General features: G+C 45.1%; 1 protein-coding gene across 3 annotated transcripts; it reads left to right on the top strand.

Annotated features, from left to right (window-relative positions):
• The first annotated feature begins 7,312 nt into the window (after positions 1-7,312).
• Positions 7,313-120,969, top strand: LOC144792029 (beta-1,3-galactosyltransferase 2-like). Of its 3 annotated transcripts, none has more exons than XM_078666888.1 (2): positions 7,313-7,401; positions 118,970-120,969. In XM_078666888.1, the coding sequence occupies exon 2, from the start codon at positions 119,083-119,085 to the stop codon at positions 120,217-120,219; it is 1,137 nt and encodes a 378-aa protein (XP_078523014.1). In that variant the 5' UTR covers positions 7,313-7,401; positions 118,970-119,082; the 3' UTR covers positions 120,220-120,969. The 3 variants fall into 3 exon arrangements, with proteins under 3 accessions (XP_078523014.1, XP_078523013.1, XP_078523012.1); XM_078666887.1 differs by lacking the exon at positions 7,313-7,401 and adding an exon at positions 7,821-8,109; XM_078666886.1 differs by lacking the exon at positions 7,313-7,401 and adding an exon at positions 96,977-97,089.
• Positions 120,970-121,896: the final 927 nt, after the last annotated feature.

The raw sequence follows: 121,896 nt of genomic DNA, 5'->3' as shown, positions 1-121,896 counted from the left end.
GCAGCTTTCGGAACCATGTCCTTTAGCTGTTTCATGATACTGCCATACCATATACTCTTAAGTGCATTATGAACCTCGCGGTTAAATGCTATCTCTGGTTTGGCTTTATCAAAACATGCCGAGTAAGGTGTCATACGAATTGGAATACTACCCCCTCGCCAGTTCTGGCGACGGGGGTAGCATTCCACCCTTCTAGAGGGACATGACATGTACCTAACCTGAACCCCGGTTAAAGTTAAACAGAGCCTCAGCATCACAAAATGGATGCTGCCACCACAGACACAAGTCTGACTTGGGAGGTGCTAGCACCACCCCAGACAGGATTTTGTGTATTGGGTAGGACAGGGCTGAATAGAATCAGACATGCCTGGGGCACACAAGGTGTCCCTGTGCATAGGCCAGTTCAAACCGGTGCTGGGGCTTTCCAGCCCCAGTCCTGGCGCGAAACTGGACAAAGGAGAGGGGGTGTAACCACTCCCCTTCCTGGTCCCACCCAGAGGAGGGACCTAGTAGGTGATCCGGCCCCCCAGATTCGAATAAGAGTGGGAGCTGTGTCCTGAGACTTCAGATCATCCTGAATCAACTTGAAACTAAGAAGACGACTGGACTTCGACATTCTGCTGCACAGAAGACTGAAGAGCATCTCCCTTGTGGCCTAGGAGTGGCCACCCTGTGAACACAGGCACCATCCAGTAACTCGACATCTGCTTTGCCGCCGCCTTCCGTCGGAGCCCGATCCCAGAGCCTGACAAGACCCAGACTCCCAGACTTCTCACAGCACGATCCACAGTCCCTGCAAAGAAGGGACCCGTGGAGGCACCGAGAGACGTGGGACCGGACCTCTTGAAAGACCCCCGAGAAGCTGACTGCGCAGCACCCGAGGCACCCTCGATGCTGTGCTTTGGGGTTTGAGAAGCCCCAATCTCGAGCAGCCCTTGCACTGAAGATCAGCCCCCCAGCATCTCCACGATCTGCGTGGGGCCCTTTTGCACTGTGCCACTCGATGCGCCATCCCGGCCACTTGCCACGTGGCTAGGGGCCATCTTGGCGACGAAAACAACAAACTACACCACTGGTCTGATTGCTCCAGACTGGCCCCTGCTCCCCTAAAAAGGAGCACCCGCTCTGACCTTGCTGGTCCGAGTGAGAAGCTTGAATCACTTCCTGCGTGGCTTGCTTTAGCCAAGGCCTGTTTGCTCCAATCAAGTTGCCGACACCGCCATCAGCGAGAGCCTACATAGGACAGCTCGTGACCGACTCCTGGACGTCCTTGACCTCTTCGTGTCCATGTGGCTGCAGAGACAACCTTCACGACATCACCTGTTTGCACCCGACATCGCCTGGTTCCCACCTGGTTCCACGGTAGTCACTGGCTAGTGACTTTGAACATTGTCCCCTCTGCTTTCAGGTCTTCACCTCTCGGGATCCACCCTTGGATCTACCGGAACTCTTCACATCGAGCCGCCTGCAGCATCTTCAGCTCCAAGCACCATCGACCTGCGTGACGAAACCCGACACTACTTCGACCCTGTGCACCCGCTTCCTGTGGGTGAGGTAACTCAGCAACGCCGGTGTTCCCACACTGGTATACACCTCTAGTGTCTGTGTCTAAAGTTTCATCCTTCTAGGTCACTCTGAAGGTTCCTTAATAACTAACTTTGTAACTTTTACGCACCATTGACATTGCATTGGTAATACGTGCACTTTCTGCACTGCACCCGAGTCCCGCGGGCCTTTCCCGACTTCTTCACTGCTAGTCCCGAACAGCTCCAGCGATTCCCCAGGCCCTATGCCTCTTCACTTTCCCCATAGTGGTTCTTATACCACTATTTTAGTATATGGTTTAGGTGGCCCCTAGGGCTCATCCATAATTGTGCAACTTTTGTATATTTAAACTGTGTTTTGTTTTAACGCATCTGCTTCTGTGCTCATAAAGAGTATAGGGGATATTTGTAGAAATAAATCTATATATATTTTCAATATATATCTGTGTGGTGTCCTTTCATTTGGTATTCAAGGGATTGTGTATGGTAAAACAGCTTGCTTCACATGCCTTTACAGAGTTTAGCCTAAGACTGCTTAGTCCATGCTACCCCTAGGATAGCTTGTCTATAAGGTTGACTTTACAACCTGCACCAAGGGGGTTGTTTGGCATGGTACAAGGTGATCACTAGAACTAGTGACCATCATATACCAGGCCAACTTCTCACACACTCCACTTCTGTTCCCGTGGAAGTAAGCTCTGACTAATGAAGGCTACAGGTTGGTCCCAGCCCTCCTCAGTCATCTGTGAAAGGACAGCCCCTACTCCATGCTCTGAAGCGTCTGTCTGCACTAAGAACTCTCTGGAGGAAACAGTAGCCAGGAGCATGGGCACCGTGCACATGGCCGTCTTCAGGGTGTCGAATGCTTCCTGACAGGCGTCAGTCCAGATCACTTTCCGGGGCTGCTTCTTCGAAGTCAGCTCTGTCAAGGGGGCAACAATGGTACCGTACCCCTTGACAAACCTCCTGTAGTACCCGGTGAGTCCGAGGAAGGCCCTCACCTCCGTTTGGGTCTTTGGGGGGTTCCCAAGCCAGGATGGTCTGAATTTTGGGCTGAAGGGGCGCCACCTGGCCGCTCCCAACTTGGTGTCCCAAATACACCACAGAACCCTGTCCGATCTGACACTTGCTTGCCTTGATCATGAGGCCTGCCTTGCGCAGCGCCGTCAACACTTCCCAAAGGTGTCGCAAGTGTTCTTTCCACGTACCTCTGAACACTGCGATTTCGTCCAGGTAGGCGGCACTGAACGCCTCCAGTCCAACCAACACCTGGTTGACCAACCTCTGGAAGGTGGCAGGGGCGTTTTTCATCCCAAACGGCATGACCCGGAACTGGTAATGTCCATCTGGTGTTGAAAACGCTGACCTCTCTTTGGCCCCGTCAGTTAAGGCGATCTGCCAGTATCCAGACGTTAAGTCAAACGTACTGAGATACCGTGCAGCCCCCCAACCGATCGATGAGCTCATCAGCTCTGGGGATGGGGTGCACGTCAGTCTTCGTGACCAAATTGAGTCCTCGATAGTCCACACAGAACCGTAGTTCGGGTGTGGCTTCAGGCCTTCGGGACCAAGACCACTGGGCTGGCCCAAGGACTGCTGGAGGACTCAAGCACCCCAAGAGCAAACATCTTTGAGACTTCCTCCTTGATGCAGGCTCGTACCCTGTCAGTCACACGGTAAGCCTTGTGCTTTACCGGCAAACTGTCTCCCGTGTCCACATCATGGACGCACCAATCTGTGACACCCGGAACCAGGGAGAGCAAGTCAGAGAATTGCCCCAGCAGCTGACTGCAATCACTCTGCTGCTCGGGGGTCAGGGAGGGTGAGAGGTTAACTCCATCCACTGACCCGTCTTGCTCGGAAGCCACCAAGAGGTCCAGAAGAGGCTCGGTCTCCTCCTCCATTCTGTCATCGGTTGCCAACATCATGCCTACTTCGTACCTCTCCAAGTGGGGCTTAAGGCGGTTAACATGTAGGACCCTCAAAGGGTTCCTGGGAGTTTGCAAGTTCACCAGGTAGGTGAAAGGACTCTTGCGCTCCACAACCTCAAATGGACCCGTCCACTTATCCTGAAGTGCACAGGGCTCCACTGGGGCCAAGACCCACACCTTTTGTCCAGGTTGAAGCTCTACCAGAGTGGCATTCTGGTCGTACCACCGCTTCATCCCGTCCTGGCTGGCTTCCAGGTTTGCCTCAGCAAGTTGCCTGAATCGCCTGGTCTGGTTTTGGAAGGCCAGCATGTAACTGTATACATTCTGGGAAGGTTTCCTGGGAGATTGCTCCCAGCCTTCCCTAACCAGACTCAGAGGTCCTCGGACCGGGTGACCGTACAAAAGCTCAAAGGGACTAAACCCGAGCGACTTCTGCGGCACCTCTAGGTATGCAAAGAGTAGGCATGGTAAGAGGACGCCTCACTTACGCCTCATTGGCCCTTCTTGGCCCATGATCATGCCTTTCAGGGTTCGGTTGAATCTTTCAACCAACCCGTTTCCTTGGGGGTGGTAAGGGGTGGTGAACTTGTAGGTTACACCACACTCTTGTCAAAGGGATTTCATATATTTCAGTATGAAATTGGTGCCCCTGTCAGACACCACCTCTAGAGGGAATCCCACTCGGGAGAAAATTCCCATCACTGCCCGTCCCACCACGGGGCCGTCACTGTCCTCAGAGGGATGGCTTCAGGGTACCGGGTGGCATGGTCCACCAAGACCAGGATGAACCTGTTGCCCATGGCTGTCTTGGGGTCCAGAGGCCCCACAATATCAATTCCCACTCGCTGGAATGGGGTACTGATGATGGGGAATGGTTGGAGAGGAGCCTTGTTCTTCCCTCCACACTTACCCCTTGCCTGGCAAGTTTGGCAGGTCCTACAGTGAGCATCTGAGCTCTTGTGCATTTGGGGCCAATAGAAGTGGGTGACAAGCCTGTCATAGGTTTTGTCCATCCCCAAATGTCCTGCTAAAGGCTCATCGTGAGCCAAACCCAGTAGGAAGGCTCTAAACTTCTGGGGTACCACCAGCGCACGGGCTGACCCAGGTTCAGCAGCCTTAGGCTCTGAATACAGGAAATGTTCTTCCAGTAGACCAAGTGTTTTCCGGACTGAGCACCATTGACCTGGTCTGCACAGTAAAGAGCTCTGACACCCTACATTGTGTTGCGTAGCACTATAAAATAAATACAGTAATGCTATTGAAATTGTTTGTGTAAATACTGAGACAGACCAACACACCTGACATTCTTACAGTGCATGCATCTGTTATATAAAGGGACTGAACAAAGGCAAAATCTGCCTCTCTTAAGTACCTGAGAAGAGATAACAAGCTGTGTGCCTTTCTTTCCCCTCCGAGGCATTTACTTTTTAGTGTGAGGTTCCAGGCCACCTCCAGTCAGGATATTCAGACAAAAGGAGGACTGGTGGCCCTTTAACTTTGGCCCAGCTGAAGGTGAAAAAAAGCTCCCTCACTCCCTGCACGTTGCTGCTCATAATGAAACAGACAACATACGGGTGCTGCTGAACCTGTCCCGGTGTCTGAAAATTACCCCAGGATAAGTTCCGCATATTTCTGTAGGGCCCAACTTCTTGGCAGGGGGGATGGAGTCCACCCTGTGAAAATAGTATGTGGAAGTCATGTACCCCGACATGTGCCCTGGTGTTATATAGTTTGCACCACATATGGAATTGAGTCATGAGCTTTGCGCAATATAGCTTATATTATATTACCCCACTGATCGTCATTTTATGATCCATGATCCATGAAAGGGTGAAACGCTGAAAGGCACCAGCAAAGTGTCTGAAGTATTACGTGCAGGTTATTATGCAAATCACTGCAGCATGTGCTCAGCTATCTTACCGAATAGAAGTAACACTGTAGAATGCTTAAGTTGGCATGCGTAATGAGAAGCTAGAGTACTCACTGCCTGGTTTCCTTAGTTATGTTGCTTTTACTTATTTTACTCTTCTTTATATTTTGATGTTGTTGTTGACTATCATTCTGTTGCCTTCTTTTGTGTGGCTACATAAAGAAGGCAGACTAACATAAGGAATGATGTACGGTAGTCTATCCCATGGTACATCTAGCGTATCCCACTTACAAAAGGTGTGTAAAGGCCTCATGTGGGAGGCATTTTTGCGATCGCAAACCCTACCAATCACAAAATTGAATGGTTGTGTGGAGTAATGAATTACAAAAAGGTGATGCCAAGGTATTTACTACAAGAAAGTTAATTATGAGAACAAAAACTATCAATTATTTGTCTCTTAGCAACCTAAGTTTTATGATATATATCTCTCATCTGTTAAGACGTTCATCCGATGGTTATTACCAAATTACAAATACAAATAAATAAAGAAAAACACAACAAAACAGTAACAATACAGTTTGTGAATTGTTTTAAAGATCCTTGTGGAGTAATGGAGATGTGAACAGAGAATTTTAGGGATAATGTGGATCAATGATGTCACTGTAGGAATGGTTTGGCACGTTTGTCGGATTGACAGTTCTCTGGGTAGGTCTTTGCATGTACAAGAGTTAGTGTGCATTTGTTGTGAACAGAGTATTTTAGAATGATCTGGACAATTCACTTAACCGTAATGTTCTGGATCTGAGATTTGAGATTTCAGGAGGCTGGGGGTGCAGTGAAGGAGAGAGCACAGGCAGAAAGGATTGCAGGACTAAAGCACTGGAGTCGAAGGATACCACAGGAGATTGATGGTCCAGAGAGAGAGAGAGCATCAGGAGGAGAGGGAGCATACAAGCAATGAAAAGGTGTCGAACGATAGCACAGGAAACGTCCAGCACACAAACAATGTGCTGGAACCGAGGGAACACCGGCAGCACAAGGCATACACTGTCTAGGAACTAGGTGGAGATAAGGGAGAGCACAAAAACAGTAGGCCCTGGGAGGTCCAAAGATAGAGGCTGGGGCTCGAGAGGAGCCAGGGCAGAGAGAGGTGGGCAGCCATGTCAGACAGACTAACAGCTATGTGGTTATACTGAATAAGCAGTTCCCTACGTCATTATCATATGAAATCTCTTTATAGATGTAATTACATTTTCACAACTGCTTTATTACCCTTCTTGCTTTCTCTTTCTCAAATATTCTTGGAAAGGCACCATTTGCCCACTCTTTTTTCAAACTTTTCTCAGGAAAGACCCCCCCCCCCTCCCCCCTTCCCTCCTTATGAGGTTCAGGCTCGCGAGCTGCGCTCACCACTGGGCACTCATCACAATCTTTTACGCCCTACACTTTCAAATGTCCCCAGCGGCCACTGCTCCTGTGGAGTCCATGGCATGGCAAACTGTTTTTGTTTACGGGCTCCTGTCACCTCACCAGGGGCCAAGCTCGGGGGGGGGGGGGGGGGGTTATTTTGGGTAATGTTACCCAGGTGCCTCGAATATGCAAACGCAGGTATTTAAGTTTCACTCGGCACACAACAGATGCAGTGCAAGGTTCTCTCAACCTAATATAAACGTATTTTGACTTGTGCATGTTTTGGTTGATTGTTTACTTATGTAATATTGTGTGACCTCCTTTGATGTGTGTGTAAAATGTACCTTTTGTCCCAAATTTTTGTCCTGAATTCTGACCTTCTGTCCTGAATTTTTGTCCTGAATTTTGACCCTTTGTCCTGAATTTTTACACTCACTGTCCTGAATTTGCACCCATGCCAGTTGGTCAGCCAAGGTCTACTGGCGCCCGGGTGGGCGCCGTCCGCTGCCAATCACAATGCTGTCAAGCATTGGTATTGGCTTAGTGGAGCGGGCGGGAGGAAGGCTGCCTAGGTGCAGGCAGAAGGAGCAGGAGCCGAGGGCAGGCGGCGGCGTGTGACCCGGGGGAAGCAGTGGGAGGAAGCAAGGTAAGTTTTACATTTTATTTTAATTATTAGTATTACTGTCCCGCTTCCCCCCACCTGCGTGAACCCCCCCTTGCCCCTATCGTCTTGCCGGCTGCGAGTCAGTACCCCTGTTCAATCATGGCTTCTCAGTTAAATACATCTATTTCATGCATCATGTCAGTTTAAGGGTGTCAATTTAGAAACCCCCTCATTCCGCGGCCGGCAAGACGGACTAGGGGCGAGGCAGTTTGTTAGAGACAAACAAACACGAACTCACTTGTCGGGCCAAGTGCGCATTTCATAGGCTGCAAGTCTGATCGATTTGTGATTGCAGGCACCCTGGCAGGTGTGCTTGAAGCGTAAACAACAGACCCCAAGTCCTCGGCCAACTCCCGATTTCATCATCTAGCCCGGCCCCTCCTGAGCGGCCCGGGATTGCAGTCAGCACGGATGGACGCGGCCCCCGTGACAGAGTCCACCACGCGCACCTTCTAGCTCCAATAAGAAGAGCCCTGCGTGGCCCCTGTCATTATTGTGAAGACGCACTTTGTCTAAACGAGTGGAGGTGCAAACGTCAACTTTCCCTGACCAGCTTGCCCAAAAGGCCTTCTCTTCTCACCTCTGGCACGTGTCTACCAACGGGGGGGGGGGCTTTCTTCATTTAACTCTTGAGGCACCGTACCCCCATAATCTGTGCAGCATGCTGCAGCTCTATGGGCGCCGTTATAGGTGAGAGTGGTGTTACCTTCTGGAGATGTTGTTGATTAAACTGAGCCACGCGTAATGACTACATTGCAAGGTAGAGAGACTGACCTGGTCATATAAGAGTGAGCAAAATGCGGACACTGACCTCGGTTGTGTGTGTCATGACTTTTACATCCTCATAAATGCGGTGGTATAATTTAGTTGCAGGTTCGGGAAGTAATCTTAGTTATGCCTATTAGATAAACTATCAGAGCCAGCTCTTCTTAATTAAACAGGATCAAAAACTCTGAATACACAGGTGGATATCAATAAGCGGTACCGTACGTGTTGATGAACAGAAGGTTCCTGCGGAGATCGAGAACAGGTTAAGCATTAGTTGTCCGTAAGTAACAGCATATACGCGGCATTGTCAAAATGACTTCAAAATTCAACATACCACAGATTATATTTTCGAGCCCACACATTCCCCGTTATGTAGCACGCTCGCGCGTGGTACGACAATTGTTTTCCACCCTCACCGCTTTCAAATGTTACCAGCCGCCACTGTGGGACACACACTTAGAGGTCGCGCGGGGGACGGAGGTAAAGGTATCTGTTTGAGCAAAACTTCTTTGTGTAATGAGCGCCCTGCATGTAAATCGTAGGCAGTCAGTCTAGGGTTTATACAACGACAGGTGACACGTAGAGGGTGGATAAGAATGACTGAATGCCTGTCTGTGGCAGAGGAAAGGCTGCGCGTTGACGTCACAGTTTACCCACTCAGGAGTACTTCGAGAAGTAGAGGTCGGAGACTGGAAGGGGAGGGTCTGACGTCACGGCACGAGACTGGAGGTAACTCCCAGGAGTATAGTCTGACGACATGAGGGGAGATGAGTCGGGGGAGAGGCGGCAAGAAGAAACTGCAGGAGGTGAGGCGCAAGAGTAAAAGGTAACGGGATGTAACGGCACGGGAGGCTCGGGAGCCAGAGGTCACAGTGTGAAAGGTGAGTTTCAGGAGTCCGGTGCTATAATAAGAGACCGGAGGAGCAGGGGCTTAGCTAGTGTGGGGGAGAGAGGTTTGGGGCCTTACACACCACAAAAAATTTATTTTTTGCTAAATAGTTGAGTACAGGTGCTTTCAGTCGGGCATAATGAGACGTCTTTCGGATTTCACCAGGACTTTTAACATACACACAGAAACGCACATACACTTTCTCCCTCTCTCAGTTTGGAAAGTCTTCAAAAATATGGGTTCTTTTACAAAATATTGTGGTTTCTCACACTTAGTACCCCTATCAATGTACACTTCTCTCCCTTTTCACTGCCCTCTAAGCCTCCCTCATGCGCCCTGCTTGTATAGTTTAAAATTATATTGTTGGAAAACCTGAAGCTCACACACTGCCCATCCTTACTGACCAGGCACCAGAAGCAGGGCGTGAGAACGGGGGCTCAGGAGCAAGACTTTTAATGAGAGAGTTCTAGTACTTCTCAGAAGGAAAGATATACTCTGGGACAGCCAATTACCTGCACTCCTGTATATTTATTTCTAAAAATAGGGATAATCAACCGATAAGTGACACAGGGAGGAAGGGCAGGAGTAAAACTTGCAGTGTAAAACAAGCACTTGCAATGCAATTTGTCACGCATTTGTAAAAGTTAGAGCTATTGAAGTTCAACTTCTAAATGACAATGTTTTTGACTTTTTGTTTTTGTTTGCATCGGAGTGATCATGCAGAAAGTAAGCGCACGCTGGACCAAAAAAAAAGGAACATTCTGAAAAAAGTGGTTGTATAGGCTTCTGACTGTTCTACTGTGCCAGACACAAGGGAGTCTCAGACTCCCAGAAGTAGCATGATCAATAAAAAAAAATCAACGAAGCAGGGAAAGGGTGCAGCACCACAGGTGACTGGGTGTCCCTTTGGACCTGTCTCAAGGCGCTTGCTTTGGGAACCCGTCCTGGCTTTTCCCTGTAAGATAACCCCTACTGGGCATCCCCAAGGTGAAAGCCAGGCATCCCGCCGCGGGAGGCCGTAGTGGAGATTAAGCAAGCTATTGCACAGAGTTGCAGAGTGTGAACCCGTGATTCGAGTAGGCACCGAAGCGAGAATTATCGAGTCCGTGGACATTTGGGCTCAAGACCCTGCCGCGTCCGTGGACATTTGGGCTCAAGACCCTGCCGCGTCAGGAATTGAACCCTGGTCCCGGGTCTGACCTCTGCTTCAGGGTCTGCCTTCTCTAACCAGTGAGCCACACTTCTCCAAGATCAGAGTCTTATAAAAGGATGTATTGCAAGGATGCTAAAAAACTGCTGGTGCGCTCCCTTTCAAATAAAACCAAACAACTGGTACTCAGTACCTGACAGTACCTGCCTGTTTAAAGCACTGGGTAGATTCAAGAAGGCAACAAATTCTATGTACAGACTTTATCAATTCTTGTTATGTGCAGCAATTTAAATGAATAGGCACTCATAGGTAATGAATATCTGCATTTATTTGAATTTTAATGGGTAGTACCTGCACTTGTCTGCAGGGGTATACCACTTTTAATGGGGGAGTACTAGTCACTTCCCAGTAGCAAACAAGACCCTGGAATAGTGCACTTTTCTATTTCCATTTAAAGCACTGTTTATGTATCCTCAATAAGGTTGCCACCTAACCAGTATTTTAATGGCAAAATTCCCTAAAGCTGGTGTTTGTAGCATTAATTTGTAGAAACTTCAAAGCAGCAATGCTAAATAGAAATCACTTTTAAATGTGTTCTAGAGCAGCTTTAATGATCCTTGACTAATAGTAATTAAAGCAATCAAAGATAGAAAAAGTCATATTACAAATTAATACATATGATTCTGTTTAAAGGCCTACTTAGCATCACGTCAAGGCCTTTGCAGACTCGTTAAACAATACCAAATGGCCCTATTTTTCGCTTGGAAAGGTGGCAACCCCAATCTTCACTTAATAATACAATCTAGGTTACAACGCTGTTAGACACTTTAAAACGTTAATTCATTTCGACGTTTAAAAAGTTCATTCATTTCGACGTGGCAGCGTAGCCTTGGAACTGCTATGGGGTGCAGTAGGCATACAGCGACTCCTGCACCATTTCAGAGCAATTATATGACACGTGTTAAGGTAACCTCATTAGAATTTTGCCATGTTGCAGCACAACTTAAAGGCCAGGGTGTGTTGTAGCAGCAGGAACGAGAGGCTTGAATGCTCTATGTGACATAAGCACAAAACAAGCATTTCCAATGCAATAGGTCTTGCATTTGCGAGAATTTAAGCAATTGACATTGTAAATGACAATGCCTTTTATTTATCTGTTTTGATAATTAACACATTAAAAGGCAATGTCATTGGGGGCGTGGCCAAGACGGCGAACATGGCGGACGCAGCCTAACCGAGCTCCGTCCCGCCAGCCACATATCCTGCCTGCATCCTACGTCGCCCCGACCGCACTGCGCCCAAAAACCTGGTGGCAAGCGGCGGATCCGACGGCGACGCCTCGGCAGTGACTCCGGTGTCCCGGCGGTCTGCGGCTGGGGAGATACAGCCGCCGAGAATTCTGACGGCGAAGGGGCCTGCCTCTACAGCACGGCCGGGACCTTGATTTTGGGCTGATCCGCCCGGAAGTGTATGGCAGCCGGGGCGCGCCGGCCGGAAGGTGCCGCCTCAGTGGAAGTCCAGTGGCGGAGAGGCGACCGGGACTGATCGAGCCCCGCTGACGCCTGGACACTTGCTGCGGTGGCGGCTACACCGGCTGGGGAGGACGAAATCGACGCCCGTTCTCCAGCGGAGGTGGGGTAAGGAGAGGTGACTGGGTGTAAGGCCTAGTGGGGGAGGGGACGCCCTGAGGCTGTGCCTGGCCCCACTCGGCGGCGGGATCGAGCCGCGGGGCTCTGAGACACTGGCACACTAGGGGGGTAGCGGCCCCGCCGACCCCCTACTCGTCCCCCCCCCCCCCCCTCCCCCCTCCATATTCGGACTGCGACCCTGCCGGGCTCTTCCTGGGGCTGGAATACTGCTACACTCCTGCTCGGTGGCCGCCTCGGGCCACGGTGGGGGGAAGGTGCCTTGGACAGACCCCCGCAGTCTACTGGCACGATCCTGGGCATACAAGAGGCCCCCCAAATTGTTTTGCTACTACAGCTGGGAGGTGGGGCACGGATGTGGAGCTGATAGCTGCGGGCCCGCAGCGTAGTGAACGGTCTCGATACCGCGTGACACCATCCCCTGCCACCGCACGTATAGCACCTTGCGGGAGCTTCACGGGGGTGCGCTCCATCTCCACAGGCTCACGGCGGTCAGGGAGACGTCCATAATCAGAGGCCGTGCACGACGTGCGGAGCACATTGGACTGCTGGTCCCTCGTGGTCGGAACCATCACTCTATCCGCGCCATGACGAGAGGGAGCAACAGCAGCAATGCTTCGAAGCAGGGCCCAATGGACAAGTTTGCAGGACCCAGTGGGACGGCCGGAGCATCTGGGGGTCCCCAGGGCGCGGGACCCGACAACGCGGCGCTGATGGCGGCGATCACGCAGTCGAGGGACATGTTGGATGCGAAGATCGGGGCGGTCGGTGCCGACGTGACCTTGCTCCGACAGGACCTACGCAATGCGGTGGCCCGCATCACCGAAACGGAATCCAGGATCACGGAGGTCGAGGATGATGTGGCCGTCCTCAAGAAGAAAGTTGCCGCCATGGAGGGGATTCAGAAGGGACTTGCGCTGCGGGTGGAAGATGCGGAAGGGAGGGCCAGAAGGAACAACCTGCGCTTCGTTGGCTTCCCGGAGGACTGTGAGAAAGGAAATATGGTGGCCTTCCTGACCCAATGGCTTGAGGGATGGCTCCCCCCAGACACCCTATCGCGCTGCTTTGTGGTAGAGCGGGCGCACCGAGCACTCCTTCCAAAACCACCTCCTGGAGCTCGCCCCCGCTCGGTGATTGCCAAGTTGCTCAACTATCACGACAGGGATGTTATCCTGCGACAGGCCCGCGCCCTGGACCCTCTCATGTTTGAGAACCACAAAATCCTTGTGTTCCCGGACTACACAAAGCTGGTCCAACAGCAGAGGCAGTCGTTCACCGCGGCAAAAGCACGTTTGCGGGAGCTCAAAATTCCCTACGCTCTGCTCTTCCCGGCCCGCCTCCGAGTGGTCTTCCAGTCCCGCACCCAGTTCTTCAACTCTCCGGAGGAAGTATTTGAATGGACGGACGAGACTGTGCGTGTCAAGGTGCATACCCCTCCCAGGCGGAACTCGGACTCGTCGACCACCGGGAGACCTCCGAAACCACCCAGAAGGTCACGCAGCAGAAGCAACTGGAGGGCGCGCTCCCAGAAACGCCCTCCTCCCCGCGACGAGTCGGCCGAGGCTCCGGAGGAGACGGACTCTTCCCCATCGAAATCCTGACGCCCTTCTCTTCACACTGACTCCGGCGATGGATCTACAGGACTATTGAAGTGCTTGGCAGTATAGTATAGGCCAGGCGCTGCTCTCGGACATGCCACTCATTGATGGACTACACAATTTCGTACTCATGGGTGGACAGTGGGTCGGGTGACGCCTCTCCAAGGGCGGGCCTACTCCCGGAGTTCGTTCCCAGGTGTTGAGTGGGAAGTAGTTGGGCACTTTGTGGGTAGTTGGGTGGGATCCATTGGTGCGGTGGGTCTTGGGCCTCCCGTTGGAGGGCTGAGATTGCCTGCATCGCGACAGGTACTTCAATGTTGCTGAGGTATGGGGTGGGGGGTTGGAGGGGAGGTTGTTGGGGTGGTTGGGTTCTGGGGGAAGTTTGCAGGGGGAGGGACGGGAGTTTGGGGGTTCCGGGGATGGTGGGGAGGGAAGTTGGGAAGGGCCTTAGCACGGTGTACATGGGAACCTGGAGACGACTGAGCATGTGTGTGTGGCCTCAGTGGCCTGACGATTTCGGAATCTGGATGATTGATGGCGGCTGATGTACTGGGGGCGAGCCCCCCGCTGGCCTCCATGCGAATTTTGAGCTGGAATGTGCGAGGGATGCTCGACAAAATTAAACGGAGTGCAGTCCTACGTCTGGGGAAGACTGAAAGAGCGGATGTGTTGCTCCTTCAGGAGACTCACCTCTTGGGCACCAAGGTTCTGAGCCTACGCAGATACGGGTATGATCAGGTGTTCCATGCTGGGTTTACACGAGGGTCCAGAGGAGTTGCAATTCTCATACACCGTAGGGTCTCCTACACACATGAAACACAATGGCTGGACGTGCATGGTCGGTATGTCTTTGTTAAGGGGAGTCTGGGGAGTGAGCCGGTGGTTTTCGGGAGTGTGTATGCTCCACCCCCACTCCAAGATGCCCTGATTGAACGACTGTTCGAGGTATGGACGACTCTTCCGCATGTGTTGACAGTAGTGGGTGGTGATTGGAATGATGTGATGAATGGGAGACTGGACCGCTGTAGGCCTGGGGGTGGTCAATTGTCAGATGCCTCTACGAGGCTGAGTAGGATGGCGCAGGGGATGGGATGGATTGACGCTTGGCGCCACCAGCATGCATGTGATCGTGAATATACATTTGTCTCTGCGGTCCACAAATCCTTTTCGCGCTTGGACTACCTATTCGTCCCGCAACCCTGGTTGGGCAGAATTGACTCCACCTCCATACTTCAGAGGGGCCTGTCGGATCACTCCCCGGTCGCCCTGACGTTGAGCCTCGGTGTGCGGCGACAACCGTTTCGCTGGCGCCTCTCTGTGTGGCACTTGCAGCGCCGCGACTATCAATCGCACATGAGGGAGGCTATCTCGCACTACTGGTCAGAGAATGAGGACCCGAGTATAGATGCCATGACCCTGTGGGAGGCCCTCAAGCCAGTCCTTCGGGGCGTGGACATTGCGTGGTGCGCTGCGAATCGTAGGGCCCGCAGGCGGGAGGTGGAGGAGGCGGCCGACCGGGTGCGGAACCAGGAGACCAGATGTCTCACGGGGGAGGATGGAGTGGCCGTGGACCGGCTCCTGCACCTCCAGCAGTCATACACCTCGCTATTGTTAGACGAAGCCCGACAGGCCTGGCTCGCTACGCAGAGCAGAATCTATCAATGGGGGGACAAGTCTAGCACAATGCTATATAGGCTATGTCAAAGCACTTATCAAGCCCAGCCCTTGCCGGGTCTCCGAGATGCCGCGGGTGGCCCTGTCTCGGCCCCTGAGGTCCTGGCCCAGATGTTTGCTCAATACTACGAGACCCAGTATGCCCCCCGAGAATCTCTCCCAGCGGAGGAGATTGACAAATTTCTCGCAGACCTTCCTCCCCGGGCGCTCTCGGATGAGGCGAGGGCCCGCCTAGACCTCCCACTGTCGGCGGAGGAGCTTGGGGAAGCACTGGGTGGCCTGAACACGGGCAAGGCCCCTGGGCCCAATGGGTTCCCCTGCGAATTTATGAAGTTGTTTCATCTCCAATTGGGGATGCGCTATAGGAAGGCACTGGAGGCGGCTCGGGAGCTTGGCAGATTGCCAGCGGACTGGCGACACGCTGAGATCGTAGTTTTCTGCAAACCGGGAAGGCCCCAAGACAGCCCGGACTCTTATCGGCCGATCTCTTTGCTGAACTTTGAAGCGAAAATATTGGCTAAGGCGTTGGTGAACCGTCTTCTCCCTTACATCACGGACCTGATCCATGCCGACCAGGCAGGCTTCATGCCTCACAGGGCTACAAGACACAACATACGTCGCGCTCACCTGGTGGTGGAGGCGGCACGAGCAGCGGGCATCCCCGCGGCCCTCCTGCTGGCGGACATGGACCGGGCCTTCGATTCCCTGAGTTGGTCATACCTCCGAGCCCTCCTCCTCCGGCTCAATCTGGGCCCACGTTTCCTGTCGTACATTCATCTGCTCTATACGGACCTGACGGCGACGGTCAGAATAGCGGGAGCCACCTCTGACACATTCCTCATCGGTCGTGGCACCCGACAGGGATGCCCTCTCTCACCTTACCTGTTCGCCCTGGCTATGGAACCGCTTGCGGCCTGGGTGAGGATGGATGCCCAATTGCGTGGTGTGGAGTGGGTTGGGGGCCCATCTGACAGGATTGCGCTATATGCGGACGACGTCCTGTTCTTCCTTACAGACCTCAATAAATCGGGGCCGAGGGTCCTTGAAATAATGCGCATTTTCGGTGAAGTGTCGGGCCTCCGGCTCAATCCGCAGAAGTCGAAGCTGTGGGTCCTGGGCGACAGGGGGACTTTGGGTCCCTGGGCCTCGGCCCTTCAGGAGGCGGCGGGAGGCCTTAAATATCTTGGTGTCTTTCTAACCGATGTGCAGGGAGTGTCATGGTCCCGTAATGTAGTGCCTGTTTGGGACAGGATCCGCTCAGACATGCAGATGTGGTCCAGGATGCCTCTAAATGTCTATGGCCGTTCGGCCATTTTTAAGATGGTGGCCCTACCCCGAATCTTGTACCAATTGCAGAACTACCCGTACCCAATTCCGCAGCAATGGTTTCGTCAGGTGAACTCGGCTCTGGGTCGGTTCCTATGGGCCGGTGGAGCGATAAGAGTGGCGCTCCGCACCTGCTTCCTGTCGACCTACTGTGGGGGACTGGCCGCATCTGATGTCCAGTCCTACTATCAGGCATCGCACCTACTTGTTCTTAACGAATGGTGGTACGGGGATCGCACTGACCCGACCTATGCCCTAGAGAGGTATATGATGGACCCACACACGCTCCATACTATTTTATACTCGGCGACTATCCGGAAGAGACTTCCGAGGGCCACGCAAGTAATCTTCAAAGTGTGGCGCGATGCGCTCCGCCGCATGGGATGGTGGAACACGCTCACGGGCGAAACCCCTCTATGGCACAATGGGAGACTGCCCAGCCTGGCTGCGCTCCGGGGCTTTGAGGGCTGGGATGCCATAGGCATTTCGGCGCTGGGTCACATCCTGAAGGGCACAGTCCTCAAATCGTTCCAGATGTTGCAAGATGAATTCGATATGCACCGGTCCCAGTTCTTCAGGTACCTGCAGCTCCGCCACGCCCTGACCCCCGCACTAGCGGACTTATCGTCCTTGCCGGAGTTTAGTCCCCTGGAAGCAAAAGTCTTTATGGGGGAATTGGAATCAAAAAAAATCTCAACCATCTATCAAACGTTAGTTACGCATTGTTCCCCCTCTCTTGATAAATTGCGGGCGGTCTGGGAGGGCGATCTGGGAGACTTGGAGGAGGAGGACTGGAGAGAAGCCCTGGAGGCCCCTAGGGGAGCTGCGATAGCGGTGCGCCTGCGCTTTATTCAATTTAAATACCTGCACAGGGCATACTACACGAGGGAACGATTGTGGAAGGCGGGGCTGATAGCCTCCCCGGATTGTTTGAGGTGTGGCAGTGAGGTAGGCTCCTTCTTACATACAGTATGGGGATGTGCACGGCTGCAGAGGTTTTGGACCGGTGTATGGGAATGCTTGGAGGAAGTGTTGGCATGGGAGCTCCCTCGCACGCCGCAACTTGGCCTGCTCCACGTTATGGAAAAAGTGGGGGGTAATCTGTATAAACGACACTTGCTCCTTCTGGGTCTTACAATAGCCAAACGAGATATAGCCCAAGCCTGGAAAGCCCCCAAGGCTCCGCTGGTGGGGGTGTGGAAGCGGGGCATGGACTTTAGCATGGGTTTGGAACGCCCGATCTTTGAGGCCAGAGGCTGCCCCAAGAAACATTATAGGATTTGGAAGAAATGGGCTGATTATAGGGGCCTATTGCTGGACCCCCCAGCGCCACAAGCCTCTGATACAGATCACGTCTATACTACCCTCATGTGAACTGTCCACTTGTCGCTACCATGCTGCTTTGGCTCCTGTTTCTGGACAATATGAACACCGTGCAGGGAGGGGGGTGGGACCCGGGTGGGGATGCGGGGAGGGGGGTGTTGGATAATGTTGACTGAATTTCTTGAACGCTGTTGCTCTTCTATGCTCACTGTCTTTCTGCAATCTTGGGAGCAGTGTTTCTTTTGTATTCTGTCAACTGCCATAACACTAATAAAATTTGTTCTGAAAAAAAAAAAGGCAATGTCATTTAAAATGCCAATAGCTCAAACTCTTGTAGATGCAAGACCTATTTCATTTAAAAAAAGCTGCCGCCATTGTCCTGGGCTGCTTGAAAAGTAAATGTGTGCATGTCGCACTGAATGCTGCAGGAAAGCGTGTTGTGCCTGCAGTAGGAGAAACTCATTAAAGAAAATAGTGCTTACAAACTAAATAAGACGTATCGTAGAACAACAGAAGTAAAAGGGCCAGTCTACATGGGAGGTTACAAATGAAGACAAGGCGGTACTAAGGAGAGACTAACAATCCTGTTAACGAATGAGAAACTAGCATTTATGAAGGATAATGACACAAGCCAATGAAAAATATGGACGGGGAGTGGGCGGAGCTTCAAGTCCATAATCTAATACAGCATGCCTGGCCGAGCAGCACATGCGCTGCCCAGGCTCGGCCTGAAAAGAACGAGGGTCCAGTGTGAGGGAAAAAGCCCCTTCAGCTGGTTCAAGAATGTGCCATTACAATTGATAACAAATTGAACAATAGCATGTTCAGCTCATCTTTCCAGGTCAAAATACTTACTATTTGTTAACCGAGTAACAGTAACACCTCTGATTTATATCCTATCACGGCAAACTCCACTGAATTGAACGCTAAATACAGAAAGCTGTTATTACAAATTAATATAGAACCAACCATCCCTCGTCTGCAAACCACAAAGGTTAATGATGGGCCCCGTAGAATGCATAGAGGGGCCCGTGTCTCACAGATATTCATTAGCCTTGGGCTGCATGTTGCCCACTGAAGCGGTAGCCTCACCCCAATCCCTGAGCAGCATGGGGTGCAGGAACCTCACCATACTCCCCTGTGACATGGGGGGCAGGGCCCTGCCTTACGCCCCTGGCACTATGGTGATATGTTTACCAAATCCAGAGATTGGAATTTCAACATTAGGATTTTAGTATGCATCTTTTTGTTTGCAGTTTTAAATAGATCAAACTCGACCAGAAGGTATTGGAATGCTTTACATGAGCACCAGTTAAATTACACTTGGACACGTTAATTTTTTGTTTGCCTTTAGGCACAAGGAGATTAGGAGATTCATCTAGAATCAAAGGATGTTGAGCCGAGGCCAAGATTCGAATTCGAGGGTGTATCTCTTTAAATTTATGACACATAACTTGGCATATTCCATGTTGCACTGTTGTCATAAAAGGATCGGTAGAGCAGTGGCGTCTCCTCTGCTATGGCAGGAAAGCGTCGCCCCATTGCTTTTTTTTTTATTGATATCACAAGAGGCAGAGTAAAGTAAATACTTTTACAATTCATAACATAATTATACAAAATATGACAAAAATATACATAAGCATAATAAACACAAACAGAAATATAAACGCAGATGTAGAAAGAATAAGCAATGGCAGATCTACTTCTGAATGAGCCTCAATTTAGTATCTGAGGCCAGGTACGATCTTGTAAAATGAATCTCCCCCGAATAGAATGTCCCATACTCCCTCTTTTTTCCTCAGAGGGTTAGGGCCCCTTAGTCTTGCTAGTGCTATCTCCATAGTGTGTATTTCATTTACCAGAGCCCACCACTCCATAACGTGCGGTGGATCTGGAGATATCCATGCCCTAGCTATAATTAGTCTTGCGCAGGCATATAAGATAGAGTTCAAATCTTTGTTTGGACTATTTGATTTCTGCAGATCTAATAAAATCAGATGAGCTGAAAGGGGTGGTGATATAATATGTTTTTATCTAGTACTCCTACGACGCCCTTACAGAACTCTGATAACGCCGGACATGAGAAAAGCATATGGACAATATCAGCAGCTTCTAATTTACATTTGGGGCAACTTGTACGTTCATTTGAACGATTATCTAGTACCCAACTTTAAATTTTTTAAGGAGTGTAATATAATTGGCAAATGGTTCTGTAAGACTGCAATCTCATACTAGAAGACTGTACTACCCGGTTGAGTTGGGTAAAGGAAGCAGATATCTGCTTGGGAGTTATACTTAATCCTAGCCGGTCGGACCATTTGGATGCTAACTTAACACAATCATCTCCTTTTGCCTGGTTCAAAAGACAATAGCTTTTGCTGATAAGTGATTTAGTCCTATCTGAATATAAGCATTGTAGAATATCCGAGTGTCGGACTTCTTTAATTTTCATTCTCCGAACTAGAAAGTCTTGAATTTGCATGTATTTAAAATACATCCTATCATTCAAATTATATATTAATTTAAGTGATAAAAACCCTAATAAACCATCAGGTCCATAAAGGTCTCCCAAAGTTTTAATGCCATCGCTAGACCAGGCTGTCCCATCCCCACCTGAGAATATTTCAGGAAGTCCCGAGTTCCCCATAACCTTAGTTCAGCATTAAAAAAGGACGTCTTATCAAGAATCATAATTTGCTTCCAAATTTGTATGATATTCTTAGCAGTCTTAAACTTGACTCGTTTGTAATAGTTTGGGTCATTTGTTCGGGCCAAAAATTGTTTACTATTATGCCCTAACATGAAATGATGGAAAAATAAGGAGTTTTCATTTCTCAGTAGGCTACGTATTCGATGAGAAAAAGAAGCAAATAAATATAATCTAAAGTCGGGGAACGTTAATCCCCCTTTTTCAATTGGGAGCTTTAAAAGATTTATTGCTCTCCGAGCTTTTTTGTAGCCCCATACATAGTTGCCACAGACTCCATCGAGTTTTAAAAAAAAAAGGTTATTGGGGCGTAACGGAATCGATCTAAATAAATAGAAATCTTTATTAAGTTTATACGCCCAACCAGACTTAACGGTATCTTATGCCATTTTTTTAAAGATTTAGGGCCAGATGTAGGTGGCCATTTACCGGCCGGTAATGGCCGATTTCAGCCGTTACCGACCGGTAAATGGGTTTTTGGGATGTAGGGGGCCAATTTTACCAATTCGGTAAATTTACCGAATCGGTAAATTTACCGAATCGGTAAAATACCGATTCGGTATTTTTACCGATTCGGTAACTTCTAGATGTAGGTCGGACTCTTCTGAGTTCCAAAGGCCTTTCAGATTCGGTATTTTACCACCCAATCCAATTGGGTGGTAAAATACCGAATCCTGGTGTGCTTGCACATGTGTGCATGCACACCTATGCCATGTGACAGACAGACATGCCCTTAGGGCATGTCTGTGTGCCACATGGCACACATGCCTGTATTTGGGGTGCTAGAGGGTGTCAAAGTGACACCCCCTGCACCCTTGCTGGAATCGGTATTTACAGATTCTGTAATTACCGATTCGGTAATGCCCGTTGATTCCTATGGGCTTCAATGCCCATAGGAATCAATGGGCATTACCGAATCTGTATTTACAGATTCGGTAAATACCGATTCGGTATTTACCGAATCTGTAATACCTACATCCCCCCCCTCTATTTTACCACTTCTTAAATACCGAATCGGTAAAATTCAGTATTTAAGAAGTGGTAAAATAAAATTACCTACATCTAGGCCTTAGCCACTTCCTTCAAAAGTGGATCATAGTTAAGGGCTATTATTTCTTCAATCTTTGCAGATATTTTAACACCCAGATACACTGCGTTGGAGCACAAACCTGGTACCAGCCCTGATGGATTATAGTTAGTAATAACCTGAGTTTTATTTATATTTAATTTGTATCCAGATACATTTCCGAATTGTTTTGCCTGTTCTATTACTGCAGGTATAGCCTTAAGTACATCAGTAGTAAAGATCCCGACATCGTCAGCGTATGCTGTAATTTTTAAGCTATTCCCCATATGCTGGAATGGACTAATATCATCCTGTGCTAATAATGCATTAAGGAATGGTTCCAGTGATAATGCGAACAGCAGGGGTGAAAGAGGGCACCCCTGCCGGGTTCCTCTTCCAATTGGAAAACTGAGAGAGCTCCTTCCTGCATAGCTAATCCTTGCCATTGGTTGATGATATAGCGACCGAATCCATCCAAGGTATCTTCCCCCAATGCCGAAGGCCTCCAGGACAGCACACAAAAAATCCCACCCCACTCGATCAAAGGCTTTTTCAGCATCTAACATGACCATTCCGAGTGAGGTGGGATTAATCGATGCTACATCAAAAGCCGTGATAGCCATGTTAGTATTGGCAGTAGTATCACGTCCTGTGACAAATCCATGTTGTTGAGTGTTGACCAATTCGGGCATGAGAGGTGCGAGTCAATTTGTCAGTATTTTAGCAAAAGCCTTGGCGTTTGCGTTTATCAAAGATATCGGTCTATACGACCCGCACTCATCTGCAGGCTTTTGTTTTTTTTAAAAGAATACTATTTTAGCTGTTCTCCAAGAAGAGGGAGCCCTCCCAGTTCGCCAATTGAATCTATGACCATTTTAAATAAGGGGAGTAATTCCTGTAAGTATGTTTTATATAGCTCCATAGGGAGCAGGTCTTCTCTAGCTGCCTTGCCCGAGGGGAGAGATAAAAATGCAGTCTTAATCTCATCAGATGTAATCTCTGAGTTTAGCAGTCCAACAGCTTCCTTGTCTTGTTGTACCTTCATATAAGAGCTGAGATATAGTAGTATATCATCCTTGGTAGTAAGGGTTTCTGGAGTGTACAATTTACAATAATAATGAACAAACTGTTCTAGTATCTGATCTGGTTTGTTATAAGTGACCATGTCGCTGCCTTTAATTGTTTTAATATTAGTCCTGGCTTTCTTATCGGCTACTTTATAGGCAAGGACCTTTCCAATTCTGTGTCTGCTCTCTTACTGTGTCAAATGATACTTATGAAGCTTAAAACTGCTTTTCTCCCTCAAAGTCTTCTTAGTATCTGATTGTAGTTTCACCAAGTCCATTCTTAACTTGTCAGTATTAAACTTCCCATCCATCAAGACAGTTGCCAAACTCCGCTCCAGAGCTAAAATATTAGAAGTCATAAGTTTCATTTCATTCCTAGCCTCTGCATTTTTTTAAAATACATATTGTTGGGCAAAGCCCCTTATACTTGCTTTGCAAGTATCCCAGACAGTTATTATTGTGGCTGAATTTAGATTGATGTCTATAAATTCCCTTATATGTTCTCTAAGCTGTGAGATAAATGTTTGGTCAGATTTCAGTGATCTAGGAAATGTAAATTGTCGCACCTCTTGTTTTGTATTATAAATATTAAATTCCAGGAGTATAGGTTTGTGATCAGATGTTATCCTAGGGCACAATTCTATATTACATCCTTCCATAATTCTATCCGTGGCCCATACTAGATCAATTCGGGAACAGAGTCTGTGAGGTGCTGAGTAATAAGTGAACCCAGGTACATTAGGGTGCATAGATCGCCATACATCCTTCAGGTTATGTAAGCGGCTTATTTCCAATATCGCAGCCCTAACCTTACGCATGCGTTGTGACGTACCTTGCCTTGTAGTGTAGGAGAGTAGGGTCTGCTATCCTATGGTCACCCCAAATTTTTGCTTTTTGCTTCACTGGTTTATGACTTAATGTGGCTGTGGGCCTGCTAATCAGACCCACAGCCTGCTGTTCTCTCTCTAAATTGTTACCCATGTACTTTAGGTGCATAACGACATTGGAACTGGTTCACCTTATTGGCCCCTGTAACAGTGTACCCAGGTACCCAGGGCATAGGTGCTTCCAAGGCCTACCAGGGGCTGCAGCATGTATTATGCCACCCCTGGCCTGGCCTCCATATTTTGACACAACTGGCTGATCACTCAGCTGGGGTAAGTCGGTGTAACCACCCCTTACTTAGGTGTAGTATGCCTATACCTAACCTAAAATGGACACATATGTTCCTATCAGTCACTCCTATGGAAGGCCTCATCAATCCTGGAGGCAGAGTGCTTGGAAATATGTGAGATGGTGCTCTGGCATGAGCTGAGCCTGTCTGCAGCTTTCGGAACCATGTCCTTTAGCTGTTTCATGATACTGCCATACCATATACTCTTAAGTGCATTATGAACCTCGCGGTTAAATGCTATCTTGGGTTTGGCTTTATCAAAACATGTCGAGTAAGGTGTCATACGAATTGGAATACTACCCCCTCGCCAGTTCTGGCGACGGGGGTAGCATTCCACCCTTCTAGAGGGACACGACATGTACCTAGCCTGAACCCCGGTTAAAGTTAAACAGAGCCTCAGCATCACAAAATGGATGCTGCCACCACAGACACAAGTCTGACCTCCTGCTGCTGGGAGTCCTTCCAGCGAGGGCAGCTTGGACAAAGGGTTTCCTGCCTGGGGAGGTGCTAGCACCACCCCAGACAGGATTTTGTGTATTGGGTAGGACAGGGCTGAATAGAATCAGACATGCCTGGGGCACACAAGGTGTCCCTGTGCATAGGCCAGTTCAAACCGGTGCTGGGGCTTTCCAGCCCCAGTCCTGGCGCGAAACTGGACAAAGGAAAGGGGGTGTAACCACCCCCCTTCCTGGTTCCACCCAGAGGAGGGACCTAGTAGATGATCCGGCCCCCCAGATTCGAAAAAGAGTGGGAGCTGTGTCCTGAGACTTCAGATCATCCTGAATCAACTTGAAAAACAGAAGAAGACTGGACTTCGACATTCTGCTGCACAGAAGACGGAAGAGAATCTCCCTTGTGGCCAAGGAGTGACCACCCTGTGAACACAGGCACCAACCAGCAACTCGACGTCTGCTTTGCCGCCGCCTCCCGCCGGAGACCGAGCCCAGAGCCCGACAAGACCCAGACTCCCAGACATCTCACAGCCTGATCCACAGTCCCTGCAAAGAAGGGACCCGTGGAGGCATCGAGAGACGTGGGACCGGACCTCTTGGAAGACCCCTGAGAAGCTGACTGCGCAGCACCCGAGGCACCCTCGACGCTGTGCTTTGGGGTTTGAGAAGCCCCAACCGCAGCACTTGCACCGAAGATCAGCCCCCCAGCATCTCCACGATCTGCGTGGGGCCCTTTTGCACTGTGCCACTCGACGCGCCATCCCGTCCACTTGCCACGTGGCTAGCGGCCATCTTGGCCACGAAACCTTCAACTTACACTGCTGGTCTGGTTGCTCCAGACTTGCCCTCTCTCCTGTCAAAGGGAGCACCTGCTCTGACCTTGTTGGTAAGAGTAACAAGCCTTTTTCGATTCCTGCGTGGCTTGCATTAGTCAAGGCCTGTTTGCTCCAATCAAACTTTGAACATTGTCCCCTCTGCTTTCAGGTCTTCACCTCTTCAGATCCACCCTTGGATCCACTGGAACTCTTCACATCGAGCCGCCTGCAGCATCTTCAGCTCCAAGCACCATCGACCTGCGTGACGAAACCCGACACTACTTCGACCCTGTGCACCCGCTTACTGTGGGTGAGGTAACTCAGCAACGCCGGTGTTCCCACACTGGTACACACCTCTAGTGTCTGTGTCTAAAGTTTCATCCTTCTAGGTCACTCGGAAGGTTCCTTAATAACTAACTTTGTAACTTTTACGCACCATTGACATTGCATTGGTAAAGCGTGCACTTTCCGCACTGCACCCGAGTCCCGCGGGCCTTTCCCGACTTCTTCACTGCTAGTCCCGAACAGCTCCAGCGATTCCCCAGGCCCTAGGCCTCTTCACTTTCCCCATAGTGGTTCTTATACCACTATTTTAGTATATGGTTTAGGTGGCCCCTAGGGCTCATCCATAATTGGGCAACTTTTGTGTATTTAAACTGTGTTTTGTTTTAACGCATTTGCTTCTGTGCTCATAAAGAGTATCAGGGTTATTTGTAGAAATAAATCTATATATATTTTCAATATATATCTGTGTGGTGTCCTTTCATTTGGTATTCAAGGGATTGTGTATGGTAAAACAGCTTGCTTCACATGCCTTTACAGAGTTTAGCCTAAGACTGCTTAGTCCATGCTACCCCTAGGATAGCTTGTCTATAAGGTTGACTTTACAACCTGCACCATAAGGGTTGTTTGGCATGGTACAAGGTGATCACTAGAACTAGTGAGCATCATATACCAGGCCAACTTCTCACATTGGTGAGCAGCGGATTGGGATTTGAGCTCGCTGTTGTTTTACCATTACAATCTTTGAAAATATCATTTGAAAGATCATACAGGTACCTGATAGGTACACTAAAACAAGACTAGATATACTTAAGTTCTACTGAACTTAGTTGTTGTAGAGGATAGGGAGTAGCTCACCCTGACTACAACTACTAGATAGGTTTTGTAGGAAAACACAAGTGTAGGTAGATTGCAACACATCCACCACACTAGAGCAATGTCTGAAGCTGAGGGATCCACTGGACCCATCTCTGTTGAGAGTGACCCTCCAAGGGCACCATCCAAATTTGCTATCTTTCCATTTAAGGAACTGAGGCAACTGTGTTCCATGAGAGGAATCAAAACAGGTCCTACTCCTACAGCAGGACACCTCATAGAGCTGTTAGACCAGTCTGAAGCTCTAAAGAACTCCAAACCAGGCCCCTCAGGGACTGGTGAGGAAGGTTCTCCTTCTGAAGAAGAAAACACTGATGCCCCTGCCCCTGTTATCCACATAGATGAGGAAGCCCAGATCACTGGAGATACTCAGCCAGAGGATGAGGAAGAAGAGGAGGAGGAGGAAGAAAGTGGGTCTGATGATGAGAGAAATAGCCAGGTGTTAGTCAGCAGGCTTAACCAGGCTAACCTAAGCTTATTTGGGACTGAAGGTGGGTCCAACCCATTCAGACCCCCAAATGGACTTAACAAGGAGCATAGGAGGAGGAGGAATCACTCAGGTGAGTCCAATAATTCCCATGTTTCTAGAGGTTCTCATGGCAACTCCAGAAGGGAGTTGACTAGCCCTCAGAGAAGGGAACATGAGGCCAAAATGAGAGAGGCTGAACTTAGGATCCAGAGGCAAGAGTTAGAGGTTGCCCTGGCCAAAGAGAAACTTGCTAGAGCAAGGCAGCCTAGAGAGAGTGGATTAGAATCCACTGGTGGCAGCACTATCCCTAAGGATAAAGACAGGTCCTATGACAATAGAAACCTGAGTAAGATTGTGCCCCCCTACAAAGTTGGGGATGATATCCACAAATGGATAACTGCACTTGAGAGAGCTTGCAAAGTACAGCAGGTCCCTCAGGAGCAGTGGGCAGCAATCTTGTGGCTCTCCTTTGAAGGTAGAGGCCGAGACAGACTCCTCACAGTTAGTGATGGGGATTCTAGAAACTACCTGGTCCTGAAGAGTGCTCTGATTGATGGGTTAGGCTTAACCACTGAACAGTACATGTTAATGTTCAGAGACACCCAGAAGACACAGACTCAGGACTGGTCTGAATTTGTTGAATGTGCCACTAAGGCTCTGGAGGGCTGGTTGCTGGGAAGTAAGGTTACAGACTATGAAGGATTGTACAATTTGCTTATGAGAGAACAGATTTTAAATAACTGTCAGAACCAGCAGTTGCATCGACATTTGGTTGACTCAGATCTAATCTCTCCCCAAGAATTGGGAAAGAGGGCAGACAAATGGGTTAGAACCAGAGTTAAGCAAAAGAACCAGAACCAGGGTGGTGACCAAAAGAAAACAGACCAGAAGGGTGGGGAGCAGAAAGCTAAAGACCAGGAGTCTTCAACAGGGCCCCAAACTAATACTGAGGGTGGGTCCCAAACTTCCAAGAAGAAGAAGAAAGAAGGTCAAAGAAAACCCTGGTGTAGCTTTTGCAAAACCACCACTCACTGGACAAGCGATTGTAAAAAGGGTGGAGCCCCCAACACTGCAGCCCCTAAGGCACCTGCACCCACTAGTACAGTTGGCAGTGTTGGTCCACAGACTAAGGGGGTAGTGGGTATCACCTTGGGAACTGATGGAGATTCTGACCTAGTCAGAGTCCCCACACAGGCTGTTCTGATTTGTGATGGGGAGATTGATTTTTCCCCTACTGTCAGTCCCAATAATTTGGGCAAGTACAGACAGACACCTTTAATTAATGAAAAAGTGGCTCAAGCATACAGGAACACACGTGCCAGTGTCACTATGGTGACGCCTAGCTTTGTGGACCCTGGACAGTACATACCAGGTGATAATTACCTGGTGACCAATGCCAGCAATGTCACTACTACACATAGTGTGGCAATTGTTAACTTTTCCTGGGGAGGGGTAACTGGCCTAAAAAGAGTTGTGGTTAGTGCTGCTGATCTCCCAGTAGAATGTTTGTTGGGCAATGACCTGGAGAGCTCTCTATGGTCAGAAGTTGAGTACAGGACTCATGCAGAGATGTTAGGGTTATCATCACATGTCCTTGCTGTGACCAGGTCACAGGCCAAAAAGTACCTCTCTGAACCTCAGGTCTTGGATCCTGGAACAATGGACCAAGTACCTTCCAAGACAAGGAACAGGAGGGTAAAGGCTGTGCCTTCCCAAATGCCTACAAGTGAGGATCAGCCTTCACAGGAAGATGATTCTGAGACCCCTGAAGGAACTGTCCCTATAGAGCTTGAACTTGATCAGGTTGAGTTTCTGGGGACAGGGGGACCTTCTAGGGCAGACTTGGGGCAGGCTCAGTTATCCTGTCCTTCTCTTGAACCCCTCAGACAGCAGGCTGCTGCTGAGGCTGCTGGGAATGCTCAAGGTACCCATAAGGTTTATTGGGATGATGGGCTCCTTTATTCAGAGGGTAGAGACCCCAAGCCTGGTGCAACCAGGAGGTTGGTCATACCTCTGCAATTTAGGGGCTTCCTTCTTACCTTGGCACACGATATTCCCTTAGCAGGACACCTAGGCCAGAACAAAACATGGGACAGACTTGTCTGTCACTTTCACTGGCCTCACATGTCAGAAGATACAAAGGAGTTTTGTCGCTCCTCTGTAACCTGCCAAGCAAGTGGCAAAGCAGGTGGTACCACAAAGGCCCCCCTAATACCATTACCTGTGGTGGGGGTGCCCTTTGAAAGGGTAGGGATTGACATTGTTGGACCAATGGATCCCCCTACAGCATCTGGGCACAGATTCATACTGGTGGTGGTGGACCATGCCACCAGGTACCCAGAGGCAATTCCACTTAGGACCACAACAGCTCCTGTTGTGGCCAGGGCCTTACTTGGAGTTTTCTCCAGAGTGGGGTTTCCTAAGGAGGTAGTATCTGATAGAGGTGCAAACTTCATGTCAGGATACTTGACAGCTATGTGGAAGGAATGTGGTGTCAACTATAAGTTCACCACTCCCTATCATCCACAATGCAATGGGCTTGTTGAGAGATTCAACAAGACCCTAAAGGGCATGATCAAAGGATTACCTGAGAAGCTCAGGCGAAGATGGGATATCCTTCTGCCCTGCCTTCTGTTTGCTTACAGAGAGGTCCCACAAAAAGGTGTTGGCTTCAGCCCCTTTGAATTGTTGTTTGGGCACCCTGTAAGAGGACCCCTATGTCTGGTGAGGGAAGGATGGGAGTTACCTCTCAAAAAGCCCAAGCAAGACATAGTGGACTATGTACTTGGTCTCCGCTCCAGGATGGCTGAGTATATGGAGAAGGCATCCAAAAACCTTGAGGCTAGCCAGGAATTACAGAAAGCCTGGCATGACCAAAAGGCTGTCCTGACTGAGTATCAGCCTGGACAGAAGGTATGGGTGTTGGAGCCAGTGGCCCCAGCAGCACTCCAAGACAAATGGTCTGGACCCCATACAATCATTGAGAAAAAGGGAGAGGTTACCTACTTGATGGACCTAGGAACTCCCAGGAGCCCCCACAGGGTGCTCCATGTTAACAGGCTGAAAGCATATGTTGACAGGAGAGACATGGGCTTGCTCATGGCTACAGATGAGGGGCAGGAGGAAGAGAGTGACCCTCTCCCAGACCTGCTGACTCAGAATCCTGAGGATGGCTCAGTTGATGGTGTGGCCTTAGATGGCAGCCTCACTGAACATCAGCAACATGACTGTAGACAGGTTTTGCAGTCATATCGACATATGTTCTCCCTGACACCCAGTCAGACTAACTGGTGTACCCATGTGGTGGACACTGGTGATAGTCTTCCTGTAAAGAACAAAATTTACAGGCAGCCTGACCATGTCAGAGACTGTATCAAGGCTGAGGTGCAAAAGATGCTGGAGTTAGGTGTCATTGAGCCTTCAGAGAGCCCCTGGGCTAGCCCAGTGGTTCTGGTCCCCAAACCTCACACCAAAGATGGAAAGAGAGAGATGAGGTTCTGTGTGGATTACAGAGGACTCAATGCTGTCACCAGGACAGATGCACACCCAATTCCAAGGGCAGATGAGCTCATAGACAAATTGGCTTCTGCCAAGTATTTGAGCACATTTGACTTGACAGCTGGCTACTGGCAAATCAGGTTAGCTGAGGAGTCTAAGGCCAAGACAGCATTTTCTACCCCCAGTGGGCATTATCAGTTTGTGGTGATGCCCTTTGGTTTGAAAAATGCACCTGCCACCTTCCAAAGGTTGGTGAATCAAGTCCTTACTGGGTCGGATGACTTTTGTGCAGCATATCTGGACGATATTGCTGTCTTTAGCTCCACCTGGGAGGATCACCTGGTCCACCTGAAGGAAGTGCTAGAGGCTCTGCAAAAGGCAGGCCTCACTATCAAGGCAACCAAGTGCCAGATAGGGCAGAGTAAGGTTGTGTACTTGGGCCACCTTGTGGGTGGAGGCCAAGTTCAACCACTGGAGAGTAAGATTCAGACCATAAAGGACTGGACTCCTCCAACTACCCAGACTCAGGTCAGAGCTTTCTTGGGCCTGACTGGGAACTACAGGAAGTTTGTTAAGAACTATGGGTCCATTGTGACTCCTCTTAATGATCTGACATCCAAGAAGATGCCCAAAAAGGTTCAGTGGACAGAATACTGTTAAAAGGCATTTGATGACCTGAAGAAGGCCATGTGCCATGCACCTATCCTGAAGAGTCCTGACTACTCAAGAGAGTTTATTGTCCAAACAGATGCTTCTGAGTTGGGAGTGGGAGCTGTGCTTTCACAACTTAATGTAGATGGTCAAGACCAGCCCATTGCTTTTATTAGCAGAAGGCTGACCCCCAGAGAGAAACGTTGGTCAGCCATTGAGAGGGAGGCCTTTGCTGTGGTGTGGGCCCTGAAGAAGTTGAGACCATACTTGTTTGGCACTCACTTCAAGATTCAGACCGACCATAAGCCCCTCTTATGGCTTAATCAGATGAAGGGTGAAAACCCCAAACTGCTCAGGTGGTCCATTTCCCTACAGGGGATGGACTTTACAGTGGAGCACCGCCCAGGGACTGACCATGGTAATGCAGATGGTCTCTCCAGGTACTTCCACTTAGAACATGAAGACACAACTGGTCAAGGTTAGTCTAATGTCCCTGCGTTTGGGGGGGGTTGTGTAGGAGAGTAGGGTCTGCTATCCTATGGTCACCCCAAATTTTTGCTTTTTGCTTCACTGGTTTATGACTTAATGTGGCTGTGGGCCTGCTAATCAGACCCACAGCCTGCTGTTCTCTCTCTAAATTGTTACCCATGTACTTTAGGTGCATAACGACATTGGAACTGGTTCACCTTATTGGCCCCTGTAACAGTGTACCCAGGTACCCAGGGCATAGGTGCTTCCAAGGCCTACCAGGGGCTGCAGCATGTATTATGCCACCCCCGGCCTTGCCTCCATATTTTGACACAACTGGCTGATCACTCAGCTGGGGTAAGTCGGTGTAACCACCCCTTACTTAGGTGTAGTATGCCTATACCTAACCTAAAATGGACACATATGTTCCTATCAGTCACTCCTATGGAAGGCCTCATCAATCCTGGAGGCAGAGTGCTTGGAAATATGTCAGATGGTGCTCTGGCATGAGCTGAGCCTGTCTGCAGCTTTCGGAACCATGTCCTTTAGCTGTTTCATGATACTGCCATACCATATACTCTTAAGTGCATTATGAACCTCGCGGTTAAATGCTATCTTGGGTTTGGCTTTATCAAAACATGTCGAGTAAGGTGTCATACGAATTGGAATACTACCCCCTCGCCAGTTCTGTCGACGGGGGTAGCATTCCACCCTTCTAGAGGGACACGACATGTACCTAGCCTGAACCCCGGTTAAAGATAAACAGAGCCTCAGCATCACAAAATGGATGCTGCCACCACAGACACAAGTCTGACCTCCTGCTGCTGGGAGTCCTTCCAGCGAGGGCATCTTGGACAAAGGGTTTCCTGCCTGGGGAGGTGCTAGCACCACCCCAGACAGGATTTTGTGTATTGGGTAGGACAGGGCTGAATAGAATCAGACATGCCTGGGGTACACAAGGTGTCCCTGTGCATAGGCCAGTTCAAACCGGTGCTGGGGCTTTCCAGCCCCAGTCCTGGCGCGAAACTGGACAAAGGAAAGGGGGTGTAACCACCCCCCTTCCTGGTTCCACCCAGAGGAGGGACCTAGTAGGCGATCCGGCCCCCCAGATTCGAATAAGAGTGGGAGCTGTGTCCTGAGACTTCAGATCATCCTGAATCAACTTGAAAAACAGAAGAAGACTGGACTTCGACATTCTGCTGCACAGAAGACGGAAGAGAATCTCCCTTGTGGCCAAGGAGTGACCACCCTGTGAACACAGGCACCAACCACCAACTCGACGTCTGCTTTGCCACCGCCTCCCGCCGGAAACCGAGCCCAGAGCCCGACAAGACCCAGACTCCCAGACATCTCACAGCCCGATCCACAGTCCCTGCAAAGAAGGGATCCGTGGAGGCATCGAGAGACGTGGGACCGGACCTCTTGGAAGACCCCCGAGAAGCTGACTGCGCAGCACCCGAGGCACCCTCGACGCTGTGCTTTGGGGATTGAGAAGCCCCAACCTCGAGCAGCCCTTGCACCGAAGATCAGCCCCCCAGCATCTCCAGGATCTGCGTTGGGCCCTTTTGCACTGTGCCACTCGATGCGCCATCCCGTCCATTTGCCACGTGGCTAGCGGCCATCTTGGTGACGAAACCTTCAACTTACACTGCAGCTCTAGTTGCTCCAGACTTGCCCTCGCTCCTATAAAAGGGAGCACCTGCTTTGACCTTGCTGGTCCGAGTAAGAAGCCTTTTTTGATTCCTGCGTGGCTTGCATTAGCCAAGGCCTGTTCTCTCCAATCAAGTTGCCGATACCGCCAACAGCGAGAAGCCTGCGTGGGACAGCTTGTGATTGACTCCTGGACGTCCTCGACCCCTCGTGTCCACGTGGCTGCAGAGAGAAGCTACACCTCAACGCCTGTTTGCACCCGACATCGCCTGGTTCCAGTCTGGTTCCACGGTAGTCACTGGCTAGTGACTTTGAACATTGTCCCCTCTGCTTTCAGGTCTTCACCTCTTCAGATCCACCCTTGGATCCACCGGAATTCTTCACATCGAGCCACCTGCAGCATCTTCAGCTCCAAGCACCATCGACCTGCGTGACGAAACCCGACACTACTTTGACCCTGTGCACCCGCTTCCTGTGGGTGAGGTAACTCAGCAACGCCGGTGTTCCCACACTGGTACACACCTCTAGTGTCTGTGTCTAAAGTTTCATCCTTCTAGGTCACTCGGAAGGTTCCTTAATAACTAACTTTGTAACTTTTACGCACCATTGACATTGCATTGGTAAAGCGTGCACTTTCCGCACTGCACCCGAGTCCCGCGGGCCTTTCCCGACTTCTTCACTGCTAGTCCCGAACAGCTCCAGCGATTCCCCAGGCCCTAGGCCTCTTCACTTTCCCCATAGTGGTTCTTATACCACTATTTTAGTATATGGTTTAGGTGGCCCCTAGGGCTCATCCATAATTGTGCAACTTTTGTGTATTTAAACTGTGTTTTGCTTTAACGCATTTGCTTCTGTGCTCATAAAGAGTATCAGGGTTATTTGTAGAAATAAATCTATATATATTTTCAATATATATCTGTGTGGTGTCCTTTCATTTGGTATTCAAGGGATTGTGTATGGTAAAACAGCTTGCTTCACATGCCTTTACAGAGTTTAGCCTAAGACTGCTTAGTCCATGCTACCCCTAGGATAGCTTGTCTATAAGGTTGACTTTACAACCTGCACCATAAGGGTTGTTTGGCATGGTACAAGGTGATCACTAGAACTAGTGAGCATCATATACCAGGCCAACTTCTCACATGTAGAATCAGCCGCATCGCTCATAACACAATTAAAATCCCCCATGATCAATAATTCCCGCTCCCAGTCTAATAGCCCCATTGCTTTTAAGCAGTGAAAATAAAAGAAACATAAAATGATAATAACTTTGAGTGATTATCATTTCATGGTTCCGTGCTGCTTTACAGGCAGGCGGGGGGTCTACTTTGCTCTCGGAGTAGGACAGTGGAAGAGTGGTTTGCCTACTCCTAAGTACACATGACTGGCCGGGCCTCTAGAGCTGGGCAAACAGTCATGCACACTTTCCCTTTTCTCCGCGCAGGCTGCATTACAGCCTGAGGGAAGAACATGCCCAAGCCCCCATTCCCTGTCTGAGCGTCAACCCACGATGTTCAGACAAAATCACAACACTGCATTGCAGCATTGTGATTGGTCAGGGGAGCTGGGGTGCTTACCAATCACAAAGCTGAATTGCAGCGTTGCGATTGGTCAGGGCAGCCTAGCTGTGCTTCCTGTTCCTGGATTCCAATGGATGAGAGCTGGAGCAGAGACGTGGGACCCTGCAGCAAGGTAAGTGTGCATTTCCCCAAAAACTTTTTACATCGCTTTTAAACAAGCCTCATTCTTACCTGCTCTACCGCCTTCGTCAAGCGCGGCTGTGTGCCGATTGTTTGGAGGGTGTGGCAAAGCAGAGTGCAATTATCCACACCTGGTTTTCAAAGAGGAGGGGGTGGAGCGGAGGAGGAGTTTCACAGAGCAACACCCTACTTAACTCTAATGTGCCAGCGGACGCGCAGCAGATAACGAGAGGCTGCAGCTGAGAACCGGTCACATCCCACAGAGAGCTGGAAGAATTTTTCACCGCTGTGAACTGCTTTCAAAATCCTGTTTTAAACCATTTTGTTTTCTTTTAAACTAAACCTCACATAGCATTTTTTAATCGCTTTTCAACAAGCCTCATTCTTACCTGCTCTCCCGCCTTGGTCCAGTGCGGCTGTGTGCCGATTGTTTGAAGGGTGTGGTAAAGCAAAGTGCAATTACCCACACCTAGTTTTCAAAGAGGCGGGGGTGGAGCGGAGGAGGAGTTTCACTGAGCAACACCCTACTTAACTCTGATGTGCCAGCGGACGCGCGCAGAGGTTGCACTGCTGGCGCGCCGAAGGCGCGCCTAACGCAAGCACGTCAGCGCCCGTCCACGCCCGACCTGACCCAGGGGCCAGGATCCCTGGCTGTGGGTTACTCCATCACGATGTTAAATACATAGCGAATGAGCTAAAGAGCCTGATGCCACCCATTATGGAGGCATATAAACCCAATTTACATGGAGACAAGGAGGAACTCTCCTGTGGCAATTGCAACACGGTCTTCACCTCAACAATAATAAATGCTCAACAGAGAGGAGGACTGTCCTTCCTCCTGCTTAACTGTAGATCCCTAACTAAACATTAACATGAAATTCACAATGTACTGGAGGAAAAAAAAACTGACGCCATGTTTTTGACTGAAACCTGGCTCAATGGCAGCTCTACCCCTGATATCCTAGATGCCTTACCGGAAGGCTACGGGATAGCAAACAGGACTGGGTTGGACAAAGGGGGTGGGGGGAAATTGCTACACTCTATAAATCAACGATAAAATGCGACATTAAAAAATCAGACCTTGGCAAATGTGAGGGGATCTTTTTCACGCTTTTAATAGTAGGTAACAATACCATAGCTGGTTTCCTGATTTACCGTCCTCCAGGGCCAGAAACACAATTCATAACCAGCTTAGGTAAAAAAATCATACACACAGCCATATGTCACAACAAAGTCCTCATTCTAGGGGACCTTAATATACACTTTGATGAAACTACTAGACCAGAAGCACAAACTGTGTGTAAAGACCTCATGATGTTCAACCTTGCACAAAAAGTTAACGCACCTACACATCAAGCAAGACAAATTTTAGATCCTATTTTCACTACCATACCTGACATGGAAGTGGGAGCATCTTGGCCAATCCCATTGTCCGATCACCACATAATCCCGTTTCAGATCCCACACACAAACCCAAGAGTCAGCTTACACAAAAAGTCAGTAACCAGTAGGAAGAGGGACAAGTTTAATCCTTACTCGTTCACTCAGGCGCAACGAAAAAATTAGCCGGAGCTGGACAAGGATATTAACCTAGCCAACAGACATGTGGGATCATGGATAACCGAAGCACTGAATGAAATAGCGCCCGAGACGACCAAAAAAACAAGAAGGGGGAGCATCTTAGCTCCATGGTTCAATGATACCTTAATGAAGGCCAAACAAAAATGCAAACAGTTGAAACGCTGGTGGCGTAAGAAATACTGCACAAACATTAAAGGAGAATATAAACAACAACAAAAAAAATACTACGCTCTGATAAAGAAAACTTGCGAGTTCTACACTGGGAAAATTGAAATGGCCGAAAACTCCTCAAAAGAGATGTTTGCCATATTAAAACCCCTACAGTCAGCAGGTAGACTAACAGAGCTCCCCTCCACATTGGAGGAATCCTGCAATAGAATTTCCGACTTCTTTGTAGAGAAAGTGACAAAGATCTATGAAACGTTCCCTAGAGAAGCATGCCAGGCCACTAGCTCCAAAAGCACTACACCCACAGTAGTCCAAGTTGCAACCCTAGAGGAATTTATAATGCCAGAGCCAGCCAGAGCCAGATATAATAAGTAAACTAGCAAACTGAATCAAATCAGGTTCACCTATGGATCCAACCCGTCCCAAAATCTTACTACAAGGAGCAAAATGCATTGTACCTTTCATATCAGAACTTATCTCCCGCTCCTTCCAATTGGGAGAAGTTCCCTATGAATGGAAGCAAGCTATGGTCCACCCATTAAGGAAAAACTACATATAGATTATGAGGTACTAGATATTCTATGCTCCATCTCGTCCTTCCTTTCTTTGCTAAAATCGGAGAAAAATAGTTAGCACTCAGCACACAAAACACAGCGATAGTAATGACCCACTACACTGCTCACAATCAGGTTTCCGTGCCACACATTCCACTAAAACCGCCTTGCTCCTTGCCACAGAAACTCTAGGACAATGGGCGGACGAAGGACATACAGATGCACTGATCCTGTTGGACCTCAGTCTCCCATGGTCTTCCATGGCCTCCTCCTACAGAGATTAGAATCTTCAGGAATAAGGGGTATGGCTCTGAGCTGGATGAAATCCTTCCTGGCAGAAAGGGGTTTCCAGGTTACACAAGACACATTCACTTCCAAGAGATCTCCCCTATTACAAGGAGTTCCCCAGGGGTCAATACTGAGCCCCACATTGTTCAAACTTGCTAATATAGTGGAAGGCCACAAAGTGTCCAATGTATCTTACGCTGATGATACTCAGCTTATCGTCACACTATCTTAAAACCCAGAACATACTTCACATCAATTTTCCCAATGTATGGAGGAAGTAACAGCACAGATGGCAGACCACTGCTTAAAACTTTATGGCAGTAAGACAGAAGTGATGGTAATGGGAAGAGCGCCTTCTATCTGGACATCAGCTTGGTGGCCGTAAGCACTTGGCCAGCTCCCAACCCCTAAAACCGAATTCAAGAACCTTGGAGTATGGCTTGACCCCAACCTGACATATGAAAATCAAATCCGAAAAATAACATGCAAATGTTTCAGAATGCTGAAAACCCTACAGAAACTCATTGACCTACTACCGGTTCAAGCCAGAAAAACTATAAAACATGCAGTGGCCACCTCTCAGATTGACTACGGTAATGTTCTATAACTAGGTGTAGCAAAACAAAAGGCTGATGACGTTGCAATTAGTAAAAAACGCCGCTGCCCAGCTAGTGCTGAATCTGCCTAGAAGATCCTCCAACACAAAGGCCCTGGCCAAATTGCATTGGTTGCCTGTGGGCAAGAGGATCCTGTTCAAGGCAATGTGTTTCTGCCATCGTATCCTAGCAAATAAAGGCCCAAGTTTTCTACAAGACATGATTACACCCTACACCGCCATTGAAGCCTAAGATCTGAAGCAAAGTCATTGGTAATAGTACCCAGATTTAGGAAGGCCAGGCTAGGAGGTTGGTCTTTCAAATACCTGGTAGCAAAACATTGGAATTCATTACCAATGGATTTGAGAAAAGAGCCATGTGAAGCTGCCTTTAGGAAAAAGCTGAAAACATGTTTTTTTCCCACCTATAAACTTGAATAGACCGTGAAACGTCACAGCTAGGGCTCTCTTTCCTATCTCGTGTCATTTCTGAGTTTCTGCTCAGCGCGGGGACACACCGTTGGTGTAACCAGGCACTCTACAAATGCTGCTGCTGATGATGATTGCTCCCCGCATACCAGCCAGCACCCACCCTGCTACCCGCGAGATGTGCTGGCTGCCACTGCAGTAGAGGAATTCAGTCCATGCATATATTTTGAGAATGCATCAAGTTCTGGCATATCTTCTAATGAATAGGTATTCACAAACGTTTTCCCAGGGGCCAGAAATTTAGTATGGGATGTGACCGAGGGCTGCATTGATGTCAGCAAGGTGGCGGTCAGGGCTTTGGGAGGGGAGGGGTTTGTTGTGAGGTGGGTGTAAGGGTTGCTAGGCATATACATCTATTTGCACATTGTGAAACCAAAAACTTGGGATTAATCCTGGCTTCTCCATTTAACCAAATTGTGTGATCCTTGGCAATTATTTTATTTCACTTTCCCTCCTTTTTTTCATTATCACATAGGTGGACCTTAAAATACATGACTCCATGATTTGTGCTGCACAAAGCCTTCTCCAGTGTTTGATTTAATAAACTATTTGATGTTCATGTATAATAGAAACGCCAAAAGGTGCACATGACAACTGACTTGCTTCTTCGTACACTATTGGCATAGTTATCAGGGGGTAGGGAAGAATGACTGTTACTTCCTTTCTGTAATTTCAACTAACCTTTAAAAAAAAAAGCTTACTGGTATAACATATTCTTTATGTTAGTGCTGAGTCAAATAAACATTACCCCAGTGCTAATCTTGACAAAGGGAGCGCATGTAAAGGGCAGGAGAGCAGCTTGTGGCCCCGGGCCGTACTTTGAGTATCACTCTGCTAACGGGTGCCTGAGGTGTAAGGATTAGGTACGAAAAGCAGTTTAATGGCCAGGTATACCAATTTTAGTACTGGGTAGCCAGCTTCGAGTCTCAGCGTCTGTTGGTGATCGTGTGATTCTGGGCAAATCACTTAATCTGCCAGTGCCTTAAAGTAAAAAAAAGAATCTGAACTTGTTCTTGTGTATTGTAATTTGGTGCTCATGTAAAAGGGCTCCGGGTTCACTCTATATGAAAAAATGCAGGGAAAAAATGGGCCTTGAAGTAGGAGGATTGCAGGCTGCTGTGATCGGTTATGGCACTGCCCCAACCCATAAAATCATGAGGACAAAGGTGTCCGCTTTTGGGAAAAGGTTTGGCTGCCATGCAGGGCTGAACTGGAAGTGAAGGCACTGCTGCCTTGTACTTCCCATCTGTGCAGTGAGAGAATGGGAGAACTCATTCAGGAGATGTGGAGAAAGGGGGAGGAAAGTCCAGAAGTCAATACAGAAAATTGCCTATATGCCAAACCGGAGAAGGGAGAAGGCGGGGCCATCACACGCTGTTACATTAAAAGGGTAACAGTTTCCTTCAGGCTAACCTAACCCCGGAAGCTTTTTGAAATGCGTACACACCTTGATGCTAAAAGCGAGAAGGGTTGTGCATACCCCAAGGATTCTGTGGTGCTTATAATTAATTGTATTGTTTCTCAGCATGTTTTCAAAGAAGTCAGTGTTAGTATAAACCAGACGCCATAAGGGAGGAGGAGGAGGAAGGAGGGGGCATCACACACTGTAACAGGAGGAAGCGTGAAGGAAATTCATCGTAGTATGATGGTGATCCAGCACAGATACCAAAAACTGATCATGGGTCAATAATCACTAACATCATAACACAATGGCCCATACACATTCAACCAGAATCCCTGATGACTGGGGTCAATTTATACGTTCTCACAATTCTTTCCTTTTTATAGATTCAAATGAGACGTCTTTTAACCCCGTCGACGCTCATGACGAGCTCAGCTCGTCATGAGGTACGCATCTCGTACGCTCATGACGAGCTGAGCTCGTCATGAACCGCGGGTTTTTTAAAAAGTCAGCGCACAGCAGGAAAACCCGCAGCGCGCATGGTGTTAATAACTAATCTTTAATATCAACTTTCCTTCTACTTGGTCGATGGACCAATTAGTTGAATAGTTGATGGCAATGATAAATACTAACATACCAACCATTTAGTCAATAAAATGATCACAGACTCTCGATAAAATTAATAATGAATTTGTATCTCAAATATAAAGGGTTTAATGCTCAATTGCATTTGGTCACAGATTACAAACACTGAATCTCAAGAAAGAAGAAATTATATGTGAAATACAAATTCATCCAAATTAAGCAACGACGGAGTGGATAGAGTAAGAGACAAAGTTTCAGTAAATATCTATGCCAAACATAATATACCTAACGGAAGGCATAGTTTCATCTAAATAATACATATCAATATATAATTGACGGAGTGGATAGGTGAAGAGATAAAAGTTTCAGAGACAAATACATTAATATATAGATTCGGAAAACAATTAAGGCTAAATGCAAACCTATTGGTGCAGGAAAACAACTCCCTTGGCCTAGGAAATTGTGGGGGTTCCCAAAACACAATCGGGGAACAAAGGATATAAGGACAGGAACAGGACAGGTCAGGAACAGCTAGGCCTCTCTGCAAACCGACGGACAGCGACACATCTCCCCTCTTCTCTCCTGACAGCCTAATCTCCAACCACACCCCCAAAGGCACCCCAATTATACTCTAAAATTGACATGTCCATCCCAAAATTGTTGCAAACTATCATCAAACTCGCAACGGGATTGGTGGGTTTGGGAGGTGGTGTTGTTACACCACCACGATTTAACCTTTAATACAACAACTTCATTGGGTAAATTAGTTCCCAGGGTCTGAGTCTTAGTTCGTTGTCACGTTCCCTACATAAGATACAAATTTTAACTTTTTCCTTTATAATTTAACATCATCCGCAGTGTGCATCTCCGGTCCCACGCCAGGGTACAAGATGTGGCAGTCGTCTGACACTCTGGCCTTCACCCTTTTCATGTCATCTACGATGCACAGCGTGTCTTGTCTTGCCTCATGACAACGGATTCACTCCTTGAAGCTCTCCCTCCCACATTAGCTAATTTTACAAAGATGGCTGCTTCTTTCAGCACATTAAAGTAAATGAAAATGAACATTTATTAATTATATGATAATTAAACCTTCGCTGTTTACCACCCACCTTGCACTATTCCCCATTAATGTTACCTAACATAAGCTTAGTGCAAGAAGCAGCATTAATAATTACTTCAAAGCAGGATGCAACATGATAAACACTGATACACATGTGGCCTATTCATGCAACTTCTTCGTTTTCTTTCAAAGCATAAAAGTTATTACAATACTATTTATTTACGTGTTAGTTCAGGCATGCCCAAAGCAGTTCCCTTGTGTTCATGTTGAGGGTACATTCGTTTTTCTACAACTACTTATTGTTAGTGCATATTATGGGGGTATCAATTTGTGCACGTTTCATTTTTGAGAAACTCTGCTCCATCAATGGGCAACAAAAATGTTCTGTTAGCGAAATCGACGGGGAGGGAACTAAGTATACAAAGGAGGGACATTTAGAAAAGTGCTCCAATAAGACAAGCACAACAAAGAACTTATGGCAATACATAGGCATGCTTAAGCCCATAGACTGATTACTAGTTGTCTTGCAGATAGCGCAAGCACTGCCTAAGCTCGACCTAAAAAGGAAGGAGAGTTTCAAGACTGAGAGTCCTCAATATGACTTTAGGAAGTAGCCACACATGTAAAAGAACATGAGAAAATACTAGAAAAAGGAAGGTTCATCAGCAAAAGTGGAGACTGTAGGGTAGGGAGCTTGGAAGCAAGAGGTCACAATATGAGACTATGGAAGAGTGCGATGTCGCAGTATCAGAATGGAGGGTAGGGGGCTCTGAAGAGGACAACGTCTGGAACTTGAGCAGAGATGGAGGAACATAAGGGCACAGTATTAGAATGGAGGGCAGGGGCTTAGGTGTATAAGACCACACTATGAAAAAAGCATTGGCTTGGAGGCGTATGATGGCAGAGCATCAGACTGGAAGAAATAGGGGTTAGGAGTAAGAGGCCACAGTATGGGACCTGAACAAGGATAAAGGATTTTAAGGGCACAGGTTCAGACCGCAGTGCAAAGGACTGATTTAAGAGGCCATAATATGGCACTTGCCTGAGAATAGAGCAGTATGATGTCACGATATCACACTGGAGAGCAGAGGGCTTAGAGATCCTGGGAATGGAGGAATGTGACTGCACAGTATGACAAAGGAGGGTGGGGCACCCGGGAGTGTCTGGTGGTACAGGAGTGTGACTGCACAGTACGAGACTGGAGGGTTTGGGGCCCGGGAGTGCCTGGTGATGGAGGCATGTGACTGCACATTAAGACACTGGAGGGTGGGGGCCTGAGAGTGCCTCAGGATTGAAGAGTATGAGTGCACAATGTGAGACTAGAGGGTGGAGGCCTGTGACTGACTGCGGATTGAGAAGTGTGACTGCACAGTGTGGCACGGGAGTGTGGGGGGCTGTGAGTACCCGGGGACTGAGGAGTGTGACTGCACAGATTGGCACTGGAGTGTGGGAACTGTGAGTGCCGGGGGACTGAGGAGTGTGACTGCACAGATTGGCACTGGAGTGTGGGGGCTGTGAGTGTCTGGGGAAGGAGGAGTGTGACTGCATAGATTGGCATGGAGTGTGGGGGGCTGTGAGTGTCTGGGGAAGGAGGAGTGTGACGGCACAGATTGGCACTGGAGTGTGGGAGCTGTGAGTATCTGGGGAAGGAGAAGTGTGACTGCACAGTACGAGACTGGAGGGTGAGGGACCCGGGAGCAGTGCTTAATTTATGCCGGTGCTTTCTGGTGTTCAGCACCGGCACTTATTTTACAAGGCCGGGTCTATTAAATTTCATCGCACTGGTTGTGATTGCCAATGCTTGTTGGACGCCAAGGTGTGTGTTTTCATGGTCCTTTTCTATCTCTGCATCCCACAGTATTGTCTCCGCCTCGGAACGGAAGGGGAATCTGAGTGGTAACTTGGAGTTCGAATGAGAGGGAAAAGGAAGTACAGCTGCTCAGACACTGTGCATATTCAAGCCGAGCTGGTGGGGGGAGGGGGGGTGGGTGAAGAAAGCATTGCTCTGTTCTGTCAGCCAGGGCTGGACTGGCTGTGGCGGGCACTGGGCATTTCCCCGGTGGGCCGCCAGGGTGGGGGCCGTTTTTGTTACAGGGCTGTTTTTGCAGCATAGCTGCAATATCGGCCCTTGTAACAAAAACAGCCGAAACCGGCCCTGGCAAAGAGCTCGGCTGCGACCCCAACCCCCAGGGGGCGCCGGGCCGAGCACTTTGCCAGGGCTGGTTTTGGTTCCCAGTCCAGCCCTGCTGTCAGCATTTTCTGGATGCAGGGGCTTAACATAAGGCTCCACAGCCACGCAGTGCGCGGTGGGGGGGAAGGGGACAGGTCACCTAGAGGGGCATTCTCAGCCTGGATTATGTATTACAAAGTTAATATAAAAAACATTTCGCAACTGCTGGTGCCAGGCTGGACCCTGCCCTGGCAATGTAATTTTGGGAATAGAAATGTTTCTATTTCAACATTTTCGAGAGGCAGGAGATCCGGACTTTGGCTTCCAGGAGTGGCTGTGGCCTCCCTAGGTTCAGTGGATGAACTGAGGAGTGTGACTGCACAGATTGGCACTGGAGTGTGGGAACTGTGAGTGCCGGGGGACTGAGGAGTGTGACTGCACAGATTGGCACTGGAGTGTGGGGGCTGTGAGTGTCTGGGGAAGGAGGAGTGTGACTGCATAGATTGGCATGGAGTGTGGGGGGCTGTGAGTGTCTGGGGAAGGAGGAGTGTGACGGCACAGATTGGCACTGGAGTGTGGGAGCTGTGAGTATCTGGGGAAGGAGAAGTGTGACTGCACAGTACGAGACTGGAGGGTGAGGGACCCGGGAGCAGTGCTTAATTTATGCCGGTGCTTTCTGGTGTTCAGCACCGGCACTTATTTTACAAGGCCGGGTCTATTAAATTTCATCGCACTGGTTGTGATTGCCAATGCTTGTTGGACGCCAAGGTGTGTGTTTTCATGGTCCTTTTCTATCTCTGCATCCCACAGTATTGTCTCCGCCTCGGAACGGAAGGGGAATCTGAGTGGTAACTTGGAGTTCGAATGAGAGGGAAAAGGAAGTACAGCTGCTCAGACACTGTGCATATTCAAGCCGAGCTGGTGGGGGGAGGGGGGGTGGGTGAAGAAAGCATTGCTCTGTTCTGTCAGCCAGGGCTGGACTGGCTGTGGCGGGCACTGGGCATTTCCCCGGTGGGCCGCCAGGGTGGGGGCCGTTTTTGTTACAGGGCTGTTTTTGCAGCATAGCTGCAATATCGGCCCTTGTAACAAAAACAGCCGAAACCGGCCCTGGCAAAGAGCTCGGCTGCGACCCCAACCCCCAGGGGGCGCCGGGCCGAGCACTTTGCCAGGGCTGGTTTTGGTTCCCAGTCCAGCCCTGCTGTCAGCATTTTCTGGATGCAGGGGCTTAACATAAGGCTCCACAGCCACGCAGTGCGGGGTGGGGGGAAGGGGACAGGTCACCTAGAGGGGCATTCTCAGCCTGGATTATGTATTACAAAGTTAATATAAAAAACATTTCGCAACTGCTGGTGCCAGGCTGGACCATGCCCTGGCAGTGCCATTTTGGGAATAGAAATGTTTCTATTTCAACATTTTCGAGAGGCAGGAGGCCCGGACTTTGGCTTCCAGGAGTGGCTGTGGCCTCCCTAGGTTCAGTGGATGAACTGATGGGCCCCCGGGCCCTACCCCCTTGAAGCTACAACTTAGTTTCACGCACAGCCATCACTCCAAACTGAACAGCTGAGCTGTGCTGGAAAAGCATGTGGTCTGACCTTCAGACACCCTTTCCATCTGCACAGCACTCAGAGGTGCGGCAAGAGCCTGCGCCCCGCATTCCTGCTTTGAAATCAGGTAAATCAAAGTAGCGACAACTCTGTCCTGCTGCCCTCATTTTTATTTCATGTTTCATGACTCTGCAGACTGTTAAAACATGAACTGATGATCTTTACTTTTCTCTGGCAAAGGCCTGGACAGTATTCTTAGGAAAAACATAACATGAAAAGGTCTCTACTAATTTTAACATGGAATTTCTGTCTTTGAATACTTTAATTATCAGTCTGGTCAGTAGGGCAACTGCAGAACACGTTTCTGCATCTGGAGAAGTAGATCTTCAGGACACTATTGTTTCAACTTTTGGAGTGTGCAATACGTTTTCTTTATCACTATACTGACATTGAAATCAACAATGAAAGCTTGACATAGCACCTCAAAGATTAAGCTGTAGGCATTGTGAGCTGAAATGTACGCATGGATCACAGCAGCAAGCACATGAACCTTCTAAGCTATGAAGCTTGGATGATGGAGCGTGACATGATCTTTCACACCGCTCAGCAGCAGGCATGTTAACATTCCAGGGATTTTTTATGATGTAAACCTGAGATATTGCTGCTGTTTGAAAACTGAGCCTGTTATACTTTGTGTGTAACACTCTCTTCTGTCTAAAGAAATCTCTTGTGAGATCAGTGGAATCTTTGAGACAGCTCTGCTATCTAAAGCTAAAGTTGGAACATTCTGTAACTCTTTAGGTGCAGCTCTTCGGAGAGGCCTGCGCCTGCAACTTGTGTTGCCTTGGGAATATCTCTGCTGTCTAAAGACAAATTGTGAGTCAGTTGCATGTTGTGAGGCCTTTTCACTGTTAAATTATGTGGGGTGCTAGTGAACTTTAAATATGACAGGGGCCCCAATAGGATACCTTGCATGCCCCACCCCTAAGGATTTGTTACGCCACTGTTTGGATGGTATGGGAAGGGGAAGAGGCACAAATTGAGGCTGTGTGATTTTTTGCCACCTACTTGCCCTTTGAGCTCTCAGCAAACACTGCACTTCGTTTCTAAGGTAAGAAACCACCAATCTTTGATATGCAACGCTCCAATGTAGTGCTTTATGTGAGAGAGGTGGGTGTAGGACTCGGCCTCTCCTCTGTGAACTTAAAAAATTGTACCTGTATTCATGGAGAGGTAGAAATAACCCCCTTTGAATTAGAGTGCATGAATGGGGGGAGGGGGTCTTCATTAGAAAAAGTGGATTGCTACATTTTGAAGAGTAAAATACAGACCATTTGTTGCTGTTTTAAGAGCCTGCAAAAACCCAGACGAGATACTAAATAGAACTTTAGGTTAGAGGATGTAGCCTTGCTGCTAGAGCGGTCGACCTCGCAGCTGGGGAACCGGGTTCGAGTCTCAGCAACGACGCTCAACATCCTGTGATTCAGGGCAAATTACTCAATCTCCCCGTGCCTAACAAAAATGGATGTGTCCCTGTGTAACGAAACTGGTGCTCATGTAAATCGCTCTGATACCCGATATCTTCGGGTCTAGTGCGTGCTATATAAAACTAAAAAAAAAAGATTTTTTTAAACTTTACACTAAATTGTATTTATTCATTTGTAACCTGACTCTTTCCTTTTATTACTTCATTATTAGTCAAGGATCCTCAACTCTTAAAGAATGTACAGATAAGATCTAAAAATACTGGCTTTAGGCGATTTTGCTTATTTATGTGCCGGCCAGAACATTAAAATATCATTGGTGCTATTAGAAACCGATCCGGTGGCAACGCTAGAAAGTGCAGCTAATATGGCAATTACATTTGGGGTGGAGGTTTGAGGGGAGGGGGGTATATACTCACATCTCAACAACAGCAGGGCAGACTCCATTGAATTTTGTGCTTTACTAGTTCAAAAGTGCATGTGGAAGCCTCTCTAAATGGAGCTGAGTGTCTGACTTAATTTAGAAATAGGTGGCAGTGGGATGTTGTGACTTATAGCCTGATTGTGTAATACAACTATTTGTTTGAAGCATAAGAGCCTGATTCTCCATCAAAGCTTAACACTGATGGTATAACTGACACTTTATTATCTTTTATCAAGAATACCTATTGAGATGCCCAAAAATATTTTGATATCATAAAATAGTAACACAGTTAAAAAATCGCTATCGTGTGTCCTGGACAGCATAGCTATACATTGATGAGACAGGCCTAAGAATGATACAGCCCTGTCACCCCATAACTTTACAACATTATTTACTGTATATTTAATAAATCAGAGGTGTACTTTTTTCTTGTTCTCCCTCGGTATCTGCTTTTCTTCCTCCCCTACACATCTCACTCCTTTCCTTGTCTACATTCTCCCTTCATTTTCTGCACTATATCCGCATTCCTCTTAATTGCCGCCTCCCCAAACTAACTGCTTTTTATTTTCTACCTTCCCATCTTTCCTTTCCACTCTCCTTTCATGTGCTCCCAGCTGTCTGGTCTTCTTCCCTTCCCTTTCTCCTATTTCCACTTTTACTTCTCATCATGTTCCACTCTAAATCTCTGCTTCCCCCACTTCTCTTCACATTCCTTGTCTATCATATTTATCTTTGCATTCAGACCTCTCCTTCCACCTCACTCTACCTTTTATGTTTTTCCTTCTTGCACATATCTTTATATCCACTCCAGGAATCAATGTATGAGCTCTGGATCATAAATTTAAATCTTGGTGTGGCCACTCATTCTTTCATCTTTCTGAGGTCGATAAAATATGTGCCATTGAGTTGGATAACACAATTTGTAATTTGGTGACAAGATCCTCTATGGTAAATATGTGCTGTACAAACATACATTGTGTGTTTAGGACGCAGAAATGCATTTTAATCTTTTGTTTTTCAATTTCTTTGCAATATAACACTGTCATTATTCCCTCTGTCCCTCTTTGACCCAGTATCTCCATGCCTCCTTTCTTCCTTCCATTTGTTTCCTTCCATCTACATTCATTCTCCATTCTTCCTTGGTGCATTATTTCCTTCTTCCTTCATTAATTGTTTACTTTATTTTTTTTTTCCTGCTCCTTCCTTCACCCCTTTTTTCTTCCTCCATTCGTCTTTCTATTCATTCATCACACATCGTTCACTTCCTTTCTCCCTCTACCCCATCATTTCTTCCTTTCACATTCTTTTCTTATTTCCCCCTTTCTTCATCAATTACTTATTTCCTCACTCCAATACTCCCCTTCCTGACTGCATTTGTTGCTGACTTCTTTAATGTATTCCTTCCTTCATCCCTTCCTTTCTTTTAAACAGCACAGTACAAGCACATTTTCTTTAGTTTTCAAAGCTGCCTCAAGTCCTCAAATGACCTTTCCAAAAGCTGCATATTGAGATGTACACACATTCTCTAATATGAGTTAACATTTGAATTGCTGTCATTGGCTTTCCATGTTATATTATGAAATGTTATATTGATTTGTATATCGCACTAATCACCCGAGAGAGTATCCAAGTGCTTGGATAGGTGTGTAAGTGTGAGGTCCCGAGGTGCTCATTTGAAGAGCCATGTCTTCAGCTTCTTGCAGAACTCAAGAGGTGAGGAGGTGGCTCTGATGTGTTGAGGTTTGTGGATGTGGGTGGAGCCATTAAAGGAGATGGGTGGAGCCTGGGAAGTGGGTGTGGCCTCCTAAAAAACGTGAGCACCTGCACTTAAATTTTTACAAATTAAGCACTGACCGGGAGTGCCTGGGGATGGAAGCATGTGACTGTACATTAAGACACTGGAGGGTGGGGGCATGAGAGTGCCTCAGGATTGAAGAGTATGAGTGCACAATGTGAGACTAGAGGGTGGGGGCCTGTAAGTGACTGTGGATTGAGGAGTGTGACTGCACAGTATGGCACTGGAGTGTGGGGGGTTGTGGGTGTCTGGAGATTGAGGAGTGTGACTGCATAGATTGGCACTGGAGTGTGGGGGCTGTGAGTGTCTGGGGAAGGAGGAGTGTGACTGCATAGATTGTCACTGGAGTGTGGGGGGCTGTGAGTGTCTGGGGAGGGAGGAGCGTTACTTCTCAGTATGAGACTGGAGGGTGGGGGCCTGTGAGTGTCTGGGGAAGGAGGAGGGTGACTGCATAGATTGGCACTGGAGTGTGGGGGGCTGTGAGTGTCTGGGGAAGGAGGAGTGTGACTGCATAGATTGGCACTGGAGTGTGGGGGGCTGTGAGTGTCTGGGGAAGGAGGAGTGTGACTGCATAGATTGGCACTGGAGTGTGGGGGGCTGTGAGTGTCTGTGGAAAGAGGAGCGTTACTTCACAGTATGAGACTGATGGGTGGGGGCCTGTGAGTGTCTTGGGAAGGAGGAGTGTGACTGCATAGATTGGCACTGGAGTGTGGGGGGCTGTGAGTGTCTGGGGAGGGAGGAGCGTTACTTCTCAGTATGAGACTGGAGGGTGGGGGACTGTGAGTGTCTGGGGAAGGAGGAGGGTGAATTCATAGATTGGCACTGGAGTGTGGGGGGGCTGTGAGTGTCTGGGGAAGGAGGAGTGTGACTGCATAGATTGGCACCGGAGTGTGGGGGGCTGTGAGTGTCTGGGGAAGGAGGAGTGTGACTGCATAGATTGGCACTGGAGTGTGGGGGGCTGTGAGTGTCTGTGGAAAGAGGAGCGTTACTTCACAGTATGAGACTGGTGGGTGGGGGCCTGTGAGTGTCTTGGGAAGGAGGAGTGTGACTGCACAGATTGGCACTGGAGTGTGGGGGGCTGTGAGTGTTTGTGGAGAATGTATGTTGATACTTCGCACAATTTTAGTGCAATGTTTTTACTTAGCATAAACCATTACTTTGCATGTTTTAATTGCGCATGCATTTATAAAGCAAATGGTTTATGCTGATTAAAAAACACACTAAAATCACCCAAACACTCACACACTACAGTACCCTACACTACTCACACCCCACTAACCTACCCTAAACTCTAATACACTACCCCCTACACGACCTTACCCAGTCCCCCTGCCTTGACCCTACACTCTAAAACTACACTTCACGATCCCCCAACGCTACTCTAAACCCTAAAACACTACCCCCAGCACGACCCTTCCCCTACCCCCTGTCCTGATTCCTACACTGAAACACTACCCTGCGCGACCCCCGACACTACCCTAAACACTGAAACACTACCCTACACTACACTAACACCACAACACAACCCTAAAACACTATACCTTAAACCCTAAAACACTACCCTACACTACACAACCACCTCACCACTACCCTAAACCCCTAATCACTACCCCCTGCACGTCCTTCCCCTACTCTACACTACACAAACACAACCCTGCACGACCCTAAAAACTACACAGCCCCACTTACGACCCTCCCCCACTCTACACTACACAAATACAACCCTGCACGACCCTAAAAACTACACAGCCCCACTTACTACCCTCCCCCACCCTACACTACACCAACACAACCCTGCACAGCCCTAAAAATGACACAGCCCAACTTACCTCGCTCTCCTCGTGGTCCCTCTCTTCTCCGTCATGCCGGATTCCTGTAATCTCCGTCTTCCTGCATCGTCAGTGCTGCACCTCGTTGTTTGGAAACGGAAGCGCCTCCTTTACCAAACAACGATGTGGATTGCATACCATTACAACGCATGCGTTCTAACAATGCATGCGTAGTAATGGTACGCAATGTTACATCGCAAGCGTAGTAACGCTTGCGAAGTAACGGTATGCGGACAAAAATCTGCATACTAAAGGTAGATTACCGTTTGGGGAAGGAGGAGTGTTACTGCACAGAATGTGACTGGAGGGTGGGGAGCCTGTGAGTGCCTGGGGAAGGAGGCGCGTGAGTACACACTATGAGACTGGAGGGTGGGCCCTGTGAGTGCCTGGGGAAGGAGGGGCGTGAGTACACACTATGAGACTGGAGGGTGGGGCCCTGTGAGTGCCTGGGGAAGGAGGAGCATGAGTGCACAATATGAGACTGGAGGGTGGTGGCCTGTGAGTGCCTGGGGAAGGAGCAGCATGAGTGCACGATAAGAGACTGAAGGGTGTTGTTGCCTGTCCCCAGCCCCCCAACCTGAGTCCTAAAACCTACCCCTGCATTGTAATTAAACTACCCCAACCCCTTCCACTGCCCTGAGGCCTAAAACCGTGCCCCCATTTAAAAAACGTCCATGGACCCCCTACCATGGGCAGTAAAACCGCTCCCACTCCTAAACCCCCCCCAAGCCAAGCCCTTAAAACTACTCTTCCCCACTTCCCATGACCTGAGCCCTAAAACCCTGTCCCCTTCCAAAAAATATCCCATTTCCCCCTTCCAGTTAAAACTGCCCACCCCTAAAAACTACCACCCAAACCCAGCCCCCCCACTTACTTCTCCGCATCTGGAGCCTCCTGTTGCGACTCTTCCTGTTCCTCTCCCTGCCCATCCTGACACTAGACCTTTATCTGCTTCAAACACGCAAATGCGTGGTTAAGGCATATGCGTGGTTAAGGCATATGCGTGGTTAAGGCAAGCCTTGTGGGGAAACTATATGTGAAGCTCAGCCCGCACTGTAAAGGTCGCTTCCCTCAACCGCACAGTAGCCACCAAAGTGAACATTGTCGAGAATGCTATGGAGTTAAACTTTTGAACACTGCAAGATGCAATTTCGATTTGGACTCTTAGAAACCTATGCACATAACTAATTGTTGGACATTCTTCTCTGGAAAAGAAACAGAGTCAGAAAGGTCTTTGTTACCATTGTGGGCAGACAGGGCACTGCTGTCTTTGGCAGAGGGTTCTCCTCCGATTCTCTGATATGGTGGTAGAAGAGTACTCAGAGTGGAAATCCTAGTGTCCTTGGATCCCACCAGTCTTGACACGGTAATACAGTGTACCTCGGTTATCACTGACAAAGAGTTGAACATCGAGCCCATAGTGAGACAGAGAGTCATAGAATATAGAACAGTTTGGGGGTTAATACATGAACTCAGACAGTTTACCGGTCTTGTGAAGTGTTGCCCTATGACCGCTTTAATATTGGAATCTGTGGGTAGCGTTATTCAATCAGAAATCATTGCGAAGATTTCAGCAATCCCTAGGTCCCATTCACTCTAAACGTTTTTATGAGTTTCAAATGTCACAAGATGCGCAAGGGGGTAAGGTGGCAGCCATAGGGAAACAATGGAAAAATCAGTGCCTGTTGTTTGTCCTAGTTTTGCAGCCTGGGTTTTGGGTAAGTTGGCCAAATGGTATGAACCAATCTGCATCACCAATGTCCCAACCAAAACCTTCCGCCCAAAAAAGCAATGAAATGGGAGGTATTGGTTGGCACAGCAAAATGGACAAAGTTCTTAAGTCATAAGAAGTCTGGGGTACCCCATCGAATAGGCGATGGGGGTTACCAGACACAATTCAGGCATCACCCTAGAAGACCATGTTGCCACTGGTGATGAGAATTCTCCATCTTGTATGACATCCTGCAGCATTCTAGCTAGTAACACCATTCACCAGCATCAACACTCCATACACACCACAAAACACCATCAAACCACAGAGACTCCCTACATACCGCATATCACCATCACACAGCATACACTCAAGTGGTAATGAAGGACCCAGATAATGGAGTCTAAATACAATTTCCAAAGCCGCAGGAAGGAGAGTTGGCATTTGACATGCCTATCTGGTTCACGTGGTATATTACATTCTGCAGAGGCCTCCTACTGCTGCTGCTATCTAAAGAGTTTGTGATCTGAGGTGCACTGCTTGCACTTGTGGCAGGTGGGAAATTGAAGGGTTGATGGAACACTGTAAGGGTTGTGGACATCAGTGGGAATACAGGAGGTTGCACTGAAGCCCTGCAAGAGGTGTGAGTCAGAAGGCCACACCTGTGATGCTGGTAATGGATCCTGTGTACTAGAACCTGTTCTATGAATTGTAACTTTGTGGAGTGTGTTGTTTGTAAGGAGCACCTCAACAACGTTTTTATCATTGGACATGGTCACTGAAGCCCTATGTGGTAGATTTCTAGAAAATCTGGTAAAGGAAAAACTATCTCTACATATTTTTCAGTTTTCGAACTAACAATCATCTTTTGATATGGATATGCATGTACGTAAATACATAAAATTAACAACATCAGGAGTCATTACATTTTGCCCACTACATCAGGAGTCACTACTTAAGGAGTACCACTACTTGGACATGCTGGTATGTGGTGGCCAAACTCTTTCATTTTCTAAAATGAAAAGGTAGTATTTGGGTGGCAGAAAGTTATTTTTAGAAATGTGCAAGCTATTCTTTGTGAGAATTGAATTTATTTAGCCAAAATAAATTGCTTACCTTTTGGAAAATGTTTGATTTTTTCATAAATTGAGAGGCTGATGTTTTTACACAAAATAATAAAATGTTCCTGATATGTTTAGAAGTGAGCTTTCAGTGATGATTCATGTTGGGGACATGTAACACTGATTCTAATTCTATGGTGCCAATGGCACTTGCTGTTGTGGCCGTTATTTCATGAATAACCTAGGGCCTGATTCCGATCAGGTTAGGAATGCATTCCCACCTTTGGCCCGATTACGGTGCGGTTAGGAAGGCCTCCTAATGGCATTTGCTTCTTCCATATCGGCTCGGGAATGTGTCTTCCCGACCTGGGGCCAGATCACGATGTTGTTAGGAAGATAGGCTTCCACAGAAGTCAATGGGTGTCCAACCAAATCGTATCTGGAAGCACTCGGATGCATCATACTTGGCCGGTTGGACTCTCCCGATCCGAGTCGGTCGGGAACCATTTCCAAACCGATTAGATCAGGAAGATTTCCTAACCGCATCAGAATCAGGCCCTTAGAAGCACTTCTTCGTCTATATTATTAAACAGTTTTATAGCATTGTAATAATTTTTAAGTGTAAAGGCAGAGCATTTTAACCCTAGTGGAAGCTGTGGTTACTGAGCATGTTAGATCTGTCCAACTTGAAGGACAGAGCTGTTGTCTTTTCATTCGGCATAACTGTTTATTTGTTCATGTTGACATATGCAAGTACATTTTCCATAATAGTATATGACTGCAAAGCTGCTTGGGAGGTCATGGTGGGAAAATTAAAGGAGCAAACACAAGGAGATGATGGACGGAGCGCTGAAACTTTTCAGACACTCACCCCCAGTCACCGATCTGGGTTGAATCCATCATCGTTCTTTAGCTCACTTTGCCACCTCAGTTCAGACCCAGCCATATGCAAATCTTTGTTGACCCTGTGCCTCATGGGAACCGCCAGACAGAACTGTCAAGCCAGGAGACAGAAGAAACATGAAGGAAACTAAAAATTGTATCAGTGGCATCTTGAAAATGGTTGAAGGTCAGATCAAACTGCCTAACAGATTGTTTGAACGGCCTATACAACGGTAGGCGTTTAGACACTGCAAGTGAAACTGCATGAAAAGGGATCCATTTTGGTACCATTTCTTACCATGTTTGCTACGTGAGGAGTAGTGAAGTGGTGAAAACCGCTGTGGCGAATAATACTTGCCTTGCATCCCATAAAAGTATCAGAACATTGGGGAACCTTTCAAAAACATATGACTTTACGAACTACATAGCATGCAAATTGGGGTGTAAAATGCAGAATATGGCTCAATCTGTCACATTTTTCCTGGCAAGGAGTGACTCTTCCTCCCAATATGTCTGGGAAGGTCAACTTCAGGTGGAATTCTTGAAAAACATCTTGAAAAACTTGCTGGCTTATGCTCATATTCTTTGTGAATTGAACGGCAAAATGCACCATTTTCCTGTTCTTTTGAAAATTTTCGAAAGGGAGTGGCAGCCTCCCAAACCTTCCTAGGAAGTATTAGAAACGTTCCATCCCTCTACCGCTTAGTGATATTCAAGATATAGTTCAGTTTCAGGGGTACTCTATGGGGCTGATTCTGATGCGGGTTGGATAGCTTCCCGACCGAATCGGTTTGGAGATGGTTTCTGAACCACTCGGATCTGGAGAGTCCGACCGACGGAGTACGATACATCCAGATGCTTCCTGATACGATTTGGTTGGATTCCCATTGACTTCAATGGAAGCATATGTTCCTAACCGCATCATAATTGGGCCCTCGGTCGGTAAGACATGTTCCTGATCCGATTTGGAAGGTGCAAATGCCATTGGGAGGCCTTCCTAACCGCATCAGAATCAGGCCCTAGGTGGGAATACTTTCCTAACTGCATCAGAATCAGGCTCTTAGTGTCTGGAATTTATTCTCTTGCATAAGGAATAGTTCTTGAACCTTCCAACGCACACAAAATAGGAAAGTGAAGCCAGGAACACATGCACAGACTAAGCAGTGCAACAGAACAGCTGAGAACGTTTCCAGCAAAATGACACATTTAAGCCAATTTAACAAAACAGACGTGCGCTGCATTTGCATTCGGACACCTCAAAGGATTGCAGATCTGTTACTGAGCGCCCTTGCAAGGCAATTATTGAAATCAAGAACACATACAGAAATTATGATAGCAGGAACAGGTAAAGAAAATGCAATGCTCCAAACAGTGGGGTGATTGTTGTTCAATAAGCCCTTGTGGTGTAGAACACTGTCATTTTATAATCTTTACACAGGAAAGCAAATAGCCTTTGAAACACGACAGACACAGAGTATTAACGTGCATCTTTCGTGACTCTGTGCTCAATATGTTGGCATCTTTAATCACCATGACCAGTAGTCAGTATAGTCATGCTTGGTTCTATTAGCTACAAAGCTGTTTCTTTCCTGTAAAGTTGCTCTGCGTTGCATCTCCCATATTTATTTAGTACTACATACTAGAGTTTCTGCAATTTCTAGACAGATTTTCTTGAACATTTGACTGGATTAGCAAAATATAAGAACAAAATCCTCTACAAAGATTTAGTAATGGTCTTTCACCCAACACACATTCCTATCCGGCTTAAAAACATGGAGCCCGATTCACAAAGATAAACTAAGAGAAAAGTCTAACTTTACTACTCGTAAATGCCCTTTGTGAATACCGAAAGCCGTAAAGTTAGACTTTAGTATCAGGTAACCTTTGTGAATCGAGTCCATCTCTTTTAAAATAGGAAAGTATGTTCAGGCAACATCAATGCTTTCTGGCAGGCCTGGCAGCAGGAGATGACAGGTTCATGGACATATGTCAGCAGTGCCATGTCTGGAACCTCTAAAATAGTAGAATCCTGGGCAATTGCCCAGGTTGTTTATTCATTAAAACATATTGAGGTGCATATGGAAGTTAATGGACAGATTGAGGTGCAGTTAGTAGGGGAAACATGTGAAGGATCAGTGAGTAACATGCCTAGCATTCCTTTGGCCAGGTTGAAAGTAAGGAGACAGGAATCCATGCTACCAACAGTGGAGGGGTTTAGAGCAGCTGTGTTGGGTTGTTTGCTGAGTTAGTAACTTTGCAGTAGCTGCTTTTCAGCCAATTTAATGTGGTGCCTGAGTAATCCTATCACAGTGGCTGTCGCTACAAGGCATCTATGACAACAATGGATCTGAAGAGTAAAGAGCAGTTCACAGGCCTCACGGTTTCATGTACAAAGAGTTGTAGTATTCGCAAACCTTCTGGGGCATATTACCAAGGGCCATTATCGCCACCTTAGCGGGACTTTTTCACGCTAAAGCGGCGATAATTTTATCGCCCTATTACCTAGCTGTCGCTAACACCAGTTAGCGACATCTCGCAGGAGATAGCGATCATCTTGGGGCCCACTTTGCATGTCAGCGATATTTATCGCTAATGACATGCAAAGTGGGCGTGCCAAGATGTTAGCGACTGGAAACAGTCGCTAATATCGCTATCTCCAATTATCAACAAAGGCTTACTTTTGGAAATATTCGCGCTAAGCGCGAATATCTCCAATAGCTAACGCCTGCCCAGAGCAGTTCTTAGCCATGTTATCCAATGGAAGGTGGATAACATGGCTAAGAGCATTGTCACGATAATGCATGAATATCGCTGATTTTTCAGCGATATTCATGCATTTTGCAGGATTTTTACCGCTTTTGAGATAAACCTTGATAATATCAAGGTATCTCAGCGGTAAAAATCGTCGGAGCGCGGCGATATAATTTTAGCCGCTAACCATGCATAGCGATAATTATCGCTATTGCTTGGTAATATGCCCCCTGATTGGGTAAATCAGATGGTTTGCTAATGCGAAAACCCATTTTTTTAAATGTACTAAACCAATTTCACAATTTGGAAAGGGTTTTCCGAATCATTCGTGGGTTTAGGGAACTATTTGGAAAGAGCTTATTAAAGGCGTCTTATTTAAATCCAAACTTCTGTTATGTATTAATGACTTGCAACCAAAATCTGATTGCAAAACATTCATATTTTACTGTCAACTCAAAGGAGGTGGTAAGCCATTCGGAAACCAGAAGGGATCCCCAAGACCCCTTCCTCTTTGGGAAAGTTGACGAAAATGTTGCTCCGGAATAAGCAGTAGGACCACTGCCTACTCCTAAAAAAAGTTTGTATAACTTTTCATGTTTTTTACAGAAAATGAGCAGCTTCAACGATATAGTTCAAGTTCAAGTTCAAGTTAAGGCATTTATAAAGCGCACTACTCACCCAGAGGGTCTCAAGGCGCTAGAGGGAGGGGTTCACTGTTTGTCGAATAGCCATGTTTTCAGATCTTTTCTGAAGGAGATGTGGTTCTGAGAAAGGTGGAGGTGGGTGGGGAGTGAGTTCCAGGTCTTGGCAGCCAGGAAGGAGAAGGATCTGCCACCCATTGTGGTTTTTCGGATGCGCGGGACTGCGGCGAGGGCTTGATTGGATGATCTTAGTTGGCGGGTGGGATAGTAGAAGGACAGTCGGGTGTTGAGGCATTCGGGTCCTAGATTATAAAGGGCCTTGTGTGCGTGGGTAAGAAGGCGGAAAGTAATTCTTTTGTTGACGGGAAGCCAGTGGAGGTTTTTTAAGTGACCGGTAATGTGCTCTTGGCGCGGGATGTCTAATATGAGTCTCGCTGATGCGTTTTGGATGCGCTGGAGCTTTTTCTGCAATTTTGTTGTAATTCCGGCGTAGAGTGTGTTGCCATAGTCCAGTCGACTCGTGACCAGTGCATGGGTGACAGTCTTTCTTGTTTCGAGGGGGATCCAGCGGAAGATCTTTTTGAGAATGCGAAGGACGTTGAAACAGGATGACGATACTGCGTTGACTTGTCTGGACATTGAGAGAGAGGAGTCTAGAATGAAGCCAAGGTTACGTGCATGGTCTGTGGGTGTGGGCGCTGATCCCAAAGCGGAAGGCCACCAGGAGTCGTCCCAAGCTGAGGGGGAGGATCCTAGGATGAGCACCTCCATTTTGTCTGAGTTGAGTTTTAAGCGGCTCTGTTTCATCCATTCGGCTACTTCTTTCATACCTTCGTGAAGGTTGTTTTTGGTGGTGTTGGGGTCTTTGGTGAGGGAAAGGATTAGCTGGGTGTCGTCGGCGTAGGAGATGATGTTGAGGTTGTGTTGACGTGCGATGGAGGCGAGGGGACTCATGTAGACGTTGAAGAGGGTGGGACTGAGTGAGGAGCCTTGAGGGTACGCCGCAGATGACTTCGGTGGGCTCTGAGTAGAAAGGGGGGAGTCGGACTCTCTGGGTTCTCCCGGCTAGGAACGAAATGATCCAGTCCAAGGCTTTTCCTTGTATGCCGATGTTGTTGAGGCGTTGTATGAGGGTGTTGTGACAAACAGTGTCGAAGGCGGCGGAGAGGTCAAGTAGAATGAGGGCCACTGTTTCACCGTTGTCCAGGATATGGTGGTCTGAACCCAGCAGGCTAATCTTATGATTGCGTCCTATCGTATTGGGTCGCAATTTGTGACTTATCTCATGAATATTGTTAAGGCAAGTCAAATCGAAATCCACAGGTCGGTTAGCAAAATATTAAATATATTTGCTAGAAGTCGGTTGTTTTTATTTGGAATCTTTGTACATGATGCCCAATATGAGTTGAGGATAATTAGTGAGTGTGTAACATTTTCCTGCATGCTTAAAACCAGGTGTTTTGGGGAGTGGAGGCAATGTTGTACAGGATGCGAAGAAATTTCAGGTTTATAGCTGTCTTGCAGGACAAGAAAATGTGTTCAGAAAGATGGCCTGAGGCGTAGTTGAACAGCAAACCGGAAGGACTTGCATTTCCTAGAGCGGTTCACACCCTAGTAGCTTTGACGATTTGTGGTGATGGGTTGCCAAAGAAAATATTTTTTTCCATCAGATAGTTTTCCCCTTTTGCAGTGCTGACTTGTTTATAAGCAATGTAAAGTCAATGAGGGTGTTTTGAGCTGTCTGACTGTGAACATTTTATTCTCTGTAGAATGTGTTCAAGAATCTAAATTGGATGTTAATCTACTTTTTCAACCATGAAAGTAGGAAACCTCTCAGATGCCGCACAAAACCTGTTCCCCCTTCGACCTTAAGGACCCTTAAGAATTCAAAGAAATTCCTTTCTTTCACTTTATGCTTATGCGCTGTGTATTACAAATAGTACTCCTATAGTTTTATATGAAAAACATAATATTTATTTTTTTGAAATTACAAAAATATTCCTTTGAATTTATTTATTTTTATTTTAACATATTTATAGAGTGCACAGCTACTCAGATGAGTGCCCCGGTGCTAGCGAAGACAAAAGCGATAGGAGGGGGCGAAAGCATGGAGTGGAGCCCGAGTTACTGCTGAAACAACCATGTCCTCAGTATTTTCCTGAAGGTCAAAATATTTGGCGCTTGTCTGACTGTTATAGGAAGTTCATTCCAAAGGTGAGCGACCTGGACTTGGAAGGAGCGCCCTCCCAAGCGGGCACGATTGAATTTAGGCACACTCATCCGATGTTGGTGAGATGATCTGAGGGCTCTACCGGGTATATAGTAACTCACTCTTTTCCTAATATAGGTGGCCCCAAAGCCATGTAGGGCCTTAAAGGCGATGGACAGGGCCTTGAACCTGATTCTGTGGCGGATGGGAAGCCAGTGCACATTTCATAAACACACATATTAAAAATGATAAACTTTAAAATATAATTATTCCCAAATTGCAAGCAAATAATTACGAGTGGTTTAAACAATAATTTGTATCAAACATTCAATTCAAAGAATATCCAATTGGATATAAATTATTGTTGCAATGAGTTGTAATGAATTTTATATGAGATGGAAATAATTTATGACAGATTAGATATGGGAAAGAAAATCATGAGATACAGTGAGAAAGCAACCCATACACTGGCATTATTTGACAAGACATGGGAGCCATTCATCCGCTACCTTTCAGATGAATTTTAAGAACTGACATGTCCCACATATCTTCGAGTTTTGCACCTAAGACACACTGACAGCTTCCACATTCAGACGGATGGCAGATGATTACACACGATCGTGTTCTGACCCCCTTCCCATGCTTCCTTAACACGCCTTTGATGGCTTGTTTGATCTACCAGTCGCCACCACGTTCCTTCCGTCTCCTCTGTCCCCTTTCCTCTCCCTTTCCTCTACCTCACTCTCTCCCTTCTCAGTTACTCAGTTATTTAGTGACGCCCTACCGGCCATTGGATGTAGGTGGGATGATTGTTTTGTTGTTGAATATCTTGCTAATAAAATAGATCTTAAACCTAAAACAGGTCAGTAATGCAATTAATTACAGCACTCCCTTCTCCTGTTCTCACAACCCTAGTCCCTGGTTGCTGAAGTGAAGTGAGAATTGCTGTGAAATGGGGAACAAGGAGACAGGAACAAAGTCAGCTGCAACTGAGTATTATATAGTGTGCATATACACTAGTTATGTTAATAAATTTGTAGAGGGTGCTGTTACCCCAGGGATGCCCTGATGGTTGATACATCGCTTTGCTAATTATAATCTTCCTGTGCCTTTTCTCATTATGCTTAGCCTCATGTCAGTCTTCCTGGGAGAGGGCGTTGTTCTTTTAAAGGACAGCTTAGTTTACTCCTCAATACTTTCGTTTTCAAGAAATTGTAACTTTTGCTGGCCCTTGGTTTTACCCAGGTGGTATACATGCTAAGGTGGACTGCCCACTTTTTGGGTCACTTTAAGGGTTGATCCCTTCAATGTAATCCTCGTCAAGTTCCCTCGCCCCTGAGGGACCTGGTAGAGACCAGGAGCGTCAGATCCTGAAGCAGATATAGCATCTTGTGGAATTATGTTATTCTTAAAGGTAGCTATGCTACCCAACGGGTAAGTAACCACATTGTGCCAATGTTCCAAAGAACCACAGAGTAATTATCTTTTTCAGAGGGAAGCTACATCCTGTGTGGAATTCATTCTCAAAACAGTTTTCAACAGGCTTAGTAGGGTGGAACTGTGCATATGTTCACCCTCTGTTCGCTCCAAAGTCATGCTCAACACCTTTGATTTGTCTAGGTTGACATTAAGCACCATGACATTCCCAAAGCCCCCAGTTTCTGCCCCCAGTGGTCATGAACTTTTCAGAACTAGACATGGCACTCTTATGAGATTTGCAACAGCACTATCATTTCTAATGACCTACTGATGATGTAGTTAGCAAAAGTCAGCAATGAGAGTGTTGTAATACTAATAAGAGTACGATATTCTCTCAACCACAATATTATTAAGCATGGACTGAAAATTCGTTCCGCTCGCGAAATTTGCGGATTTTTGGAAATTTCGCTTGTTCGCGCATCAAAAAATACAATCTTGCGCGCGCTGCGTTGACTTACCTTGATTCTGAGTTTGCCAAGTTGTTTTCCTCCCGCGAACAAGGTGGTCGCACCCAAAAACGTCCGCATGCGTAAGTTCACGGTAGCCGCGCTGAAAAAAAAAACCCGCGAACATGCCAAAATAAATAAGTATGGGCGAAATGTGCGAATTCGCTTTCGCGCAAATTTGCGGAACGGGAATTCGCAAATTTCGCCCATACTTAAACATTATTCTTAATTGTGTGTGCGTGGGGATCTTCTTCTAAAGCAGAGGTTATGTTATGTTTCATTTGTATAGCACTTAAATCAGTAAATATTCCCTCAATGGTTTGAAAAATGGCATCTTGCCTAGTGCCCCTACACAAAACCACCAATTTGACAGGAAGTCACTCAGACTAACCCTCACACTTGGTTTTGTATGGAGTATAAAATGTCTTTATACATTTGGGATCCAGACCAAATCAGTTAGGCTGTCAGGAAAGAAGGGCCCATCAACATGGCTTAAAGGTTTTCCACATTGAAAGCAACCACCAATGCTGCAACTCATTACCTTCTGGCAACATCTATAAGTAGATCACTCTATCAATGTTGTCACAAGCTTACATCCGTTGATAATCCATGCCCAATCTACATTTATCAAGTGTGGGACATGCGTCTACTGCCTTGTAGCTTAATCTTTGGCATCGAGCTTCCCAACGATATCACGCTCAACATGTGGAAGTTTTACTTGCTTAGATGCATTATTCATGGGTAATCATGGCCTCCCAACATAGGGGCCGATTAGGATGGCGAACGGATTGCCCCACCGGGATGTCGGTAGGGGGGTCCGCCGCTTTTCCGCCTTGCGACCGTGGCGGAAAAGGTTAATATGGTGGCAGTGTCTATCAGACACCGCCAGCCATATTAGGATGGGCTTTGGGGAATGCCTTTCCGTTGCGGCAATGCCGCCACGGAAAGGCATACGGTCTTTGCTTTGGGGGCCAATGGGCACCCAGGGTGAAGGGGGGGTGGAGGGTGCACATGGGGGTATCTATGTTACTGTCGCAGGCATTCTGCTCTTACACAGAACTGTGCATAGAGACTTAAAACCTCAGTGAATTAGGGTGTACCAAACTCACCTCAGTATCCAAAATCCCCTACCAGACTAGCAATCAGTGTCTCATTGGTTCTTCCATACCCCGAATGATTAGACAACCCAGAACATGGGCTTAGAACACCTCAGGTAACGTGGAACACATGAACACTCTTTCGTTATACTAACATACCAATCCAAAATGAGGAGTAAATGAAGACACGTGCATGTTTGAAATGTTTATTTCTAATGCCGTGTTCTCAGGCGCAGTATCTTAGCTAATACAAGCAAACATATTATAAGCAACAAGGTTATCAGCATAGTTACTAGTACATAAAATACAAAGGGAGAAAGCATGTTAAAATGCTAAAGGGAAGAAGGCTAAATGGCACTTAAGTCTTACCGTCCCTTGCTAGTATATTATACTTTATCTAAAGAAGGTCTCTTTGGGTTTTAGAAGGGCGGCTCCATACCTCTGATCCTAGTGGAAAGGGATCACATCATCTTCCACCAGCTCTCTGCATGCGAATATTCATCAAGTGTGTGTGCAAGCTCTGCGCAGTGCATTATTAAACGCGCCTAAAGCCAGAGTTGGCCGCAGCTGCATATGTGTTATGTCTAGAACGTGCGCAGATCAGACCTCACAACAACCACTGTGTTGAAATAACCTTGAAGGCCTCGGCACTGTTCAGACATAGCTTACCAAGCAAAGCTGATACAATAGGAAAACATATTATTCTCGTGTGAAGCAAAATATTCTACTAGGCTCAAAGCTCTAATAACAATATGTGCCGTGTGCAGAAGCAGCAGAAAGGTAAAATGGCGTTTAAACTTCTAATAAGCTCATGCTAACTTAACACAGTGTGAAGGCAAAGCCTATCTATATGACACCCTCCCTTGATCTGAGCACGGATAAGATAAGATAAGATAAGATAAGGGGCAAATTTCAGGAATGCAGAGATCAAGAACGACAGTCAGCTCAAATTTGCGCAAGGTAAAAAAATAAAAAAGTTGTCTTTTAAAATTCTCATAGTCAAGTAAATTTAGTCATTGGCCGTAGCAAAGCCAATAGGCCTGGGGTAGAGAAATTTTTCATAGATGCTAGAAAAAAAATAATAATAACATTTTTTTTTCCGATGTCCAATAAATGACCTCGGTTATGGGAGAGCGAAGCGATGACACTGCTCATCCTAACATTGAATATGCAAAATATGCAGCAACAGCCTCCAATAGGAAGTCACTGTTCTCATCTGAAAACAGTTCAGCCATCCAATTTAACAGTGGGAAAGAACATACATGCTCTTCAATTACCAGAGCCTCTAGCACCATCAGAGGACAACTCGGTGGGTTCTCAATGAAGCTGGGTGCCAAGAAATCTTGCGCCGCTAAGAACACATTCCAACGACCCATTATTCCATGCATCGCTGCAAAGGCCATAATCCCTCCGTCAGAACAAAGCAATTCATGAGCAACTAAGGGGCTCATAAACTGATTATAATCCACGTCGGGAGACACAGTACTGCAGAGACACAAATCCAGAGCCCAGTCGAAATCGCAACTCAGGCAATGAAAGACAGGCTGGACACATGTAAAATAGAAAAATCGAAACGATAATCCATAGGCTGCACTCAAGGTTACAAGAGGCAGCGCTCCGGAGTACTCAAGCATTCGGTTGCGAAACAGCACCAGACGTGACAGCTCGTCTCGAAACATCCATTTTGAATTAAACAAAACAGCAAAAGAACGCCTGCAGCCAGAGCCAGTAGTAAGGGAAATCCACCAAATAGACTGGAAAAGATCGAATGAAAGGAAGAAGGGAAGACACCGAATATAGTTTGAAACGAAGGCACAAGGCCACTGCTAATAACTCTAAAAAAGTGCGCCAGCCCCGTTGTGGGTGATGCATTAAAGATTGTGTGAATCAATTCCCCAAAATGCAAAGGCAAGTCAGTATTTAATAAAGCATGCACCTCTGTGCGGGTGTTAGCCACGTGAAGGACGAATGTCTCACAAGCAGATGTGAGGGCAACTTCTTTCTGGGACAATAGAGCTGTTATGCGACTCATCTTGTTGAACTCTGCTTTCAAGGTCGGAATCGTGGGCCAGATGGAAACATCAAGCTTCCCATGCGGAGGTGGATACATTACATTCTTACAGCACACCACATGTTCACTGACGGTAACTACATAAGCAATTCCTTTTAATAGCCCACAGCAATCTTCATTGTTTAAAAGTAAATAACTCCCATTTGCCAGTAATGTGAATGTGGGCATGATTGCAGGCACAGGTGTACCTTTCAAAATACAGGCCAAATTTGGCTCATTCTGGTTTCAAGAGCCATGCAATTGGATATGTCTGCACATTAATGAATGATCTGGTGTCTCAGTGGGTATATGGTCAAAATATCGAGTCCAAAATATCGAGTAACACAAATATCGACTCCAAAATATAGAATGGACAAAATATCGAATGGACAGAATATAGACATCAAAAATATCGTTTTTAAGGTAAGTAATGTAATATCGATTTTAAAAATATAGAAAGTCAAAATATCAAAGTACATAATATAGGTTATTAAAAATATCGAATTTTTAATAATATCGATTATTTTAAAGTGTTTTGAATGTTGGTATGTGTGTGAAAAGTGTATATTTTTTGTAATTTATTTTAAGTATTTAATTTTATGTTATTTAATTTTTGCGTAATCTAATTCTGTAGTGGGTTGTGGGTTTATAGGGGAATAGGGTGGGAAGTAATTTAATTATAATTAATTAAATATGTTAATTAATTTATTGGTATTTTTTTAAATAAATTGTTAATACATTTTTAATTGGTAATTAATTAATTCCTAATTGATAGTTAATTTTTATTAATTGATAATTATGTGAATAATATTAATTTATTTTCTGTAGCGGGTTGTGGGTTTATAGGGGAATAGGGTGGGAAGTAATTTAATTATAATTTATTAAATATGTAAATTTATTTATTGGTATTTATTTTGAATAAATTGTTAATTAATTTTTAATTGGTAATTCATTCATTCTTAATTGATAATTATGTGAATAATATTAATTTATTTTCTGTAGCGGGTTGTGGGTTTAAAGGGGAATGGGGTGGGAAGTAATTTAATTATAATTAATTAAATATGTTAATTTATTTATTGATATTTTGAATAAATTGTTAATTAATTTTTAATGGGTAATTAATTAATTCTTAATTGGTAATTAAATTTTATTAACTGATTAATTGAAAATTATGTGAATTATATTAATTTATTTTCACTAGAGTGAGAATAGTAAAATGTACCCCTATGCTATCCAACGCTTTCCCTACTGTTGCACTCACTGGAGTGGGAATAGTAATTTTTACCCCTACGCTATCCAACGCTTTCCCTACTGTTGCACTCTCTGGAGTGGGAATAGTAATTTTTACCCCTACGCTATCCAACGCTTTCCATACTGTTGCACTCTCTGGAGTGGGAATAGTAATTTTTACCCCTACGCTATCCAACGTTTTCCCTACTGTCGCACTCTCTGGAGTGGGAATAGTCATTTTTACCCCTACGCTATCCAACGCTTTCCCTACTGTTGCACTCACTGGAGTGGGAATAGTAATTTTTACCCTTACGCTATCCAACGCTTTCCCTACTGTTGCACTCTCTGGAGTGGGAATAGCAATTTTTACCCCTACGCTATCCAACGCTTTCCCTACTGTTGCAATCTCAAGGAGTGGGAATAGTAATTTTTACCCCTACGCTATCCAACACTTTCCCTACTGTTGCACTCTCTGGAGTGGGAATAGTAATTTTTACCCCTACGCTATCCAACGCTTTCCCTACTGTTGCACTCTCTGGAGTGGGAATAGTAATTTTTACTCCTACGCTATCCAACACTATCCCTACTGTTGCACTCTTTGGAGTGGGAATAGTAATTGTTACCCCTACGCTATCCAACGCTTTCACTACTGTTGCACTTCCAGGAGTGGAAATAGTCATTTTTACACTCCCGCTATCCTACTGTAATAATATTGTGTATTTTTTATTAATATTATGTTAATATATATATATGTTTTAACATATATGATTGTATGTTTTTTTTTATAAGTTAAATTAATTATCTAATAATTTTAAGGTAATTTAAGTATTTTAAGTATATTTTAGCTATTTATTTTTAATATTTTTTTAATTTTACATTATTTTTAAGATATTCGATATTTTTACTATTTTAAACGATATTTTGGATTCGATATTTTGGTACTTACCTGTTTGTAGATAGGAATTCGATATTTTGTCTGTCGATATTTTGGCATCGATATTTTGGGTAGTCTATATTTTGGCCCTTGATATTTAGTCAGTGATCCGTTTCAGTGCAATCTTCACCGTTCAAATAAACTTATTTACCCTCCCTTAGGCATCTATAGGTAAATGGAAGTGACCAAGCTTCATGGAGATAAGCACTTCCAAGAGGTTCATATCTACCAATTGCAAAGTACTTCATACACCCTTCGAACTTGAACAGAGGGAACGGGAGAGTTATTAACCCGTGGATAAGCCACGTTGCCAAATTGGCCTCTGCCACAGAAAACGATAACGGTTCTAACCTTTCAATGTGCAACATAGAAAATGATGCATCTTTCATTGACAGTAAACGCTGCTTGTCAGTCAAATTAAACGGGGCAAACAATGATGACGTGTTCATGCAATGCCAAGGCACTTTGCCAGCTTATAAGGTTTGCAAAGTCCATGCAAACTGCATAATGGAACGCAATTGATTTTGACCATGGTACAAAACAGACACTTCATCCTGCACAATATCAACAACAGATGATACAATATTATCCAACGTTTAAATGTGAGAAGAAAGCGTATTAATGCTGTTATCTGCAACTGCTAGCACTTTCTCTAAATTAGCCTGATCTATAGCTCTAATGCGAGTAGCCGCCTCAATCTGGGACGTTTTCCAGACTTCGTTGTAAATAGCATATATCCATCTTTTAGATCTGCAGTTAGCCAGGCCCTTTATAAAATCATTCATATCAACATCGTCAGTCAGTTTAGATAAATGCAGATTAACTGATGCCAAGGTGGAATGTTTGAGCCAATTCTGACATAATTTGCCTACAGAATAGGTAGTAACAGAATGGCCACTTTCAAAACGGGGATCCACCCTGGCCTGTGTAAAGCCTTGGGCCAAACCCAGAAAACAATGCTGGCAAGAATCAACACTTCTGTGCCAGAGCAACCATTCCTTAGGATCCAAGGGCTAGATGTAGGTAATTCCCATTTACTGACTCTTAAATACCAAATTTTACCGATTCGGTATTTAAGAGTCTGTAAATGGGAAGGGGGCAGATGTAGGTAATTTTACAATCTGAATTACCGAATCTGTAAAATTCGGTATTTACCGATTCTTAAATACAGAATCTGTATTTCCAATTGATTCCTATGGGCTTTGAAGCCCATAGGAATCAATGGGAAATACCGATTCTGTATTTACAGATTCGGTAAATACAGAATCCTGCAAGGGTGCAGGGGGTGTCACTTTGACACCCTGTAGCACCCCAAGTACAGGCTTGTGTGCCATGTGGCACACATACATGCCCTAAGGGCATGTCTGTGTGTCACATTGCACAGGTGCGCATGCACAGATGTGCATGCACCCCTGAATTCGGTATTTTACCACACAATAGGATTGTGTGGTAAAATACCGACTCTTAAGGGCCTGTGGCACTGTAAAGTGTGCCACCTACATTTGTAATTACAGAATCGGTATATTTACCGATTCGGTAATTTTACCGAATCGGTAAATATACCGATTCTGTAATTTTAAGCCCCCTACATCTGAAAACCCTAATACCGGTCGGGAACGGCCGAAATCGGCCGTTTCCGACCGGTATTAGGGCTCCTACATCTGGCCCCAAACTGAATATGTTAAAGGAAGAATTTAGTAACAGAGTTTGTAACTCTCTGATCGAAAACTTAGTGGCATTATTCCAACCGGAATATTCTTCTAACTCAGGAAAAGAAGGAGCATTTAATTTTTTAGTAGTACCCAATCCAAAGCATGTTGTCTGTGAAATTGTAGAATTCAAAAACAACATATGGTTCGGGATGAGGCATGCTCGGTGCAAAGCCTCAGTGCCTTGCACTTGACAGCTTTTAGAACCCCAAACTGATTTACGGTCAAATGTATCCTTCCACAACTCGTAGCCACCTACAGCCAACTGATCGAGAAAGGACTTCGAATACAATAATTTAGTATCGGTAAGTCTAACTTTGGATGTGGACTTTTCGGTCATTTTAAAATAAAATGCATTGGGATTCGACTGATTAAAATCAGTAAAATAAGAGAACCTTTTCAAAAAGGAAGCAAAACTGCCCTATATAGGAGCTGGACAATGCTCCCATTGTGTATAATTTTTACAGTGTTCCTCCTGGTATTAGTTTTATGCAGGTAGTGATTGCCAAAATGTTGGTAATATTATAAATCACCGTAATTAGAAGATTCTAAATACAAATCTTCAGCATCAAAGGCAGCATAATACTGCAAATCAGAAAACAAAGCATCTTCGGCCTGAACATCCCAATCATCAGAACTTATATTTTGTTTAATTACATCCTCCATTGAAACTCTAAGCACATTAGGGACATTTATAACCTCAGTGGGCCCATGAATTTGAAAACGAACAGAGAGGGGTTGGCCTAACGGCTAAGGCGCTCGACCTCGGACCTGGGGATCTGGGTTCGAGTCTCGGTAACGACGCCAAAAAACCTCCTGTGATTCTGGGCAAATCACTTCATCTCCCCGTGCCTAAAAAATAAAATAAAGTGTGTCCTCATGTAACGTAACTGGTGCTATGTAAAGCGCTCTGATACCTGATTCGGTTCGGGTCTAGTTCGCGCTATATAAAACTCTGCAAAAAAATCCCCTACAATCCCATCTAAAACAGGCCAAGCCGTGATGTTAACAAAAGTGAAGTCTCTCTTCAATCTGTGTGATGAGGAATGGGGAGCCAATGTTCCATTGATATGTCGAATGCATGTTCTCTCCTCGACATATACACCACAAAGCCAACTGACATGAAAAGGTAAATTGAAAAAAGCACCAACCAAATGTAGTCCAAGGGGGAATCAAAAAATGTTTTCTAAACAATTTAGCCAAAACAGAGACCTTCGAAGGTTTCTTCGATGTTTGTGAATCAGTGTCAAATGAAAACCTGGATTCTGTAGCCAAGCGAGTTTGCAAGTTAGGCATCGATAAGTCAGTTGGGTAAGTGTAGTCAGTTTCATCAAGTTGAGCACCAGGCAGTGTACTTAATAAAGGACTAGAAATTGCAGGCATCTCGAGGGCAACATCAGGCACTGGATCAGAAGCCGGACCCAAAAACGAATTTCTCAAAATCGAAGGACATGAGACTGCCGGTGTCATACTAAGAAGAATCGGCCACTCTGTGTATCTTGACATTGTCAATGGAGATATACCTGTTTTCCTTATGACCTGGCAATGGTGGTAAAATGACTGTTCTTGTGCCCTTCACACCAAGCACTGGAACTGGAGCTTGATAAGGGGGACCAAATTCTTTCTTTTTTTCGATCTTCTCTCAAACCAGTTCTCCAACTTGAGGTAGCCAGCCATCTCCCGGGATCTGCAACGCATCATCCGAGGTGGAGGGCAAATATTCCTTTGCAAGACTGCCTCTCATCTCCTGTAGATTCTGTAAAACATTGCAATGTTCATCTACGTCAAAGGAGGCAGCAACAGCCGCCTGGTCTAGACTGTCAAGGTCCGGTACAAACATCTTTATACCAAAGAGCATTTCGTATGGGGTCCGCCCACCCAGAGACCTTCTAGGGAGAATATTTAGGGCATGCTGCACGCTATTGAGGTGGGCCAGCCAGTTCCTGCCAGTGCCTATAACTCTAGCTGTCAAAGACTGCTTTAAATCTCAGTTCATTCGTTCCACAACACTATTACCCTCAGGTCTGTATGGAGACGAAAACTTGACTTGGACCCCCAATGAAGTCATGGCAACCTTATACACCTTAGAGGCGAAAGCCGGACCCTGATCCGAATGGAAGGTACCACAGGCAAAAATCCCTACAAAGACACGCAAGTCTCTTATGACAGTTTGTGAATCAGCGCTGCGGTGAGGCCACACCCACACAAAGCGTGTGCATGAATCAACTGCTACTAACATATACTTATACGCAGTATCAGAAGAAAAAGTACCGCAGTGATCTAAATAAACACAACCAAGTGGTTTATTAGAAATGTACAACTGTGTCTGGGGCGGACACGCAGTAGTCAAAGGCTTAATCTGCTGGCAAATGTCACACTGAAGCACATAATCACGCGTCTGTTTGTACAGTCCCCGCCACCAAAAACGTTGTTGTAACTGAGCTACAGTAGCCGAAACGCCCGCATGAGCAGACGCCACACCTTCATGGGCAGCTGTAATCAGCGTGGGCCTGCGGTCCGCTTTGGGAATTAACCTCTCACCAACATCAGGTATTTTCACATAAGGAACCTTATCAGGACTTAAGTGGTATGAATACTTCAAAGGGAATCCCTTTGGATATTTACTTCCTTTCTCAGTTGCAGCGACAGCTGCCAAGATATCATCATCGATATTACTTTTGGAACGTGTAACTGCTGCAACCAAATATGTCGATACTGCTGATTTCGCGGCTTCATCAGCCAACGAATTGCCGACAACGTGGACTCCTACGCGCTGATGACCAAGAGTATGAATTTAAAAAATGAGTGGCAACTGCTCTTTAAGCTCAGCCACTCGAACCCAGATCATTTTATGTTTTATTGTGCTACCCTTGGAATCACGAAAATCATTCTGAATCCAAAAGAACAGGCTCTCATTGTAAGAATGAACACTGTGGTACGAATCACTCACAATAAGAGTCATCACACTAGGATCAGCGTACTCCAATGGAAGCAGCAGAGCACGGAGCTCAGCCAATTGTGCGGTGCAGTCCCCTAAAGTCTGCGTGTGCACAACTCTGGACTTGAACTCATTATTCACCATGGCACCTACCACAATGGCGCAAGCGGAAACTTATGCTTGTTTAGACCCATGCGCAACTTGCGCTGAACCATCAGTGTATATGATACAATGGAAATCTTCCAAAGGTCGCATAGCCAAAGGCGCAGGATGAACAAATTCATACTGCAAAAACTCCTGCGATTGTAAGGAGATGTCAATGACGCTGCCCATTGTATCCACCGAGGGTGCAAAGCTTTTGAATTTGGTACACTGGCTTTCGTCACTGCCTCTAGTGCAGGATAGGGGGTAACAACCAACATGCGTTTTCCCTGCGACAGTGCACGTTCCTTAAGAATCGCCATTTGCACTGCTGTGAAAACTTTTACCACAGAGGAAAACCGCATTTCTGCCGAAGTGTACACGTGTGACTTGTAAGCAATAGGTACTGCGTCTCCCGGGTTAAAATTAAGGTAAGTGAAACCCACCGCCCCAGGGATGATTCTTATCACCAGGTTGGTGTGGTTATCACGAGTCAGTAAGAATTTAGATTCTAAAAGATCAGCCTGCAAAGATTGCAAAATAGCTGAATGTTCTGGCAGCCAGCAAGATTTGGTAAAAGTAGGTTGTATCAAAGCATACAAAGGCTTGATACGCTGGGCAGGATGTATGACATTACAACGCGGGCTTTACCCCGCGTGCCATTACGACGCTGTTTTTACAACGCAAGTCGTTACAATGGCTTGCGCTGTAAGCGCTGGATAGTGGAATAGTTTAATTTTCTATTCCAACTCCAGCCAACGTTACAGTAGGGAAGGTGTTGGAATAGAAAATTTAACTATTCTTTTTTCAACAGCGCTCTCCAGCGCAAGTCGTTGAAACGACTTGCGTTGTATAAGTAGCGTGCTAATGGCAGCGTGTGGTAATGCCCGCGTTGTGATGGCTGCTCACCCGTTGGGCATATTCGTGAATATAAGTACTCCCGAAATTCAAAAATCCCAGCGACGACTGTAATTTTTTCAGAGTTGTAGGAGCGCGCAATTATGCGCATTTCTCCAAGAAGTGAGGAGCCAATCCTCGACCTACATTGTTGAGCTCGTAGCCCAGGAACAACACTGTGTACTCTGCAATGTGAGACTTTGCAAAGTTGAAATTGTAACCAAAGTCCGCAAAGTTACAAATTATGCGGTCAATGTGACACAAATGCGCCCAAATCTCATCGTCTGTGAGATATATGTCATCCACATACCAACACGCATCCGTGTCCACTCTCTCCAAGAGAGAGACAATACGGTCAGCAAACACGCCTGGACTATTCTTATAGCCCATCGCTAGGCGTTTAAATTGGCATTGTTTGCCGCCACAGGTAAAACTGGTCCATTGTGAACTTAGACCATCCAAATTGTGGGCAAAAAAAACGTTAGATACGTCAAGTGTGGTTTTAAACAGTTTTTGCACAAGACCATCCATTAAAGCAGAGCCGTGGGTATTCTGTACTGCACAGGTACGGCAATGCAAGTTCAAATGCCGGTAATCCAATACCAAACGATACGAGCCGTCTGGCTTGGACACAGTAAAAGAGGGTTATTCATCGGTGACACACAAGTTTCAATTACACCTTGATATTCCAATTGTTCAAGGATTTCCACAACGGAAGCCTTAGCTTTGCGTCGGATGGGATATTGAGGTTGAGGCTGTGGCATAGACCGTAAGGGAATCTCGTGGTGTGGGGAAAAGTTATCCCTACCACAGTGAGTACGGTATAGAGCCGGCGCAAGGGCTTTAGACCGCTCTTCTGCAAAATTCAGCGCATGCTCTTTCAAGACAGTGTGCGCGAAACTAGGGAGGATCACCTTCTCCCCTCTCGGAGCTGCGAGGACAAAAGGTGGGGGCCAGTCAGCCTCCGCTAACAAAATATCATAGGTAGTCATAAGATTTTGCCAAAGTACCCCTTTTATGGTACGTTGTATGTCACCTTCAATTAAAAGGACTATTTCATAAAGTCTAACAGGGGGAGCTACTCTGGTATCAGCTGTCTCCACAACAACATACTGGTCAGTCGCTGTCATCTTCAGTAGTGGACGCAGGGCCTCTCGCACTATGGTAATCTCCGCCACACTGCCCAGCAAGGTCAGAGCCCATGTCAGATTCTGCAGCCGCGTTCTCACTATCTGCTGCATATCTAGCTGTTAAAGCGGCAACTTTCTTTTTCTGAAACTGGGATCTTTTCGGTGTTGAATCGTCCTGCTTGCCTTTACCATCTTTCGGGCGGGCTGGTTGCGTCCCTGCTGGCCACCCCGACCTCTGCCGCCTCCTCCACCACCGGTCGATGAGGCCGACGAGTCCTGAAAAGAACGAGGAGAGCGTTGTTCCGAAACCTGAAAACGATCAGGTGATCGCGCAAGTCATAAACACGTTCTGTAGGCGCAGGCACTGGAGATGCAGGACGTGACTCCTGTTTCTGTTGCTGTTGTTTACCCTGTTTTTTATTTTTTGCCCAATTTTGCTTTTAAGCCTTGGGCTGTTCGTCAATTTCTGACTTCGGCCCTTGTGGTTGCTTTTTCTCCTTAACAGAGAATGGCTTGACACCTAAACTATTGCGGCCCACGGTTTTATAAGCCGCCACAATAATTCTTGGTAACTGACAGGGTTTATCGGCAACGGGAACAGCCAGCAAAGCATCAGACACCTGAAAGCTTACCGCATCTCCCTTGACATTAGCAAGTACGAGATCGGAAACTATGTCAAAACTGCCGCATAGGCGCATACCCAATTCAACCGCTGCCTCGGGTCCATGCTCATCTTGAACATGCTTAATGACCGTTGGAAGGACAGTCATTGACGGAGTGCCGAACCACCTCGTATACACTGCCGCAAAAATCTTACCCCAAGACTCACAGTCACCAGCTTCTGGTGTCAAGTCTTTTGGCATACTAATTGTTAGAATCCTGTGTTTTTTTCAACAGGAGTCGTGTTAGGAAATACTGCTTCCAGCTGGTCAAACTTTTCGGCAAGCCAGAAAGGAAAATCATCCTTATTCTGGGGGCGCTTGCCCATTACTGCTTTACCATCACAGGACGAAGCTTCATACCGCCCTGTCTGGCTGGAAGTGCCGCAGCACCCGGGGCCCCGTCCTGGAGGTTGCGGGTAATGTACTGCACTAACGACCGAATTACACTAATCGTGACTGTATGTAGCAGCCGTAAGTCTGCAACGGGAACCGCTCCATGTCTAGGATGTGGTGTAAATCCAGCCAAAACAGGCCAGGTAGCGCCTGGAATGGACAAAGGACCTAACCTTGAGCCTAACAAAGTGTGGGGTAGGGCGTCATTAAACCAAACTCGATGCTGCCAAGCATTAATCAGAACTTCCTGTGTTCGATAAAGAACATATTCCTGTGGCACGACAGTGGGAGTGTACGTGTCAAACACATTAGTATTTGCGTTCACAGCAGGGAAGGTCACCCATGAATAGAATGCCACAGGGATTCTGCTCTTACACAAAACTGTGCATAGAGACTTAGAACCTCAGTGAATTAGGGTGTACCAAAACTCACCTCAGTATCCAAAATCCCTTACCAGACTAGCAATCAGTGTCTCATTGGTTCTTCCATACCACCAATGATTAGACAACCCAGAACATGGACTTAGAACACCTCAGGTAACGTGGAACACATGAACACTCTTTTGTTATACTAACATATCAATCGAAAACGAGGAGTAAATGAAGACACATGCAAGTTTGAAATGTTTATTTCTAATGCTGTGTTCTCAGGCGCAGTATCTTAGCTAATACAAGCAAACATATTATAAGCAACAAGGTTATCAGCATAGTTACTAGTCCATAAAATACAAAGGAAGAAAGCATGTTAAAATGCTAAAGGGAAGAAAGCTAAATGGCACCTAAGTCTTACCCTCCCTTGCTAGTATATTATATTATATCTAAAGAAGGTCTCTTTGGGTTTTAGAAGGGCGGCCCCTATACCTCTGATCCTAGTGGAAAGGGATCACATCATCTTCCACCAGCTCTCTGCATGCGAATATTCATCAAGTGTATGTGCTTGCTCTGCGCAGTGCATTATTAAACGCGCCTAAATCCAGAGTTGTTCGCAGCTGCATATGTGTTATGTCTAGAATGTGCGCAGATCAGACCTCACAACAGCCACTGTGTTGAAATAACCTTGAAGGCCTCGGTACTCACTGTTCAGACATAGCTTACCAAGCAAAGCTGATACAATAGGAAAACATATTATTCTTGTGTGAAGCAAAATATTCTACTAGGCTCAAAGCTCTAATAACAATATGTGCAGTGTGAAGAAGCAGCAGAAAGGTAAAATGGCGTTTAAACTTCTAATAAGAGCATGCTAACTTAACACAGTGTGAAGGCAAAGCCTATCTATATGATAGTACCCCCCTGCGTTTCAAAGTACAACATGGCAGGCACGGCACGGTGCCTGTCATGTTGTGTTTTGAAACGCAGAACATGCATTTTTAGCATTGCGGCGGGCAAATGCGGGATGCACCCGCCACTGTGGCGGGTGCATCCTAATTCGAGGCAAGGGACCTCCGCCATTATGGCGGACGGTCCCTTGTCACAACTGGATGGCGGACGGACAAAGTCCGTCCGCCATCCTAATCAGCCCCATAGATGGCACCAACACATCTCTATCATTTCAGTAATTGAATAACTTGTATAAAGTTTCGATGAGGGGCTGCTAGAAGGCACTATCAATACCATAATCAGATTCTTCAAGCATATTGCTCTTGTTAGATTTTTGGGGTCTCTAGTTGGCACAGGTAGGTACTTGTAACAAATAGGGACCCAGGCCTCTAGTCAGGGTAAGGGGGATACACTCTCTAGATAACCCCTGCTCACCCCCTTGGTAGCTTGGCACGAACACACAGGCTTATCAAAGGCAATGTGTAAAGTATTGTACCAACACTCACAGTAACACAGTGAAAACACCACAAATGGTCTCCACACCAGTTTAGAAAAATAAACGTAATTAATCTAAACTAAACAAGACCAAAATGACAAAAATCCAACATACACATTTCAAGAATATGGTTTCAAAAGAGTTCTTAGGTTAGCGTTAAAATAATCCACAGTTGTGCCACGTTTTAGCCAAAAGTACATTTAGATGCGACAAAAGTTCCAAGTGAAAGCTGCAGCGTTGAAAAACAAGTGATGCGTCACTCCTGAGACTCTGGGGAGGCAATGAGTCAACCCCGTTGGACCCAGCGGGCGTGTTGCGGTGACTCCGGTCTGTATGGGGAGGGATGTGATACCTTGTATGGATTCCGGTGCGCAGGTTTCATAGGAAGCATCTTGCAAAGGTATGATGCGACGATCTTCGGGACGGTGACGTTCTCAGGGTGGCGGTGATGCACAGCGCAGCGTCGATCTTCTCCTCTCACGGCCCCTCGATGCGATGGCTCTGCGACGACTCTCGCAGCGACGTGATGCAGTCCGCAAGCAAGCGGTGCGACGATCTCACCTAGCGACGACAGGCTCTGCGATGATACTTGCAGCAATGGTAATCTTCCCACACCGGAGCGATGCGTTCCACAGTCAAAGGATGCGTCGGTTCTTGCAGCGGCACCAGGCGCTGCGACGATCTCGATCTTCGCGATGGCGGGAATTTCCTCGCACTGTTGGGGATGCGCTCTGTAAGCGGGCGATGCGTGAATCTTTGCAGATTGTCCTTAGTTTCTTCTTGTCCAGCTTCCCAACAACAGGTACAACTTCCAGAGGCACCACAACTGGCCCAAGCACTCTAGGAAGGACAGAACTCTCTCAGTAGAGTTCAGGGGGGAAGCTGGGAGTGAAGTCCTTTTGTTCCTGGGACTTCTTAACAGGAAGCCAGCTCTACTCAGGCCCTTGGAGATCTCTTCAAGCAAGGGGACCCAGCACAAAGCAAAGTCCTTCCCCTCTCCTTGGCAGCAAAGCAACTGAAGGTCAGCCCACAAACAGGCGCGGCCCGTGAAGGGAGTTGCGGTGGGGAGAAAGTTGGGGCGGGGGAGAGGCAGGGTGGGGGATGCTAAAAACCGGAGTATGGATAATTGGAGGTAAGTAAACAATGTAATCAATAAAAGAAATTTCGTAGCGCGCCCTGCATCGCAAAATGCGATGTATTTGTATTTGTATGTTGGATTTATATCGCGTCAATCACCTACAGGTCTCTAGGTGCTCAATGCAGGGCGCGCTACGAAATTCGTGGCATGGTTGTGTAATGAATCATTGGCTAACAAGAGCAGTGAAACAAGTGTCAGACATCTAACATTATATATCCTAAGGTCAACAACATAGTCACAACATACCATGGCAGACAAGGTGAAGGTTCCAACCACAAGCCCAGATCCAGAACTGGCTTCAGCCAAATTCATGCCATCAGCCCCATGTCCAAACTTGTAGATGTGAGCTAAACCTGTTCCATCTTCACTTTTCACATGCCTTCCATCCTCTCCATAACCCACATAATTGACTTGGCCATTAGTCCACCATCCACATCAAATGCATTCAATGTTACTATTCTGGACCAGTTAGCTCTACGTAAATTCACTCAGGCATGAACCTCAACTCAATGCTTTTGACCAGCATGTGCTTGTCATATAATGCCTTAGCTTCCCAGTTAAAATTTTGATATTTTGCCCAGTGTTATATCAGAGTGAAACTGCATAAGCCAAAATTACAAGCATGCCAGGGTCCAAAATATCTGAGGTGGAAAACTCCAGACCCATTAATTTCTTGCTTGGGAGAATTGCTGCAGGACACGTGCTGAGGATTGAATATCATTCCTTGACCCCTGCCCACCCACTGCAGCTGTCCGGGGGGAGATGAGGGGAATGCACTGCTCCCTTTGAACAGGCACCAGTGTGCCATGCACCTCTGCACCCACAGCTCATTCTCCACTAGCAGTCCCACATACACTCTGTCTGCTCAGAGCAGGTGGAAAATGCATTCCAGTTTTCACCGAAATCCTGAAAAACGATACTGTTAAATACTCAGTGAATGCAGGTCTGAGCAGCTATCATTCTCCATTTCAGGGGGGAAAGCTTGTTATGGCCGCACAGGACTTTGAATTAGAGATACCAACTGGTAAATTTAATTTATTTGGCCCCTATGGTTTTTCTGCTTCGAAGTCCGGCCAACTCGTAATGAGAGCCCGAGTCTTTTCTACCAGAGCAAAAGCATAGAAGACTGCACCTCAATTGACTCCTGCCATTCTACAACATCCCCTGATGGAAACTGGTGAGCTTTATTCTCTTCCTCCACATTCCCAATGGTGTCAAACATCTGCTGCTCTGAATAGTGTCAGGGTAAATCAAAAGTTTCAAAATGTTATTCTTGTGCTCCTCTCACTCCAATCTTAAGGATATTTGCATGACTCAGGTTTCTTTTAGGTGGTGCACCTTGTGTGATACCCCACATTCGTCCTTTTGCTTTTATCGCTAAACTGTTATGGTGTAAATGTTCCCCATATACCTTTAGCACTCTGTTGTGTGAAAATAAAATCTACTTTATTCAAATCACATGTCCTTTCGGATTAAATGTTTTGCATTTAATTAATTCAAACATATATGCTTCATGCAGCTATTTATTCCCAACTTCTTTGTTTTGTAAACCAAAATGAAGTTATGCTCAGCCCAGTTTTGTAAAATATCAAAATGGTATCCTGAAATACAGTGACTGCCTTCAGTTTTGTGAAACAAAACATGGATACATTATTGAAGATGAGGCAACTGATGAAAAAACAAAGGGGTTCTCGAGGACAATGGAAAGCTCTGTTCTGTGATAAAGATGTGGTCAGGAAACTGGACTAGGGAGTAGGTAATGTCTGGTGGTATGCAGCTAGGTTGGCGTGTTGAGAAAGTTTTTGCCCGTAGTTTCTTGTATTTTAGGAAAAGGATGAAATCAACTAAAGTATTTACATTGGTAGACCTTAGGTCTTTACAAAAATGTATATCCTCGGGTTTGTTTTTCTATCAATGCCTGGAGGAATCAATACTGATGCATCTGCTCTTTCAATTACTTTGTCCCTACACAACTACTTTCATAAATGTACCCAGAGATCATTTAGAAGGTTTTTCACCTAGTGTTTAACGGATATTGTGTTATTTTTCAAGACAGTTTTTAGCATGAAATTTAAGTGGCCCTGAGCAGCATCATCATAATCTTGCAAGGTGACGTTAATGCTCCTCTTCACGACATTGCTTAGTCTTTATTCAGAGAATGGGTGAAGCATAAACCTCTGACTTACTGATGAGGCCAACCCAAAATGGGTTGGCCTCTCTCTCCTTGAATCATAAATGTTATGAGTTAAATTGTGTTCCATAAAAGTAAGTTTTCTTAGGAGGGAACCAAAAGATTAATAGGATTGTGTCCATGAGCGCCTGGGGTGCATTAGTCTCTGTGGGGCACAACGTTAATTTGTACTAATTTTACTCACCCCAGGGCACTTTGGTATTAAATAAGGGCCCACAGATGCTTGTGCGGCTCGTCTGTAAAATGGATGGATCGGTGCACATTTTGTGCCTGACCGATCAAAAGGTGGCATTCCCTCATTTGTGTGCAGGTATAGTCCCATGCAAATGAGAGAACTCTCTGCACCCGCTCACTATCACAAACACAGGCAGAGTGGAAAACCGTTGTGAGAAGCACTGACAATGCTCAACATACAAAGTAGCAAGCAGCCACTGAGTAAACTGAGGACACCCCTAGTGGGTTCCAATACCCACAAAGCTTTCACAGTAGGCGCATGTGACACCCTATGCAAAGAATAGGTCGTTCTCCAAAGCGCCGCGCCACCTTTCAAAAATGCACTGTCTCACTGCAGGTACAAGATGGCTGGGACAGCAAATTGAATTTTCATCATACAACAGGCACATCTTTCTGGTGCAAACCAGGACCATGCACCATATTAATGTAATATTGGCTCCGGTGTTGCATCATAGCTTCCAGACACACTCCCACAATTTCCCAAAAGCCCGAACCTCCGACCCTGCTCGCAGGCAGTTCGCTCCCCACGCTGCTGCACGGCTCTGCCTGAATTGATTTTACCTAATCTTGTATTTTTCCCCTGTGCCTAACTTGCTTTCTTGCCCAGGCTTGTTTTTATTCCTCTGTGCCTGTACTTGCTTTCTTGCCCAGACTTGTTTTATTCCTCTGTGTCTGTACTTGCTTTTTTGCCTAAAATTGTTTTTCTTCCTCGGTGCCTAACTTGCTTTCTTGCCCAGACTTGTTTTTATTCCTCTGTGCCTAACGTGCTTTCTTGCCCAGGCTTGTTTTTATTCCTTTGTTCCTCTACTTGCTTTCTTGCCCAGACTTGTTTTTATTCCTCTGTGCCTGTACTTGCTTTCTTGCCCAGCCTTGTTTTTATTCCTCTGTGCCTGTACTTGTTTTCTTGCCTAAACTTGTTTTTCCTTCCTGTGCCCAGTTCTCCCGCGGCCCCTGCCTGTTTTTCCTGCCGCTGCGACCCTGCGGCCCCACCCCCCTCTAATCCCATTCGCCGACCGCTCCCACCTGCCAGCTGCACCTCCCTCCCATATTCCCTCATATGGAGGCCGCGCCGCAAGACTGTCTGCGCCTGTCCACGCATGGACCGCGCCCAGCGCCAGGACCCCTGGGCCCCGTGAACGCCATGACGCCCAACACCACTACGATGCCAGAATCCTCCACGCACTCAACACCGGAAGATCACACACCTGCTTCCTGGACGTCCCGAAGCGTACCCACAGAGATTTCACCTGCCGGAACTGTAGCTTCACAAGAATCCGACCCACCATGCAGCCGACCAGGAAAGCCCCCAACCACCTCAGATGCATCCTTCTCAACACCCGCTCCGCCCACAAACGCGTCGTTGAACTCTGGGACTTACTAGACTCAAACTCCCCAGACGTCGCCTTCCTGACAGAGACCTGGCTGAACCCCACCTCGGCACCCGACATAGCCATAGCCGTCCTGGAAGGCTACAAGAACACCTGCAGGAACCGCACCAATGGAGCAGGAGAAGGAATCGCCATCGTCCAGAGGAACACTCTCAGAGTCTCGACTAACACCGACAACACCCTCAGCACCGCCGAACACCTGCACTTCCAGATCCACACCGACCCCAACACCACCCTCAGAGGAACCCTCATCTACAGACCCCCTGGACCCAGACCACAGTTCATCGACTCCATCGCTGACTTCGTCAGCACACACGCCCTCGCCTCCATGGACTACATCCTCCTCGGGAACCTGAACTTCCACCTCGAGAACAACAACCACACCAACTCCACCACCCTGATCGACAACCTAGCCAACCTCGAACTCAGACAACTCGTCACAACACCCACCCACTCTGCCGGTCACACGCTTGACCCCATCTTCTCCGCAAGTCCCCACGTCTCCTTCAACCACACCACCTAACTCCACTGGACCGACCATCGCTACAGCCACTTCACCTTCAAGAAACCCACCACGCACACGGAGACTCTCCTCTGTTACCTCGGAACTGCCCCATACCCATAGTCTCGGACGGCTTCAAATACTTAGGCATATTTATCTCCCTTGACCCGCTGGTCAGGCATGCCCGTAACCTTGCCCCCCCTCTGCAAAGACTCAGAAGTGACATCACGCATTGGAAGACACTCCCGCTCTCACTGTTAGGCAAGGCGGCCCTTTTTAAAATGATGTCCCTACCCCGCTTTCTGTATGCCCTGCCAAACTCTGCTGACCCCGTCCCGAATACGTATTTTAAAGAGATCGAGGGGCTCCAGCGAGACCTTCTGTGGGGCGGACGACCACGCATTGCTATGCACAAACTCACGCTCGGTTGGTATGACGGCGGTATTGGGCTACCTGACATCAGGAGATACTATTGGGCTGCACACCTTACGGCTATTAATCATTGTACATATGGCCACCAAGATGATCCAGGTTTCAACATGGACCACTGGCTCCTCCCAAACGGGTCTTTTACCCGTGCACTATCTCTAAACCGAACAGGTACCCACTCACTGCCCCTACACAACACACAACCAAAATTTGGCACACTGCAACTAAATCCCTTGGCTGGAGCAATAAATTGACTCTTGCCACTCCATTATGGGACTCACAAAAACTAGGTTATTTGCGCAACTCAAGGGGCTTCGATAAATGGGACCTCATTGGTATCTCCCACATCAGAGGCCTTTGGAACTCTGAAGGAATGAAACCCTTCGCCACACTCCAAACCCAATACTCCCTCTCAGACTCGGAACACTTTCGCTACCTCCAAGTCTGCCACGCACTCCAGACGACGCTTCCCGTGATGTTACTCCCACGGACATCTCCCCATTAGAGGACAGACTGCTGGATGGACACCTACCTGAGAGGGCCATCTCCCTTACCTATCGGAAGCTGATTAACAATATAGGCGACCCACTACTGGCACTGCGTGAGAAGTGGACTGGGGATGGGTTCGAACTAGATGATGAGGACTGGCAGACGGCAGTCTCCTCCCCCAGGACTGTTGCTATCCCGACGCGGCTCCGCCTAGTGCAACTCAAAATCCTTCACAGAGTGTATTTGACTGGGCCTCAGTTAGCACTAATGGGTGGACTGGCAGATGAATCATGTAGACGGGGATGTACACAGACAGGCACATTCATGCATATTCTCTGGCACTGTGACTTAATCCAAGAATACTGGCGGGCAGTCCATGCAGTCATGAGCGAAACACAAGGGGTCTAAATCAAGCCAACAGCACCAAGATGCCTCCTTAATATCTGGGAACCAACTGACCTCACCACGCACGCATCACAATGGGTCACTCTCGCTTGCATGATCGACAAAAAGGAATATAGCGCAGCTCTGGGGGGCCACCAGCGCACCCACGGTTACTGATTGGGAAAGAGACCTTGATTGGAGTATGCTGCGAGAAAAAACAGTTTATGTGGCCAGCGGTTGCCCCCGGAAGTGGTCTAAGATATGGGTCCCTTGGAATGCATATCGTGGGGACATTTGTACTCCCCCCGCGATTTGGCTACGACGATCCACCCTCCCTGTGATTTCCACTGATACGCGCTATTGTACTCATATGCTCCTTCTCTTGTAACCTGCTGTATCCTACCTATTATTCAGTGTGACAATGTACCTTGATGTCGAGATTGTTTAATAAAAAAAAATTAAAAAAAATTGCGAAAAAAAGAAACCCACCACGCACCACAGCACTCAACAGATGCCTCACCGCTGCTGGAGCAAAGTCACCAGTCACCGAAGACCACCACCCTCACCCAGAGCCCACCCCCTGACACGACACAGCCGCCTGCAACCTCAGACAGTGGATCAACGATTGCGCCAACACCCTCGCCCAATCAAGAAACCCTCCAACAGTCACACCAACAAGAAAGCCAGCTGGTCCACTGAAGACCTCCGGGCCTCCAAGCAAACCTGCCGAAAGCTGGAGAAGATCTGGCTACGTGAACGAACAAAGGACAGCCACGCAGCCCACAAGAACGCCACCCGCAGAAACCATCACCTCATCAGATGCGCCAAAATGGCCTCCTTCAAAGACCGCCTAGACAACAACGCGCACAACAGCAAAGAGCTCTTCAACATCGTGAAGGAACTCTCAAACCCCAGCTCCAACACCAAGGACGTCCCACCCTCGTAAGACCTGTGCGACTCGCTGGCCACCTTCTTCCACCGCAAGATCGCAGACATCCATGACAGCTTCAACGCCACGACCACCACAACAACAACTGAGACCTCCGCCCCTACGACCACCATCCGCACCAACCGCCTGCTCTCCTGGATACAACATCAATAACGATGACACCATCAAGATAATGAACACTCCTACGAGACAGCAACCTTGCCGGAGAGCTGGAAGCACGCCGAGATCAATGTCTTACTCAAGAAACCCAAGGCAGACCCCAAGGACCTCAAGAACTTCCAGCCCATCCCCCTGCTACTGTTCCCGGCAAAGGTCATCGAGAAGACTGTCAACGAACAACTGACTCGCTACCTCGAGGAGAACAACATCCTGGACCCTTCCCAGTCTGGGTTCCGCAGCAACCACAGCACCGAGACTGCCCACATCGCCGCCACCGATGACATCAAGTCCCTGCTGGACAATGGAGAAATGGCGGCCCTCTTCCTCCTGGACCTGTCAGCCGCCTTCGACACGGTCTGCCACCACACACTACGAACACGCCTCCACAACGTCGGGATCCAAGAGAAGGCCCTGGACTGGACCACCTCCTTCCTCTCCGGCAGTACACAGAGCGTCCGCCTTCCCCCCTTCCGCTCTGAACTCACCGAGATCATCTGCGGCGTACCCCAGGGCTCATCCATCAGCTCAACTCTATTTACCCTCTACATGGCACTGCTCGCCCACGTCGCCCGTCGGCACCACCTTAACATCATCTCCTACGTCGATGACACCCAGCTGATCCTCTCCCTCACCAAGTACCCCCACACCGCCAAAACCAACCTTCACAAATTAATGAAGGCCGTCGCTGAATGGATGAGGAACAGCCGACTGAAGCTGAACTCGGACAAGACGGAGGTCCTCATCCTTGGATCCACCCCTTCGGCCTGGGACGACTCCTGGTGGCGGACAGCACTGGGAACCGCTCCAACACCCACCGACCACGCAGGCAACCTAGGGGTCATCCTCGACTCCACCCTCTCCATGACTAAACTGGTCAACGATGTCTTCTCCTCCTGCTTCAACACCCTCTGCATGCTCCGCAGGATCTACAAGTGGATCCCCACTGAAACGAGAAGAACGGTCACCCAGGCCCTCGTCAGCAGCAGGTTGGACTACGGAAACGCCCTCTACGCAGGAGCCTCGCCCAAATTCCTGAGACGGCTCCAACGCATCCAGAATGCCTCTGCACGCCTGATCCTCAACATCCTTCGCCGCATCCACATCACACCCCACCTGAGAGACCTGCACTGGCTCCCGGTCAACAAGAGGATAACCTTCAAGCTCCTCACCCATGCACACAAAGCACTCCACAACACCGGACCAACGTACCTCAACAGACGACTCAGCTTCTACACCCCCACTCACCAGCTCCGCTCTGCCGACCTCGCCCTCACCACAGTCCAACGCTTCTGAAGAGCAACCTCCGACGGCAGATCGTTCTCCCACCTGGCTGCCAAGACCTGGAACACCCTCCCCATCCACCTACTGCAGACCCAAAACCTGTTGACTGTCAGAAAACTCCTTAAGGCCTGGCTTTTCGAGCAGTAGCAGCATTCCCCACCCCAGCGCCTTGAGACCCTCACAGGTGAGTAGTGCGCTTTACGAATTATATGATATATATATATATATATATGTGATATGATATATACATGATTTATATGGTCCTTCTTCTACACAACTCTCAATACACCCGTCAAAACCAACTTACCAATGTGACATTGTTCTTCTACATTTAGTACTTGAAAAGTAGTGACTCTCCTGCTGGGATTGTGACACGTCTTGGCCTAGCGTCTGAGGTTTCCTCTACTAACTTTGGCAGCAAAGAATATAGACCCACATTTACAGACACTTAAAAATTGCTTGTCTTGACCACATTCCTCTTGTATGTACTCCTGTTTCCCTCTGGATTATTCATGACGTCATTGAAATTCTTCTGTAAGTAATCCCTCTGTACTACACACACGCTGCTGCCTGAATATTTCACCCTATATAGATTCTTGTTTAGAGGGTGGCGGTAATGACACATCTCCCTGAAATTGTGAGATGTTCCTTCTGTCATCCTCTCTGTTACCCAACCATATTCAGAATGTGCAGAAGAGCTGTTTTCATTATGGCAGAGCCACTGCCTCCTCCAGTATCAGGACAATCATTGTGGGCACCCAGCACATATGGAAAAGGAGTTAAGGCTTTTTTTCATCAAAAAATACAAACGACAGAGTGGACAAGTTTAAATGATCCCCTAAGTTCTATCAATACATTGTTTTTTTAAGTTGTGTTTCCAAAATATCCAGCAAGACCCGCTCAATCAACCACAAGCAGAAGGCAAAATATGCTTTGTTGGTCAATTTCAAGGCAATGGAATAAATAGGCCTTTTCACTCTCTGGGTCCAATCTTTTGCCATCAAAAGAAATGAGTCAGTTGGTAAATATTTGGCAACTATGTTTGATGGGTCTCTCAACCAAGAATGGCATGAACAAAGGTGGTCAGCTGAGCAAGGCTACTTTCTGTAAGAGTGGACTTTGGTGCCCAATATAAGTGGCCATGGCATGAACCACCAAGAGTTAATGGCCCACAATGGTGTAGAAAGCAAGAAGCAGCAAGTGTGCTAAAGACTACTTGCTGTGCCGGGTTCCCCAAGGCAGCGATCTTCTGAATCCCCTGGCATGGATCTCATTTCCAGGACCATTTTCCTGCTCGAGGCTCTCAGTGTGCACCAACGGGCATGCAGCCTGGGGAGTACACTTGCGAGGAGTGCCGATAGCTAAAGGAGGCTGTCTGTCATAGAAGAGGAAGTCCTGAGGCTCACTCTAGTGTACTCTGCAGATGGTGTTGATGCAGCTAATGGAGTTGGTGGTGCTTCAGTGGCTGCCAACTCCCAGAGTGAGGGGAAGGGAACAGACCAGAAAGCATAGGTGCATCTGTGTTCTGTGAAACAAGCATTGAGGGTCATATTATCTAAGACAATACAGCATTACAGGAGCTGTGGCATGTTCCAATGTTGATGGAGGAGGGCCTCAGACTGCTGGAAATGATCTGGAGGGGTGCAATAATTCCTCAATGTCTGGAGAACTGCGACCCATTCTTCATCTGGGCTGTGGAATTGTCCTTCATGGATCTCCACCCCGGTGGCAGACCCCTGGGACTGCACTATGGGAGCATTCCCTTGATTGCACCACTTGACTCATTTTCAAAGGAGGAAGTTTTTTTTTGCTGGTATAGGTGTAATTGTTTTGCCTCTTCTCTCTGCAGCTACGACCCAGCGGGAGTCATGTCTTGGAGGAGCATGGGTAAGAGGGATTGCTTTGCATCACAAGGAAAAACTTAGTGGCCTGGGGCAGGAAAACAGCTATAATGAACCCTTCATGCCATGGGAGATTTCTGTTTTCCAAAAAAACAAACTCCTGCTCTGGTAGTTTGTGTTTGAGAATCAAAAAAAGTTACAAGTTTGGTGAACATTCATCAAAACAAACAGACAACGACATCCACTAAACCTTTAGTGCATTGAAAGGAACAGCTGTGACACAGTGGCATACCGAAACGTGAGAGGCCCCCCTGCAAAGTACATTTAGGGGCCCCCTTCGGGCTCTCTGGCCAAGACATTATGCTGAGGGGGGCCCCTCCAGCTCCGGCCCTGGGCGGCTGGGGCTGCAGGGGGCCTTTCTTACGCCACTGTTGTGACAGTGGTTCCCTCCAGTGTACAGAGATGATTACTAGACCAGTGATCAGCTTTAAATTTGGCAGGTGACGACGGTCCGTAAGTGACAGAGGTAATCTCCTCCACTACCTGGACGGATAGTACCAAACTCTAAATCAGACCCTTAGGCCTTTGATATGTGCACATAACTGCTGAAGTCATGTTTTTTAAAGATTATGAACTCTAATTGTACTTATGACAATAAGTGGAAGAAGAAGGATCCTCAACTTGCACAGACTTGTTTATGTATTTTTAACTCATATAAGTGACTAAGTTGATGAACTTTTTTACTTTAAGCACTATTCAGAGTACAAACTTAATTTATGAATTCCAGCAGCTCTCGGAAGTCCCAGAGCTTTAAACACATGCAGAGAATCAGAAATACTCATAGGTTACATTAGGAATAGTGACGTGCAATTTAAATACTAAGCAAGTTATCTCTTGTTTTAGTTATCAGTGCATCTGTAGAGTAGGCTGGGCCCAGCTGTACAAAGAGGTAGAGTGAACATAGCAAAAATCTCCGTTTCTTTCACTTGTCCCATTCCTCTTATCTCAGTTCTCCAGCTGACTAAAACAGTATCCCATGGATGTATGACGTTACAACGCATACTTTTACCACGCCTACCATTACCACGCATTTTTTACAACGCAGGATCCATGACAACGCATACCATTACCACGCATGTATTTACAACGCATATACCTTTACAACGCATACAATTACAACGTAAGTATTGGTAAGTATATAATATTTTTTAATATTTAATTTAATAAAAATTAATATAATGTAATTTAATTTAATTTAATTAATTTAATTTAATTAATTTAAATTAATTTAATGTAATTTAATTTAATTAATTCAATTTAATTTAATCAATTTAATTTAATGTAATTTAAATTTAAACCCAAAACTGACCTTGAACCCAAAAAATACCCCTTTTACCCAAAAACTCAAAACTGACCCTGAACCCTAAAAATACCCCTTTACCCAAAAACCCAAAACTGACCCTGAACCCAAAAAATACCCCTTTTACCCAAAAACCCAAAACTGACCCTGAACCCTAAAAATACCCTTTTACCCAAAAACCCAAAACTGACCCTGAACCCTAAAAATACCCCTTTACCCAAAAACCCAAAACTGACCCTGAACCCTAAAAATACCCATTTACCCAAAAACCCAAAACTGACCCTGAACCCTAAAAATACCCCTTTACCCAAAAACTAAAAACTGACCCTGAACCCTAAAAATAACCTTTTACCCAAAAACTGAAAACTGACCCTGAACCCTTAAAATACCCCTTTACCCAAAAACTGAAAACTGACCCTGAACCCTAAAAATACCCCTTTACCCAAAAACTGAAAACTGACCCTAAACCCTAAAAATACCCCTTTACCCAAAAACTGAAAACTGACCCTGAACCCTAAAAATACCCCTTTACCCAAAAACTGAAAACTGACCCTGAACCCTAAAAATACCCCTTTACCCAAAAACTGAAAACTGACCCTGAACCCTAAAAATACCCGTTTACCCAAAAACTGAAAACTGACCCTAAACCCTAAAAATACCCCTTTACCCAAAAACTGAAAACTGACCCTAAACCCTAAAAATACCCCTTTACCCAAAAACTGAAAACTGACCCTAAACCCTAAAAATACCCCTTTACCCAAAAACTGAAAACTGACCCTGAACCCTAAAAATACCCCTTTACCCAAAAACCCAAAACTGACCCTGAACCCAAAAAATACCCATTTACAAAAAAAAACAAATAATATTTTTAATAAAATAATATACTTACCAATACTTACGTTGTAATGGTATGCGTTGTAAAAGTACCTGCGTTGTAAATACATGCGTGGTAATGCTATGCGTTGTCATGGATCCTGCGTTGTAAAAAATGCGTGTAATGGTAGGTCGTGGTAAAAGTTGCGTTGTAAAGGTTGTATACCGTATCCCATGCATGGTTGTCAGTCGGTTCAGGGAAGTGAAGAACTCAACTGATCTCAGTTTAAGATCTACAACCTCATTGCACGTTTCAAATTCCACACCATCCTGTGTGTAAAAGATCACACAGTTTACCTTACAGAGTAAATCCATGCCCAACAGGTTGGCTGGATTTGCGTCACATATTACAATTTAGTGGTTGTCTTCGATGGACCCTATTTTTACAGGAACCTTAGTTGATGCTGGTTTGTACTCTATTTGTTGGCTATGCCTACAACTTGGACTTGTTTTCTAGACAGGGGTAGCTGTGGAACCTCCACTGTTCTTACAGTAGAGCTGGTATGTCCTGTATTGATCAAAATAATACAGCAGCCATTCACCCCTCCATCTACATATGGTCCACTCTGGTCTACCACTATAACTGCACCAAGTTTCCAATCCTCCTCCCCTCTCAGGCAGAGTCATTCTGATTGATCTGAGTTCAGGTGAATGAGACTGTCAAAAACCAGAACTGTTGGAGATTACAGGTGGTTATGAAAGGGTTCTGCTGAACCTTTGGATTGGGGTTCAAGTTGTATCTTTCTGTTAGCCATGTTTTGTTGCTTCATTGGGCCTTGGCGCATTTTGGCATTATGTGACCTTTGAACATGCATATTCTGCATTGGAGTTGCATTCAAATTTGGCATTTGAACATCATTTTTGCATTTCTTTTGGGTTCCGTCCACTTTCTCGTTTCCAGTGTCTGGCCCTGTTGCAGTGCTCTTCTTTAACATCTAAATGTCCCTCCCTTCACTGGAGTCAGTAGCTAACTCTTGGTTCCTGCCTTGCAGGCCAAAAGTCTCTGCTTGTGTCATCTGACCATTGCCTTGAAAACCAACTCTGTGCATTACTGCAGTGCCACTAGAAGCAGAATTATACCCTGGTTCTGCATTATATGGGCGATTTTCATACCCTTTCTGTGCTTACTTGGTCTTGTCAACACATTTTTCTCCATAATCTTTTTCTACTTCACCCCTAAATTGTCACTGCAATACTTCGGGGAATAGAGAATTTCATCTAGGGAGTTCGGTGGCCAACAAATCTCATATGAGAGCTGCATATGAGAGCTATTTTCTTGATGCAAACCAAGAACAAATTGAGACTGGAACTAACTAAGATTCTCCCTTTCAGGATTTGTAACATCACTGCAGTCTGAAAACTTACATCAACATCTTATATAAAGCATGCACAGTCTCCTAAGACTCTAGTGTAGTTTTTGTTATTTTAAGCTTATCAAGCTCTTTCTCTGGGATGTTGTCTTCAAATAAGCAATCACATGGTTATAATTGTCCATAACAGTAACAGAAGGCGTGTTTGTTCTAGCATCTCTCTGTGGCTCAGTATTTGCCCAATCCACAACCATCTAACATTCTGCCCACAAATCCTTAGGAACCACAATGTCAAAAAAGATATTCTAGTCTTGCCAAAGTAATTTAAAAATGTTTTTACAGTTCTGTCCACCTCTATGTGCCATTTATCAGGTTCTCCCATAACTTTGGAAACTGATGTTTGAATTAAAAAAGAACACCACATCTCCAGGGCACATCAACATAACCTCCTCCATCCACCTCTCTCAATGGGAATGCTTCCACCTCTGTGTCACTCATGCTAGCACCTCCTGTAATCTCTTTCTTTTTCATCTTATCTCACTTTCACCATTGATCATTGTACTCTGTGTCCCCCACTACTCTCTAATGCAATCCACCAATTCTTTGACATGCATTTTCAGGCTTGGTGATCTCGTTTTTTAAAATGCATCCTCTGTCACGAACAATCTAAAGTTCTTCTTTAATGTTTTACTTTTATCTACCCCAAACTTGTCAACCAACCCTTCTAATCTTTCATGTGCCACACAGACATACTTTGCAGATTCCATACTCAGGAACTTAAGCTCAGCCCCACTGCACTGCACCGGGGTTCTCTATCTTCAGGCATGACAGACCACTCAAACATGGGGAGGGGGATTAGCCATAGTTAGCAGAACAAATCAGAAAATTGAGTGTAAGGCTATTTTATCTACACATTGTGAAGTGCTTATTTTTAAAATTTCTCTGACAAACACTTTCTCATTTACTGGAATTCTTTTATACTGCCTGCCCGGCCCTAGAGCCCCTTTTACACAGGAAATCTATAGTCTCTTAGAAGAACATATTCTTTCTGCACATTTCACTGTTTTCGGTGATTTTCATTTTTACTTAGAGGCTCCTCAAGATCTGGAAACAGCTAATCTTCTCCAATCCATGTCCAGTTTTGGCCTCCGACAAATGGTGAGTGGTCCTACACATTGTGCAGGGCATATACTAGAGCCCTAAATATTGTTAAAATTCTTCCACTAGCATTGTCTGACCATAATGTGATTCTTTTTAAGCTAACATACATTGTATCTCCCACTAGGCCCCTAATCAAACCAGGTTCACATATTTGTCGGGCTTGGCATACCATACAGCTAGATAGGATGCTGGAAGAGCTTAACAATTCTCTTCCTGATCTTTCAACCAATATCGACATTGCTGTCATTCAATAAACAGCATGGCTTGATGAAGCTACCCAGCTGGTAACAGCATCTAAGTTAAGTAAAGCCAAACAAAAGACTTTATCTGCTCCTAGGTTTACAGAAGAACTAAGAGCACAGAAATAAAACTGCCAAAGGCAGGAGAACATCTGGAGATGAAATCATGAAGAGACAGAGAAAACTAAATATAAGCAAGCTAAGTCTAGCAACCTACAAATCCCTTATTCTTAGAGAAAAATCGTGCTACTTTACAAAGAAGATAGAGGAAGCAAAAAAACTCATCAAAAGAACTTTTTCAAATAGTAACAAAGCTAACTTTGGTTGTATCTGATACATTTAGTCTATACAGTCAATCCTTTTGTAATAGTTTAGCAGATTCATTTCTGGAAAAGGTAGAATGAGTTTAAAATCTTTTTTCTTCCTCGATCTCCACTCCTGATAATATTGCAGCTTCTACTTTGACATGGTGGAACAGACTAAATTTCAGTACATTTATGCCACCTACCTTAGAACAGGTCACAAACTTATTGAGAGCAACCTCATCCGGCTCTCCACATAAACCATGCCCTCCTAAGACAGCAGGCTTAGTGATGGAGACTATTGCTCCCCCACTCATGGCTATTTTTTCAGCCATGACTGTGGCCGGCCAATTTCCATCCATCTGGAAGAAAACATCAATTCTTCTCCTTTTGAAAAAAGCTACCCTGACCCAAAAAATCCAGGTAGCTACCGTCCTACATCACACTTCCCCCTCCCTTTCAAGGTCAATGAGAAAATCATAAACATACAACTGATGGACCATATTGAGGTCAAAACCATCTTGACACCATGCTGTTCTGTTTTCTCAGTGGAGATAGCACCGAAACTGCCTTATTCAACGAAACAAAGCAATCAGGCAGTCACTCGATCAGAAACAAGGAGCAGCACTTATATTGCTTGATCTCTCGGCTGTTTTTGATACGGTGGATCACAAACTGCTGCTAAACCACCTATAAGAAATCAAAGTCAGCAGCACTGCTTGGAACCTATTAAAATCGTTTCTCTCTGAAAGAGAACAGTCCATCAGACTTGGCAAATATACATCTTAACCATTCTCTTTTCCTTGTGGAGTTCCCCAGGGCCCTTCACTCAGCCCTACCTTATATAATATTTATTTCCCACCGCTTGCCAACCCCATTAAAAGCTTTGGCTTCTCCTTAACATGCTATGCAGACTGCACCCAGATTGTCGTAGCACGGGCCAAAAAAGATCCAGGAGTCAGCGACAGATTTCATGACTGTATGCAGGCTGTAAACGGATGGGTAAATAAGAACTGTCTTAAATTAAAAGCGTAGAAAAACGAAAATATTCTCTTTGGAGCATAAACTTCCTTTTCGAGGCCGTCATGCTGGCCAGCCAAAATGGGCAACCTGCCCGCTCCCATTACCAAAGCTTTGAATCAGGGAATTTCATTTGACCACAAACTAAATTATACTAATCACGTCAATGCTCTCTCATCTTTGACTTTCTTTACTTTAAGGGTGCTAAAAAGATTTTTCCTTTCATTCTTTCACATTTGCAAAAACCCTTATCAAATCACTAGTTAAGTCTAAACTAAACTATTGTACTGGTCTGTTTCTCACTGTGCATCAATACACTCTTAAGAGGCTGCACATTATACAAAATTGGGTGGCAATGCTCTTGTTAAAGATACCAAAACACCAATGAGTAACCTCAACCATTAAAAACCTGCTCTGGCATCCTATCAGACAGAGGCACACTTTCAAGGCACTCTGTATAAGGCACTTCACGGTTTAGGCCTAACCTATCCAGTGGTACATCCCAGCTACAACCCTATGATCGGCTTCTGTAAAACTCACTGTCATACCCAGATTTAGACTGTCTACCTGGGGCGGCAGGAGCTTCTTTTTAGGTACATGTAAAGCCTGGAACGCTCTACCATTAGATATTAAAAATGCTCTCAACCTGCTGAACTTTAGAAAACATCTAAAAACTTGGCTCTTCAGCACTTGCTAACCAAGACTTATCTGCTTATATTTCCCTCCATTACTCTAAGCTAGCACAAAGACACCTTTGGGTAATCGTGCTCTTTATAAGACTTTTTAACATAACAAAACATAACATAACATAACATTGTATGCATTTTTTAAATCAGGCTCAAGAGTTCCCTTTACAAGCTCCTTGAATTCTACTTATAATGGTATGACATTCAACTGTTTAGGAGGGCAAAGGGTACCTTCTCCTGCGGTTGTGTTTCTGTCTCTGCTACAGTGGTGAGAACAGATGTATTTCTGAGGGGAACATCTTCTGTAGGGGTTTGTGCTCCAATATCTAGAATAGTAGCAACGGCACATGTTATTAGGGGTTGTCATGACAAATAGATACACTGGTGGTGGTAATGACAACAGATGTACTAACGATGGATCTGGAGAAGCCAAGTTTAAAAATCCTATGGGTGTAATGGAAAACCCCCCACAGCCCCCACGGTGCAGGGTCCCCCAGGGTTTCCTGTTTCAGAGGGGGCCCCCTCACCATCTAAGCCATGTCATTGCCATTGCATGCCTTGCAGATTGCGTGCAATGGCATGGAATAAGACATAGTTAAACGTTCAGAAAAGCCACAAGCAGGCCCTTGCAATTTAGGTGGCTCAGCCATTTAGGGGGCCACCATTGAGTCCATTCTGCAGGGAGGGCTCATCATTTTGCATTACGCCACTGAAACCTCCACTGGGGGACTATGCTCAGCAGGTCACTTGGACCCTCTCCCATGTCTGCTCCTCCTCCCATCACTACATAGGTTGGAGAATGCACTACAGGTGTAGTGGCAACATATGGAGGTGGTCAAAAATTTAGCAAAAACTCCAAAAACTCATCACCTAAATCACCTCCCTCTTCTGACTTTTCTTTACCACTGTCCCTTCCTTTACTTTTGCAGGATACAACCTAAACCCCTCAATCACATTCTCTCAGCACCCCTGCTATTTTGCATTCTATCTTGACTCCATCTAACTACAGACTGTATTTCTTGTTTGAGTTTTATATTTCTCCTTCTCATGTGAAGCATTTTCCCATGCATTGAACACTTCAAACTAAAGAGGTTTTAGTTGGGGGTTCATCTCATAGAACACTTGTCGTAAATTCTCAATTCTTCTCACATTCAATGTGCCATGTGGGGAAAATTGCAAGCACCCATCTTTTGCCTTTATCTTACACCATTGTGTGATCCAAACATGTGATCCCTTCATTAATACCCAGATTGGTAAAGGGGGTAACCTCTGGAGGATCTTCCTCACCCCCACAAACAGGCACTCACATCATTTCTCAACTTAGCTCTTATATTCTTAAAGAATTTCATATTCACTTTGCAAACAGAGGCCTTGTGTAAATGACCAGCAGCAGAGCCGTTGGTAGGCATGGGCAGTACGGGCAGCTGCCCAGGGCGTCACAGCTGCTCACAACTAAGGTGCCCACACCAGTACACCGCCTTTCAAAAACATTACTGTTAGGAGGGCCAGGAAGCAGCAGAGGTGTGTGCTGCAAAACCCAGGTAATGGAGGAAGGGGACCCATCTTTTGGGCCTCCCAGCCATGGGCTGTAAGGGCTTCGGAAATCTACTTGCTTTATTTACTTGATAACAGCGAGTAGATGGGTACTTAAAGCGCCCTTAGATGTGAAGAGAGGCATGCATGAATGAAAAGCAGGGTGTCCTGCAGGGCTCACAACAAAACAAAAGAATCATGTCCCATCACCAATGGGTATTACTGACCTAGGATGGAAGAAAGCAGAGCCTCCAGCATTTCGTGATCCACAAAATTATTGCAAAATCAGTTAAGGAGAACAAAGGAGGCAACATTCAATACATTGGTCGCAAAACCTAACGGCCAAGGCGCTCGACCTCGGACCTGGGGATCTGGTTTGGAGTCTCGGTAACGACGCCAAAAAAAAACCTCCTGTGATTCTGGGCAAATCACTTAATCTCCCCGTGCCTAAAAAAATGAAAGTGTGTCCTCATGTAACGTAACTGGTGCTATGTAAAGCGCTCTGATACCTGATTCGGTTCGGGTCTAGTTCGCGCTATATAAAACGCTGCAAAAAAAAAAAAAAATGATTTTGTCTCTCAGCAATGAAAGCAGAATGTTTCACGCTCTCAGGGAGTTTTGTGTACCTAAGTTTCTAAATGGCTCTTACAGAATTAGCTGATATAGTACAGCCCTGAATAGTAGCTGCTTCTTTTTGCAGATGACCCCAGGAGTGTGACAAGAGGCCTAATAACAGGAAGAAGATTTAAGAGCATTCAAAACTCCTCCCCGAGCACACTAAGGGTAAATTCAAGAGTCCATAAAGTATCAGGTGAGTCCAGTTGTATTCAAACCAATGTCCAAATAGATTATTTATTCCATTATTCTGATATCCAGATGAAAACTCTTCTAGACGCAGCTAGATCTTCAGATTACAAAACAACAGCAGCCAACAGGTGTAGCAAGTGCCAAAATAGTGCACATACGACTTCCTCAGGGCGGCAAACCCAGAAAAAAGGGAAACAAAATTAGTCTAGACACTCTGAAGTAAACCACAATATCAATATAAAGTGTATTTGAACAATTAGTAGTTATTAATTCCAAATATTGTAAGCACGGCCACCATCCATAGAGAGAAAAAAAGAAACTCCAGTGCCAAGGAGTAGAATTTATATATTTAAGAAACCAACCTCTATGTGAAAATCCAAGAGCAGAAAGCAAAAAGAAAAAGAAAAACAGAATTCCAATTCACCTGATACGTTTCTTCATTGGATGCGTTAATTCAATCCAAACCTTAGACTTCTATACTGTCAGAAATCTATAAAAGCAAGGGACACATTAGGAGAATCATCTCCATACTGGACCAGCTATATGTCTAGGCCAATCCTAGATTTAAAATAACCATATTCACCTAATATTATATCTCCTGTTTCCTATATCCAATGTTCTATAAGGAAAATTATCTGGAGACGGCGTATCCCAAAAACTGCAAAAAAATCATGATTTTAAATATGCACTTATATTGCTAACAACTGATCAATGTAAACTCACAAGTGCATGACATCCCATTCTCTTTTTTTAAAGTTGTTATTCATGGTTTTACATTTATTCCCCCCCCCGATCCACCGTATGACGGACAGTAAGTATACGCACATTAACATCATGAGCATTACATTGTTTTTTCCTTTTTGTTTAACCCATCGATACATAAACCAAGCTTAAAAAAAAAAATCATATATACATTACAGCCTTGTAGGTACATTAGATTAAATTATGTTTGTGAATCCCGCCATTGTGTAAGAGGGGTCCAGATTTTCATACCCCTTTTGCGCCGCTGATTACCTTTCCGTTGATAAATGGCTGTCTCAATATTATGTACCGCCAGTAGCCTAGCTAACCACTGCTGGAAAGAGGGTGCTAACGGGTCGAGCCAAGCGGAGGCTAGGCATAACCGTAGGACAGCCATCGCTACAAATATGAACTCTTGGTCACTTTCAATGCTATCTGATTCATCTGCCCCAAGTACCATTGCCTCTTTTGACAAAGTCACCTCTCTATGAAGAACGGCAGATAAGAACCTCTCTATGTCTTGCTTTAAAGGGATTAATCCGGGGCAAGAAGCAAAAATATGTATGGAATCGGCTATAGGTAAGTTGCATCTCGGGCAACAGGTCCCTTTGCCGGTTCCCCATTTTGCAATCTTGTCAGGTGTATAATAAAGAAAAAAGCAGGTTTTGTAGAATTGTGCCTGAAGTTTGGTGGAGATCAGAATAGTTTGAGCTAGCTGATAAGTGTGTAGAAAGCCTTTGTTTGAAATCTCAAGTTTGCCTTGCCACTTCAATGATGTTTTCTCTAAGTCGTCCGGGAGTATGGTCAACAGCAGCGCATAAACTCCACCTATAGTATGATTTTTAGAGTGTATGATCATCTCTACTAGAGTAGATTCTTCCCCCAATGTCCTGGCTCCAGGTTTGCGAGTTAAAAAATCCCTAATTTGGAGGTATTTAAAGAAATCCCGCCAGTCTAAACTGTATTCTTTTTTCAAAGCTTCAAAAGATTTAATCCCCTGTGTTGTAAACATGTCCCCTAATTGTGTAATTCCTATTCTATGCCATTTGCTTACACAATTGTCCTTGAAAACCATTAGTTGAAGAATTGGGTTATTCCATATCGGTGTATAGTGTGAGATTTGTCCTATTCCAAATGCTTCTCTTACGGCTTTCCATACTTTAAAACAGCTATAGAGAGTCTTAAATTTGACCTTTTTGTGATAGCTGTCATGAATATGCCTCCATAGATAGCCATTACTACAATTTCCAACTAGCAGTTGGAAGATTGATACTGTATGGTCTTCTGTGTTATCCCCCTCTTGTAGTAGTTCTTTACTATAAAGTAATACACATGACCAATAGTATCTTCTCAGATTAGGAAGGGCTAGCCCGCCTCTATCTTTAGGAAGAGTGAGATATTTATATGCTCGTCGGGGTTGTGCATATGCCCATATAAATCTTGAGAATGTACGTTCAATTGAGGTAAGCCACTGGTTAGAGAATTCTAAGCAAATTGCCCTAAATAAATATAATATTTTGGGAAAAAACACCATTTTGATTGCGTTTGCTCTCCCAATTATAGAAAGATGAAGGTTATCTAGGCGTCGTAAATCCTTATGCATTAAGTTCACATTCTCAATAATTTGTAAAATTCTCACCTAAAGTTGCGCACGAGTAAATCCTAACATTGTAATATCAACAAACACCTTCCCCGACACTCTGGTAAACCCAAGTGTGGGAAAAACAAAGGCAACACCGGACCTTGGTCTAAAAAGACACAATGTAGGGCCAAAAATCAAACCAAGAACACTACATTTTGCCTGTAAATCAATTCAATAAGTCCCAATCACTATATATTTCCATCAGGCCTGTAAGAGAATCCAACTTCCATGTCTTAGGGTCTCTTCTAATCGTAAATATCTATGTAAAGTAATGCGTTTAAAACAATTTTAGTGAAACTAATAATATCAATTTTATAGTTATAGATGTACATCAATCTAAAAACTACTGAGTCAAAATCCACCCATTAATACAGCGCACTCCATTATATTCATATGGGTGTAATACTCACACCTATGTATTGAGAGATTTTTTTAGTTGATGGCCAATATAGCAACGAACTATACTGTAATACTGTCGTCCGATACGAGTAATTCAATAGTACAGGAATCACGGTTTCGTGACCTGTAGACATGCAAAAATAAGAGCAAAAATAAAGAAAACGAACCACATGTCAGTAATCTCGCCATGAGAGTGAAAAAATAAAAAGAACCGTCTTATTCAGATCAAAACCACGGTCCCTGAATCACATACCTCTAAGGAATGCCGCGTCCTGGTAAACCTTTTCCCCGACGGCGTTCAGCACTAGCGCCATTTTGGTAGATGCTTATATACTAGGTCACTTTGAGCGCCATTAATAAGTGGTAAAAGTAAACCTAATATGCGATCATTCTATTAACTTTGGCTCTCTCACCCTACTCTAATATGGGAGTTGTAAAGTTCATATCTTAACAAACTACTAATACAGCAACACAAAGTCACTATTTAGATAAAAATATAAATAAGTAATGTAATGTATCAGAGGACGGCGTATCACCTCCTATTATTATAATGGTCCCAACGTGGTTCCGAGTACGCGTAATTTTGGTAAAGTCATGTGTATAGTTAATAGACTTGCGCTATCTCATAGTAGTAACGAAAAGTAAATACTCAATATCTCCACCATATTGTTGAAAGCAAACAAATATAAAACCATTAAATCAAAACCGAAAATTAACTATATCTCATAATACCAATACTAAATATTCAGGATGACAAATCCTTCCCTGCTGTATCGGACTCTTATTTCAATGTAACATCATTCAACCCATAAAGTTGAAAAACGATCATGTAGTTAAAGACCAATTCCATCAAAAAGCGGCAGTTCAACGCTACAACAGACATCAGGTGCCTTAGTTGAAATACTAGATTATTATAAAGACCATTATCTCGTCCTAAAAAACGATCAACAGGCGCCATCTTGAAGGTATTTCTTAACTATTAATTAATCCAAAATCAATACGTTATTTGTCAGTATCGAATGAAAGCCACTTATCTTGGGAAATAACACGTGAAATGTCTTAATCAAATTGATTCCATGCCAAACCAATATACAAAATTTGGCATGCAACTCAAATATAATGATCTTCACTATGTGTAAAAGAGCAGATCGGTTAGTTAGTGAACAGTATTTGAAAAAAGGAGTGGATAAAGAAGATTTGTATAAGAAGACAATATAGGGTATGCACAAGTTAATATGATACCATTCATTTACCAAATATATAAATGTTAGAGCAGCAAGCAAATTCATTGATAACCACACAATCATGGTAATTACATATCTTCGAACTTTTAGTTCATACAGTAGTAATAAGCTGTATATTGTTCAGTCATATGTCTTTCTAAATATAGAGTAGGCACAAGTTAATATGATAACACTCATTTACCATATATATAAATGTTTGAGCAGCTACAAATTCATTGATAACCAAACAATCATAGTAATTACGTATCTTCCAAATTTCGAGTTGTAAGCTCCCACAGTGGTAATGAACTGTATATTATTCCATCTTGTGTCTTTCTGAATTCGAAATGCATAATATATTTCAAAACGTTAAATAAGTCCTTACTGTACAATGTTTCTATTAATGGAACAAAAAGTACATTTTATGCACCTTCCCCCAAAAAATAAGAAAATATCATTAATACACAGTCTATTCCTGATGACATCTTGCTGTATTTCAGCAAGAGCAGCCATTAATGACATTTTCTGTTTCATTGCTAAAATATAAACAGTTCATTGTCCAAGGTAATATTGTAGTTCATTATTAATATTCATGCCAAGTTCTACTGCCCTCAATTTCATTATCCAGAGCGCTTCCTTGCATCTGAGTAGTAACTCTCTATTGCCACCACGAATATCCATTTTCACATGTTCGATTCCATGAAATTTAAACTTATGATTTTTTGTATCATCATGATTCTGAACAGCATGTGCTGCTATAGGATATCGGGTATCCACATTTTTCAGGCCTCTAAAATGTTCCATCATCCTGTCTAAAGTCACCTGATTGTACTTCCAATATATATCTTGTTACAAGTACAAATTATAACATAAACGACAAAAATGGTCTCACAATTGATAACAATGTTAATTTTATATGTACCTGTATTGTTATAGCTGAACTTAGTAAACGTATTAGTACATGAACCTACATGAACTACAACGTCCACATTTGTGAAATCCTTTCACTTGATTGCTCAACCAACTCACTTTCTGTGGTGGTCCAGGATAGCTAGGACTAACTATATTTGCTATTGTTAATCCCTTCCTAAATGTCAAACTAGTTTTTTTAGTCAAGAATGGCATAATTACTTTATCAGATCTCAACATAGGCCAATATTTGTTAAGTATTCTATATCTTTTATTACTCTCTTGGCTATAATTTGTTACTAGTCTGATCTTATCGCTGCCATAATCTTGTTTTTTCCTTATATTCGGTTTCAAGGTCTCTTCTCTCTGTAATTTATGAGCTTTTGTTGCTGCAATGTCAACTAGTCTGGCATTGTAACCCCTAGCTATAAATCTAGATTTAATGTCTTCAATATTATCCTCAAATTATGTCTGTTCTGAGCAATTCCAATGTACTCTTATCATCTCTCCATATGGAATTGCATTTATTTGGTAGCGAGGGTGACAACTCTCCGCATGTAATAAAGCATTACAACTTGTACTTTTACGATACATTTTACTGCATAATTTATTATCTTTAGAGTACAGTTCGACATCTAGAAAAACAATTCTCTGAGTGTCATAGTGTGTAGTAAATCTCAAATTCAAATTATTAGAGTTCAGATAACCAAAGCAGACTCCAGTTCAGGGACTGTCCCTCTCCATATTAGGAAACTATCGTCAATGAACCTTCCCCAGTAATAAATACTGTCAATCCAATCTCTGCCCCTGTGACCCCAAATCCACTCCGTCTCAAACCAACCCATGAATAGATTGGCAAAAGACTGAGTGAGTCTGGAGCCCATGGCAGTACCGAGTTTTTGTCTATACCACTTATTGTCAAATAGAAACACATTATTTTCCAATATTAATTTCAGCACCACCTAGATTTATTTGGATTAGTGTACTTACCCATGACAAAGGATGAGCGCCCTTCAGTTGTACCTGGTTACCTAAAGTGCCTAGTAGAAAATTTGAGAGGTTGCTGTCAGTACATAAAAAACATGAAGGTCTTGAGGTTGAGTGGGTCAGCACTGGTGGCAGCATAGTGCCATAGTGCCTAAGAGAAAACTGCACTTAACATTAACATGCAGACGCTTTGACATTGTTCCTTCATATTATAGCACTGCATTGCGTACTTATTAAACATGATAGTTTTTAAACATGAACTTAGAACTATGCCCTGCCCTCACCTTGGCAACTGTCCTAATGGTGAAGTAAGAGGCAAGACAAGACAGGCAAGACAGTTGTGTGAACCCTATATGTGGCTCAGATTCTTATAGAATGAGCAATGTTATAGTCAATTAAATCAAACACAATAGGTTTTTGTACAGCTGGCATTCTGAACCGATGTATTTGAAGGAGCTTTGATGTGTAAAAGTGAAGAAAAAGTAGGATTGGTAAAATAAAATATTTGCCTACGGTCACAAAATGTGGTCAAGCAGGGAAGCCTTAATTAATCCAGGTTTTCTTTGGATTAGTTTTGTTCAAACCAACTGCTAAATGTCTCTCTTTTTTATATCAAATATTAATGTTCTATTTTTATCCCTTGTTGTTCGAGGGTAGAGCGAGATTGGTAGGCAGAAGCCATATGAAAGCACACCTTGTAATGGACTCAAGATTTCAACATTACCTTGAACTGAGCCAGGCTTCAGGCTCGAGCCTAGCTCAAGCTTATTTGTCTCGCCCACCACTACACACAGGTATCAGTCTATTATGGGAGAGAATGTGTAGCAGGGGCAGGGAAGAACCCCTTGCCCCGAGGCAGGGACAGGGACAAGGGATGCTGCACCCATGTTATTTTCCTCTGCAGGGAGGCTGTGATAGCTGTTGGGAGAAGAGCTGGGGATGCAGGGTGTAGTTGAGTGCACCTTTACTTCTGCTCAGGAATGGGTTAGTGTACTGTGGATGACCCGTTGAAGTCCACCGCACTGTGAAGGTAGCATACTTTACATCAACGGGTCATAATTTGCCGAAAGCAGTTAAAATCCCCCAAATTCATGCAGCCTGATGTCATGTCCAGCATTTGACAACAAGCTGCAGGAATATGATGGCCACATTGCACTAACTTTTTCCACGATCATAGGGGACTTCTTCAGTTCTTCAGTTGTAGGAGGCCCCCAGGATGTTAGGCTTCTGGTACAAGAGTACAGTGGTCTAAGAAAGGTGCTGCTAATGGCGATTCACAGCCAGGAGAACGTTACCGTTGCCATACATGGCCTATGGATCAGACAACTAGTGAGAAAATGCATAATTTTAAGAGGTACAGAGAAGATAGAAGAGAAGATAGAGAGAAGAGGTTGTATAAAAGAAGAGATGATTGAGAGTAAATAGAAAAAGCAAGTGAGACAGCAGGAGAGACAGGAGTGGGAGGATAGATGTAGCAGCAAACAGAAAAGGGTAGTGGGGAAAAGGTTGAGAGAGTAATGGGGACAGAGATTAGGAGATGGGGAGAGAATAGAAAAAGTAAGAGAGAGCCTGAAGGAGTAAAAAGAGAGCTAGATACACATGGAAAAAATGAGATTGGCGATTTTACGTGGGATTTATAGCCTATTATAGTTTTAGACAATACACCTGATTCAATGTGTTTTCAATGCACTGTTTTGCACTTTATTTTCTATGGGGACCTTAATAATGTGAGACCTAAAAATCACTCTCTTAAGTGGTCTTTGAAGTCTTAATAAGATCTAACCATTGTTACTTCTACATTGAGTTTTTCAAATTACTTAACAATTTGCTAAACTAAATAACCCCTTGTTACTTGTAACTATATGCTCTTGGTGAGAAGTGCTGACTCCTTCCCTGTTAATGCATATCAGCATGTCTACGTTTGCTGGTATAGTCACAGGAAAGTATGACCTACTTGCTGAGAAGTGCAATTTCTATTAAGGACGTGATTCGGCTTTCTAGTGTACATTTAAATATGGTAGTCTCTTAACTGTTTTGTAACATGAAGCTTGACTTTTATCTGCACTTGTAGTAATCCTGAACAATCCCTCTGCAAGTGAATATTTTCCATTCCTAGTACACATGGCAGGCTTCCATGCTTTCTGCATTCACCCCTCTGAAAAATGCATGCATGTCCAAGCAGTGTTAGCCGCAAAGAGGGTACCTATGCAAAGAGTCTGCTGCATGTGAAAGAGTGGAGAATGTCCACAATTCTGGATGTGGACGACTCTGTAGCATCAGGATGGGAGATACCTTGCGAGCAGCATCAAAGAGAATATTATCTCAGAGCAGGATCCTAGATGCAAACAGTGAAGACACCACTCAGAGTTTTAGAGGCAGTGCTGCTGCCTGCCTATCTATGGCTTCTCTAACTGGAGATGGAACTAGTGTTTCCTGCCACGCCACAGGCCTCAAATGGACACGTCCCAGGCTCACACAATCACTTATCCTCTAACATGCAGGCTGTCTTGCTGGGTGATGCCTAAAGAAGGTCTCTTTTGTACAACACTTTTCACACAACCTGCCTGTAACTATAAGTGGAGTATGCCAATGTCAGAGCCTGCTTCAGTACCATGAAGTTTTGACTGGGCTTTAGATTAAATGTAATTGAATCATTCACAAACAAAAAGCCTGACAGTGGAACCCTCAGAACCACAGCACCTGAACTGCTATCCCTCTGATATTCTACCCCTCTATACTTCTTGGGGTTTGTGTGCAGACTGAAACACACCCCCATCACAGTGCAAATCCTCATAGGATTATAACAATTTAAAACGAAAGCACAGGTGCACCACACATAAATTACAAAAACTGAGAGAACAAATGTGTAATCTGTATCCAACGTAGATATTATTCAACATTTTCCTTTTATTCCAACTTTCTATTGCTTTAAAAACGTGGTCATAAACATCAATTTTCACAGTGATACAGCCGACGCGTTTCTTCCTACTAGAGGACTTCTTCAGGACAATGATAACTTAAAATGATCAATCACGGCAAAGCGGAAGAGTCAAACGAGTAATCAGAATAACTGCCTATGTGCCTATATGCCATTTCCCATCTAAGTCACTTGTATCCGGAATACTCAATAACAAATGTCTATGCAGCGTTCCTCAAAGTCATGGATATTAATAAGATACAAAAAACAAAGATGTTGATTGGGTCCAATGAAGGGGCACCGTCGGTTACGCAAAGTAATGCGAAAACAAGAGGGCATTACACCTGGATCGGTTGAAACTGGGTTTCAGTATCAGTCAGTTTGCAGGTTCCTTATAAAAGAGGGCAAAGGTATCAGTATGAACTTGGATCTTGCAAGCCTGCTTATACACGCCCAGTTGAATCAAACGCCAAACATCACGTCTTTCTTGCCATGATGTTTGGCATTTGAAGACTTGATGATCGTCTAATATCGGCTGTCGACATTTGGTCTTGCACATACAGCTTGCATTTGAACTGACAAAGATTGGGTCTGCTGCCTACGATATTGGGGCTAATGAGAAGGTGCTTATGGGATTCAACTGGGCGTGTATAAGCAGGTTTGCAAGATCTAAGTTCATACGTGCACTTTTTCCTTGGGGTGCTATCTGTAATATGCATGCCATCTGTATTCTGTATGTATGTATGATGCATGCCATCTGTATGCCATCTTATTCCATATGCTATCTGTATTATGTATGCCATTGCTAGTGCCAGAGGAGCCCAGAGGGGAAAGGAGGGGAAGGGAAAGAATAAAAGAGAAGGAACATCACCAAGCAGGCCCCTGGGAGCAGGCCTCTGGTCCCTGGAAGCGGTCAGGTAACAGCCTGCTGAGTTTGCTGACTGCTCCTTTTTTTGGTATTTGGCTATAGCCACAGCAGCAACTGTAATCCCTATAATCTCAACTGCCGTGTCTACAACTAATCTGGCTCGGTTGACTGGCAGTAGAAGCTGGCAGTAGGAGCTTGAGAGCAAAGAGAACAAAGAGTGGCAACGCCTTTGGTGTTGGTGATGGTGTTGGTGTACTCATGACCCCATACCCCTGATCCAGCTGCCAGTTGCTTGTACACCCATGCTACCTTACAGACAGCACCATGGACCTTTGCCTGACAGTTCATCGCCACTCCCTTTCTTTCCAGCTGCACACTTGATCCCTCTGTTAAATGTGCTGCTACAGATCCCACCCGGTGGCAGCCGGGCAGCAGCATTTTAACTTTTAACTTTGTATTTACCTTTGCATGCTCCTGCAACCTTTGGTCAGCTCTACTCATAAATACAGAAAGAACATAGCTGTGGGGTGCTTTCTTGTTGGCATTTGGCTCTGGTCTTGGCTCCCGTTAGTGGCGCTGAAACAGCAAGCGGTATACCATCTCTGTGACTCTGTGTAAGACCCTGTGATTTTCAGCCATCCACAACCAACACATTGTGTCTTCCTGGAGTCCTTTTGTATTGCTTAGTGTGGCAGGAGAGGAGGTCAACTTGTCACTGCCTAACTTGAATTTCTGCAGCTCGGAGGGAACTGGTGGGCTATTATACTAAGAGGTCAGGTCGTCTAAGAAGGTTTCTACAGTCATAGTCACAAAAAAGGCAGAAGACTGTCATGAAAGCCAAAGCCCAAAAAGCTACATCACCGGGCAATTAGATGGATTTGAAGGGAACACAAGTCTATATTGAGGTATCATCAAGTATGGAACATGTGAAAATGGCCCCTGATCAAGCATCTAAGACTGTTATCGACATTGGGGCTCAGCTCTCCCAGTCCTGTATTAGGGCTATTTCAAACCGTCAGATAAAGTTCAATTTAAGGGTGGGATCTCTTTACCCATACTAGCCCCAGCAACTCTATGCTCACCAGCAATACTTTTGGCAGTGTGTGATGGTGTGTTGTTTCAGGGAGATGTGACGGGTGTTTGTTTGCTACAGTCTGCTGATAATGTTGTCTCCTGTTTAAAAAACTACTGCCGCAAAACATATCCCATCCAAAAAAGGGGACCCCATGTAACAGTACTTAAGGCCCTAGTACATTTGGGGCCTGATTTTGAAGTTTTTCAATCACACATAACATCAGATCAAACAATGTTGCCTGTTCAACAGATCCGTCCCCTACAGATAGATGGCAAAGCTCAGGTTGTAATGGATTGTTATAGTGATCTAAGTGAGTGTGATGTCTCTGTCATATGTTTAGACGATATGCAATCAAATCATAGTTTTTCCAAAATCACGTATACCTAAGAATGTAAGGGTCTGTGAGAATTTAGGTGAGTCTATAAATGGGTCACAAAATAAAAAAATAACTAGTATCAATCCATTCAGCCCCGTAATACGGGAATGTGACCAATACTCTGACTCACACCTAACTTTAATCCCTCAAAGATTTTATTTTAGAGGCTCTGACCAGGGGCTTAAGAAGACTGATCAAATAGATAACTCATTGAATTCTGCAGATCCTTCATTCTTGGATAAATATGATGTACCCTACTAGTGGATGAGATCCCCCCAAACATAAACGTTTTTCGGATAATGGAGTATGGCGAAATTTGCGGAGTACAATGGATGCAATAACAACAGCATTGCGTTTTCATTCCAACAAACTTGATATCTCGGTGGAGTTATTAAATACCTTAGCATTATATGTGGTGGGGATAGAAACCAAGTTGCACAAGCTAACTAACCTGGTGGTAAGAGCCCAGTCTGTTGTTATTAACCAACTAATTAAATGTACATGTTCATATATTTTAGATAATGTGTTGGAACTTCCGAATATAGTAGAGTCTCTTATTGATGAAGTTAAGAAATTAGCCATACAACCAAAGTTAGAACTACCTTTACCTCCCCATATTGGCTTAGGGTTAGAGATAACCAGTATGAGTGCAAAGCTCCAAAATGTTCAGTGTGATGTCCTCACGCATATCTCTAGTGGTTTAGCTGGGGATGGTTGGAAGTTGGAGGGTGGTTTGGGGGCTAGACATTGACACAGACAAAAGTCCTATTGTAGCAGGAATTGCTTATATAGAGAAGTCACGTTTTAAATTCCGCTGCCTTAGGTGAGGGTTCTAATGGTGACTCCCCTTTAACAAAAAGGGCTAATAAAAGGTTGCAGAAGGCCCAGAATAAAGCTGGGAAAACTATAGATAACTATACGCAGGGATTGTTATGGTATCTTCAATACGACTGGTCAGAAAATACAAAGGCAGGACCAAACTCTATAGGGTGCAGATATTCCCTCTGATTTTATCTAGACAAACCATCTAAACTCCCTATCGAAGACACAGGTACAGAGCCTTTGAATAGGCAGTAAACAAGAGTCTGCAAGCATTAGTGACGTCCCAGTTACTACTAATGGGATTGTGTCTGTGCAAATTGATAGTGCTACTCAGAGTAAGCAAGAGAGAAAGCAGGTTCTCGGAAATAGCCTTGGAGAAATAGCTTGTCATTTACAAATGCTGACTGAACCAATTATAAAGAAAGAGGCTATGTCGTTGTCACTGGGTCGTGTTTTTCAGAGAATCCCTGGGGTGTTTTTGGTTGATGGGAACAGGTTTGGTGTTACCCAGAGATCATCATCTTCTAGAGGACATTGGAATAACTATTTAGCCAATGACACTGAACCAGGCCTAGCTATTCCTACAGGGGTCATGCAAGAAAATCAATCTTCTAATGCTCTGAAATTAGTATTCCACCACTTATACGAATCTAGGGGCACACACAATAGTTTGAATCCAAGCTCAATCCTAAAACTTATTTCAACAATTTCTAAATTAACACTTATTAAATCTATGGATCTTCTTTTGTCCAATTTAAACAAATATAACCAAATTCAGCTCGTGAGTCCACTGTTTCTACTTGCACTACCAATGAAATAGCAAACAAAATTCTTGTTCAAGTTTATATTTCATGGAATGGGGCATTGAGATTAAGAAATGTACCCTTTCAAAATATACTTCTATTTTAGAAGTAGTAGTTCCAAAAGCTGAAAAAAAAGGTTGATTGTACAATGTCAAATCCATTACTCAGAGATGCGAATGGTCCAATAAATAAACCAGTTGGCATCACAGGTCTGTTATCTACAAACACATCAAAAGGAGTACACTCCAGTGAATTGGAAAGCAAAAATAAAATGCCTTTTGATTATTAGACATGGCTCCCAGCGACCCTTGCAAATGCTTCTTAAGGAGATTAGGATTGAACCTTGGCTTTTGCTAGCCACAATGATATACAATTGAGAATATATTCTTGTAATGTCCATGGGTTAGCATATTTGCTGGCTGACCCAGATACACTCTCGTTTTTAAACGCCTTTGAAATTTTAATGTTTCAAGAAACATGGATAGAGCAGACTTGGCTTTAATGAATTTACAGCCAAATTCATGTAGCCAAAATCGGCTCGCAAAGGGCCAGATTCTGCGAATCTGGCCCTTTGCGAGCGCATTTTTTGCATTTGGGATTCATCATCCCAAATGCAAAAATCGCAAAATTTGAAATCGCTAAATTGTGAAGAATTGCATTTAAGGAATCTTTATTTGAGATTTCTTAAATGCAATTCATGAACCAATTTAGAATTGCGAATTTGCAATATTGGGCCGCTATTTACAGCGAAGTCTGACTTCGTGGTAAATAGCGAAAACTTAGAAAAATGCACTTTAGTGCATTTTTCTAAGTTGGATGTTACACACACACATGTCCTTTGGACATGTGTGTGCGCAACAACAGTGTAAATCACCATTTTAGGGTTGCTAGAGGGTGTCCTTTGGACACCCTGCACCCTTGAAATTGTTTCCTTATTTGCGATTCGCTATTTGCTAATCGCAAATGGGAGTCATTCCTTATTTGCGATTAGCAATTAGTGAATCACAAATAAGGAAGCAGTAGAAATCGCTATAAATTTTGCGATTTCTACATGCATCCCGTTTTGCGAGTCTTTAATAGCGATTCCTTAATAATCGCTATTAATGACTCGCAAAAGAGGAGCATGATGAATCTGGGGGTTAATCTCCCAGCCACACACACTAATAAACAAGGCTGAGCAAAAGGTGGTCTCTCATTTTAAATTGCAACCTAATTAAGAGTAACAGTAGAAGCAATTGATTTGCAGTTGGCATGGATACAATGTGTCCTATTACAGTATTACTGATGTATGATGATAATATTGAATGATTATCTAAGTACGAGGAAAAATATGATGACCCAGCTGTTTACCTTGTGGGACATCATAAGAACATTAGCACTTCGGTATCCAAATGCCAGTTTGATCATCCCTCGAGACTTTAATATACATCTGGTCAAACTTAATTCTTTAGATAGCACGAGTAAAGCTATTGCTAACATGTGTCACGACAATCTGCAACAGCTTAGGCTAACTTTGTTAAATGAATCATACTTGTGCAAATCAAGGCACTGGCATAACGAAAAGTGAGGGGGCCTCCCTGCACGGTACTTAAGGGGGCCCCCTCTGGGCTCAATCAGGAGCTCTCCTGGCCAGAGTTCAGTGCCGAGGGGGCTTCTTGGAGCTAGGGGCCCCCCGCACCGCGTGGGCTGCGGGGGCTTGTGTTACGCCCCTGAATCAAGGATAGTTCCATCTTTTGAACAGCCCAAGCTTGGTTCAATTATTGATTACACTTTTGTTTCAGATAAATTGGGTTAAAAAATTGTTGAATATAAGGTGACTCCTCAACTCTAAAGTGACCATTACCCTCAGATATTAACTCTAGAACTGGCAAGAAACTGTAATCCCAAGTCCAATGAGCTCCAAAATATTGTCCAATCTTCCTATAATTTGAAAAGGCTGGTATGGAACTCGGAAAAATAAGTTGAAATAATGACGTTTGCGGAAGTTTTAATAAAGGATAGTGATCAGGGTCTAGTGGGAGTAGGATCAATAATGGATAATGGAACTATGTCACCCCATCATTGGTTGGAAAAATTGTCAGCACAAATCAAGCAAAAGTGAATCCATCACTAACCACCCATAATAAATGGTATTTATCGAATTTACTCAAATTAAAACAGTCACTTAATAGAGCTTCATGGGAAGTTTTTATTCATAGATATCGGCAATCTTGCCATGTTCTTAAGGATAAATTGAGGTCACTGCGAACGTCCTATAGTCACGAAGTGTATTCGACGAAATCACGTTACCAAATAGGGCTATGGCACAGATTATTAAATGCCTCTAGGCTAAATAATGTCAAACTTTTTGGGATACAATTAATGAACTCGAAAGAGGAGGCAATAGGGCCTATGGTATTAATATTATGGAGGATGATTGGGTAAGGCTTATTATCAACCTATATGGTGCGTGAGCTTCAGATACAAATAGGCCAGAATTGAGCCACCATTGTGTGAATAACAGTAAGTCATTTACAGAGCAATTGAGCAGTTCTAATCTGGAGAAAGACTTGGATTTTATAAGCAGTATTGAAGTAGCCACTCTTTTGCGCCGGCTTAGATCACATGGGGCTCCTGGCCCAAACGGGCTCCCTAATGCTATATTCGAAGACAATGCTGATATGTGGGCCGAAGTGTTGACTCCAGTGTTTAATGAGGTATTGGCATTGAATATTGCCCCCGTGTCAGAAAGCTAGCATTATACAGCGAATATTCGAAAGCAGCCCAGTGGATAATCCTGCCAATTATCTTTTAATTGCCTTAACTGATGTAGAAGCTAAGGTTTTTGCTCCTTGATATCTTAGTGATTTTAAAATTGGGCAGCATTGCATGAAATAATCCCAATTAACCTGACAGGAGTTTGCAAGGGCCAATCTACAATTACTAATTTGTTGGCTCTCACTTTACTAGCTGATCAGGCTGTTTAAAAAAAATCTATACATCTGTTTTATAGATTTAAAAGCTGCCTTTGATTCAGTTCTACTAGTATTACCATGGCAAAAAGTTGCAGGATGCGGTATTCCCTGTAAGTTATTGGATGCTATAATACTCCTGTATAACAATACTTGGGTTCAGGTCAAGTTAAGTGACGGTTTTATTTTGTCTCAAAAAATTGAAACTTGTAATGGCCTTAAACAATGCTATATCCTTGCACCTTGTCTTTTTAAGCTTTTTATGTCAGACCTACTACAGCACATTGAGCCTATCAATGCCCATCCTCCGGAACTTGCTGAGGTGCATTTTAGCTATTTACTGACTCCTAAGCAAATAATCGTTGGTGTGAAATAATTCATGCTGTCTACACAGACGACTGGAGTGCCCATATTTTAACAAGCCTTCAGAGTTTTGATCTGCAGCCAGGAACCGTTTCCAGGAATGACAATGCCCAGTTTAAAAAAAAAAAAAATTAAAATGCATTTACTTAAAGCGGGCAAGGCAGCTTTAGTTTCAAAAACAGATGCTTGGTCAGTAATTAACTCTCATCAGTCCTTGAAAATTCAGCCCTCAACTCGAATGTAGGAAACATTTTTTTAAATGAAGACTTGGCATATCCCCAACTAAGGAGGGCACGCCGACCTGGATACAACAATGGTCAATTACTGAATGTAGATTGTGCGGGTGGCCGTGTGAAACCTGATTAAATATGGTGTTAGTGTGTCCTAAATTGCTTAAAACACGTTGTGCATTGCTAAAACCTTTATTCCTTAAGGCTGGGGTAAGATCAGCACGCCAAGCCCTTATTTTATGTTGATCAGGTGCGTCGATTCCATAGATATGTCAAATGATAACACTTTTAACTATTGCTGAAAAACTGATGATGTCTGTAGTTTAACTTAACTTGTTTATAACTATTGTTAAGGGATATTTTAATGGTTCAGAAAATATAAGGTTACTGTTTTTAGCCTAATGGTACTTTGAATGTCTGCAATAGTTTGACCCAATGGTTCTGTTTTTCAGCAACTTTTTTACTCAAGCTCTAAAGAATATTTGAAAGCATAGGGGCACTTTATTGTTCATTTGCATGATGGCACAAAATGTTTACAGCTCTCGCACCTAGGCACTTTATAGCTCATTTGCACTATGTCACATAATGTTTCCAGTTTTTGTTGTATATTTTGGTGAACTTGATCATTGTATGTTATTTGTTTTATGACTAATGAACGACTGTGATAAAACATTTGAATATGTGGTATCAATATTCCAGTATGGCATGTAACCATAGAATAATTTTTTGGGTGTGTACAGTTGTATGTCAATTAGCGAATTAGGGAAACGAAAACGAAAATAGACCATAGTTAATAAACAGATCAAAAATTTTAAATTATCTAGGAACTGTTTTTATTCATGATACTAATGTTTTAATTGCAATGATTTTTATTAATCAAGCAATAAAGATATACTTGACCTTTTAATGTTTAACAAGAAGAAACAATAGCAAATTATTTCTTTGTAGCTTCTTTTCGACGTTACTAATTTGAAGGTTTCAGTTGAGGAGTGTGAGGGTGTGCAGGTGGCGCACAACCTGGTATTAGCATAACATTTTTTAAATCATATTTTTATTGTTTTATAAAACAAGAGCAAATTTTTACAGGTAATCATGTACAGTCATGTAATAGCTCATAGGTGTCATTAGCCAACCTATGGGCAGATATATCCCTCTCCTATCATGGTTAGGTGTGAAAAGGCCTAACATATGCAATAACTTGAATGTACTCCAGCAGCTATCTTATTCGATTTGTCTAAACAAGAGGTCATCAATATCCAAGGTGCTAGTCAACATTGTAGGAAATAAATCTCTCCCGCCCTCCCCCATCCCCTTGGGTGTGCTATGACTGAGTCAGTCTATAAATATTAATGTAGGAAATGGTACATGTTAATGATGAAAGGTATCGACCCATGATGATATATATTGTCGAAGCTTTTAGGACTCCCTCTGGTGTCCCAGCTCCAGGGAATCCGTCTGGGTCGAGAGATGGACTCACCACATCAGATGGAAGTGTCACATGCAATTTCAGGGGGTATCTGGTGTCTCCTCAGTGGATGGGGTATCTGGCTGTTTCAGCTCAGTCACACATTGCTTCCCATGCCCTGGCAGCCTCAATGGATCCTCAACCTTTTCTAGTGCCTCTCAATTGTATAGCTCCTTCACAATCCGCCCAATGTATGACCTCTCTTTTTAACCTCTCTACTGAGGCCCCCCTTTGGGATTGCCATTGTTTGGCAATCTCCCTCTTAGCTAAAAAGAGTGCTATGTCCTGAAATTTGCTAGTCACTTTGGTCTTAGATGTGTGTGGGAATCAATCCCTTAAACCATGTCCCAGGGTATAGGGGCCCTCCTTCTCAGTCAACTCTGCTAGGGTATCCATCACTGTCCTCCAAAAAAATCCCAGTTTTGGGCAACTCCAAAACATATGTAGAAAGCCAGCCCCAATCTCTTCACAGCGTAGGTATTTAGCAGTGTCTGCCTGAAAATATTTGTTTATCCTGTCAGGTGCAAGGTACGCCCTGTGGAGGGGAACATCCTTTACCACGCAACTTTTACAACGCAGTACCTTTACCACGCAGGTATTACAACGCAAGTCGTTACAACAACTTGCATTAGGGGGTGCTGTAGGATAGGGAATAGTTTAATTTACTATCCAAAACCTTCCCTACTATCCACTGGGACTGAAGTTGGAATAGTAAATTAAACTATTCCACTATCCAGCACCCCCCAACGCAAGTCGTTGTAACGACTTGCGTTGTAAAACCTGCGTGGTAAAAGCATGCGTTGTAACGACATACATCCCCCTGTGGAGTATGTAGAAGTTTATTAACCGTGCATTTCTGTAGACTTTAGGGTATCGCTCCACCACCTCATTCCATGCTTTCTCTACAATAGGGACTCCTAGGTCCTCCTCCCATCGGAGTCGCAGAGTATTAAGTGGGGGTAATGCCTCATCTCGAAGACGGCGATATAGACACAGAACTGCTTTATAAGTCCCAGAAGAGGCAACCAGGTATTGACATTACCCCCCGAAAGTGGAGGTTCAGCAAGGTCTGCCCTCCAGTGGTCTTGAACTGCCATAGCTAGGGCTCTATGTAACTAAAAATGACCCTGTGGCAAATCATAAGGTTCTCAAAAGTCTTTGAATTGTAGCAGGGAGCCGTCTCCATAGAGCACACCGATGGTTGTCACTCCGGCCTCCCTCCAGACTCTCATCCCACCACATTCTCCCCCATGAGGAAGTTCCAGTAGAAATTCCAACAGAATTTCGGGGCGTATAGGCACTTAGTTTTCAGCTTCTGTAGGCTTCTGATCCAGCACTTGTGAAGCACTCTAAATTTTAAGCTATCCCCTGTCCCGGGTAACAGTGGCACAATGCTGGAAAGCCACCGAAGGCTCGGCACTGCAGGGCCCAAGTGATCCATCCTGCGGACCCTCCCAGTCATCCACTGGGTGAGACACTGCAGCTGCACTGCCAAATAGTATCCCTCAAAGTCTGTGAGTGCCAGGCGGCTTGCCGTCCTAAGTCTTTGAAAGGTGGTTAACGCCACTCTACTCCTACCGGAACTCCAAATAAAGGTTGTTATCAATGATTGTAGGGTGCAAAACTTTCTAGCCAGAATACATACCAAGAGAATTCCCAAAAATATAGTAACCTTGGTAAGGCCACCATTTTCAGGAGGGCGACTCTACTAATCACCCCTAGGGGGACTGTCGCCCAGAACTCCATGTTCATCTTCACACCCCATATAGCCCTCCAGCATTCCCCTCTAACAGGTCCACCGTGTCATGGTAGATATTTACCCCTAAATATAGGAGACATCTAGATTCCCACATTACGTCTCTCACCTCGGCCGGTTTATCTCTGCCTGCCGCCGTGGGGAATATACAGGACTTTTTCCAGTTAACTGATAATCCCGAAACTCATCCAAGATGTGCAAGAAGCTGTCTTGCCCCTTCAAAATCCTCCCCAACGGATTGGAGAAACAGTAGTAGATCGTCAACATATAATACAATGTGATGGCGCCTACCCATTAACTCCAAACCCCGGGTCAAGTAGTAACATAACATATATGTGAAGTGTAAGTCTGGAGTAAGACAACACACTCACAGGAAAAGCTTTGTGAATTAGGCCTGGATATTCATGAGTAATTCAGATCCAAGACAGATATAAGACACATCTACTCACAAAAAACGCATTGGTGGGCCTCCACGATGCACTGCCCTATGGGACTACGGTCAGTGGCTGGCTCACTGGCAAAGTGTAGATAGTTCTGAAACACTGCAGGCATCAGCAGTTGGAGCGGTGGTGATAAACAGTGGGTTTTGAAGGTGGTTTGTTGCCAATCACACTACATTACCGTTTACTGAAGTCTGGGACCACAACCTAAAGATGGTGTAGCCGAAGTCAGGAATATACCAACTAGTGCAGGGCAGGTTGGTAGATGTTGTCCCCAATACCAACAGATTACTGCGAAGAAAAATGGTGGACTTACACTTGCAGGGTGAGTGGTCAGACTACCACAAGAGACGTTATTAGGCAATGGAGAGATGGGGCAACAAGAGGAAAAGGAATTCCCAAATTTAGCAGCCTAAAATAATCAAGGAGTCTCGAAAGGGAAAGGATCCCACAGGACAGACAGGGAGTTTGCTCACAGAGACCTTTTCTGTTCTTCAGGCTGAATCATGGACACTCACCTGACCAAGCACAGGACCACAGAAACAAAATAACCCTTAGAATATGTGCAGCACCTCTCTGGATATTGATTGGGCAGTGCGTAACCTAAAAAAATTATGTATTAGTCCTCTCTACATCATATGCATGTAGTAATATTCCCACTACTTCCTTGAAATAAACTGTGTACTACAGCATATAATTCTGTGACACCCTATTGTTCTTAAGACTTTCTGTAATTAAGTGCCACTGCAGCTAATCCAATTACTTCAGTCTGATACTTCAGGTTCAGGGAACAATAGTAACTTATACATAGAAATAAATTATTAGGGCCTCATTTCCAAGGTAATTTGAGCATGCAACCTCCACTTGCAGTTGCATTTGCAAACGGCTTGATTTAACAGTGCAAAGTATGCACACAAGAAGCCTACAATGTACATCCATTTGCTCATGTGCATTGTCACCTAATGATGGTGAACTATTGTGCATTGGTGAATGCTACGTCTACAGTAGCGACTGTGCCTTCCTGGGTGGAAATTCCCTAGAACGTTTGAGAACATCCACAAACTTAAAAGTTTCCTCCTGTTTCCACCATGGAAATTTTAGAAGATCCATTTCCAGGCTGGGACGAGACATGCAACACCCTCAAAATGAGTGCGAATGTAGAGGAATGGTTTTCAATGGGGAAAATATGTACAACTGCATTAATGCCTCTACATAGTCACAAGTGTGAATTCACAAACGTTTTCCAGAAATATACTTGGAAAGCTCTGACTCTTTCAGATGGCTGCTTGTGTTCTAGGAAAGCTTTGTGAATTCCTTCTATTGGGAATTCTGCCCTCCCACAAGGTCATAAGCCAGTAGGTGCAGATTTCGAGTTTTTACTTTCACTCTACCATGAAGCTCCAAATGTTCAGACTGCAGACCTTTTGCCACCTAAAGAAGTACAGGAAAAAGTTTAAGGTAAGTTTTTATTAGTGCCCTAAGTTTAGCCATGAGGCCTAGATATGTCCCTAATGGACTCTCCAGTTGACTAATTAGATATGGCTTGTATTGGCGGCTCCAGTTGATGGCATATTTAGTGCCAGGTCCAAAAACACATATGTCTCAAATGAATGCAGTAGAAACATTTGTAACTACTCAACACAACAGACATTTAAACCCATAAGGGGTCCTTTTCAAAATATTGGATATAAAAAATGCATTTGTGTCAGCATCTGATGATGCTTCACCTGAGGCTGTGCCCTGGATCACTCAGTTTGGGCAAACAGGTAGGTGAGAAATGCATCTTAGGTTGCCACGTTTCACAGTAAGCAATGTTGCTACCAGACTATATTAGGTTTGTGTTTCCAAATTAACATCACATTTGAACTTTCTTACTGAGGTTACTAACTATATCTCACCTCTCTCCCTCTCTCTCAGACTTATCGCATATCAATAATCAAAGGAAAAGGATTTCCAAACAGTGACGCAATTTACAGAGGATGAAATGCAATATTACCCAGACTGAAACACCATTTTTTTAAAAGCTCAGCATGCTGTACTGGAGCAAGCGTCTTTGCTCAATCCCAATAAGGAACTGGAGGCCTAGAACTCTGTTACAAACCTTTCTCACGGTGCTTGTGTTTCTGATATTATTATTCATCTGGTTTCTAACATTTCTTAATTATGATCAGCTGTTAGGTACAGCAATGCTGATTAAAAAGCAAGCAATGTATGTAGTTGAAGAATTTATGCCAGGAAATGAGACCAGCTTCCTTAACAAATTAGGGAATCTTGCACCTCCAGAGGATGCTGGAGTGGGGAACAGCTCTGGGACCCATCCCAGCAGAGACACAGGGAACCAAATGGAACCCCATTTCAAGTACATCATCAAGGAAATTGACAAGTGTCAGGACAGCCATCCATTGCTGGTATTCTTGGTGTTCTCTGCTCCTGGTCATACTGAAGCCAGACAGGCTGTTCGGGAAACATGGGGAAATGAAACCTTGGTGCCTGGCATCCGAATTGTCCGCATCTTTTTGTTGGGTGTTCCACATGAGTCCAAAAGTGAGCTCCAGCAAGCGATCATGGCAGAGAGCAGGCAGTATCATGATATCGTCCAGCAAGAATATCGAGACACCTACATGAACTTGACTAATAAGACCATGATGGGCATGAAATGGGTGGCAGCATACTGTCCGCATACCTCCTATGTCATGAAAGCTGATTGCGATGTGTTTATCAACACTGAATATTTAGTCCATCATCTTTTAAAGCCAGACATGCCTCCCAGGCAGGGTTACTTCACAGGTTATTTGATGAGAGACGAAAAACCACAGCGCAATAAGAATAGCAAATGGTACATGTCGGTGGATCTCTATCCGGACTACCAATATCCACTGTTTTGTTCTGGCACTGGTTATGTCCTCTCTGGAGATCTGGCAAAGAAAATTTTTGACATCTCACTTAGCATTAGACAGCTGCACTTGGAGGACGTCTATGTGGGCATGTGTCTGTCTGCTTTAGGGATTGCCCCAGTTGCCCCCCCAAAACGAAAAGACTTTAATATGATGCGGGCGCCTTTTTCTATCTGTGGCTACCGTCACCTAGTTACGTCACATGGATTCATGCCTGCTGAGCTCATTAAATACTGGGTCCTGCTCCAAGAGAACAAGCACCATGCATGTTGAGGCAACAAATAAAACACAGACTGAAGTCAATGCATTCTTTGGAAAACTGAAGCCATCAAAACACACCTACTGTGTTGTTATGTGAATTTTAAACTCTTATTGAAATAATAAAGTACCTGAAAACCCCTATATCCCCAGATTTCCAGCCAAAAGGCCATCCTAAAATGCTGATTCCATTTAGAATGTAAGGTTTTGAATTACCATGGCGGGTGGTCTTTAAGAAACTCTTTTCTTAATAAGAAATTATTTTTCTAGAAAAAAAGGAGAAAGCCTGGCTAACCAATACGTATGTTGTAATAATACAGTAAGAAAAACACTAAGAGTCTCTAATGCACATTGAGCCTGTAGTTGTATTTTGACACACACACCCCCCAAGTAACGACATCCGATTTGTGCAAAGTTGTCGATTCATAACATCACAGCTCTAAGACACTGAAGGTATAAACTTGCCACAGAAACTAAATCAAGGCATTCCGAGAGATATAAGTAGGCACCTGCCCGTGAGCATTTTGTTTGACAGAAAGAAACGAGACAAAGAATGTCACTTAAATGTGGGAATAATATTTCCATAACATGGCATTTCACCTGGCTTTTCAAATAGGGAAATATCAGTGCTACCTCTGTTTTTCTGCTTAAATCATGAATTGAAATACTAAAGCAAAAAGAGTGCCACCTTATAAAAAGTTTAGATGTGAACCTTTGACTGCTAGACTGATGTTTGATTAAACCTGCAGTAAATCATAAAAAACATTCAAAGTGACCAATTAGATTTTTTCAAAATTGCAATTGTTAAAGAAAAAGTTCAACTGGTTTTAAAAGGTTGGTTTTAAGTTGTCATAATTACATTTAAAAATATATATTGTTTTATTGCATTTCGTACAATAATATTAACATTAACAATCTCCATCAATGTTTGGCTTGTACATATCATACATCACGGTAGGCACATCGATTGCATTATAGCTTAACAGAATACAGTACATCATTTGACGTTAATCCCTTACCCTTCCTCCCATTGTCAGCACCCTTTAGCTACGTCGTCTTTCAATCATTCGCTGTCAGTGTTCACGGGCTGGTTTCAGGGGTTGAGTCAATTTGCGGCGGTTTGTATATATTCCCCCTGAATCCGTTTCACTTTCCCCAGATTCTGGACCCTTTCTAAGGGCATTCTCTATGGGTGTATACCGCCCTTTCAGACACGATAGTGACATCCATGTCTCCTCCCCGTTACTGGTATGTGGGGAGCACTACAGAGCCCCAGTTCCTGGCTATGTTTCTTTTTGCAATTGTCATCCCAAGCGTGGCCCAGTTTTGCAGTGCCAAGTTTAAATCTGTAGGCTCCCAAGCGTTCAGGAGGCATCCCTTGGGATCCAGCAGAACCTCTGCCCCCCACCCCTACCTCCAAGATCACACTCATCACCCGTTCCCAGTAGGATTGTATATGTGGGCAGTCCCATATTAGGTGGTAAAATGTTCCCATGCGTCCACAGTTTCTCAGACATAATGAGTCAGGCGCGTGACCAAGGTTATGTAGTGTAGTGCGTGAATAATATATGAGGTGAAGCACCTTGAGTTGTATTAGTTTGAGCCTAGAAGGGATCGCTGCTTCTCGGGCCGATGCTAGCGCGTCCTGCCAGTCTGAATCTTCCATGTCTCCTAAGTCTGCCTGCCACCACT

Source organism: Lissotriton helveticus, chromosome 11 (assembly GCF_964261635.1).
Source record: "Lissotriton helveticus chromosome 11, aLisHel1.1, whole genome shotgun sequence".
Classification (NCBI taxonomy): Eukaryota; Metazoa; Chordata; class Amphibia; order Caudata; family Salamandridae; genus Lissotriton; species Lissotriton helveticus.
This window is presented reverse-complemented; position numbering and strand designations above follow the sequence as displayed.

Excerpts from the sequence above, each read along its gene's own strand:
- LOC144792029 (XM_078666888.1), top strand. The coding sequence starts at position 119,083 with ATGCTGTACTGGAGCAAGCGTCTTTGCTCAATCCCAATAAGGAACTGG.